The sequence below is a fragment of the Tenrec ecaudatus genome, chromosome 5 (genome assembly GCF_050624435.1).
Source record: "Tenrec ecaudatus isolate mTenEca1 chromosome 5, mTenEca1.hap1, whole genome shotgun sequence".
Classification (NCBI taxonomy): domain Eukaryota; kingdom Metazoa; phylum Chordata; class Mammalia; order Afrosoricida; family Tenrecidae; genus Tenrec; species Tenrec ecaudatus.
The window spans coordinates 1,843,355-1,985,799 of NC_134534.1; positions in this window are offsets into that span (position 1 = coordinate 1,843,355).

A 142,445-nucleotide genomic window follows, 5' to 3' on the forward strand; every position below is an offset into this window, starting at 1 on the left:
AGGTTGGTCTCCAGCTCCAGAGGCTGGTGTGGCAGGGACAGCACAGTGAACTTGGACGAGGTTCCTGGAGGCAGGAGACACAGGGACGGAGGCTCAGCGAGCCGCAGGCAGGTTGTCCATAAAACAGCGATAATTGATCTTTAACAGCTGGCAGGATGCCGGCAGAACACGGCAGCCGCAGTGATGGCGTTTTCCCTTAATAGCCCTCGCCTCCTTGGGAAGCTAATGACGCCTGACTCAGGCCTGTCCAGCGCCGGCGTACATGGGGCCTGGACAGGGCAGCCTGTGGGGGTGGCTGTGCAGGGCCTCGGGGAGGATTCCCACCCTGGATTCTGGGGGACTCAGGGTGGCCCTGGCTGCCATCGCCTGATTCCTGCAGGGCGCTGGTGGAGTGGGACCCCCATCTTTATCAGTTAACCCCTAAAAGCCAAACCCACTGCCATAGAGTGGGCTCCCACTCTGAGTGACCCTCCAGGGCCGGACAGAGCTGCCGCGCAGGGTCCCGAGACGGCCACCACTGTGGGGGCCGACGGCCTCATCTTTCTCCTGCTGTACGGCTGCTGAGTTCAAACCACTGCTCTTAGCAGCCAGGTGCCTGAGCCACGCACCACCAGGGCTTGTCTGCCCGTTGAGTGACAGTCCAACAGTCCAGATGTAAACAAGGACTCATCTCAAGTGGGGTTGTCTGTCCAGACCCGGACATCTGCCATGGACTGAGGGGGGTAGTCAGGATGGGAGTGAACGGGCGTCAAGAAGGGGTTTCGGGTGGTAACACCCTAGCAAGGATGGCTCCCCGGCTGCTTCTGTGCTCCAGTCACTTGACTTTTTAAATACTTCTTTTGTGGCAAAACACGCATGCAGAGACATTTTGCCAGTTCTGTGATTCTGTGGCCACCTATTTAGTGACGTTAATTCCTCCCCGTGGCCACCACTGCCTCAGACCCAGCTCACCATCCGTCCGTCCGCCCGCCGTCCCAAACAGAAGCCCAGCCTCTGATGAGCAACGGGCCCCTTTCCCCTCCCTCCACCCTCATCTCCACTTGCCCTCTCTGCACTGGCCTGCTCTGCACGGGGAGACCTGGAACCCTGTAGCTGGGCTGCTAACCGCAAGGTCAGACGTTTGAAACCACCAGCCTCGCTGCGGGATTACGTGGAAGCTTTCTACTCCCATATAGAATTAGAGCTTTCGAACCCCCCAGGAACAATCCTCCCCTGCCCTATAGGGTCTCTGTGAGTCAGGATTTACTGGGTGGCCGGAAGTCTGGGCTTTAGAAACCCACATAGGGTGTTCTCCCCGTCTGAGGGTCTCAGTGAGTCACAGGATTGATGGCAGAGAGTTTGTTTGCCACACGACGGCCAGGCCAACAGCCTCCCTGAAGCACAGACATATCAGGAGCAAAGAGCTCCAAAAGGCAGCTGCCGATTCCCAGCCTGCCCTCCACATCGGCCGTCCCCTGCCCTCTCCCCTCCATCTAGGACTGTCCACTGCCCTCTCCCCCTTCCATCTAGGACTGTCCACTGCCCTCTCCCCTCCATCTAGGACTGTCCACTTCCCTCTCTCCCCTCCATCTAGGACTGTCCACTGCCCTCTTTCCCTTCCATCTAGGACTGTCCACTGCCCTCTCCCCTCCATCTAGGACTGTCCACTGCCCTCTCCCCTCCATCTAGGACTGTCCACTGCCCTCTCCCCCTTCCATCTAGGACTGTCCACTTCCCTCTCTCCCCTCCATCTAGGACTGTCCACTTCCCTCTCTCCCCTCCATCTAGGACTGTCCCCTACCCTCTCCCCTTTCCATCTAGGGCTGTCCACTTCCCTCTCTCCCCTCCATCTAGGACTGTCCACTGCCCTCTCCTCTCTCCATCTAGGACTGTCCACTGCTCTCTCCTCTCTCCATCTAGGACTGTCCACTGCCCTCTCCTCTCTCCATCTAGGACTGTCCACTGCTCTCTCCCCTCCATCTAGGACTGTCCACTGCCCGCTCCCCTTTCCATATAGGACTGTCCACTTCCCTCTCTCCCCTCCATCTAGGACTGTCCACTTCCCTCTCTCCCCTCCATCTAGGACTGTCCACTGCCCTCTCCCCCTTCCATCTAGGACTATCCACTGCCCTCTCCCTTCCATCTAGGACTGTCCACTGCCCTCTTCTCTGACCTTCCTTGAGTGTGCCCGCTGCCACCCTGTGGCCCAGCTCAGGCATTTGGGAAGCTGCTCCCTGAGCGTGGTTGCACGTTCAATATTAGCTCTGACATCAACACCCACTTTCTCCACGGCACAACGCGCCCTCCATGTGAGGGCACCCTGGGAGACCAGCACTGTGTGCAGCCCCAGGGGCCTCGGCCCTATGCTGCGGCACGCTGCATGTGTGGCCTGGATCCCTGGGGCCGGCTTGCTGCTCCTGCCCTGGCCTTTCATGGCAGTGTGTCCCGAAGTGCTTATCCTCCGTGTCTGACCAATTCTGCTCAGCAGGGAGCTTCCCAGGTGCACCATGCTATGACTGTGTCGGGACTTCACACCGTGTGTGTGTGTGTGTGTGTGTGTGTTCAGTCCGTTAAATGGTGTAGAAGGCCAAGGGCGTCCTTGGCGATGAGCCCACCCACAGGGACCTATGAAGAAAGTCTGAGGACCGTAACCGGGGGAGCCCAGACTGCACCAGACTCATGCCACCTGCCAGGGGTTGCTGTGGGCACATGGGGCCGGGGACAGCTCTGCAGACAAGCAGGGCCCACAGCTTCCCACTGGACCAGGGTGAGGACTGAGTGTGGGAACCATCAACCCGGGGGGGGGGGGGGCAAGGGTCGCACACCCAGGGAGAGGGCAGGGGGAGTGCAAAGTAGGCCCGCAGGGTGGACGGGCAGACAGGGTGGGGGTGGGGCTCTGTGCTGAGCACACCAGGCCTGCTGCCTCGGAGTCCCTCTGGACATGGGAGTGTTGGTGAGCTTGGGGCGGCTGGGCTGGTCCTGATTCCTGTGTCACCCTGAGTTCCACAGAAAGGGGGCCACCCAGCCAGGTGACCTGCATCTCTTACTCAGGCCTGGCCTGACAGTCGCCTTTCAGCTCTGCTGCCCAAGGTCAGGCTGGCTGCAGAGGGGCGGTGTGACTGGCAGGCCTGCTGCGCTGACCACTGCCCACTGCCTGTGGACACCCTGGTGGCCAGGGCAAGCAGGCTGTCCGCGAATGAGGATCTGAGAAACACAAGTGTCAGAAGAAACCTCCGGAGGAAAGCAGGCCCCGCCCACACTGCTGCCTCCCCTCCCCCTAGCCCTCAGGCCTTCTTTCCCTAAATAAACCCAAACACGGTAATTTTATGAGCACATCAAGCCATGCATTATACATTTTTGCATTCTTAATCTAACAAAGTGACTTTGGATCCACACAAGCACTGGGATTAAGTCTTCCCTGGATGTGTGACCATTGGGGGTAGGGGGATCTCTCACTCCTCCCTGGCACCTCTCCCCCTAGTCACTCTGCTGGCCTTGTCTCAGCCCCCATGCCTGCGGCCATGCAGGAGTGATCCTGCCACTCCTGGACTGCCTTAGCTGCACATGCTCTTGGTACCAGAGGCTCAAGGAGGCTGACGGGGTTGCCCTCTTGTCCCCTGCCCCTGATTCTCCACAGGAACCTGGTCAGGTGTCCTCTCCAACCTTAGATTCCTCACACCTCCAAGTCTGTGCTCAAAATTCCCCTCTTCTGCCTGCTGCCCAGGTGGTAAATTCCTATACATCCTCCAAAACCCAGCCCAACTGCACCTTCCTCTGTGAAATCCTATTAGTGGGCTGGCACTAAGTACAGATATTAAGCCATGGGCATTACAAGGCTGCTTTGCCTCTCTCTTACCCAAGGGACAGCATGTGATTCTGACTGGCAGTAGCTTGGAGCCAGGGGGACATCTGCACGGGCTGGCAGGGAAGCGGTCCAGAGCCAAGTGTGTTAGGGGCCCACTGTGGGAGAACCTGCAGCCTTGGCCCCCAAGTGCACCAGCCCAACACCCTCCCCCTGCTGTGCCAACCAGCCCTGTCCAGGCCCTCAGGTCTGTGGCTGAGGGTCAGTGAGGAAAGAAGTCACTCTGGAGGTCCAGGAGACTGGCAGGGGCCATGTCGACACTTGGGTTGCCCGGCCGCCATGCAACCCGGATAGGGCCCACTGGGCTGGAGTGGCCGCTTTCAGCCAGTGCTGATCATTCCTGCATGGGCTGCCTGGACAGGCTGCCATGGGCAGTCCCTGTAAAAGGCATGGCCACCTCTCTTCCCACTTATCAGGGAAGCTGTGGTCTGGAACCCACTGCCCCTTTGCCCTCAGAGGAGGGACACCCTCTGGCAAAGATGGACACGTCAGCAGCAGCAGGCTATGCAGTGGGTGCCAGGTAGACCCTGGCTGGTGTCGTCAGGTCTGAAACCTGAGGCCAGCGTGGGGGTTAGCTGCAGGTCAGGAGACCCAGGCACATGCCTTTCACACACCTGTGCAGGTGTCTGCAGGGTCAGGTGCAGATAGTGGGAGCTGGCTCTGGCACATGGGACGGAGGGCCCCTTGTTTGGCCAGCCCAGGGCTCAGACAGAATTGCCCAGTGTCAAGTAGTCCCCGCCCTGCCCCTCCCCAGCTCAGTTAGCTAGCGTCCCTGGGCCTGCCATTCACATCCTCAGTAGGCCTCTGACCTGCAGGCTGGAGGAGCCTTGGCACGTGTGTGTTGTGATGGTCACAGGGATGATGGGGATGGGGATGGTGGGGATGGTGGTGGTGATGAGGATGGTGGTGGTGATGGAGATGATGGGGATGGTGGTGGTGATGAGGATGGTGGTGGTGATGGGGAGAGTGGGGATGATGGGGATGGTGGTGGTGATGATGGGGATGGGAGAGTGACGGGGATGGGGGATGATGAGGATGGTGGTGGTGATTGGGATGATGGGGATAATGGGGATGATGAGGATGGTGGTGGTAATGAGGATGGTTGTGGTGATGGGGAGAGTGGGGATGATGGGGATGGTGGTGGGGATGGGGATGGGGGATGATGGGGTTAGTGGGGATGATGGGGATGGTGGAGGTGGTGATATTGATGATGGTGGTGGTGGTGATGGCTGGGATTGCGGAAGTGGGGCTATTGACGTGGTGGTAATGGTGAGGAGGACGGTGGTGTTGGTACCAATGGTGCTGCTCCTGATATCGATGATGGACGTTAGTCTCTTCGGGGCACTGTGAGGAACTGTGGCTGAGTCCTCACTGTGAGGAAGGCACAGCACCCACCCGTTGTACCGATCAGTGAACAGAGGCCCAACGAGAGGGTGTCACTAGCTCAAACCCATGCAGTCAGTCAGTGTTGGAGTGCAGGGGCCCAGCCGGCCTTCCCACTCTTGCCAGCACCTGGCTTCATAACAGCGACCCACCCCCGCCATTGACTTGTTCTCCCCACTGCCGCCAGCTGGCTGTGTGCACTGGGGCCCCACCTTTCTCAGGCCTGCACTTGCCCCCCAAATTGGAACGCCCTTGACACACATGTGCTGACAAGGCTTCCGGAACAGGTTGCATGGTGGGAGCCCCTGTGCTCCGATAACCCGCCGGCGGGGAGACATACAGGCTGCTTGTCCCCTGCCATCTGTGTGCAGTTTCACGCGAAAGTCACAATGGAAATAATCAAAGTGTCAGGAGGAACAACAGAGGCAGGAGAAGAACCCCAACCAGCCGCTCTCCCGTCAGACACTGTTGGCCGAGTTTGTCCCGTCCCAGTGGTGTGCCACGCTGGAAGAGCCCTCTGGGTGAGTGGAAGGTACGACCAGGGGGCGGATGGGAGTCCCAGTCAAAGCCCCATCAGGTGCGTGCTCTGGGTGGAGTCTCTGTCTTCATTGAGGTAGTGAGTTCCCCATCCCTAGAGGCATTTAAAGATCCCATGATGACCTCTTGGCCCACGGGTCCCACAACTTAGTTCTGCTCCAGCTAAGCAAAGCACCTTCCCACAGCCACAGGGTGCCCAGGCAGGGGTCTCGGCCAGGAACATAGGGCTACCCTGCACTGAGTTCAGGGGAGAGAAGGCCAGGGCATGCTGCTGGGGTGAGTCAGGTGTGGAAGGGAGGGAGGGAGGTTGCGACATCTTGATTCCAGCCGGATGTGTGTATGTGCATGTGCATACGTGTGTGTCTGCGCTTGCTCTGCAGCTCTTGGAATGAATAATGCACTGGCAGAGTCCTTGGCGGCGTGGACGTCAGGACCATATGTGGCCTGGAGCCAGAATCCGCGGACAGGCTGGCCTTCTCAGGGATGCTGGCCCAGTCAAATGACCTTGGCTGGTGGCTCTGATCTCCCTGAGGCTGGCAGTGCTGACTGGTGGACACAGCGGCCAACGGTACAATTGGAGCTGGTCCTGGCACCCCCTGGACCCTCCTTCTTGTCAGTGTCAGGCCTGCCACCACCCACGGTTTGGGGGAGGTGGAGCACTGACACTGACTTCTTCAGGTTCCTCTGAACCAGTTTAGGACCAGCCCACCCCTGAGCACCGACACACACCTGAGTACTGTCCACCCCTGAGCACTGTCCACCCCTGAGCACCGGCACACCCCTGAGCACTGTCCACCCATGAGCACTGTCCACCCCTGAGCACTGTCCACCCCTGAGCACCAGCACACCCCTGAGCACTGTCCACCCCTGAGCACTGTCCACCCCTGAGCACTGACCACCCCTGAGCACTGACCACCCCTGAGCACTGTCCACCCCTGAGCACTGACCACCCCTGAGCACTGTCCACCCCTGAGCACTGTCCACCCCTGAGCACTGTCCACCCCTGAGCACTGTCCACCCCTGAGCACCGGCACACCCCTGAGCACTGTCCACCCCTGAGCACTGACCACCCCTGAGCACTGACCACCCCTGAGGACTGACCACCCCTGAGCACTGTCCACCCCTGAGCACTGTCCACCCCTGAGCACCGGCACACCCCTGAGCACTGTCCACCCCTGAGCACTGTCCACCCCTGAGCACTGTCCAACCCTGAGCACCGGCACACCCCTGAGCACTATCCACCCCTGAGCACTGTCCACCCCTGAGCACCGGCACACTCCTGAGCACTGACCACCCCTGAGCACCCTGTAGAGGGCAGTTAGGTCTTTGTCAGTCAGGGGCAGGCTGATTTCTCCCAGGGGGACTGCCACCTGGTGACCCTTTCTCCAGGTGACTGCCTCCCTGGGTGAAGCCCCCTACCCAGCTGACACCTCCCCGCTGACTCCTTCTGGTGACCCCCTCCGCAGCTTACTCCCTCCCCAGGTGACCACCCCCCTTAGCTGAGGTGCCAACTAGCTGGATCCTGGAAGGCACTTGACCAAGCAAGGTCACTCCCTCTGGGGGATCCCAGTTAGAATCTGGCCTGCGTGGTGTGGCCTGAGCCAGCTCTGTGGACCCCAGTGCCAGGTCCACCTGTGTGATCTGACTGTTAAGCCCTACTGCCTGGAGGCACGGGCCAGGACCCTTGGCTCAGCCTGGGTCTCGGGTCCAGCACAGCTCTGCTGGGGCCTCTGCTTAACTGGCGGGCTCCGGTCTCATCTGAGGGCTCCTCAGGGCCGGGTTCCCTTCCAGGCTGAGGAGGTGCCCCGTGGGGGGAGCTTCTGGCAGCCTGGTCCCTGTCACGCAGGGGTGACACAAGACTGCTAATCAAAGGGGGAGCCAGATGTCTGAGAAGAGAGAGGAGAACAGAGAAAGGGAGAGGGTGCGCGAGCGTGTGTGTGTGTGTGTGTGTGTGTGTGTGTGAGAGAGAGAGAGAGAGAGAGAGAGAGAGAGAGAGAGAGAGAGAGAGAGAGAGAGAGAGAGAGAGAGAGAATGAAGGAGAGAGGTGATCGAGAGAGAAACACAGAGATAGAGAGAGACGGATAAGAGAGAGAAGAGACACAGAGCAGGGGGAGGGGCACTGGCCCCTGTGACTGCAGCCTGCAGGATCCCCCGGAGAGCAGAGACGTGGAAGGGGGGCACTCACGCTACGCCCCACCGCCCCCTGCCCCGAGCCTTCACAGAGGAGCCCTGGCCATTCAGAGAGGCGTGTCCTTGTAGCGTGTGCTTGCCGGGCCAGCAGGAGCTGCGTCTCCAGGGACTCATGCTCTCTCTGGGGGCTTGGGGACACTGGACACAGTCCCGGCATAGCTCCCTATTGGCAGGGACACAGTTTGTGTGTGTGTGTGGGGGGGTAGGGGGTGGGCAGGGAGAGTGCCTGTCACCTGCTGGCCCAGCAGCATCCCTGCCAATGTCCAGCAGGACAGGACGGTTAGCCCTGTGCTGAGAGGCCTGAAGTGGCCCGGGCAGCGTGGCTGGCACGCGCTGCCTTTTAATGGGGCTCATGGAAGGGCAGCAGCTGAGCCGAGAGGCCTTGAAATGAGACTTCACTTTATATAGCGGCTCAGCTGATGTAGGTCAGAGATTGCTCGCTGAGAATGAATTCATCTATCATGGTATCGATGGCAGGGAGGGAGACCAGGAGGTCCAACATGCACAGAGCCTAGGTAATACCGGAGCCCCTGACCTCCTGCTCCTGCCTCCATCCACCAGACTGCCCACCCACATCTCCTGTTGAGCTCTCCCAGGCCAGCCTGGGCCCTGGAACTGGCTGTCCCAGGGGGGGCAGGCTCTCCCCGGTCATCGCGTGCGGTCAGCCCAGGCCATGCTCTGCACGCCAAGGAGTCTGATCACAACACCAGCCGTAGGCCCTGCTGTTGCTGTCCACTGAGCAGGACGGTATGCGTGGGGCCTGCACTGTCTTTCTATCCAGGCAGCATCTCTTCTCACCCGCCCGTCAGCCCCGAGGGCAGGAGGCTGTCTGAGGAGAGGCACACGGAGACTGGGGAGGTAGGACAACTTGAAGGAAGGCAGCAGAGCTGGGTTAGAGCCCAAGTCCAGCCTCCTCTCATCCTGCAGAGGACAGAAGACAGTGTGAAGCCCCCACCCAGTGGACACACAGCCAAGTCACTGCCGTCCCAGGTGAGCCTCAGGTGATCCCCAGGAACATTTGAGGTGGCTTCCAGGTAAGTAAGCCCCAGCCTTCTAGCATGCCCAGGAAAAGTGGATAACCAAGCAGGTACTGTACTGCCTGGGACTCTCCTCGTTCAGCACCTGGCCAGGGGTCCCTGGGCAGGAGGCCTCTTGGGAGCAGGCACCGAGAGTACTACCCTTGCCAGTCTTGCCTACTGCTCGGGATGCTTTCTGCCCTGCTAATGGCCACGGTGAGTTTGCTCTGACAGCCACCTGGAGGGGTGAGCAGCAAGGACAGACTGTCAGGGACTAGCTCAGCGAGTCCCTGCTAAGAGAAAGCGGACACGTCTTGGATTTAGGCCCAGATGGATCCCATAGCCCCTCCCTGATCATGTTCAGCCTCAGAGGAGGGCAGCTGCGAGGTCAGCCGAGGCAGGGGGCCACCACTCCTTCCGATGCACGTGCCCCCTCAGTGGTGTCCACCCTCAGCTCAAGTGCTGGTGCATTTCTGGTCTCCACACCAAGGCTCACCTTCTAGTTTGATTAACCAAAGCCAAACTCACTGCCCTCCAGCTAATGCCCACTAACAGTGACCCCTGTGGGTTTGAGACGGGAACTGTTTACGGGAGCAGCTGGTGGTCTCCATCTGCAGAACCCCCGGACTGCTGTCCAACCCCACTCCACCTCCAGCGAGCGTGATGATGGTGGTGACATAACTTCATGTCACCTTGATTAATAAGTGTGGGGGTGGAGGCTAGCCTGTCAATCAGGTCACAGCCTGATGATGCCTCCTTATGGGTGTGGCCTTCTCATGAGGATTCTGGGAACTCCCTCCTTCTCCCTGGAGGCGGGCCACACTCTCTGCTTCACCTCCCTGGATCAAGTCACCCAGAGTGCTGCAGGAGCCGCGTGGAGACCGAGCCTGTGCTGAGATGCTTCCATCGCCAGTGGACCCATAGGGCTTTCCACCACCGGACTGTGATCTCCCTGCACTTGGCATCATTGCATGTGCTGCGAGAGTCTGCAGGGGACTTCATGGGCTGCTATTGGACTTATGGCCTTGATGGGCACTGGGATGTTTTCTTAATATACAATTACTCTGGGCTATAGAGCTCTTTCTTATACACATATGAGTGCCCTGGATTTGTTTCTCTAGTCAACCCACACTAACACAGTGACACTTCCTTTAATTTGTCACTGACCAGGGCCACTGACCAGCAGCCTGTAGCCCAGGACAGCAGGTCCTCCCCTCAGGACCAGGACGTGTGTATAACCTGCAGGGCCTTCAAGGAGGCTGATTCCCCCCACCCCAGGAATTCTAACCAGGGGTCCACCCACCCCCAACTTGTGTGCAGTGTGGTTACAAGCCCTTTATAAACAACCCCGTCTCCATCACGCCGTCCCCAGGACTGTGGTATGATTGAGATGTCACAGCTCCTTGCTGGTTGTCACTGCTCTGGAGAAGGGGTCTGGTTTCGGAGAATGCCAGCTCTTTCCCCAAGTCCTCTGCCCCCACGTGAAGCCTTGCCCTGGTGGTCCACAGCAGTCCCATGGCTGATGCCAGGGCGAGGGCACCCAGCAGGGGCAGCCCCTTTGAGGCACTTTCCTTGGGGTGTGGGCACGGGCCGATGCTGCAATGCCCTGGCTGTGCGATGGCCGGCCCAGGGGAGTGGACTCTGAGTGGGTCCAGCTAGGGGCTCTCCTAGAAGCTCAGTGGGGTCATCTCTCTCCTAGCTGTGCCCATCTGGCCCCTCATCCTGGTACCAGAGGGCCTGAATCCTGTTACAGTGGAAGCAGGTCTCTTCATTGGTCAGGGGTACAGGCTGGGGGTTGGCTCCCACTCCGGGCGGCCCCTCTGACAACTGGGGTTCCCAGATCGGGGTCTGTGGGAGCAGACTGGCAGGGTGTTCTCAGGAGAACCTGGGGGGCTGGAACTGCCCATCTTCCCTGCTCAGCCTGTGCTTCCATGTTGGCCACCAGCCCTCCTTAGGACCTGTACTGACCCCAAACTCACTGCCCTTGGTCGACCCTACTCATAGCCACCCTGCAGCACGGACACTGCCCCGTGGGGGCTGGGAGGCTGCGCAGCTCTATGGGTCCCATGGCCTCCTCTGCCTCCCATGGAGCAGCCGGTGGCTGTGAACCGCTGACCTTGAGATTAGCTGCCCAGTGCCTGACCAGGGAGCGGGGCTTGTGCCCTCAGAGCCGGCTGGCCAGAGCCCATGTGGCCTTTCTTTTCTCCCTGCCAGGTGGGAATAACACCCAGGCTCCTGCCCAGCCCCCATCATTGATGGGATTTGTTCAAGCCGTTTCCATGTCTCCATTGTTCCTGGAGGAGACATAGAATATCAACAAGCCCTGCCCTCCTTCTATGGAGGTGCCCCCCCAGTCCGCACCCTGCCTCCATCCAGCCCACCCCTCACTCACTGGTGCCTTCTCATCACCATGCCAACACTGCTGGGGGCGGGGCTGCTGGGGCCTCTCCTCTCTGTGAGCAACTCTCTCCGGCTAAGGTCCGGGGACGACCCTATGAACAACGGAAGGATCCTTCCGGACCTCTGGGCTGACCCTCTGGCTGGACTCAGGGTCAGGGCATCACCAGGACTCGCCAGAGTCCAGGCCAACAGGCCATCCACTCCCTGTGTGTGCTCCTGGGCCTGGTGTCCCTGAAGCTGCTGCGGACAGAGCCTGGCTGGCTTAGGCCGGTCCTGACGGTGTTCATGGGGTGCCAGCAGCATGGTTTTGGAGCCAGGAGCATCCACAGCCCTGTCCCTGTCATCAGAGCCACTGCAGGCCAGTGGGAAGCCTGGAAGTCTGGCGTGTGTGCGTGCGTGCGTGCGTGTGTGTGTGTAGGAGGTGGGTCCTCCTGGGAGCCGGGGACATGGAGGCTGGGAACAGCTTGTCCTCAGGAGCTTCCTGCCCATCTGCAGGGCCAGATGACCCTCCCCAGTGCACTTAGCTGCTTGCGTGGCGGATCCCTTGGGCCCGACCCTCACGTCCCATCTGCGGTCTCTGGAGCCTGCAGCCTGGTGTGCTCAGGACCCGTCCTCAGGAGGGTGGGCATGGGGTCTGGGACAGGGGCAGGCGAGCTCTCCGCTGTGTGGAGGCCAGGAGGATGTTACAGTCTGATGGAGGAGGGGCCTAGAAGCAAAGTCCCCATGCGTCGTCCTTGATGCGGGGGCCTGGAGCAGGCATCCAGACATGGTAGAGGGGTGCTCTCTGTCTCCACCCCTGGACTGACCTGAAGCCCCCTTGTCCGCGAGGTGGGGTCTGCCAACTCCTACTTTGGCCTCAAGACCTGAGGCTGAGCTCCTGCTCCTGCCCCCTGCACCCCCAAGAGTCTTCCTGGCCCCACCACCAGTTCTTCACGCAAGGACTGCGATGTAACTGTAGGCAGCCAGGGGGCCAGGGCGGGGAGCCCCCGCCCTGCAGGAGGCCAGGATGGAACAACCAGCCTGTGGCAGAGGCTGGAAGACTCTGAATCTGGACAGGGCTAGCATGCCCGGTGAGAGCCCAGGACCACCAGGAGATGTGTCCAGACTCTCCCCATGGTGGGCACACAGGCACAGGGCATGCACCAGGAGTTAAGCCAGAGTGGGAGCAGGGTCAGGTGGGCTGGGGCTTTGCTTCTTCTGGGCAGCTGGACAGGGCTGAGGGAGGGTCTTCGTCTCTGCACCTCTGGCTGAGGGCTCAGTCCTGTGGCTGTGGGTGGCCAGTGACCCAGTCTCCAGCAATGGCCTGCCATCTCCCCTGCACCCTGAGATCCAGGTACCAATCTCCCTGCACCCCCAAAATCAGGCTCCAATATTTCTGCACCACAAAATCAGGCTCCAATCTCCCCTGCACCTGAGAGCCAGGTTACAATCTCCCTGCATGCCGAAAGCATGCTCCACTATCCCCTGTACCCCAAGAGCAGGATTCAATTTAACCTGAACCCTGAGAGGCAGGCTCCAATTTCCCCTGCACCCCCAAATCAGGCTCAAATCTCCCTTGCACCCTGAGACCCAGGTGGGCTTTGACACAGCGCCAGCCACCACCTGGGGTGGCAGCCCACCTTCAGCATTAAAGGCACATGCAGTGCAGCCCCTTAATAAAGGGGGGTGGAGGTGTCCACCATCGACCATGGGCACTTGGATACACTCAGCAGAAGAAAGCAATTCCCCTCTGTTCAGCTTGACAAACATTTATTGAGCTGCTACTATGAGCTGAGCCTGGTGTGCTGGGGGCCCAGCCTTATCAGGTCCTGCAGCCTCAGCCTCCTGGAGGCCTTAGTCCAGATGGACAGAACCAGAGCTGTCCCAGGCTCTGGGCCCCTCTCCCACTGGGCATGCCTTTGCCCCTAGTCCTGTACCCCATATTGGTGGCTCTGGTTGGAGGTGAGTGGTGAGGGGCTGGTACCATGCATCCTGGGCAGGGCTTGCATTGGTGAGACTGTGATGGACAGTGGGCACCTGGTCCTCACAGCCAGGGGCCAGGACCCTGCTCTAAGACCTGGAGGGCAGGGATGTGGCATGGTGTCCACTCTGGGCCACTGGACCCGTGTCTTCCGTCTTACTCCAGACCTGCACTGGCCTCTCTGCTCAGCCTTCAGGAGGCAAGGCCCTCAGCGGCCCTCTTGAGTCTGTAGCAGATGATCACTGGCTGCCAGGCCCCACCTGTTCTCCTGGCATGCCTGGCCGCCTGGCGAGGTGCTCACTGTAGGGACTGGCACTGCCGCAGAAGGCTGAGGCACTGGTCAAACCGGGTGCCCACCTGGGACCAGTGAGCAGTCCCACCTGAGGGGCCATGGTCAGTGTGCCCTGAACTCTGAGGTCTCCCAAGTTCCCAACCTTTGCTGGGACCCCTCCATGCTCCTTGCTCCTGGCTCACCTCGGGAATGCCCACTTCCCAGTGTCCCTGTGGGTCCCAGCAGAAGACTCCTAGTTCATTCTTGTTACCTGCTGCACACCCGCCTACACTTATTCACAGCCACGCCCCCCGAGAAACTGGTCACGCGCTCACGGCCACAGCCACCTGAGAGACTGGTCACACGTCCACGACCACTTGAGAGACTAATGACATGCCCAGGACCATCTGAGAGACTGGTCACATGTCTACGTCCCCAACCATCTGAGATACTGGTCACATGTTCATATCCAAGCCACCTGAGAGACTGGTTACACGTCCACAGCTACACCACTCCAGTCTGGCTGGCCTGTTTGGGGCACAGCAGGACTGGCCCCGATGCAAACACACAGCTCAGTGTGGCTTCGTGCTCCACTCACCTGTCTTCCTTGTCCCCAAGGAGGTGGCTGCTTCTGAGGGTTGCCTACCCCTCTCTGCAGCCACTTCATGTGGAGGTCTCAGAAGCGGGCAGGACACATAGGCCCTGCTGCCCACTGGAGGCCTAGACCCTGGCTCTGACCACCTACGTCCAGCCCAAGTGATCTGTCTCTGCAGTGGGCAGAGCTGGCTTCCCTGAGGACAAGCGACAGAAAGAACACCATGGGAAATTGGGTGCCACAGACAGGGACACTGTGCTGTGGCCTCTCAGCAGGGTCCTGAGCCTCCTGGCTTCCCCAAGCCTCAGTTTCTTCATGTGCTTAACGTCGGCTGGTCCTTCACTCATTCTCTCACTCATTCTCTCACTCACTCACTCACTCACTCATTCACTCACTCACTCACTCACTCACTCACTCACTCACTCACTCATTCACTCACTCACTCTCTCACTCATTCACTCACTCACTCACTCACTCACTCACTCACTCACTCACTCACTCTCTCCCTCCCTGGGTCACGCATGATCTCTCAGCATTGGCCCCTCCTGAGCAGGGGGGCTGTGGGAGGTCACAGCTGAAGGGGCCGCAGAGGGAGCAGCCGTGCAGGTCTGGGGGTGGGAGGCATAGTGTAGGCTACTCAGGGGCTGGGTCAGGCTGGAAGGACAGAGTGGCCTTCCTGGAAGGGCAGAGAAGGCTGCCATGGGCCTTCACCTGTGGGAGCTGGGTGCCCCGGTGGCGCTTCAGGTAGCTCTGTGTCAAGTTGGCCTGCATGTGCTCCTGCTGAACAGGAGCAGAGCCACCCCACCCTGTCCCTGTTGGGTGGGTGCCCTCAGTGGGAAGGAGGGAGATTGATGGGGCAACTCCTGAGCTGAGGGTTTGGAAGGTGGCAGCTGAGCCAGCCCCATGATCCACCTGCCCGCCTGCCCTAGCCATGCTCATGAATCAATGTCCCTGCTAAGGCCCCAGGCAGCCATGGACCGAGCACCTGCTTGCTGCAAACGGTGATCAGCAGAAGGGCCTGCGCTGCCCCATAGCCCACCCATGACCACAGGCTCTGAGGCAGGCAGGCCACAGCCTGGGACCCTCCTGCAGCAGGAGGCCCATAGACCACAGTCGTGGGGCCACTTACACACATCTTGCTCTTTCTCGCTGACCCCTGCTCTCCAAGCACGATGCCTTTCCCTAGGACAGACAGCCCCTCCTGGCACCATGTCCAGAGGTCGTGAGACGGGCTCTCGCCATCCTTGCTCCAGGGAGCTTTCTGACTGCACTTCTTCCAACACAGAGCGGAGGATGTCCTGGCCATGGCTCAGACGCTCCGTGTCTCCCTGCCCTCCGCAGTCTTCGTCCCGCTCTTGAGGGGCTGGAATGAGCCTGGCCGCAGTAAGGCGCACCCCAGGCCTCGAAGTAACGAGCACTGTTTAATCCTCTAAGGGGTCTGAGCCAGCAGACTCACGCCGTGCAATGTGATGTTTAATAGTTCTTCTATTGTTTAGCACTTCTTCTATTAATAGTGTTCTTCTATTGTTGAATAGATCTTCTATTAATAGTTTTTCTGTGGTTTAATAGTTCTTCTTTGTTCATGTGTTGCTTCATCCGACCTGTGCTGCTTCTAGGAATGTTGGTGTGGCTCTGAGCAGGATAAAGCCCTGGCGGCCTCCATCTTTCCTCATTTACCTCAGGACTTTGTCGACGTGCTTTGGGCACGTGGCCAGGAGAGCCCCGTCCCTGGGGAAGGACATCAGGCTGGGCAGAGCGACGGGCAGTGAGGAAGACCTTCAACACGAGGGATGGACACCAGGCGTGTGGGGGGGGATAGCAGAGGGGAGCTGCTGGGGGTGGGTGGGGCTAGGGTGCCTCTTGGGTTACAGGAGGCCTCACGGAATGAATCAGAGTGACTGGGGCAGAAGTGGTGATGTAGACATAAGGAAATGTGCCTGGGCCGGGCAAGGCTCTGAGGAGATGCGTGTCCTATTGTGATGGATTCCAGGACACACTACAAGGAGAGGCCACATTTCCGGCTCTGGTCTGTCAAAATCTTTGGAGATATATAAATATGATTCAGTATTTATCTGGAGAGAAAACAAAACAAAATAAAATCAGAAAGCAAACAAGCAACTAAGCAGCTCTTACACGAATAAGCAGACATCACATTGTCTTCAGACTTCTCTACAGCACGATGTGGTTTAAGGCATAAGACACACTCTACAGAGCTAGGAGGAGGCCAGGCCGGGGAGTCGCTGGGGCAGTCAGCCAGCAGGCCCTTGGGTCCTCAATCCTCATTGAACCTTCTCCAGAGGCGTCTGGTCAGTGGGCGTGGGGGTGGGGGTGCGTGGGGAGATGTGAGAGACCTCCTCACACAGGTACCAGGAGGGGCTCACTCTCCATCTCGGTGCTTGGGTTACCCCGTGGCTATGCAGCCTCCCTTTGGGAAACAGCTCTCTGGGAGGAAGGACTTCCCGAGGGATGGGGCGAGACGCACCTGTAGCAGTATGTGCTCCCAGCGCAGGCTCTTGAGGCAGAGGGCACCTCCCTCCTTGAGCTGGCCCCTGACTGGGTGGAGGATTCTAGGGCGCTGAGCAGCACCTGTTTGCTTATCCATGATTGATGAATTCGCTAACAGTCTCTGGTTTGGCCTTCCCGCCAGCTGGAGAAGAAACGGGGAGGAGCTTGCTGGTCAGTCAAGGACACCAAGCAGGGTGGGGTGGGGGGTGGGGATAGGGGCTCAGCAGAACAGGGCCCTGGAAGGGGCTGCCCTGGAGGGCCTCGAAGGTGAGTGGGGAGCAGGACCCACGACCTACTGCGGACCCAAGGGGCACTCATGGGTTTCCAGTAGCTGAGGATTTCTGGCTTGGCATTAGCCAGTCCCCCGACCCCTCAGAGTCCCCGGGACTCCAGGGTGCTGATATTTCTACACGGGGGGGGGGAGGGAGGGGGGCAGGTAAAAGGGCATGGAGGGGGCACACCACCAGGTAGCTGGTACTCCCATGCCAGCCCCACCCGACATTGCTCTTTCAGTCCCAGGGTGGGGTCCAGTGGTCACCTGGTAACGCTGCCTCCCGGCCGGCTCCTACAAAAGCAGAAGGAGAGGGAGCCCGGGAGGCAGGGTCTGGGGCCAGCTGTGACGGGGCAGCATCTGGGAGGGGAGCCTGCTGCTCCTCCTCTTGTTTGGACCCATGTTGTTGTCGGTGGTGATTGGTGTCCAGGCCCTCTGGGGAGCAGGCACCTGCCTGGCAGCTCCAGGGGCCTGATGGCCAGGGTCTGCACCCCAGTGGTGCCAGGGATGCACTCAGCAGGTGACCTGTGATGCCCTTATGTTGTTTAAGGACACAGCTGGGAAGCGGGGATCCACCCTCCTGAGCCCACCACCCTGTTTCCCACTGCCCTCTGTCCATGTGTATGTGTGGGGGGGTGAGGCCATGGGTGGTGGGCATGTCTGGTCAGCCTCCCACCCCACTGTGTCCTTCCACCACATGAAATGCCACCCCCTCCCTATGTCTGTGGCATGCTGGTGTGCCCAGCACTGGACTGAGGAAGAAGAGTGGGTGCCTGGCTGTCTGAGCTGGGGGTGGGCACCCTTTCTTGCCCAAAAGTGACTCTCTAAGTAAGGGAGAAGAAAGCGGAGTGGGGGCGGGGTAGAACATTCCGGGCTACCCACTGACCAATCAGACCACAGGGTCAGGAACCAGACAAGGCAGGGCCGGGGAGTGAGCGGCCACCCTTTCCTCCCAGGGTGCTGACCTCTGCAGGTGCTGCCCCTTGCCCGGGTCCTGCAGACGAGCGAGCCCCTCCCCCAGGGCTCCCACTTCACAGAGGGGAAACTGAAGCCCCTTCCCGGGTCCAGCAGGGACAGGTGATGGCTACCCCCCATTGCTTCACTGCCCACATTGTGGACCCGCTAGCCTCGTATAATCCGGACCCCGAAGAAGCTTGAATAGGAAGTGGATTCTGACACTGACCACCTTCCAGGCAGAGCCCAGGTGGAGAGGGGGCAGGGGATCCTACAGCCACCTCCACCAGCCCCTCAAGATTCTGGATGGGCTTAGCCCATCCGGGGGACATAGGGGCACTGAACAGGTCCCAGTGTCTCGAGGGCAAAGGGAATGCTGTAGGTGCCTCTTAGCTGACCCCACCCCACCCCCGACACCTCAGGGCAGGGCCAGGGGCCACCGGCTGCCATCTCCTCATCATGAACAGCCCTCAGCTTGTCATCTGGCAGTCCTTTGTCCCAACTGCACCTGCATCTTCTTCCCTGGATGCCTCCAAACCCCTCAGGGCAGAGAATGGCAGCCACCTGCAGATTGGGCTCTGCACCCCTCAGGCCTCATCTCCTGGGACCCCTCGACAATCAGATTTAGACTTGCTTTACTAAGGGGGAACTGAGGCTCAGGCCACGGGATCTCAGCTGCAAAACTGTGTGGCCATCATCCTGGCCCTTAACCAGTCACTTTTCAACTTTCTCGTCAGCGTCCACTCTTTCCTTACTGGTGGGAGACGCCTCCCTGTTCAGCCCAGGGCAGGGGGGCCCAGATGGATGGAGAGCACTCTACCAAGATAAATGAGGCACGGTCCCTTTCTGGACATGCAGTCTTCCATGAGGGAGAAGCGCCTGTGAGCCGTGGTGGCTGGTGAGAAGGAAGCTGGCCTGGTCCATCCTGTGGGAGAAGCTTGTTCCCTGAACCTCCTTTGGAGTCTGGCTCCATCTTTAAAAAAATTTTTTTAAAATCATTTTATTGGGGGCTTGTACAACTCTTATCACAATCCATACATACATCCATTGTGTCAAGCACATTGGTTGCCATCATCATTCTCAAAATGTTTGCTTTCTACTTGAGCCCTTAATATCAGCTCCTCATTTCCCCCTCCTTCCCCACTCCCCGTCTCTCATGAACCCTTCATCATTCATAAATTATTATTTGTGATATCTTACACTGTCCGACGTCTCTCTTCACCTGGAGGTTATATATAGATCCTTGTAATGGGTTCCCCCTTTCCACCCCACCCTCCCTCCACCCTCCCGGTATTGCCACTCTCATTACTGGTCCTGAAAGGATCATCTGCCCTGGATTCCCTGTGCTTCCAGTTCTGATCTGTACCAGTGTACATCCTCCTCTGGTCTAGCCAGATTTGTAAGGTAGAATTGGGATCATGATAGTGGAGGTGGCAGTGGAGGAAGCATTTAGAACTAGAGGAAAGTTGTATGTTTCATCATTGCTACCCTGTACCCTGACTGGCTCATCTCCTCCCCACAACCCTTCAGTAAGAGGGTGTCGAGTTGCCTACTGATAGGCTTTGAGTCTCCACTCTGCACTCACCCTCATTTACAATGATAGGATTTTTGTTCATCTTATTTCATCTCTGCCACCGTTGCCGCTGCCACCACCGTGGTCGGCCTCACCGCACACCTCCCACGTGCACTTGGCAGACGCTCAGATGCACGGCTGCGTTCCCTGGGCGCCGATGAGCGTCCAGTCCTTGCTCATCAACGTCATGACATCGAGGAGAAGCACAATGAGAAACCAGAAATGGGCAGGCACTGGCTCTGACGCCCCTACTTGCCATTTGGAGGCAGACAGCCCCCCTCGTCCCCCCTCGACCCAGCCCCACCCCATCCAGCCGTGGCTGGGCCCCTCTTGTCCTATGACCCCCTCACGTGGGTTGGAGGCCCATTTGCCCCGCCCTGCTTGGTTGAAGCAGCTCCGTCCCTTCTCCTGCTGAGCTCAGGAAGACAGCTGAACAGAGGGAGGGCACCCTGAGTGGGCCCAGGGTCCCCTGCACGTGGCTGCCGCCCACACCATGTGTACACACAAACACCCACCGCTGCACTTGGGGATGGGGAGAGGTCAGAGGCTTGGGCCCTCAGCTGACCTCCAGTCCCAATAGGCTCCGTCCCTCCTGGACCCTGACGTTGGTCTGATGGTGTGGGGGTGCTCACAGGAGCCGGAGCAGGCCCCCACTGCCACCGCGGTGGCCTCAGCGTCTGCGAGGGGCAAGAGAAGCGTGCGGCCTCTCACCCGCCGGGAATTAAAGTGCTTTTAAGAGGCGATGATTCAGATTGGGGCCATTTCAGCTTCCTAAGTGCTGTCCCCTCTGTGTGCCCTGGCCTGACACAGCATGATCTCTGACCTTCCCGAGTCAGAGGCCTCTGCCCCAGGGCAGCGCTGCCGGCCCCAGGCTATTTCTCCTGGAGACTGACCCCAGGTCCTGGGGTCGGGGGACCCCTCCCCAAGGACTGGGGTACGGAAAATGTCTGCTGAAACCCACGCCCCCAGCCCCGTGCACCAGCGTCCAGATGCTCTCAAATCCACAGGGAACGTCGCCCGCCCACCGCCACCCACCAGCCAGGGCCCTGTCAAGTTGTGACACTGAAGGCCACGCGGTGGCCGAATGGAATGGGGGTGGGGGTAGGGTGGCAGCATTATGTCCTCGCAGGGAGGGGTGGTGTACGGGTCACTGAAGACTTCACGTGGGATGGACAGGAGGGTGGACGGCAGGGCAGCCTCCAGGGCAGCCTGGCAGGAGTGCTACTGCTCCCATCTTTCAGAGGACAAGGCAGACTGTCGGGGAAGTTGAATGACTCCCAAACTTAGAACAGTGGCTTTGGGCAGTCCCTCCTGATCTCCACTGCTCCCCACCTCCTGAGCGCTTAGGGAGGGGTCCTGAGAGGCCACACCTGGGTTGTCTGGGGACACTGCCTCTCACTCATCAATCCAGGGACACCTACCAGGGGTGGCCTCCCTACCACCTGGACCTGCTCACACCTCCAGCACGCAGCCACTGGCCACGATCTCGCTGCTGTGTGATGCCCAGCAGGTCCAGGCCTGGAGCCAGGGACACACAGTGTGGGACAGAAACAAGAGCTGCAGGGTGTGCTGGCTGCCTGGAGCTGGTTCAGACAAAGCACTGTGGTGGGCAAGTGACCAGAGTGGACAGAACCTGAGCTACATGATGCCAGTCGTGAATCAGGCCAGCCCATTCGAGTGGCATCCATTGAAGGACAGGGAATGGCAGAGGCGTGGTCATAGGAGGGTGGCTGGGAGGGCAGCGCTGGTGGTGATGAGGGGGGAAGAGAGTGAATTCTTACTTTCAGAGCAGGCCTGGGAACAAGGGCCACACTTCCACACCCCTGTCTCCCCCTCCTTCCAGCACTGTGCCCTGTCTACCCCCAGCTGGACATGACTGCCGGGAAACCAATGTGGTAGTCAGGGTGGACTGGAGAAACAAATCCAGAGCGCTCATGTCTGTGTGAGAGAACTTTATATCAAGAAGTAACTCTGTATCAAGCAAACGCCCAGCCCAGTCCAGATCAAGTCCATAAGTCTGATATTAGCCCATGAATTCCTCTTCAGACTCACGTAGCACATGCAGAGATGCAGGAAGATCACAGGCTGGTGGGTGGAAAGTCCCGTGGATCCCATGGCAGTGGATGCATCTCCAGGGCTCTGGCTGCCATCAGCATGGCTCCATGGGCTTGCCAACAGGAAAGTGAAGCTCAGAGAAAATGCACCTGGCCTGCAGGAAGGAAGAAAGGGATTTCCCGGAATCCTCATGATTAGGCCACGCCCCAAAGCAGGCATCTTCAGTCTGTGACCTGATTGACAGGCTAGACCCCACCCCTTTACTCTTAATACCCTCAAGTGGACACCAGACAATGTAACCACCACGCCCAACATCTGTCACCTGGGAACAATGTCCCTACACCCCATCACCTTCCCCCCCAAGGGACCACTCGGACCTTGGTGTCACCCCAAGCCTCTGAGAACTGCACCACACTGTCGGAGTCCGTGAGCTGGGCGGGGGCCCGGCTGTCTCCTCTCCCACAGACTACTGGACTGCTGGGGCTCAGGGGCAAGTGTGGGCCCTCTGTGGACTGGCCGGCTTGGCCTCCAGCTCACATGACCATGGCATCACCGTCACTGCCCCGTGGTCCCTCCACCTCTGCTGCCCTCTGATGCACCCTCTCTGCCAGGCACAGCTCTATGTGCCCACCCTGACACCAGGCAAATACGGACTTTACCCACAAACCAGAGCCCAACACAGACAACATGTGCCCCCACCCAGGTCCCTAACAAGGAGGGGCTGGCATCCAAGTGGGAATGTATTCCCGCTCCAAAGTCCTGCTCTTCCCACTTGGCCCAGAGCCCGAGCCCTGCCCACACTGGGCGGCCTTCCCGATGGCCAGGGCTCTGCTGGGATGGGGCCAGCGTGTGTCCTGACCTCCTGACCTGCGTCTGCTATGCCAGTGCCCCAGGCAGGAGCGGAGTGCAGGGCTTGTTTCCCGTGATGGATCCACAGGTGCCAGGTGACACTCACAGAACCCCCTGCTCCTGCCTGGTGCGCAGCTGGAGCTCAGGAACCTGGCCCAAGTCTTACCCCGTTCTTAGGCCCAGTCCAATGGGACCAGGGTCGGGAGGATGACCCCTTTCCTCCTGCAGATGGTACACGGAGCGTGCTGGGCACTTTGTGCCATCCCTTGCTGCCTGTGGCCGTGACAGTAAACACTGTTTGTATCCAGAGCAAATTGGCTTTAATTAAGCAGCCGTCAGATTATAGCCCGGCGGCGCCAATGGAGCGGTGAGTCCTAATGAGTGTGCAGCCAGAGCCCTCTCCCCAGCACACCCCTGTCCTCACCCCCTCGATGCCCCTCCAGCACCTCCCCCACTGGGCCTGAGATGCCCAGGCTGGGCAGCGTAGCAGGCGTGTCCCCAGTAAGGGAGTGAGTGTGTGTCCCTGATGAGACTATTCCCCATCTCAAGACCCACCTGGCGGTATTGGTTGGCTCAGCCTGGAGGAGGCGGATGGAGAAGAATGCTGGTCTCCAGGTGGGCAGGGACTCAGTCACACCTGGGGTAGAAGGGAACATGCCACCATCACCTTCAAAGCTGTCAGCATCACCTTGGCCACTGTCATGGGGATGGTCATTATTCTGACTGCTTCCTGGTCACCACCATCACCAAGGGTACTGCCAACTGTCATCGCTATGGCTACCGTCACCATAGTTACCATCTTTACGTCATCTTTGCCATCACCAAAGTTACTGCCGTCTGTACCACCACCAGCACTAGCTCACCTTGGCTACCAATAGACTACCACCACCACGGTACTGTGACCTCCGCCATCACACGGTCACTGCTGCCATGCACTGTTGACACCGTCACCAAGGTTGCTGTCGTCATGGGGATGACGACCACCATGGTTAGCACATCACCATGGTTACCGTGGCCGCTGCCACCACCACCACAGGACTACCAACACCAATGCCATCACCATGGTTACCGCGGTTGCCACCACCACTGTTTACAGCCTGTCCCCTGTGGCACCCTCCCCCTCAGCTCTCTGTGCCGTAGTGATGACATGAGATCTTTCTTCAGGGTCTTGTCCAGCTTCCGTATCCAGGCTTCCTGTCCAGCCCCAGGGGAGGGAAGGCTCAGCGGCCTGGGGAGGGGCACAGAGCAGCAGGGGAGCAGAACACTTGGGGCTGAGCTGCTGCTGGCCAGCTGGGCTGTCTTGGAGAACAGCACCCCATCCACCAGTCTCAGCTATGTCATCTGCACAACAGCTGAGGCCGCCAGGGTCTGCAAGGGTTTGGTGTCTGTGAACCCTGAGCTTCTTGCTTCCGAAGCCCCCACCCTGCCTGGAGCTGAGCAGAAGGAGCGAGAGGCATATGCAGGCCCTGACCTTGCGAGTCACGGGGGCTTCTTGCTGCCTTGTCACTTGATGGTGTCCAGATGTCAGAGCTCACTCAGGACAAGCCGGCACCCCAGCAGGACTGGCGTGGGGCGTGGGCTCCTGGCTGCATCGGACACCAGCATCATACATCTGTTTAGCTGCGCATGAGTGCGTTGGACAGAACAGAAGGAAGAAAAGACATGACCAGGGTCTACACTGCCAGCTACGTGCCCCACCAGAGAATCCGCATCGCCTTGGGCTGGGGCTGCCTCTCCTCCCGCCCAACTGCAGGGTGCACAAGGGGCTGTGTGCCTGCGTGGCTGGCTCCCAGACACTGGGTTCCAGCCTCCAGCAGGAAGGTCTGGGGGTCAGGGTACCTGCCACCCCCCATCAGCCTGTGCCTCACACCCATTTCCTTGGCTTCTCAGGGTGCTCAGTTTTTGATGTGAGGGATTTACGGCAGGGGGCTCCTTAGACTGGCTCAGGTGGGAGCTGCACGGCCATTGGCTGCTTTGCCTCCTGCTAGGCCTGCAAACCTGTCACCTGTATATACCTGCACACCTGTATATACCTGCACACCTGTGTATACCTGCACACCTGTGTATACCTGCACACCTGTGTATACCTGTCCTTGATCCACTTCAGACCATTACACCAGAATCATTAAGGTGATGAGGGGAGGCCTGGCCTCTGAATCTTTTAAACATTGCGTCCTGGGTGCAATACCCCGAGAGGCGGCTGGGACAGACTGGAGGAGGTAAGGAGTCTGGGGCCAGAGAGGGTCGACCAGGGAGACCCAGACCCCTCAAATGGGTCTGAGGTTCCGTGCCACCATGGAGAGCCAGGCCCAGCACCACTCTGAGCTGGAGGGTCATTATGACTGAGTCTGAGGAGACCAGCGTGAGGCTGGCGTAGGGAAGTCTCGCGCACAGATGGAAGGCTGAGAAGTCCCCGGAAGGAGCAGACTTGGGGGTGTGTGTGGGGCATGAGGAGATGGGTCGGGGTCTCCAGCTCAGCCCAGGGCCAAACTGTCAGACCAGTCAGCACCTGGCTGTCCCCCGCCCTGTGGTGTGTGGTTGCTCTGACAAACCCACCTGAGCGGCTCCAGCAGCAGGAAGTCAGGTGGAGGAGCACCTCTTGAGCCACCTGTGTGCAAGAGAAGAGGGAGATCATTCAAAAGGGGCTCCCGGCTGGCCAAGGGTGGGGCTCACACAGCTGGCCTGTCTGACAGGGAGGCAGAGCCCGCTCACTTGGGCATCCCAGTTCTGCATGGAGGAACATGTTTCCAGGCACTGTGGGTGCAACCAGTCAGCTCTGACGGCCACTCCACCCTACAGATGGGCAAACTGAGGCCCTGAGACCAGCTGAAAGCCTCGAGGCTACCTCAGTCCCGCCCAGGGCCTGCTTCTGAGACCAAAGGGGGACCAGCTGAGCCCTGCCAGGTGACCTTGTGTACTGACTTTGCCCACCACCTTCAGCCCGAGCCCGGGCAGCCACACCATGGGGAGTTGGCACCCGCAGGGCAGCTGGGGGGCAGGGTAGGATGTCCATCCCATGAACCCAGAGGAGAGACTGCAGTCAGAATCAAGTGAGAATCACCCCTATCCCGAAGTCTCCCTGCAGACAACTCTGCAAATCCACCTTCAGAATTGGCCCAGAGTTGGACCATATCCTCCCACCCACTGTCCACCCAGGGCCATCACCAGCAACTTGTCCCCTTGTCCCCATGGTCTCCCCCCAACCCCAAGGGGCGCCTTCCAGCCTGCCCCTCCCATCCCGCCCCCTAGCTCTTACCTCAAATGTGCTGAGTCCACTCTGATGGCCAGGCCTCATCACCAATGTCCACTGCCCCAGTGACCTTGTCCTCCTGCACCGAGTGTTGCTGTCTCACTCCTGGGGCAGGTGACTCCTCTGTCCTCTGCGGTGTGTGCTCCCCAGCTGCCCCCCTTCCTGCCTAGCACTAGGAGGGTCTTGTGGGGGGGCACTGGATAAGAACCGCTCCTTTAGCTTCCCTGGGGAGGGGCCCCTAGGTCAGGAGTGACTCTCAGAAGTTTCCATAGGCACTATGACATTCAGTCCCTGGTTGCTGACCAAAACAGTGGGGGCTCGTGACCACCACTGCCCCTCAGAAGGACTGGCCGCCCACTTTCACCACCAGCCTGATGAGCTCACCAAGCACAGCTATGCTCAGACAGGCACAGAGCTGCCAGGCATCAGAGTGGGTGCCTGGGGACTTTGTGTGAATCTCTGGGTGGCTGTCAGGAGCCCTGGCAGTCATCACACCTCAAGGTCAGAAGTTTGAGACCACCAGCTGCTCCTCAGGAGAAAGATGAGGCTTTATACCCCTGTAAAGAGTCCGGTACCAGAAACCCACAGGGGCAGTTCAGCCCTGTCCTATAGTGTCGCTGTGAGTCAGCACCCACTTGATCATTGTAAGATGGGTTTGGGGTGGTGGAGACTGTGTTGGGGGTGTGTGTGCCTGTGGCTGCCACACTTCATGCTTACCTGCGAGCTGAAAGGCTGGTGGTTCAAACCACCTGGAAGTGCCTTGGAAGACAGCCGGCAGGTTGGCTTTCCCACTGAGCGTTGTGTATGAGGCCTTTCTTCTTCCAATGCTGTGCTTGGCTGCAGTGAGAGCTCCCCAAACGGCCTCTCCAGATAACCGGCGGTTCGCGTCCTGCTCCAGGCGGGGGCCCCACCTCCTCAGGAAACTCCCTGCCCTCGCCCCAGTGGGAGGCAAGCCAGCTGAGCCAAGCATGCCGGGTGATATAGTTAAAATTAATTGTGCCAACCTGGCCGATAAACACATGTGGGGTTAATTGAAGGGCAGAGGGATAAATGGCTCGGTGAGTCTTGCCTTTCTAGTTCTCGGGTCGCTTGCTTTCTGATGGTCGGACCAGGGAGCAGCTGCCTTAGCCAGTTCCCTGCTTTAGCTCACTTCCTGCAAGACATCCCCGAGGAGAAGCTGCATGGACCTACCCTGATGCAGCCCTGGGTGCTGGAGCAGCCGTGTGGAGACCCCTGCCAGCACTGAGATGCTTACACACTCACTGACTTGGCTTTCCTCATGCAGTCGGCATCACAGTGTGTATTTTGTGAGATGGAGGAGGACTTTGTGGATTGGTGTTGGACATATGGGCCAATGTTGGACTTGTGGGCTTGGGCAGCACTGGGTTGGGATGTTTTCTTGATGTGCACTTAACCTTTATATAAAACTCTCTCTATACATGAATTTCTGTGGATTTGTTTCTCTAAAGTACCCAGACTAACACACCGGGCATCTTCACTTCCCACCCTTGTTGACAGCATTTCCAGCTGCCTCCCAAGCATGTGAAGCCTGGGCATCAGGGCATCGGAGAGTGTGATGAGGGTGGAGAATACCGTGGACCACACAGGGACATGCAGACCTGTCCTCAGGGAAGGGCAGCCAGAGTGCTCCTTAGGAGTGAGGACGGGCTTCGTCTCAGGCAAACTGAGCACAGGGCCGGGCAGTGCTTCCTCCTGGGGCACGTACGGTTACGCTAAGTTGGAATGGACTGGACGGCACAAGAGCTAGAAGCCAGAATGGACGCGTGGCAAGGACGTGTCGCCGTCAGGTGCCCCCCAGCAGATGGGGATGCAGGGGACAGAGGAGCACTGACCCATGAGCTTGTCAGGCTCACATAGAGTTGTCCCGCTACAGTGTATCAATTTGTTGTGGTTGAACACATGCACAGCCCAGCACAGGCTTTCACGGTCTCTACCCCGCCCACCTGGGGACAGGGGCGGCCTTCGTTCAGTTGGCTGCCCCTCCCACCTCCCTTTTCTGAGTGCTCCTGCACCGTGACCATAACCTTGCTAAAACATTTTCTGCTTGGGCCCTTGGCATCAGCTCCAAAGGCCCAACGGCTGAGATCGTCCTCTTAAGGAGCTGCTGTTCGTTGGTGCCTCCGGGTCGGTTCCGACTCATGGGAACCCCAAGCTCAGCAGAGCTTGTTCCGATCCTCAGATTGAACTGTGCTTTGGCGATAACTAGAGTCGGGTGGGCGGTGGGTATTCTTTGTGTGAAGTTAAAAGGTTATCTCGGGACGGCTGTAACACGGGCACCCAGCCTCCACGTTCCCAGAAGGTGCAGAGGCCAGGAGAGTTTGCAGCTCTGCCCTGCAGGTCCTCTCTTTGGATCATGGGAGCGCTGGTCAAAAGATTCAGAACTGACAGCCAAGGACCACCCAGCTCCCCAGTGTCAGGGCCACGGAGGCAACCAACCACACAGCCGACACTCTCTCCTGCCTCTTTCTTCCTCAGTGGCTCCAGGTGAGCAGAGGATGGACCCCAGGCACCACACCATGGACTAGAGAACCACCAACCACGTGATGCGGCCGGTTAACCGGGTGTCCCACGAAGCGAGACCCTCAGCTTCCAACCGGGCGGCGTTGGCTCTCGCGTCAGCAGGTCCAGCTGCCCCTCTCATGTTGCTGTGGTCAATATGCCCATCGGGCAGCCTCTGGGCAGCATTCCAGTAACGGGCTGGCGGCATGGTGGTTACACCTTGGGCTGCTAACCCCACGGTGGGCAGTTTGAAACACCCAGGGGCTCCTCCGGAGAAAGAAGAGGCTTTCTACGCCCGTGAAGAGTTAAGGTCTTGGAAACCCACAGGGTTTCAGTTGAAATCCACTCAGTGGCATGAGTTTGGGGTGTTTCAGGAGCAGGAGTGGTGGTGGTCATTAATTAATGGTAGATTTCCATCATCATTAGCCTCTGCTTTTTCCTGGTGATGACTGATAAACTCTGGTCTGCATGCATGTGCCTTCTCCGGTCTTTTTATGTAAGTGAGGTCATCCAGGCCTGGCCCTCTCATTCAGCACAGTGTCTTCAACCTCCTGCCATGCTGCGCATGCCCTCGGCTTCACTTCTCCTACTGCCCCCGCCACCCCTTCCTTACCCACTCCCCGGGGTGTGGCCTCCCACTGACTGCCGTGAGCGTGGCTTGTCAGCTTGTTTCCATCCCTGCTTCGAGTCCTGCGCATCCAAACCCAGGAGAGCGACTGCAGGCCCTTGTGGCACTTCCTTCACCCCGATGAGTTATGATCCGGGACCCCACATGGTTTCTCACCATAGCAGTAGTGTGCTGAATCTCCCCGACCCCCGTGATGGGCAAGGGCTCTTGGTTCCCCACATCCCCGCCAACACTTGTCATTCTCTGGTTTTGTCTTAGCCGTCCAGGTGGGAGTTATGTGGCCTCTCACTGGGGTTGTGAGTTGCATCTTTCTGAAGGCTGGGGGTCTTGTCGTGAGTTTGGAGGTCGTTTGAATGCCCCCTGTGGTGGTCTTACATAATTCCATGTCAACGTGAAGATATGAAAGGTAGGGGGTGGAGTCTAGCCTGTCAGGCCACAGCCAGGTGGTGCCTCCTTGTGGGAGTGGTCTTCTTCTAAGGAGAATCCTGGGAACCTTCCCCCACCCCCTCTGCCTTCACCTTCCTGTTGAGGAGCCTCGCTGGGACCCACGCCAGCCCTGTGATGCTTCCACCACCACCTGAGCCACAAGACTGCTCCCACCGTCCTGTGATCTTCCTGCACGTTGTGCCATTGCTTGTGGCTGCGTGAGTCTGGAGAGGAACTTGTGGGTCAGTGTGGGACTTACGGGCTTAATGTGGACTGGGCTGGGATGTTTTCCTGATATGTAACTACTTCTGGTAGAAAGCTCTCTCCTACACATAGATGCTTGTCTCTGGATCGGTTTCTCTGGTCAGCCCGGCCCAAGCCACCTGTGGCAAGCTGTCTCTTCACCCCTTTGCTCATTTTAGGGTTGGGCCATTTGTCTGTTTGTTGCTGAGCTGTTGGATGTCGTCTCTATTCTGGGCCTAGATTCTTATTGGGTTCGAGGTTCCTGAAGGTGCTCTCCCAGTCGATTGCTTAGCTTTTCTTTTTTTTTTGGACAAGTCTTCCGATTCATGACCAGGAGACACTTTTCTATTTATTTACATCTTCTTTCATCTCCCCCAGTCCTGTTTTATGGTTTTCATTGAATTTGTTCTTGGTTCCCATCTCTGTTTAGATTTATTCCTAGGTAGTCTATTCCCTTGAGTGTTATTGTAATGGAATTGCTTCCCTAGTCTCCCTTTCTGGTGTTTGTTTGCTGGCGTGTAGAAATCCAACTGGCTTTTGTTTGTTACATAACCTTGTATCCTGAAACTTTGCTAACTTCCTGTTAACCCTTGAAGGTTCCTTGGGAACGCTTTGAGGTCTTCCATGGCATCTGCGAACAGAGATCGTTTCTTCCTCTTTAGGAGCCCTGGTGGCATAGTGGCGTGCAAGTTGGGCTGCTCACCGCAAGGTCAGTGGTTCAAAACCACCAGCTGCTCCACAGGAGGAATACGAGGCTTTCTGCTCCCATGAAGAGTGAGTCTTAAAAACCAGCCGTGGCAGTTCTACCATGTCCAGCAGGGTCGCCCTCAGTCAGGTTTGTTGGGTTTTCCTTGGCACATGGATACCTGCTTTCTCCCTTCTTCCCGCCTGATGGCTTCTCATCTAATCCTGAGCAGAGGTGGTGGCAGCACGCACCTTCCCTGCCCTGACTTCGAGGGGAAAGTCCTCTGTCGTTCTCCGCCAAGTGGCATCTTTGCCGTTGGCTTTTCTCCATGCCCTCAGCCAACCGAGGAAGGTCCCGCTAGTCCAATCTCCTGGGGGCTTCTCATCAGGAAGGGTGTTGGATTTCCCCCGGTGCCTTTTCTGTATGCGTTGCTAACCACAAGACCGGCAGTTTGAAGCCATCAGCCTCTCTGTGGGACAAAGAGGAGGCTTTCAGTCTTGGGAACCCACAGGAGCGTGTCTGCCCTGTCCCAAAGGATCGCCACGAGTCCGCAATGAGGATGGAGGCTGGTGGACGTGTGCAATGCATTGCTTGCTTTTCTATGTTGGATCTTCCCTGTGTCTCTGGAGCCAGGCCTGCTTGAGGCCATGGCTACATGGCTCTTTCAACGTGCTGCTGGGTTCTGTTTGCACGTTCTTGGGGAATTACGTGTCTGTCTCCCTAAGAGGTAACTGGTCTACCGTTTTCTTTCCAATGATGCTTTGTCTGGCTTGGGTATCAGGACTACACTTGCTTCGCAGACCAAGTTAGGGAGTCTTCCTCCTTTCTCTTTTTTTTTTTTTGGTGGGGGTGGGTGGGTGGGGAACAGTATTGGCTGTCCTCAGCAGAGCTGTCTGGCACAGGGCATTGTGCTGTCACTGCTGTTGGGGGGATTGCACCCCTGGCTCCCTCTCTGCACTTGCTATGGGTGAGCCGAGACTTTCCATTTCCTTGAGTCAGTTCGAGTAGGCGCGTGGTTCTAAGAACGTGTCCATTTCACCTGGGCTGTACAGCAGCAGCCCAAAGATGAAAAACAAAGTGCGTAGCATTCGGTACATGTGGGACACAAGACCTCCTGAGAGTACTGAAAAGCACGGATGTTTCTTTAGGGACAAGGGGCACCTGATGTAAGCCACGGCATTTCAATTCCCTCGTCTGCATGGGAAAGTGGGGTACTGAGTAAGGAAGGCTGAAGAAGCATTGAAGTATTTGAACTGTGGCACCGGAGAAGAATATTGGGAGTTTCTTGGACCGCGAAGAGGGCAAGCAGGTCTGTCTTGGAAGAAGCAAGGCTGGAGTGCCCCAGAGGCCAAGCCGGGGATGGTAAGACCCCGTCTCACGTACTTTGGACATGTTGTCAGAGACCAGCCCCTGGAGAAGGACATGGGGCTTGGTCAAGTGGAGGGCAGCAAAAGAGTGAAGGCCCTGGGGGGGACAGATGGACACAGTGGCTGCAACAAGGGGCATGGGCACAGGATGCTTGTGAGGGGGCCAGGACCGAGCAGTGTTTCCTCTGGGTGCACGGGGTCACTGGGTCGGAACCGACCCGACCGATGGCAGCTAACAGCGACAACAGCACACGGTCGGTCATCATCACACGTGCGTTTACTAGGTTAGTTGTGGTGACTCTCATTCGTATTTTATTCCGGCTGTTGCCCTCTTTGCCTTGCCAGTCTAGCTAAAGTTGTGGCAATCTTACCGACATTTTCAAAGAAGCAGATTCTTGTTGTATTGATTTTCTATGCCGATTTTGTTGATCGATGCCCTGATGTTTGTCATTCCCTCTCTGGTTCTGGCATGCTCTGCTTTCATTTCCCTCTGAGAAGCGAGCGGCTCCTCCTGGCCCCCCAGAGACGTGCTCATGCTTGTTGTTTAATTTACATACATTTGATGCATTTGCCAGCCCCCCCTCCCACCATTATTGATTCTTCACTTCATTGTGGCCACAGAAAATATGTTGTAGTCTTTCAATCTTTTGAACTTTACCGAGACTTCCTGTGACCTGCCGAGGGGTGGCCTCTCGTGGGGAAAGACTGGAGCGTGTGGCAGGGGACGTGGTGGAGCGCTGGGTATTTTTCTGTTAAGTCTAGATGGTTTCTTGTATGCTTGGGGTCCTCTGTTTCCTTGTCAATCTTTCTGGATGTTCTGTCCAAAATTGACGGTGACGCATGGCTATCTCCAGCTATTATCTGAATACTATCTATTGTCTCTTCTTGTTTCTATCAGGGTTTGCTTTACACAGGTGGAGGCTCCTACTTGATAAATAGAGTGAAGGGGTGGCATCTAGCCTGTCAACCAGGTCACAGCCTGGTGGGGTCTCCTTGTGGGCGTGGCCTTCTCATGAGGATTCTGGGAACTCCCTTCTTCCTCCCTGGAGGCGGGATGCACACTCTGTTGGACCTTCCTGTTGAAGAGCCACATGGAGCCACGCTGATGGAGCCAGAGCCCTGGAGATGCTTCCACCGCCACTGGACCCACGGTCTTTCCACCTGCCAGCCTGTGATCTTCCTGCACTCGGCATCACTGGTCCTGCATGAGTCTGAAGAGACATTTACGGACTGGCATCAGACCTATGGGCAAACACTGGACTTATGGACTTGATCTGGACTGGGCAGGTGTTTCTCAAGGTACAACTACTCTTTGATAAAAAGCTCTGTCTTCCACACAATGAATGTCTCTGGATTTGCTTCCTAGTCAGCCCGGACTACTGCACTGCATCTGCACTCATGGTCATTAAATCTTGATTAATTTACTGACCTTTGTCTCCAGATCATGTCCATTATTGTCCTTCCTGTCAGATCTCTCTGGAAGAGCTATTTGTCTGACACACCAGATCTCTACTGACCAACGTTTGCATGTCAACCCAGCCCATCTGTGACCGGAGTGTAAGGTGCGTCTCTGGTAAACAGGACAGAGTTGGATCAATGTCTACAAATCCTTTCTGCCACACTCTCCTGTTTGCCTGGAGCCTATAGTTCAGTGGTTCTCAACCTGTGGGTTGCGACCCCTTTGGGGGGTGTAGAATGACACTTCACAGGGGTCGCCTAAGACCATCAGAAAAACCTATTTCCGATGGTCTTAAGAACTGAGACACTGCTCCTCTCTCCATCTCCAGGCAGGTCCACCCACATGCAGATATGCCCACGTACAAGCACCCGGTGTGAAGACCCATGCTACACTGTGGCCCATGCTACACCATGCTTCCAGACAACATTTCATTTTTTGTCACTAGAAATAAATACTTCACAATCTAGAATGACATATTGTTTTGTGATGACTCACGATGCTTTCACTATGCTCAATTTGTAACCATGAAGATACATCCCGCCTATCAGCTATTTACATGACGATTCATAACGGCGGCAAAATGACAGTGATGAAGTAGCCACGAAAATACTGTTAGGGTTGGGGGTAACTCCACCTGAGGAACCGTATGACAGGGTCGCGGCACGAGGGAGGTGGAGCGCCCCTGCTCTAGTCCGTTTACACCAGATAGCGGTGCTGACCAGAAACGGCCTGACTGGGTGACCCACTGCGTCCGGTCAGTTATGGCGCACAGCAACCCTGCAGGATGGGGCAGAGCAGACGCTGGTGGCTGCCTCGTCTCTCTCCTGTGGAGCGGCTGGTGGCTTCGAACCGCCGACCTTGCAGTTAGCAGCCCGATGTGTAACCCTTGCACCGTCAGGGACCCTAAGAAATGACTTACTTCTGCCATGTTGTGGTGTGTGTGTATGCACGTGCGTGTGCATGCGTGTGTGTGTGAAGCTTTGTCTGTCCTTCGGGCCGGCGTGTTGTTGCGCTCTGTCGGTTTGTGTAGTCGATTGTTTTGGTTCCCTTCTCTTCCTTCAGTGTGTTATTTTTAAACATTTTCTTACTGGTTACTATGGATATTACATGTAAGAGCTTATCTTTATAACATTCTGGAGTAAGCTGGTTCCAGCTTAACTTCAGTAACATACCAGAAATTCTATATCTACACCATTCATACCCCCCTTTTTGTTATCACTAATTACATCGCTATGTTTCTTGGGCCCTGTCAACTAATTTTATCCTTGCCTTTTATATATTTGCTATAAAAATGACACAGAGTACAAAGCCTTTAGAATGATCCCGCACAGACACCTGACCCGTCTTTACAGCTGCCCGTGCCTCCCCTTGCCCTTCCGGTGTCCTTCCCCTTCCATCCGCCAGCTCCTGCTCATACTTTTCTGGAAGCTGGTCAGGTGTTAAGGACACTCTTAACTTTTGTTTGTCTGACTGGGAGCATTTTCATTTCTTTCTTGTTCTCAAAAGATAGTTTATCGCTGAGTCTTTTGTTTTAGGCCGACCTGCCCTCTCTGGTTTTACCTGAAGAAACACTTGGAATATATCATTCCATTGCCCTCTGACCTCCAGTGTTTCCAAGGGGAAAAATGGACACGTAGTCTTGTTGGGGAGCCATCGTGTGGGCCTGTTTGCTCCCCCCCCCCCCCGTTGCCTTCCGCATTCCCCGGTGATCTCTTGTGTTTGAGAACCTATCGGTGGTGTGTCCTGGAGTCCTCTCTGCATTTATCCTGCTTGCAGTACTTTGGGACTCTTGAGTTGGCAACAGTATGTCCTTTCTCAGCTGGGGAGCGCCTCTGCGCGATTTCTTCAGCATTCTCTCGCTTCCGCTCTTCCGCTCTTGCCCTGGAATCCCCATGAGTCACACATTCCGTCCCTCTTGGATTGTCCCATGATTTCATTCAAGTCTGCTCGGCCTGCACAAGCCGAGGTTTTTTATTCTCTCCAGCGTCCGTGATTTTGACTGCACTACCCACGGCTTCCGTGAACCCTTTCCCTTTCCCCTATGGTTAAGTCGACTGGTAAACCCTTCGAAAACGTTTCTCGTCTCGAGTATTGTCCAGTGCGCCGGCTCTATTGTCAGGTTTGCACTTCGTCCTTGCTCTGGTTTCCAGGCCTTTTGGGCTCGTCGGGAGCCCTGGTGGCCTAGTGGTTACGAATTGGGCTACCATCGACAAGGTCAACAATTCAAGGACACCAGCCTGTTCCGAGGTAGAAAGATGGGTCTTCCACGGCTGCAAGTCACCGGCTCAGAGTCTCACAGGGGCAGCACACCCGTCCCGTCAGGCTGCTATGGGAGGTACCGACGCAATGGCTGTGACTTTGGCTTGGTGTCTAGTTCTTTATCTGAGCTTCTCTTAGGCGTTAACTATGCTGACTGCGGGGCGACAGGCATGTCCCTCCTTGTTCCCATGAAGCCGTCCCTGGATGTGTGCTGTTTTCCCTGTCATGTCCACGACGGGCCGCTCTTTCTCGGTTTGTTGTGTGATTGTGGTCTGTGTCTGTTTGCTTGTTGTGCCTTGTGACTTTTTATCGGAGCATTGTCACGACTTAGGGTGTTAGTTTCTTTAGTTTGAATCAGTCCTGCCCCCCACCCCGCTTTTTGTGACCACAATGCTTTCTGTGAGAAAGTGTTGGGTGAGCAGGGCCTTTGACTCTTTCCTCTCTATGATAGCTCCTTCTCCCTTCCTGGCTAAATTAGGGTTAGAAATCTGAGGCCTCATTTTCAACTTCCAGCTCTCCCAATCACCCCCAGTGGATATCACTGTCGATCAATCTGCCCACTGGGGCACGCAGGCCTCGTTCCTTGCTCCGCTTCCCTTCTCTGTTCCTGCTGTCGAGACTCATGCCCGGAGAGCGCTCTGTGCAGTGGGCGCTGCCGCCGGCTTGTCCTGAGATCGCCTCACCAGCTTGCTTGCATCTGAACCGGCAGCCATGGCAGCACAGACAGACGTCCCCCGTGTCACTTCCCAGAAGGACCTCAGAGAGAGACACGTCTTGGTGTCTGAGCTCCAGTGGCCTGTGGTGATAGAGGAAGGGGCCTCCACTGCAGGGTCCTTCCTAAGGAGTGGGTATCTGTCCGGCAGATGAGAATGGCTGCTTGGTGGAGTCATCTGTCTGTCTGCTACCATAGTCTGTCCTGCTGCCTGTGGGCTGTGAGTGTCGCCTCCCCTTAAGATGCTGGCTCTCTAGCACATTGAAGTCCCGGGCGGTGGCCCTAGGTGTCTGGTTATAAAGAGGAGCAGGAAGTACCAAATGGAGCCTCAGGGAGGTCTGAACTGCGGGGTGCCCAGAGGGGCAGGAGGGCAAACTCTACTGGCGGGCTCTTCTGTAGCTGTTTGCAATAACCTGGCAACCAACAAGGACCAGGTGGGGGAAGGGGTGTCACATAAGAGCCATGGGGGGGAGGGAGTGTCTAGCCTTGTTGCTATCAGCATCGCCTAGCTGGAGTGTCGTTGCCTAGTGAAGTGGCCGCCCCAGACCCCTGTGTCCTAGCACACAGCAGCCTCAGTCAGCAGCCTCCAGCCCCAACTGTGAGGGGAGCAGGCAGACCCCACGTGCTCCACCGAGAGAGGTTGGTCTTAATGGCCAGGCAGGGCGGCAGGTGGAGCACGTTGACGGGAAGAAGCTCGAGTGCAGGGTCTCTCCGTAGCCCTGCACTGCAGACTCGCAGCTCACTCTTTGGGGGGTGGGGTGGAGGGGAGGGGCGATCTTCTGCCTTGTTGCTATCAAACTCCCATGCAGGGTGCTGGCTGTAGGTGCAACCTCCACGCAAGATGCCTGCTCCTCAGCTCACAGTGGCTCCAGTCAACAGTCTTCAGCGCTGAGCAAAAGGGGGAGCAGGCAGACCTAAGCTGATGCCCTGGAGATCTGTTCCGTGGGGTCCGAGGCCTGAGCGGCATGGTATGCGGGGAGAGCTGTGGAGTGCTCACCACGTGGCTGCCTCTGCCGCAGACCCTCTGCATGGATTCCCAGAGGGCGTGCAGTGCACCGTGTCTGGGTGGAGGAGGGACCCGCAATCGCCAGATGAAGCCCCAGAGAAGTCTGCTCTGTAGATTTCCGGGTGGAAGGTTGGGGCCCTGTCTCTTTGTCCAGGCAGGAACTGAGGTCCTGAGAAGACAGGACCTTTTCCGGGATGACTTCCTCAGTTCACAGTATGAGGCAGCTTTTGTGGCTGGAGGGAGGGCAGGGCTGGGGGAGAAGCCACCTTCTTCTCCGGTGATCATCTAGGCCTGGATTCTTGCTGCCTGCATGTTCCTGCTGCTCTCCGTTCCCTCAAAGACAAGTCTCATGTCCTGCTCGTACCTCCTGCTCTATTTGTGGGGGAGGGTGGGCACCTCGGTTGGGATCTGCCGCCACCTTCCCAGGATTCCCGCCATCCGCTTTCGCGCAGCCGCAGTCTTGAGGGGCACAATTCTCGGCTGCACGGGGGAGAGAGCCCTGAGTTGGAAGCCACTGGATGGCAGCCGGCAGCGACAGCCGGGTGCCGGTGTGATCACTACGACTGCCGGCAGGGAAGTTGTCACTGCGAGCACGGACGCAGGCCGCAGGCGACTGCTGGAACAGCCACCTCAGTGTCTCTGCTGGATGGAATGCTGTCCCAGAGCAGAGTGAGCCCACCCTGGTCTCTGCCCAATTCTGCCTCTCCTGCCAGCGCCTGGCTCCACGAGGGTCTAGGGGACCCTCTCTGCCAACAGCCGAGCCCGCTTTCCAACCCCCGCTGCCCGGCTGCTCCGCTCCGCTGCCCTGGCTGCCACCCAGAGGGAGAGCTCCCTCTCCAACACGGAGTGACTTATGTGAAGTGTCAACACGGCACCTCGGAGAACAGAGGAACGCAGGCAACGCCACGTTAATTACTCCTCGCAGATGAGGTAATGATCGCTAATGCGCGCTGGATCTCATTAATTAATCTCTGACTTTAATTAACTTCTTGCCTATTTCACCTGACACAATATATTATCGCAAATGTCAACTTTACAGACGGTCTCCCTCTTGGAACAAAATAAGATGTGTCACGTAGATGCTGCGTGTTTGATGCCACGCAGGACGGGGCTAGCCGAGGGAGGCATGCCCGCACCAGCAGGGCACTAGCGCATCGAGATAGAATATGGAGACTTGTAATCAGAGGCAAATGCGCTCTTCATGGCACCACTGTGACTCGGCGCAGCCCCCACACTCCACCGCCGAGGAGCATGACCGGAGAACACCCGAGCGCAGAGCGCGGCCGAGCTTCTAGGAAAAGGCAGTTCCACCGGTGCTCCCAGACCTCAGGCAGGTCTGTGCGCTTAGAAGGCGTCCTTGGTGGCTCGGTTTGTTTGACAACACGCGTGCGCTCGTGAGGCGCGGAGAAGACTGTGAGTGGCGAATGTCCCTGTGAGCCAGAGGGCTCCTTCCTCGGCTGGAGTCATCGCCAGCAAGCCCAGTCACTTCCCGCTCGGGCCTCCCAGCCCGCATGCCGGAGGGGCGCTGTGTTCCACAGGCTGCCAGTGACAGAGGACTTGGGGAGTAGCTCCCGGCACCTTTCCGCTGAGCCCTTTCCGCTGAGCCCCCGTGGGGAACTTGAGCCTGCAACCTTCTGTGAGCACAACGTGGGTTAACTGTTTGCACCACCGGGGAACTCAATGGAGACCTCACCCACCTCAGCGCCACTGCCAGCATCACCACTAGGACTGGCACTGTCACCGCCACTTCCGCCGCCATCTCCATCAGCTGCTACCATCTACCATTTCCACTACTGTCACTACTAGTACCACCACCACCACCACCACCACCACCACCACCACCATCGCCACCTCCACCACCACCACCACCACCACCACCACCACAATCCCTGTTCCCTATAGCCATTAACATGATCAATACAACTGTCAGCACCGGTTCTACCCACACTGCCGCCATCCCCACTATCTCTGCCACGGCCTTGGGTGTTACCACTACCACCCATAATGCAACAGTTGTGAACCTGTGTATCACACAACCACCATCGTGAATTTCCCGGCTCTCCTCACCACTCACCGCCATGTGACCACACGGCCCAGTCTCACTGTGACATCATGCCACCGCCTCTCTCATTCCCGCCTCTACCATCCCCTCCACCCTCAGAGCCGACCTCCCCACTTCCTTCACCAGCTCCAGGGTCCACATCGTGACTGCCCCAGCTCGGCCCCGCTGGGACCAGCACAGGCCACCACCACGTCCTCGTCCCTCTCCATTGCCACCCCATCCTCCCAGCACTGCATCGCCGCCACCACGGTGCTGCGGTTCACTGGCCCAGCCTCCCGGGGGCTCTGCCCCCCGCACCCCCCCCCCCCAGCATGGGCTACCTCTGTCCCTCCTGGTGTATCTCCAGCCACGTCTCCGGTACCTGCAAGCCTCGGGAGTCGTATGTGGAGGCTAGTTCTGAGGGACAGAGACTGGACTTCCTCATCATCATCCCACAAACACCCCACACAGGCCAGGACCTCATCGTCTGTGAACTGAATACTCACTGGGAGATAAGTGGGGCCCTGCCTTCCGGGGTCACACAGGGATGAGCCCTCAGTCCCCCACCAGCCTAACAAGTCCTGGGCTAAGCCACATAGAGTCCCTGCTCCAGGCGGCATAGGGTGGGGGGTGGGGGGTTGCCCCTATCCTCTGTGGCGGGGCACTGGTAATCTGCTCAGCTGAGCGGAAGCGTCTTGCTTAATTTCACACCTCAGTAGGCATGCATAGGGGACCAGCTATCAGACAGGCTTTGTCTGGCCCAGCCTGGCACTGCCCCAGTCAAATCATCTCTGTGGGAGACTGATTGCTCAGAGGTAAAGGTCTCCCCTGCCCTCCCCTCCACATGCTCCTGCAGGCACCTACGTGTGCGTGTGCGTGAGTGCACACTCAGGCACATCCGCATGCACACGCATTCTCACGTGCACATGTGCACACCTGCTCAGGTCCGACTCTGACGTGCAGGTGTGCTCGAACCTCGGCAGCTGTGTGGGTTATTTGCTTCTTGCTCTGAGGGCCTGCACCCAGAATCTGTGAGGAGCAGGACTAGGGCAGCCTGGGCCCTGCAGGGGGAGCATGGTGTGGAAACAGCCCAGCAGCTTTGTCTACCTCGGAGCCTGCTGCCCTGCCTGAGAGCAGGGGGACGGCTGGGCAGCAGGTGAGCCTGTGTGGGGCTGAGGCAGAGGCTTGCTGAGTGTGGCCACGGGGGTTCCTGCTGAGGCGGCAGGAGGGCAGTCACCTGGCGCCTGGCTTGTAGAAGAGGACCCTCTTCAAGCTGGTCAGACCTGCCCGGGTGGAGATACCAGGGTGAGGCTGACACCCTGCCCTGTCCGACCAGCATCTGGACTGCACTTCCTGGGATGCTGGCCTTGGGAGGCACCGACTCACCCGGTGTGCCGTGCCTGAGGGGACCCTGGCCTCGTGTGCTCCGGCCAGGACAAGAGGTACCCTGCTGGTCACAGGTCTAGACCAGAGACACATGGGCGCCCCCCACCCGCCCGAGAGCTAGAAAGGGACAGAGGGGCAACGGGGCTGTGTCTTGGGGGATGTTGGTGACATGGCAGCACGATGTAGAGGGCAAGCTGATACACACAGCCCTTGGCCCCAGGCTTGCTCACATGGCGGTGAGCAAGCACACCTGGTCCCTGGAACAGAGACTGGTGGAGACCCCGTGCTCTGCTCTGGCTCCTGTGCCACCCGCCGACCCCACAGATGGGATTAAAGGTTGCCCAGCTCTGTATAACTCAGGCCTGCGGACCCCGTAGAGCCCCACGCCAGGGAACCATCATTTTGCCCAAGGCCATTTGGATGTTTCTGGCACCTTCCTGGGGCACACCAGTCAGACGTTTCGTGAGCTTGCCCTTTGTGTGGCAGCTGGACCAGCTTCTCTTGGGGGAGGGGTGATGGTCACGGGTGTTGATAATGCCAGGAGTGGATGCTCCCACCCAACTCTAGTTCATCATGTGGCTCCTTCTGTGTTCCACACCCCCCTACCCCCAGGGTCACTTTGCTCTCCCCAGCTCTGTGGGCCACCAAACACCATGTCCTCCAGCTCCTGGTGGCACACCTGAGTCTCAGAAGCAAGTGGCTAGCCCTTTCTTCCTGGATGCTCCGTGGGAACCCGTCTGCCCACTGCCACCGTGAGTGCGTCTGCTGGGATTTGGAATACCGGAGACACGGCTTCCTGCCCCGTAGCTGCCCACACAGCGGGGCTTGGGGTGGGTGGCAGCAGAGTGGACCAAACAAAACGCACCCTCAGCCACCGAGCCCAGCCATGCACAGAAACCCTGCCCTGGGCTTCCAGAAGGCCGGGCTTGCTGGGAGCAGCCAGCCTTGTCCTTCTCCCCACAAGTGGCCAGTGCGCGCAGGTGGTTAATTTAAGGTGAGCAGCACCTTGCTCACCTGGCAGCGCCACCCTGCTGTCCACAAACCCACAACCAAATCAAACCCACCGCCATTCAGTCCATGCCAACTCACAGCGACCCTGCAGGTTTCCCAGATGGTCAGTCTGTCCGGGAGCAGCCAGCCTCGTCTTTCTCCTTCAGAGTGGCCAGTGAGTTTGAAGTGCTGGCCTTGGGCTGAGTGTGGCTGCTGCCGTGCACAGTAGGGCTTCACAAACAGCAGTGTTTCTCGAGGAACCCGTTGGGCCCTGCTGGTTACATGACAGCCCGCTGCTCCCCTTTTGGACTTGGCCTTTCCAAGCACCTTCCGGTCTCCATCCTGCTGTGTGCCCACCACAGCTTCGAGGGACCCTGAGGCACAGAGGGTGAAGGCAGGAGAGGCTGTCCCGGGGCTTCTGCTCACAGCACCAGGCTCCCTGCTGCGGTGAATGAGGACATGCGTGGACCAGATGGGTATCTATCCCGCCTGAGAGCCATGGTCCCAAGTCAGGGTCCCCAGCGACTCAGAGTGGAGTTAAGCCCTGTTTCAGGAGTCCCCACTGGGTAGGCCAGCCCTGGCAAAGCTGAGGCTGCAGGCAGGCACCTGTCCAGAACGGTGGGTGCAGCACCCAGGGGCCGCACTCTGCTCCCTGCTCCCTGCTCTGTTCCCCAGCCCTCCATGCTCATGTCCACTTTCTTTCTGGCTTCCTCCTCCTGCTAGGTCAGGGCCATGCAGGGGTGATGAAACCGGGGCTGGGCCAGCTGACGGATGAGCCGCCGGCTGGCGTAGTGGAATGCCGTTCAGCGCGGTGGCCCCACTCAATAATGCTTGTCACCACCTTTGCGGGAGGGCTGTGGGCAGTGACCTGGCTCCTGTTCTCCAGGAATGCCGTGCACACCAGGGACTGGAAGCCAGACACAAGGGGCCAGTGGTGTGAACTGTGCTGATGGGACAAGGGCAGCCCCAGGGGCTCTTTGGGACACGTAGGGGGGACAAGGTCATTTGGTTAGCTCCTGGAGGCCATCTGCTGGCCTGAGGTCAGAGCAGACTCGATGGGAAGTCACCTTCAGGCTCCGCTGGCTCCTGCAGAGGACAGAGCAGCTGCACCAGCAGTCGGCAGGGAGTGTGGGGGCCCCAGGTGGGTACACCCTGTCATGGGCCCCATGGGGCACCTCAGGGCCTTGGAGCTCCTCCCTGGTGGGGATAGGGGCTCTTAGCCCCTATTTTGTAAGTCAGAGCTGGTCAGCTCTTAGCCACGGCTTAGAGCCAAAGCGTGACTCAGCTGGGGCTAACAGAGATCTGGCCTGGCCAGCACAGAGCAGGCAGCTTACCACGGGGCTGGTGAACTGGAGAGGGGTGCTAGGAGTGGCATCCTGGAGAGAGGGGTCACTGCTCTGAGGGGCTGGAGGACAGGGGTAGAGAGGGAGGCAGGGCCAGCTTCCTCTAGGGTGTGGGGAGCCCCTCACGGTTTAAGAGGGAGGGAGCATTCCTCTCTGGGGAGCAGGGACCCCTGATGGCACAAGAGGAAGGAGTATTCCCTCATCCAAGCCTCTCCTGAGCACCAGCCCATTCGCTGACTTCACAGTGATGGGGTTGGGGTTCCACACATACAGGGAAGAAGACTCCCACATCTGTCCCCCCAGGCAGGCCCCAGGTGGACTCACCTATGCCTGTGCCTCCCAGGTTCAGAGCTGGGACACACACAGAGACCCTGGGGTGGCCCTCATCTCTCAGCAGCCCGGATGAGCCTGGTGCATCCCCTATGTCTCCAGAGCGCCAGGGGTGGGAGCACAAGTGGCCGAGAAGCAGCCCGAGGCAGGGGAGTAGTTGCAGGTCAGTGCTGAATAATTTGTGTTGAAATAAATATTCCAGAGTCGGTGATGTGTGCATCTTCCCAGCGAAGGGCTGTACTGCCGCAAGGCGGGAAGCGGAAGGAGCATGGCAGAGGCTCTCCTCTGGGGTCGGTGAGACCCTGTTTTCAGTCTGATGGGAGGCTCAAGCTAATGCTGCATGGGACACCCATGCCAGGCTTGGCCCCACAGGGCTACCGCCTCTACTGACCACGCAGCCCAGGGAAGACACTGAGCCTCAGACAGGAGGTGGCCCTATGGGGTTACAGCTGGGACTCGGACCTGCGCCAAGCCTGGGGCTGCTCCTCCACACCTCTGTCCAACAGCTGGCAGGACACGGAGGGAGCCCCCAGATGTTCACCCCAGTGTCCCAGCCCTGAGTGGTGGGGTGTGGGAGACACTGCCACAGAGCTGGGCATTCTGTGGGCAGTGGCTGAACAAGCCCCTTCACTGCCATTTGAGCAGGATGGAGGAAGTCGGAGGGAGGCCCCATCAGGGCATGATGTTTGGGTAGAAGTTTGCCAGGAGGAGATGAAGGCGGGGTGGGGGTTTGGGGTGATGCAAGGTGCTGGAGGAAGCTGTGAGCTGTGACTCGGGCAGGAATGAGCCCTGTGTTGGGGATGGGGAGTGGTCTGGGTGCCTGGAAGAGGGGCATATGAAGAGGGTGGTCATGCTGGGCTGAGGTCAGCCACAGGGTTCTTTACACAGTGGGGGTGGACGTGTGGGTTTAAGGAGGGACTACCGGGTAGGCTCTGCCTCTAGCTCACTCTCTACCCCAAGGTTCTCCTACCATCTGAGGGTAGCTCAGTGAATAGGTATGTGGATGGTGGTGAAGAGTCAAAGACTGAGGCTGAGAGAAGATGGATGGACACTGGAACATATGCTGGGCAGACAGAGGGGTCGAAGATGGGCAGATGGAGGGGTCAAAGATGGGCAGACAGAGGGGTTGAAGATGCACAGATGGAGGGGTTGAAGATGGGCAGGCAGAGGGGCTGAAGATGGGCAGACAGAGGAGTCAAAGATTGGCAGAGAGAGGGGTCGAAATGAGCACTCTGAGGTTTTGAAGATGAACAGGTGTAGCATGGATGCCTGCTGAGCATGAAAAGGCAATGGGTGTGTGGTGCAGGGGGGGCATCAGACAATAAGTGGTTGGTGGATTACCCATGAGTGATTGGATGTATGGGATGAATTAACAGATAGTGAACGATGGATTGACAGAGGACTGGCAGGTGAATAAATTCTACATGGCTAATGGATGGATGTGTAGAAGATTGGCAAATAAGTGGTGGAGGGATGAATACAGGATGATGGATGGATGGACAGATGGATGGATGGGTGGGTGGATGGATGGATGGGTGGGTGGATGGATGGATGGGTGGGTGGATGGATGGGTGGGTGGGTGGATGGGTGGGTGGATGGATGGATGGATGGATGGGTGGATGGATGGATGGGTGGATGGATGGATGGGTGGATAGATGGATGGGTGGGTGGAAGGATGGATGGATGGGTGAATGGATAGGTGGATGGATGGGTGGGTGGATGGATGGATGGATTGTTACATGGAAAAAGAGGTGGATTCTTTTGGGGTTGTCACTTTGGGATACCATCACAAGTTGTCCCTTAAGGGGAGTGGGCAGCCCTCCATTCAGCTGCTGGGCTTCCTTTCTCTGCTGGCCCCTTGGGGCTTAGCTTCCCTCACAGGTGTGCTCGTATCTGTGTATGTGAGTATGTGTGCTTGTGTGTGTTTGTGTGTGTGTATCTGTGTTGTGTCTGTGTGTGGTTGGGGGGGTGTTTACTTCACAGCTCGTGTTGTGAAAGGCTGGCAACAGAGGCAGCAGTGGCTCAGTGATAACACTCTTTTCTTCCATGCAGGAGACCTAGGTTCTTGTCCCAGCAATGCACCTCACAGTATCCTCCCTGCCCCACCGTCTGTCAGCGGGGCAGAGCAGCTGTCAGCAGAGCTTGCAGGAAGAAAGGCCTGGAGATCCCCTGCCAACATGCACCAGAAAGAACCCTGCACAACCCAGCAGGCCAACCCCAGCCAATGGTGGGAAGCCCAGGGGAAGGCAGGCTTCGCGCCCATGGGCATGACACCATGTGTGGAGCAGCACCTCGCTGGCTGATGCCAACACCTCTGCCAGACCGAGGTGTAAGGTCTGACTAATTCTTGTCATCGCTGACACACAGCCGGGAAAGTCACTATGTGTGTGTGAGAGTGAAGGTGTGATATGTGTGTGCTTGTGGGACTCTAAGTAAGTGTGAGTGAGTGTGCATGACTGTGCATGTGAGTATAACCGTGTGAGTGTGCAAGTGTGTATCAGTGGGGTGTGAATGTGTGTGCATGCTCACAGTGTGCACACTGAGCTGAAGTATTAAGTGGGGTGTGTGAGTGCATGCATGCTCATAGGGTGCACACTGAGTTGGGGGTGTGTGTTCAGTGGGATGTGTGAGTGTGTGCATGCTCACAGGGTGCGCACTGAGTTGGGTGTGTGTTCAGTGGGGTGTGTGAGTGCATGCATGCTCGCAGGGTGCACACAGAATTGGGGTGTGTGTTCAGTGGGATGTGTGGGTGCGTGCATGCTCGCAGGATGCACACTGAGTGGGTGTGTGTTCAGTGGGATGTGTGGGTGTGTGCATGCTCACAGGGTGCGCACTGAGTTGGGTGTGTGTTCAGTGGGGTGTGTGAGTGCGTGCATGCTCGCAGGGTGCACACTGAGTTGGGTGTGTGCGTTCAGTGGGATGTGTGAGTGCGTGCATGCTCGCAGGGTGCACACTGAGTGGGTGTGTGTTCAGTGGGATGTGTGAGTGCGTGCATGCTCGCAGGGTGCACACTGAGTGGGTGTGTGTTCAGTGGGATGTGTGAGTGCATGCTCACAGGGTGTGCACTGAGTTGGAGTGTGTGCTCAGTGAGGTGTGTGAGTGAGCTCGCGCCGAGTTGGTGTGTGCTCAGTGGGGTGTATGAGTGCGCATATGCTCGCAGGGTGCACACTGAGTTGGAGTGTGCTCAGTGGGGTGTGTGGCTGAGTGTGCGCTGAGTTGGTGTGTGCTCAGTGGAGTGTGTGAGTGCACACATGCTCACAGGGTGCACACCGAGGCGGAGTGTGTTCAGTGGGATGTGCGAGTGAGTGCGCGCTGAGCTGGGGGGTGTGCTCAGTGGGGTGTGTGCATGCATGCCGACAGGGTGCGCACTGAGTTGGCGTGTGTGCTCAGTGGGGTGTGTGAGTGAGTGCACGCTGTTGGGGTGTTCAGTGGGGTGTGTGAGTGCGTGCATGCTCACAGGGTATGCGCTGCGTTGGAGCGTGTGTGTTCAGTGGGATGTGTGAGTGCGTGCATGCTCGCAGGGTGCACACTGAGTTGGATGTGTGTTCAGTGGGATGTGTGAGTGTGTGCATGCTCGCAGGGTGCACACTGAGTGGATGTGTGTTCAGTGGGGTGTGTGAGTGAGTGCGTCCCGCGTTGGGGTGTTTAGTGGGATGTGTGAGTGCATGCTCACAGGGTGTGCACTGAGTTGGAGTGTGTGCTCAGTGAGGTGTGTGAGCTCGCTCGCGCTGAGTTGGTGTGTGCTCAGTGGGGTGTATGAGTGCGCGTATGCTCGCAGGGTGCACACTGAGTTGAGTGTGCTCAGTGGGGTGTGTGGCTGAGTGTGCACTGAGTTGGTGTGTGCTCAGTGGAGTGTGTGAGTGCACACATGCTCACAGGGTGCGCACCGAGGTGGAGTGTGTTCAGTGGGATGTGTGAGTGAGTACTGAGCTGGAGTGTGCTCAGTGGGGTGTGTGAGTGCATGCCGACAGGGTGCGCACTGAGTTTGAGTGTGTGCTCAGTGGGGTGTGTGAGTGAGTGCACGCTGTTGGGTGTTCAGTGGGGTGTGTGAGTGCGTGTATGCTCACAGGGTGCGCGCTGAGTTGGAGTGTGTGTTTCGTGGAGTGTGTGTGTGCACATGTGTGAGTACACACAGCATTTGCCTGAGTACACGTTTCATGGTGCTTGGGCCTGCCTGAGGCTGAGTTTCCACCCCAGGGAACCTTCTGGCAGACTGCAGGGACAGAGCTGTCTGTGGTGGGGCGAGAGGGCAGGCACTGGAGGGCCCTTCCAGGAGATGGCCCCTTTATTGGGGTTTAAAACAGAGATGGAGCCCCCTCCTCTCAGTCTGGAAGCCCCTAGGTGGGGACCCTGTGCTCACTCAGTGGGGTCTCCGTCTAAGCCCTGGGCATGGAGACATGGCATCATCTGGGGGAGGGTCTTCACAGCTGTCTCCACCTTGAGAATAAACAACATTCACAAGACCGGCCCCGGACAGTCTGTTGCTGTCCAGTTGGTCCTGACCCTAGAGGACACAGTGGAAGCAGGTGGCTTCATGATTCTCCTGAGGAGCAGCTGGTGGCTTTGAACATCTGATTCTCTGGCACACAATCTAACTTTTAGCACACTGAGCCACCAGGCCCCCTACCTGGTCTGCACAGACAAACCAAACCCAAGCCCAAGCCCATCCCTCCGAGCCTCGGAGGGTCTTGAACTCTGGAGCAGCCCAGCGCTTAACTCAGCGGGCCACCGGAGCTAGCGGGAGCACTGACCCGATTGTCGATTGTCAGGCCCTTGACAAGAAAAGGAGCCCTGAGGGAGAAGACCCTACAAGCCAGGCTGCCCAGGGCTACCCACTGTCACCGGAAGCGGAGAGAGGGGCTGGCAGGACCCCTTCAGAGCCTAGAGGTGAAGCCCCCTGCCAACAGCCTGGCTAGACTCCCAGAGGGGAGGGGCTGGGCAGAGACCTGACCGAGGCTCCGAGCCCCGGTGCTGGGTGGGGGCTGCTTCTTGGTCCTGGAAACTCATGAAGTCCCTCCCACCTCGGTGACTACTCCTGCGCCGCGGAACACGAGGGCACGTGCTGTCCCGCCTTCTCTCCCTGGGTCACATCCCTGTGGGACGTCTGCCCACCGGGCCATCCCTCTGTCATGCCCAACACTCCATGCAGTGAGGGCACCTCTGAAGACAGACACTGCCCTGTCCTCGAGCGAGTGCGCTCTCTCTGTGCCAAATGCCCCACTGGGAGGCCACCAGGCAGGGAGACCACGCCACCTCCCTCCATGAGCCTGGAGAATCACCATCCCAGTCAGCAGCCCCCAGAGCCCAGAGAAGCTCCGATGGCCTGGCGTGGCCTGCCACGCACACGCTGCCTGACTGTGAGCAGGAAAGATGCAGCTGGCCGCCACGGTGACAGCTGCTGATAGACCCAGGCTTGGGGAGAGAGCGAGGGGAAAATCTAAACACTTGATAAAAGCATGATAGAAGATTAATAGTTATCTGCTGACAGGCGTGATGAAGCAGCCTGTGCACGCAGATGTGTTCCTCTGCCAAGCCAGGGCAGGGGTGCCGGGCCAGCGCACTGCTGGCTGGGAGGCAGCCCCAAGCATCCTCTGCCCAGGGTCCCTCTGGACAGGGGCGCTGGCCACCCTGTGGCAGGATGTGGGTGGTTGTTTCAGGAACCGGTTTCCAGTGCAGACAGGACAGAAGGAAATTGCTTTGGGAGTTTTTTATTTATTTCTACTGCAGCACATTCCAGAGAGGATTTAAAGAGGCTTAGAAATTGCTTTGTATAAGAAGCGCTGGGTAATCCTCCTGGTCTTCCTGGGGCAGGAGCAGCCAGATTCTGCAGCTGAGTGCTGAAGGGGGGTGGTGGGCTGGGCACGGAGCCGGAGGAGGAGGGGGCTGGGACCCCGGGCTCAAGTGTCTGTCCTGAGATGGGGGGTGATGGGGTGGAAAGCCAGGACCCCAAATCATTCCATGGCGCTCGGTTCATTCATCTGCTTAGAGCCTGGATCCTTTTGTTGTTGCTGTTAAGTCTGGCTCAGGGCGACCCTATGACCCACAGCCTGAATGTACCCCTCCCCTCCCGCTCCTGTGCTCCTGCGCAAGCTCAGGATTGTTCCTGTGTGTGAGCCCATCGATGCAGCCCCTGCTCCTCCACCTCCTGGAGGGCCTTCCTCTCTGTGGATGCCCCTCTACTTGACCAAGCCTGGTGCCCTTCATTCTCCAGAGGCTGGGCTCTCCTGAGAGTACAGTCCCGGTCCATGAGACAAAGTCTCATTACTCTCACGTCTAAGGAGCATCCTGGTTATACTTCTTCAGGCAAACATGTACTTTCAATATTCCTGTGTCCGTTACATCATCAGGTGTCAATCTGAACCTCTGAGAGTCTAGGGGTGGAGTCTAGCCTGCCAGCCAGGTGGCAGCTTGATGACTTCATTTAGAGGTGCTACAGAGATAAATAGCTCCCTGGAGGCTGGACACACCCTCTCTGTTTCATCTTCCTGCTGACAAGCCACATGGAGACACGGATGGAGCCAGAGCCCTGGAGCTGGAGAAGCCACATGGAGGCCCACGCCAGCACTGAGCTGCTTCCACCACCACTGCATCCACAAGACTTCCCACCCACTGGCCTGTGATTTTCCTGCACTCAGTGTCATTGCATGGCTGTGCGAGTCTGAAGAGGAGTTTACAGACTGGTATTGGACATCTGGGCAGATATCGGACTTATGGACTTGATCTGGGCAGGGCTGGGATGTTTTCTGCATATCCAATTACTCTTTATAGAACGTTCTTTCTAACACATATGTGTCTGTGGATTTGTTTCCCTAGTCTGCCTGGAGGAACACAATTCCTCTTCCACATTGCCATCCACACGTGTCCTTTCTGATCCATTGTCCAGCTCTCATGTGCTCATGAGGGGATGGGAAACAGCCAGGCTCCCCTTGGGAGCATCTCAGGCCTCATAGTGATTGATGTCTTTGCTCCTTGACACCTCTAGGAATGCTTGTGCAGCATAACAAGGACCCTGATCCCGGCAGCTTGAAGCCACATGCCGCTCCCTGGGAGAATGACGAGGCTGTAGAGTTCGGTAAAGAAATAGTTAAGAAACCCAGAGGGGCAGTTCCACCCTGTCCTGTGGGGTCTCTCTGAGCCAACATTGCGTAAGTGGCAGGGAGTTTGGTTCTGTGCAGCCAGTTCACCCAGCGCCGTGTCTGGATTTTTTGGCTGCTGCTTCTAAGGGCAGTGGTTGTGGATCCAAGTGAAATGAAATCCTTGACACTATTTCACCTCTTCTCATTTGTCGCCATGCTGTTCACTGACCCGGTTGTGAAGGTTGTTGGTTTCTTCACATTAGGGTGCCAATCTGGACCGAAGGCTGCCGCGCCTCTCGCAGGCGGTAAGTGAGCCTCCTCCAATCCTGTTGTGGCCTGCCTTCCTCAGGGAGGCAGCTTCTTGAATTATGTGCCCAGCACACCGATCAGATAAGCTGAGGGGAGGAAGCAGCCCTCACACATACACCTTTCTGTATTTAACCGCACACGCGCCCCCCGCACTCCCCCAGATTCTGTTTGAGTGCAGACTCTTGGTCTGTGCACAGGTTCTGCATGAGCTCGGCGAAGCATTCTCCCACCCCATTCTGTACAGCGTCACCTGTGGCTTGCTATGGTCCACAGACTTGCCTGCCTTTGCATACTTAGTAAGACACAGGTAAGCAGCCTTGTATTCTCTACTTCCAGCAGCGACCCACCGGCCACCAGCAGTGATATTCCCCGCGTCACATCTTTCCCGGGACGTGACGTCCGTTTCTGGCAGCTCCCTGTCAAGGTACTGCTACAGCCATCGCACCTCATTTTCAGCAACGTTTTACTTGCATGTGACATTAATGATGCTGCTTATTTCCACACTCCATCGGGCCATCTTTCTTCCCAATGAGCATGGTCATGGCTCTCTCCCAGTCCATTGGCAGGGCGGCTGTCTCCACAATGTCCTGGCAGAGTCGAGTGGGGCTTCCAGTGCTCCATCGGCTGGTCGAACATTTCAATTGGTCTTCCTTCAATTCCCAGAGCCTTGTTTTTCCACGAATGCCTCTTGCAATGCTGGGATGTTGACCGATTCTTTTTGGTACATGAACTCTAACCTTCCATCATCTCTGGATGCTTCCTTGATGCATCTTTCAATGATCCAATCAGAAAATCCTTCAGCGTTGCAACTTGAGGTTGACTACTTCTTCAGGTCTTTCAGCTTGAGATGGTGGAGCATGTGCTTTCTCGGTGGCTCTCAAACTCCAGGCGTTTACCCATCTCCTTAGCGTGCTGTCTCCTTGGGCTCCTCCTGAAGTTTTCTCTTCAGCACCTTTAGTTTCTATTCCGTCCATTTGGGTAGGAGCAGAGCAAGTGCATGCTCAGAAGGTTGTTGGTTTTTTTTAATCCCATCCACTGGGTGTTTTCTTCCTCGCCTGTTTTTTTTTATCGCTTTTGCTTTCTTCTGATATGATGTTCTTGATGTCCTACTTCCAACCCATTTGATCTCTGGTCATTCGTGATCCATCATTCAAATCCACTCTTACGATGGTCTCTGAATCCAGGTGGGATGTCCTCAAGGTTGCACCTTGGCCCCTGCGGACTTGTGTTCATTTTCGTCTGCTTCCACCTCAACTTGCCTGTGAGCAGGTGGTGGTCCGCTCCACAGTTGGCCCCTGGCTGCGGTTTGGCTGCTGATGCTGAGCTTCCCCACTGCTCCCCACAGATGTGGGAGATTTCATTTCCTGGCTCAGGGGCCTCCGCATGCACCAACACACAGGGGGGTCTGTGTCTCGGCGGGTGTGAGTGAGCGTGGCTGGGCATGTGCCCTTGTGAATGTGTGTCTGAGTGTGAGAGTGTGTGCACATGAGGCGCACCCAGCCAGACTCGCCAACCTCAGAGTGCTCTCCAGGACACTGAATGCAGTTGTCAAAGCTGCAATTCCGTTCCAGGAACACTTCAACCTCCTCTGTTGGCATGGCTGACGGCGCCTCCCTCGACTCTTTCTTCACCTCTTCTGCATCACCACATCTCTGTCCTGTCCCCCTTCCTTCACAGAGACAACAAGAAGTATGGAGGAAGGTCAGATGTGTGGGGTAAGAGAGGCTTGCTGTATGTTGCCCTGGACTGGCACATAGAGATGGCTATGTGAGCAGGGTTGCAAAACCAGTCCCTGTCTGCCACAGACTGGACCTTCTTTGTCTCACAGCGTTATACTATCTTTTCAAAATCTCTGAACGGAAAGGTTGCTGAACTCTCTGACCTGATGGAATGAACTCCCGAGTAGGAAACAAAATTTAACAGTCACATGCTATTCTCTTAAATCAGCCATCCCAAAAATCGAGGTTCAAGTGAGACTTCTTTTATGAAAAAATTCACTGTGACCAAAGAGAACCTTCCCAGGCAATGCCACTGGGTGCACTAACTCAGAGCAAGTTGCTTGATGCTCTCCTAGTGGGGAAAATGCAGACTATGAAAGTTCCGCTCTGCCCAGCACAATTCCAGTTTTCTTTGGGGGGGGGGAGACCCCTCATATGTGAGTGTGTCTCTGTGAGTGTGATGGTGACTGAGTGAGTGTGTGGATGAGCTTGTCTCTGTGGGGTGGAGTATGAGCATGGGGGTGAGTGTGTGTGACAGTGAGGGGGTAAGAGTGTCTTGTTTGACCTTTAGCACATGAGTGAGTGAGCAAGTGTGATAACACATGAGTGTGTGAGGTCTATCTGCATGACATGAGTGTGAGCTTGGCATTTCTGTGAGTGTGTGTGCTTGCGTGTGTGCCTACCTGTGTGCCTGTGTGTGTGTACCTGTGTGTGTGTGCCTGTGCCTGTGTGCACACTCCTGGGCCACCTCTACCCCTTGGGTGGCAGGTGCCCTCCAGGCCCTGATTGCCTGCGCTGCTTAGTTGTGGGCCTCCCTCCCCCGCCCCTCCGCCTGCCCGCCGCCTGCCTGCTTCCGTGGTGCTCATATTTCTGTGTTCTACTTCATGTATCTTCATAAGCGGCTTTACATCCTCTTGGAACAAGGCAGGGCATAAATAGACAAATAAGCAGCCCACGCTCCAGGTTGCAGCCCTCGCTCCAGAGCCCTCCTCACAGCCTATTGCTGCCTGGCCAGCCCAGGGGGCCAGGCTCTGGGAATGCTGCCCTTGCAGCATTGCAGGCTGGGGCTGCATCCTCCCTGGTGGTGGCCAGCCTCCTGTAGGTCATGTCTCCCCATCACTGCAAAGGGGCCCTCCATCTGCAGCGAGGGCCCGAGGACCCCAGACCCAGGGCTAGGAGGACAGGAGCTGGTGCGGACCCCTGGCCAGGTGCGAGCTCACTGCACGCAGGTCAGAGTCACTACAGGCCCATGTAGACCCCATCTGGACACAGCCATGCTGAGCCCTGGTGATGTGCAGGGTGGCAGTGGGTATGCGCAGAAGGCTCATAGAGACAGTGGCTGCTTTAGCCCTGCCTTGCCCTCAGCCTCCACCTGCTGCCACCTCTGCCCCGTGGGGATCCACAGAGTCCAGTGCCCAGGCCCCTGAGAGATGACACCAGGCCCGACGGAAGGGCCTGCTGAGCGTGTCCTCCAGTAGTGGGCTGGGCTCTGTGTGTGCGTGTGAGTGTGAGTAAGCAAGTGTGTGAGTGTGCACGATGCCTGAATGTGTGAGCAGCATGGGTGTGTGTGTGTCCATGGTGGTGAGAATGTGGGCACGCATGTGCAAGGGTGATCGTGAAGATGCAGTGTGTGAGTGAACCGTGCTGTGTGAGTGTGCATACAAATGCATGAACACATGATGGTGAAAGAGCCAGCAGGTGAGTGCGCGCGTGAGCATGCTGATCAAGTGTGTGCGTGCGTGTGTGAACAGGGGACCAGGGGACTTTGTGAGAATGAGTGTAAGCACGGGGCCCTGGGTGTTAGCATATGAAAAAGCGTGTGTGTGTGTGTGTGTGTGTGTGCCTGCAGGGCTGTGAGTGTGTCTGGGGGTGGGGGTGGGAGGGGGACGTGGGATCTCGACTCTTGCCCTCACTCACTTTGTGTCAGTGACCGAGTGCTGAGGTTGCTGGGACAGGCACCCCCGGGGGCTTCACAAACAGTTATCCGCTCTCACACCGAGGAGGCTTGGGGCGGGCTCTGTGTGCACCCTGATGACCACTGACACCCAGCCCCTGCTGGGGCTCCTCATCCCCTCTGTCCTTCACATGAGCCCCTGTGTACCTTCCATCCCCAGCATCCTGAGTGCTGGGTTGACATGACAAAGCCAGCCCTGGTTCTGAGCAATGTCCCGTGGGGTTGATTCTGGCCCACAGTGACCCTGCAGGACAGAGTAGGGTCTCTGAGGCCGCGATCTTTGGGGAGCAGATGGCCAGGGTCCCTCCCCACGGAGCTACCTGTGTGTCTGAACCACCATGCGCTTCGTTTCCCATCCTCTGGTCTCCCCCTTTGTTGAGTGTGAGTGTGTATGTGTGTGTGCACTGGGCGGGGCGAGGGGCCATCCTCTGGTCTCCCCTTCTGTTGAGTGTGAGTGTGTGCGTGTGCACTGGATGGGGAGAGGGGCTGTCCTCTGGTCTCCCTTTCTGTTGAGTGTGAGTGTGTGTGTGTGTGCGCACACTGGCAGGGTGAGGGGCCGTCCTCTAGTCTCCCCCTCTGGTGAGTGTGAGTGTGTGTGTGTGTGTGTGCGCACACTGGCAGGGTGAGGGGCCGTCCTCTGGTCTCCCCCTCTGGTGAGTGTGAGTGAGTGTGTGTGTGCACTGGCAGGGCAAGGGGCCGTCCTCTGGTCTCCCCCTCTGGTGAGTGTGAGTGAGTGTGAGTGTGTGCGTGTGCACTGGGCGGGGCGAGGGGCCGTCCTCTGGTCTCCCCCTCTGGTGAGTGTTAGTGAGTGTGAGTGTGTGCGTGTGCACTGGGAGGGCGAAGGGCCATCCTCTGGTCTCCCCCTCTGGTGAGTGTGAGTGTGTGTGTGTGTGTGTGTGTGTGTGCGCGCACTGGCAGGGCGAGGGGCCGTCCTCTGGTCTCCCCCTCTGGTGAGTGTGAGTGTGTGTGTGTGTGCACTGGGCGGGGCGAGGGGCTGCCCTCTGGTCTCCCCCTCTGGTGAGTGTGAGTGAGTGAGTGTGTGTGTGTGTGTGTGTGCGTGCACTGGGCGGGGCGACGAGCCGTCCTCTGGTCTCCCCCTCTGGTGAGTGTGAGTGAGTGTGCGTGTGTGTGTGCACTGGGCGGGGCGAGGGGCCGTCCTCTGGTCTCCCCCTCTGGTGAGTGTGAGTGAGTGTGAGTGTGTGCGCGTGCACTGGGCGGGATGAGGGGCCGTCCTCTGGTCTCCTCCCGCTCACAGTCCCCTCGGGCTGCCAGTCCTGGCCCTCCGCGGGTTGGCAGGCCGTCTTTCCTGAGGAGAAGGAGCTGAGATAAATCGCGGAGCCTCGGGGCCCTTTATTGTGACAAATGCTCGGCTCCGGAGAAGGCCCCCCCACCACCTCCACTCCAGGCTCTCGTAGTGAGATGTCGGAGGCAGACTGAGCTGCGCTCTGGGCGGATGAGGAGATAAGCTATCAGCGGGGGTGCGGCCATGTGTCAACCACAGTCACATCCAGGAGTACCAGGACTTGTGATGACACCGGCTTCTCCCTGGAGGCCGGAGCTGCGTTTTCGGGGCCGTCGTGGCTGCCCATGTGCAGGAACTGTGTGGGCCTGAGGGGCTCGGTTGACGGACCTGAGCTTGCCCTGCTTGCAGACACCTGCCGGGCAGGCCCCACAGAAGGAGTGATCGGGAGGATGGACAGTGTGTGCACATGGACTTGGGGCCCATCTGGCCACCAGTGGGCTTGGACTTGCCAGGGAAATCGTGGTGCTGCTGGAGACACGGGGTTCCGGCTCGGCTGGTGCAGACACTGTCACCTGTTTCCCGTGCCCATGTCCTCCCGGCTCCTCTTGCTGGGTCCAAAGGCAGAGCTGTCTCAGTACAGAAGCGGACAGTGGTTCAGGACCAGCCATGCTGGCTGGAGGATGGACTGGCTGCCACAGCAGGGAAGCCCACGGGCATCCATACCTCAGGAGCACGGACAGATGGAGGTGGGCAGAGGGTCCGGAAAGGATGTGGGCTCTGGCTATCACCTGCCAGCTGTGAGTGGGCAGGCCTGCAGGACCGGGGGGCCCACAGTGAGGCAGGTTATCTCAGGGACAAGGGTCCAGAAACCTCGTCTGTGTCAGGATTTAGGGGCTCCAGACTGGGACTCAGCCTCCCCCCTACCTCCCATCCAGGCACCCTGCATCTCGGTCACACGGGCTCTGAGCATCAGGCCTACTGCGGCACTTCAGGTCTGGAGGCCCTGGTGGGGTGCAGGGTGGGGGGCTGCTGGAGCTGCGGGTGGGGGTGGGGGCAGTGCTGGGGCTGACAGGAGCACTGGATGGTGCAGACAGTGAGCGCTCAGCTCCTGACAGAAGACCAGAGGCTGGGGTCACCTGAATGCGGCCCCTAAGGAGAAAGGTCTGGCAGTGCACTGCCAGTTGGACATAGGTTCCAGGGATGCCCTGGGGTGACCTGGACAGTGACTGACTTTGCCCAGAGTGCAGAGTGAGCAGGTGCCTCACAGGGCCACGCACCTCTGCTCCCTGAGACCTGGAGGGCAGGACATGGAGCCCTGGTCCTCTGAGAATTGGGGTAGTGGTGGAGGGTGAGTCCAGGCCTGCCCCCCAGGGAGGCATGTGGAGAGGCCCACACTTGGTGATGCCCCCACCTGGTGATACCTCGCGGTGCCCACCTCTGGCTGGAGGCTGTGGCTGTCTTAGTGACTGCAGGTTGGCTCAGCTGCACAGAGACCTGACAGACATGGCAGGAGCACCACCTGGCCCTGCCCCAGCTTCTCGGCTCCCAGTGTGTGTGAGTGCATGTTGTGGCGGTGTGGGTCTACCTGGAGGGGGTCTGCTTGTGGTCCGGGGCCCTGTCTGACCAAGCACGCTGTCCTCTTTGGGCACCGAGTCCACAGTCTGTCGGCTGAGGAGCATTCTGGTGGGCTTTCTTCCAAGACTCATTCTTTTTCCTCCCAGCAGCTCATGATTTGTTCAACGCACCCCTCTCCCAACTCGCCCTGGGATGCGGCATTCTCCGGCACCTCAGGCACCAAGGCAGTGGGAAGCCCACGGCTTGGGGCAGGTGCACCCTAGGCCTCAGAGCGACATCTCTAACATGCTTTTGTCTTCTTCTCGACCCAGCAGAACGCCCCTGTGCCACCGTGCCCTGAGATAGAGCAGGGCCTTTGTTCCAGTTTGCTCCCGCGGTGCCGTGGGGCGTCCCCTCTTGGGTCTGGAAAGTCATAGGGTTTGCTGGAGGGGGGCCGGGGGCATCACCAGAGGAGCCTGAGGACTCACGTGCCTGCTCCAGGTGCACCTCCACCTGCACCCTCCCTCCCATGCCACCCAGTCACAAACGCGCTCTGAGCTCTGAGTCCGCTGGATTCCGAGGGGCGGGAGGGAGGTGCTCTCAGGGGTCACAGGTGACTCTCTGCCATGTGGCATCCTGTGCTCTGCAGGGGACTGAGCAGCCTCAGTGACCAAACATGCAGCCCAACTGGGCAATCAAAACGTCTCCGATATGGTCCATATCCCCAGGGAGCAGGATGGCGCCCCCGCCCCGCTGAGAAGAACTGATCCAGACTAATCGTTTGGTTCCACAAGGTGGTAGTGACCGTGGGCATGGGCTTCGGGCTAAGTGTCGGCCAGGAGCAGCGTGGGCTGTCTGTACACGTGGCCGCTGCTCCCTGGGGGCCTTCTGAAAGAGCAGTGGGGGTCTGTCATTCCGCAGCTGTGATCCTGGCTGTGGCTTTACCATGGCTCAGGTTGTCCCCCGGGACATGGGCCTCCTGGGAAATGTCTCTTCCTTCCCAGTGCCCAGGGGGCTGCCTCTGCGTCCACTGTCTCACCCAGCCCCCCTCGGGTCCCCATCTTCTGCCTCTGCGTGACCTCGGCACCAGTGTACAGTCACACTGGGGAAGAAGTCCAATCCCCACCAGCCTGCGCTGTGAGCCGGTGAGATTCGCCCTGCGGCCTGCACACTGGAGGGACACATGAAGGCATGTGTGGACGTAGGGCCCCCACATCTGAGTCTCGAGGTGGCTGTCTCCAGCGTCTTGGGACGCCTGGTGGGACAGACAGATCCCAGCTGCTCTCCCTCTCTCTGGGCAGGGGAGCTGGAGCCCTGGGAAGAGCCCTTTGCCAGAGACAGACATGGGTCTCAAGGGCTGGGGTGACATTAGCGGAGCTGGAAAAACTGCCTTGGGGGAATTTTCCCCCACTCCCTAAGCAGAAGGTAACATTTGCTCACTCTGCTCAGGTTAAATTACCATATTAATTATTCAGGAGACTTAATGCCATCAAACCACAGTCCGTGTACCGGATCGAGGGGAACAGAAACAAAATCAATGGGTCCAAAGGGCTTGGCAGCTCATGAATAATTAACCTAACCCCCAACCCCCCCCCCCCAACCAAGTGAGGAGGGAGAGAACAAGCAGTTACATGGTATGTCCAAGAGACACGTGAGGGGTGCATAGAGAGATGGATGGATGGGTGGGTAGAAGGACAGCTAGATAATAGATAAGTGATAGGTAATAGATGACATGATAGATATATAGGTAATAGATTACAGGCAAATGGATGGATGAATGAATAGGGATAGAAGATAGATAGATAAGAAGGCAAGAAGTAGATAAATGATGATAGGTAGGTGGATGATAGGTAGGCAAGTAGGTAGATAAATGATGATGGATAGGTATGTAATGATGGGTAGGTAAAGTATATAGATAGATGACAGGTAGGTAGATAAATTATAGGTATGCATACATGTATATGTGTAGATGATAGACAGATTATGATATATATGTATATATATAATAGGTAGTAGGTATGTAGGGAGGCAGACAGGTAGATAGAAGGTAGATAGGTAGATAAATAATGACAGACGACTAGATGGGAGGTAGGTAGGTGAGTTGGTAAGCAGGTTATGTGTGATGACAGGTAGGTAGATGGTGGCTTTAGGTAGACAGGTAAATAAAGGATGCTGGATGGATAGATGGGAGGGGGTAGGTAGGTAGGTCAGCAGGCAGGTAGGCAGGTCAGAAGGTAGGTAGGAAGTAATTAGGTAGCTGTATGCTAATCGATAGATGGCAGGTAGAGTAAGTAGGTAGGTTGGTAGGCAGGTCGGTGAGTGACAGCTGACAGGCAGGCTTGCCCCCCAGCGTTCCGGTCCAGCTGTGGTCTCTGGTGTTTGGGTTTCAGTGACTGGGCTTGGAGTAACCGCAATGTCATGCGTCTTTCACCGTGACCCTGAGCAGGCGCCTACTCTCCCTCATGGCCAGGATGGGTTTCATGCCATCTATTTATACCCAAATCGATTCAGCATTGGCCGCAGGACTCTGTCTAATTGAATCTGCCGTCCTTCACCCACAGAGATGATGCACCTGCCCCAGCTCAGGAGGGGTGGGGCCAAGTGCAGACCCTTCTCCTTTGGTGAAGAACCAAGTGCTCCCAGTGTTTATCAGCGAGAGTGTGAGGCCCCAGGTGGGGGTCAGAGAGCCTGCCTGTGCCCCTCAAGTGACATTGAGCCCTCACCCTGGCCCCTGCGTCCACTGCACGAAGACAGAGGTCATGACACTCAGCACAGTCGTGGAGAAGGGTCCTGTGGGGTGGACCTGGACAGGCCAATGTCTCAGCCTCACCAATCAGAGGCCAAAACAGATACCCCACTAGGGCGGGCCACCCTGGTCCCAGATGACACACGGATGCAGCCAGCCCTGAGGCCCAGGCTGTGACTTCCTGGAAGCCCCTCTCCAAGAGGTGAATCTGCTCAGGGGCAGCAGTGTTCCCAGGAGGCATCCAAGCTGAAAGCTGGGCCAAGAACACCCCTCATAGCTCAGTTCCTCCCTCCTTGGGGGTTCCCCCTGCTCCAACCCTGAAGCTCACCCAGGTGGTTCCGCTAAAGAAGAGAGTGGATCTGAAAGGTCCTGATAGAAGGTCGCCCTGCTCAGGTTGGGGCCTCGGAGTCCAGTGTGGGTCCTGCGCACCTTGCTTTCTGAGGGTCTGCCCTGCTCTGAGTTTCTGTCTTTTAAGGGACCCTTTGCCTTTGGACCTTTATGGATTGTCACCCATCCACTCATGTACTCATCAATCCTTCATCCATTCATTATCCATCCATCATCTATCCACCTATTATCCATCCATCCATCCATCCATCCATCCACCCATCACCCATCCATTGATCAATTGATCTATCCATCCGTAGATCATCCATCTACCCATCATCCTTCCACCCATCATCCATCCATCCATAGACCATTCATTCATCATCCATCTATCCATCCACCCCTGACCCATCCACCTATCCATCCATCTATCCATCCATCCATCCATCCATCATCCATCTAGCCACATACCATCCAACCATCCATAGATCCTTCATCCATCATCCATCCATCTATCAATCCACCCATCTATACATCCACCCATCCATCAATCCATAGATTATCCATCCATCCCCCATCCACCATCCATCAGCCATCCAGCCATCTATCCAGCCATCGATATACCATCCATCCATTCATACACCATCCATCCATCCACCCATGACCCATCCACCCATCCATCCATTTATCTATAGATCATCCATCCTCCATCACCCATCCATCCATCCATCCATCCATCCATCAATCCATCCATAGACCATCCATCCCCCCATCTATCCTCTAGCCATCCATCCTAACCCATTCACTCACCCACTACACTGGTCAACACACCTTTTCGTGCCTCCAATATTAGCCTTGTTTCTTGGTATGTTTGACCTGCTGACTCCAAAAATGGCACCAGGTTCCCCTTATCAGCTCCAGTTTTTGAGACAAGAACATGTGCCCTGCACCACTACCCCCACTCCCCTTGCCCATGTATAAGCAGGACATTTTAATGTGGTGCCTGTGAGCCTGAGTTGGAGGGAGTGCACACTGGCTCTGTTTAAAGTCGTGTGTATTGTACTGAATATTTAGGTCAAGTTGTCCTTCTATACACGTGTCCTTTGAACAGTGCAAATTACATGAACTTGGACTTTTCACTTTGCCTTCATAGCAACAGAGTAGCAGGCAGCTCCAATCTGTATCTTAAAAGGGGGCAGGGAGAAGAGTTACCACGCAGTAAGTCAGGAGCCTGATGGCACTGTGGGTTTTGTGGGGGGCTTCTCGACACAAGCTCAGCTACTTGTGCCCACCGGCCACTCTTCAAGAGAAAGATGAGGCTCTCTGCGCCCATAAGGGCTGACACCCTCAGAATCCTGCTGGAGAAATTACATTCTGTCCTGCAGGGTCACGATGAGGCCTCATCACCTGACGGGTAGTGAGTTTGAGCAAACAGATTCAGATGTTCTGAATCCCCAAATCAGCCTGTCAGAGCCCAACCCCTTGATTAAAGTTTAAATGCCCCCGTCTTGTTACACTATGGCACACCTTCTCCCACCGTGCCCAGACCCTCTTCAAGGTCAGTGAGAATTTTTCTCAGAAAGAGGCTTGACGCGAACCTCACCTCTGAGACATGGAGTGTGGATGATCCGTTGACTCCTGCCCTTGAAAATGTGTTCTGCAATGCTTCCTGCACAGTCTGAAGAAGAGAAGGGAGGACATGTATGACACTGCTAGGAAGCCGTACCCTTCCGACAGTGCTCTGCCCACACTCCTTCCACAGTCACGTCTTCACGCTTCCTTTTTGTATCCTGCTCTTCTCGGGCTGCGTCTGGCTCGGCGGGTCCAACCTGCAGATGCGTGTCTAGTGCACAGCTTTGGGTGCCCCAAAGGAAACCCGCTGTCCTCTGACTGAGGCCAGCTCTCAGTGACCCTCTGGGACAGAGGAGAACTGACTCTTTGGGTTTCCAAACGTTTAAATCTTTCAAGGCTGCTGAGTGACTGGTGGGTTCGAGCCACTGACCTCCTGATGGGCAGCTCCAGGGGTGACCAGATATTCACCACGGGTCCATACTCAGCGTCCCACGAAAGTCCTGCCACACCTAACTCTTTTTCAAACATTTCTTACCTTTTTTGTCTTATCCTGTAATTTGTGGACCTGAATTCTTCTGATATTTAAAAGTAGGATAAGTTAATAAATTAGCATAACTTACTAGCTGAAAATATCGTGGAACACCACATCTAGAAACTAGTGCTGATGTGGTCTATTCAATGCAATTCTCTGAATCAGCAGTCCAGATAACTGCAGGCACAAGTGAAAAACGAGTCACCAAGAAATATTTTTTTGTCTGGGCTTTACTGTCCACCCATCCATCTTCCTTCAAGTTCTCCACTGTCTATTCTCTCACCCACACGTACCGTCCATTCTCCACTTATCCCCCGTTCATCCATCCATCCATCCATCCATCCATCCATCCACCCTCCTCCATCTATCCGGTCCCTCCATTTATCCATCCCTTTCACCATGCATTGAAATTTTGAGTCCATATCAAGTGCCCGAAGGTGCCCTAGTGGTGTAATGGGTTATACATTGGGCTACCAGTCACAAGGTCAGCAGTTAGAAACCACCAGCTACTTCATGGGAGAAAGAGGAGGCTTTCTACTCCAGTAAAGAGTTACCATCTCAAGAACGGACAGGGGCAGTCTCACCCTGTCGTATCAAGTCACTGGGAGTCAGCAGTGACTCAATGGCAGTGAGTTTGGTTTTGGGTTTGGAAGCCAGCCACGGGAGAGAGAGACAATGACCCCCCTTCTCTGGGGGCCGCTGGGATGCCGTGGGGGGCAGGCCATGGATCAGGCTGCTGAGGGGTGTGATTGCAGGGTACAGTATGCAGCAGGGCTCTTCTCAGTGCCAGACCACCTCCCCAGCTTTGCCACACCGTCTCACCTCCCCGGGACCGAGAAGGCCACCCTAACTTCCCCCGTGGACACCAGGCGCTGTCACTGCTGGAACTGCTGGAGACAGGGCTTTGGTTCAAGTCCTGGGCATGTGGCTCTGGGGTGCCCTCCCTCGCCTCAGCCTCCCTGTTTGTGAAGGGAGGCTATGCGGACGAACCTCTAAGAGCTGCTGGAGGGTCCGATGGAGGTGAAGGGATGACAGGGGTGACCCCAGGGAAGGCCCTGGGCCAGCACTCTATTAGGAGCGGGGGTGGGGGGCCCTGGATGGAGCTCACAGACATGGATGCACCGCTTGTCCAGGTTCATGCACTGCAGCCTTAGCTGCCCATGCCGAGGCTGCCCTGAGACAGATCCACACCACTGCCACAGAGAGAACTCAGCTCTGATTCAGGAGGGGCCCTGGGCCCTGGAATTCGAGCAGTGTGGGGAGCAGGCAGCTTCTCCTCCTGCCCTGAGCACCCACCAGGCCCAGAATAGACCAACCCACCCCCTGTTGGGGAGTCGATTCCAAACACGGTGACCCTGGCGGTAGACTGGAGCAGCCCCCACAAATCCAGGCTGCAGTGCTGAGCTGTCAATCTTAAAATAAATTAAAAGGAAAGCACATAAAAAACACCGAACTCCCTGCCACCGAGTCAATGCTGACTCACAGCAGCCCCTGGGGGTTTCTGAGTTACAAATATTGCAAGTGTTCACCAGGTAGAGAGCGCGCCCTCCTCCCCAGGAGCTTCGAACCGCCGACTGTGCAGATCGCAGCCTCTCAGTCTTCGCGGGGGCAGAAAGCCCCATCTTTCTCCTGAGGGCAGCTGGGAGGTTAGCAGTAACCCATGTCGCCACCAGGGACTCTTACGAACAAGGGTGAAAGCGGGCCCCAGGGGGGAGGTGGCTGTTAGCCACACACCTTCTCCCTCTGCTCCTGGGCACAGGTTTAGATGGCATATCCTGGGCACCTTCCCCCAGGGTGGCCAAGTGACTGTATCCAGATGTGGTCAGATGCATGTGACCCGGGTACGACCAGGTGGCTGTTCTAGGCACAGTGTGAAAGGAAGGGCCACGCACCCCTCTGGGACCCAGGCTTTTAGATGCAGTTGTGCCCTGTGCATGGACACAGGACACAAGGACACAGGAAGATGCCATCAGGGTCCGGAGTCCCCAGGCTCTTTGATTGCACAGTGAGTCACTGGCTTGTGCTGTCTCACCCCTGTGCACACCCAAGAGCGCCCATCTCAGGCTGTGCAGACCAGGCGGGGAGCTCATACGGAGCGCTTTCTGGGGGAGACACTTCCAAACCAGGACCAAGATTTGCAGCCCACGTGCAGGCTCATGGCACATCAGCCCTGGGATCCAGGCCCCGTCCCGGCCCATCTCCTCCCACCCAGCCCCTGTTGCTCGCCACACCCCCCCCTGCCACCCCCACTCTGCCTTTTCTGTCTTCTCCAGGCCCTTCTAGGAAACTGCCTGCCTGAACCACGGCCTGAGCAGAATCAATGACACCAGTAATTGCTTCTTCCAGCCCCCGGCAGTGATGAATGGCCTGGGGCTGGGCGGGCATAGCAATCTGCATTCTAAGATCTCTATCTGCCCAGCGGAGCCAGCCGCGGGGTCTCCACACACAGACAGGGAACACCACACCGGGGGCCGGGGACCTCGGGTGGGACCCTCAGCCACAGGGAGGGGGAGGGACAGGAAAACCTTGCTGAGGAACCTGGGCCACAGACGCCCTGCCTGGGGCCAGCTCCATCTCTGGCGCAGCGCCCCCACTTTGGGTCCTGGTTCCGGGAGCAGGTGACAACCCCAGAGTGTGGATGCCACCCCCACAGGGCCCGGAGTCCAGCTGGGAGTCTGAGTGCCCAGCCACAGCTCCCCCTGGGATCGTCCCCACTGACTCTGAGGGACAAACTCACTCTAAACTGGGGACAGAGCCAGTGTCCAGCCCCACTGAGCTTCAGGGGGCCAAAAGCAATCGGTGGGGGCAGATTTGCCCCAAGGCGCTGTGACACCCAGATACCTGAACCTGTGGGTGAAGTAAGGGGAGGGGGAGGTGAACCCCCAGGTTCCCACCACCCAGCCACCCCCATCAGCCCACCCCCACCAGCCCACAGTCCCTCTCCCCCGCTCAGTCCTGGGAGAAGCAGAGACAGCCTCTGTCTTTAGCAGGCCCATCGGTCTCGCCTGCCTGGACCTGCCTCGGGCAGAGACATGGACTAAAGTAAGTGCCTCTCCCCGGCTCATCTTCTGAGCAGTGCTTCCCTCCCTGGGGATGGGCTCCCTCTCAGCAGGTCCTGACCAGGGTGTTGGTCTGGGAGGGAGTGATGGCCCTGTTTCTTGCTCCTCCATCCTTCCTCCCCACCCCCCCGTGGTCCTCCCATCACCGCCTTTGAGGGAGAGGCTGGCTATGCAGAGAGGGGCGTGTGGAGCTCTCTGCCCAGAGGTCAGCTCTGACTGGACGGTGGGTGGTCAGGTGGAGGGGATGCTTTCAGTCCTGCAGGACCCATACTTGGGAGGGGGGCTGGTTCTCCCCAGTAGCCATTCTCTATCCAGCAAACATCGGACCCTTACCCTGAGGCTGGATGTACAGGGGCCCCGGGGTTCCCCTGCACACTCATGTCCAGAGTGCTGCACGGCCACTCGCTGCCCCGATGCAGCAGGGCCCTTGGGTGCTCCTACTTGCAGTCCTGCCCTGGGAGGACTTTGTCAGCCGGTCACATGGACACTCCAGAAACGTGACCTGTTCCCAGAGACCAGGGTGACAGGCTGAAGATGCAGCAATGGGAGGGGGCTGATGGGGTTGGCCTAGGCAGGATCTCCGCGCCCCAGGTCCCTCAGCTGTTGGACGGAGCTGGCCCTGGGTGCGCCATTCCCCCATGCCCCTCTTGGAGAAGACTTCAGAGTCCCCTGTGGACACACCAGCCCCCGTGCTGTCACCTGAGGGTTGGAGATAACGTTTCGGGTGAGGCCCACATTCTGTCCTCACAGCTCACCCAGGGCAGTCCACCTCTCCCCCCTCCCCGAGGGGCCACGAAGGAGGGCCGAGGGGGCTGGGAGGGATTCTCCTTCCTTTTCAAGGTGGTGATGACGGTTTGCAGAGCCCAGAGCCCTGCACACCGCTCCTCTCAGCCAGGGCATTTCCCTCTGTGCCCGCCACCCTCTCACCTTCTTCCGGGGTGTCCCGGCTCCCGCCCTCCTCCCTCCCTCACCCAGGTCTAGGAGGCTGTCAATCTGCACATGGAGCAGACGGCCTCGTGGTTCTCCCTGGGTCTGCTGCTAAGCTTGAATCTTTGACCTTAGGGTTAGCAGTTCAGGGACTAACCATTGAGCCTGATTCTGGGATGCTTTAGAGTCCGGTTCCGAATTTTCTCCCCCTTACTCAGGACATTCCCGTGGGACCCCTTGCGGTGCAGTGAAGCAGAGGGGCAGCAAAGATGAGGAAGACCCTCTCCCAGATGGACCGGAGCCCAGGCTCTGGGCGGTCCACACACATGAAATATGACGGCCACGGAGAGGACCTACATCCCCATACAGTCGGCGACACAGACAGTGGACCTTGAAATCACAATGGCTGCTGAAGTGCCCCGGACACCCAGGGGCAGCTGTCCCCCTGCTGGAGGGAACTAGACCAGGCCCAGGCCCTGAGACAAGTGGCCAGTGAGCCCGGGGTCAGGAACCCTGGCCCAGGAGCATGGAGCTGCTGTGAAGGAGGTGGGGGGAGGAAGGTGCTGGAGGTTCCAGGTGGCAAAGATCACTGTTCCCAGAGCCTTGATGCCCATTCTGCCACATGGTGACTTTGCAGGACAGAGCAGAGCTTCCCCCGGTCTCTGAGCCTGGGCATCTCTGCAGAAGCAGGTAGCCCCTCCTTTCTCCCTCAAGCGCCGACCCAGGCCCCATGAAAGGCAGCTCCGTCGGTGAATCGTTGAGCAGAAATGGCTCACATGGTGTCTTCTCAGGTGTGATGCACAAGCTCCTCTGCCCGGCATTCAGGACGAGGGGAGACGGCAGGAGGCTCCCTGAGTGGGGAGGTCCTGAAGCCGGGCAGAGGAGCTTGTGCATCAGGGAGCAGCGCCCTCTCCTTCTCCAAGGGTGGGGGGGCCTCTGGGGGAATGTCATTAGGAAACTGCTGCCATCACCTGCGCCTGGGTGCTGTCCTTCCAGACTTCTTGTCTGCAGCACCAAAGAACCTGGGAAAGGAGCGCCCCTCCCCACCTTTGCAGGACCCCCACCTGACCTTTGACATGCTGTGAACCCAGGAGTTCAGAAGTCTTAAGGGGAAGCATTAGAGAGACAGGGGCCCGCCTTAAAAGCGCACAGCCCAGGGGGCGGGGGACGCGTCCACAGATGATGGATGATCGCTTCACGTGTGGACGTTCTTGTGGGATAGTTTCTGTGGCTTTATGGCAGTACAGTGGGTGAATCCCCTCTCACACACACAGGATGGGGCCGTGGAGGAGGTGTTGGTGGGCGGAGCTTCCTTCATGTGGACGCCAGGTGGCCAGGGGTCAGGGCTCTTGAAAGACTTGGCCGAGGCTGACCCCACCCTGGAGCCCAGCAACCCCGTCAGGAAGGTCCGTGCTTCGATGTGTGAGTGTGAGTATATGTGTGTGTGTATATGTGGATGTCTGTATGTGCGTGAGCGGTTGTGTGTGTGTGTGAGTGTGTGTGTGTTTGCGAGTGTGTGTGAGTGTATAAGTGTGTTAGTCTGGGTACTTTAGAGAAGCAAATCCACAGAAATTCATGTATAAGAGAGAGTCTTATATAAAGGTTAAGTGCACATCAAGACAACATCCCAACACAGTGCTGCCCAATCCCACAAATCTAACATTAACCCATTAATCCATATGTCTGACACCAATCCACAAAGTCCTCCTCCATCTCACAAAACACACACTATGACGCCGACTGCAGAGGAAAGCTGGGTCAGTGAATGCGTAAGCATCTCAGCACTGGCAGGTATCTCTACACGACTGCTCCAGCACCCAGGGCTGCATTGGGGTAGGTCCATGTGGCTTCTCCTCAGGGTCGTCTTGCAGTAAGTGAGCCTTGCCAGCTGAAGCAGGGAACTGGCTAAGGCAGCTGCACCCTCGTCCGACTATCAGAAAGTAAGAGACCTGAGAACTAGAAAGGGGAGGCTCACAGAGCCATTTATCCCTCCGCCCTTCAATTAACCCCACACATGTTTATCTGCCAGGTTGGCACAATAAGCTAACTACCTCAATATGTATGTGAGTGTGTACCTGGGTGCATGTGGGTGGATGTGTGTGAATGTATATGTGTGTGCGCGAGTGTATGTGTGTGTGGATATGTACGTGTGTGAGTGTATATGTGTGCGGGTGTATACGTGTGTGAGTGTGTGTTTGTGTGTGTGAAGTTGTGTTCAGCTGGTCCCTGGATTCTCCCGCTCACCTGTGACTCATTTTCAGAGGAACAGAGAAGAGTGGCGTGCGGGCGGAGGGCTCTCCCATCCCGGCCCCACAGACAGGGACACACGTGTTCTGGGACAAGCTTGTCCAGCATGCTAGGACTCAGGGCTGCTGGGGCTGGCCAGGGGCGGTGGGGTGTTGCCTCCAGACCCTAAGCACCCGCTGTGGCTCCTTGGGAGACTGACACGCATCCCAGTGGGTGGCCTCGGCCTCTCTGGACCCCGTGTCCTGGCCGTGGAATGGGAGCTGACCACCGGCAATGCTCTGGGGGTGGGGGAACCATCACCCCGCAGCTGTCCCCTGACCCTGGAGCGCAGGCCAGGGCTTATCCCCACTGTCCTAAGTGACCATGTGGAACCAGGGGTTGGGGAGAAATGAACACTGGGGTTCAGGGTGGGCGACGGGACAGGCACCCCTCATCTCCACCATCCGCCTGCCCCGGGGACCATTCCCAGCACCAAGAAGGCTCCTTCCTGGCAAAGCCATTAAGATTCATCTTGCGATGCTGCAGACTGCAGCGTGAAATGGTTTATTAAGATCTAATTAGCGAAATGGGTAAATAATCACACGCATGCTTAACTCTTCCCTGCGTCCTGCCGGCCCCTCCCCGAAGGGGTGGGTGCAGGGAGAGTGGCGGCCACAGAACCTCTGTCCCTCCTGATTCCCTGTGACTCTGACAGTTTGGGGCAGTGGCAGAACACTTGCTCCTGAAAGGTGGCTCGCAGCTCATGAAGGAGGGGGCTCCAGACAGGCTCCTCCCAGGCCTGGGCCCTGTCCAGGTCACTCTGCCCCTCGGCGAGCTGGCGTGCAGTGGCAGGAAGCCTCACCTGCACACTTGTTGGCGTGCCCCGCCCACTGTGTCCGTCCGCCTCACCCAGGGTCTTCCGCTGGCCCTGACCCTCCGCTTTACCAGCACGAGGCCCTCCCCAGGGACCAGTGTCTCCCGATGGCCTGGCCATGGTACGTCCTTGTTTCTAGGAACATCCTGGCTGTGCCTCCTGTGGGTTGATGCTCCAGTCTGGCATCCGGGCTGGTTCACGCTCTGTGGGATGTCCACAGCTCTTAGGAAGGGGCGGATCCTCAGCCAACGGAGGAAGCTCGCTGAGGAAAGGCCAACAATTGGCACGACTGAAGAGGAAGCAGAGCGTGGTTGATGTGAGCTCGGTGGGTGCAATGTCTCACACACAGGACCGAGGCTCCGAGCCAGGGGCCGGCTTCGCCCTGGGCTTCATGGCCATGCTGGCTGGGGGGACCTGAGGCGGGCACATCACCCCCTTGACTCACAGGAGGTCTGTGGGGAGCTCCCCCTCCCCATCTGAGCACAAAGGTTGTACAGCAGGAAGGTGCTGGGTGGACATGGGGACAGGTCCCCACAGGTCTGGCGAGCTGTGGATGCTGTGACCCGCACGGGCCCTGCGGGGCTCACATGTGGCACTGGAGACAGGACCCAGCGTTGGGTGGAGAGCATTCCAGACGCCCTCCTCATGGGCTCCTGGTCTCCCACTCCGGCCTGATGGAGCGAGTGCTAGTGTTCAGTGTCCACTCGCCTGTCACGCCTGCCCTCTGCACCTGCAGCACAGATACCATGTGCCCCAGAGCAGGGGCTGGCAGCGCGGCCCGGGGATGGTGGGCAAGGCTAGACTCTCTCTTCCGGGAGCTGAGGAGCCAGGCTGGGCTGTGGGGAGCAGCGGCTGCGCCCTGGGCACAGCTGAGCGCCTCTTAGATGCTCCTGGGAGGTTTTGACCACCTGGGCTGGTGGCAGCCCCATCGCTGCTGAAGGGCGTTGGTGTCCAGACCCCAAGTGGACCAGAAGCAGACCTGTGTGGGGGCGCCATGGGGCTAAGGGCCTGGGCACGGGGAGTGCAGCTGGGCCACAGGCACGTGTGAGCAGGTCATCACCGCCTCACCGGGCACTCTGGCTGGTGGGTGGGGCTTTGCTCACCTGGAGGTGGGGGTGTGTGTGGAGTGTGCGAGGCCCAGGCCTCAGCTTGGTCGTAAGGAGTCTTGGTAGGAAGCCCCTGGACACTGAGATGGACTCACAGCCCCACAGAGGGAGCCCTTTCTCTGCAGAGACTCCATCCTCGGGGTCGGGCAGCCACCTCCCAGGAGGAGGACCAGGAGCCGCCAGCAGACCTTGGGGTTTTGCCTCCTCTGCTGCCCGCGGTCGGCCACACCCCTGAGCTCTTGGCCACCTTGGAACCGAGCTATCTCTGAGGCAGGTGTGTAGTTGAACCCCCCTGGGACCTTCCTCCTGTTCCCCCACCCCACCCCACTCGCTGCCCTGAAAGTGGAGTGTGGCCTGAAGGGAGTCTAAGCTCATAGACCTCAGTCACCTCGCGGGCAGGTATGTTGGAGGCGGACCTTGAATCAGGAGGACGGGAGAAGAATCAATGCCTTTGACTGACGGGGCTGGAGAGGAAGATGGCCATGGGCTGTGGGAGAGCAGACCAGGCAGGCCTGGAAGAAGTGTGGCCAGAGGGCTGCTCAGAGGAAAGGGTGGCTGGACTTCACCTCGTGGTCTCTGGGCACATTGTCAGGAGCGACCTGGCCCTGCAGAAGCACCTCTTGCTCAGTGAAGTGGAAGGGCAGGAAAGAGGAAGGCCCTTGACAAGACGGATCGACGCTGTGGCTGCAGCAGTGCGATCAGCTAGAGCAACCCTGGTGAGGACCATGCAGGACTGGTGCATGTCAGGTCACCAGGAGCAGGACCAGCTGGGAAGGCCCCAACCACTACCACCACTTACACCACCACCTCCACCACCACCACCACCACCACCACCAACCACCTTTACCACCAACCACCATCACCTCCACCTCTACCTCCACCTCCACCACCACCACCACCACCACCACCACCACCACCACCACCACCACCTCCACAACCTCCACCTCCACCTTCACCACCACCACCACCACCACCACCACCACCACCACCACCACCACCTCCACCACCTCCACCTCCACCTTCACCACCACCACCACCACCACCACCACCACCACCACCTCCACCACCACCACCAACCACCACCACCACCACCACCTCCACCTCCACCACCACCACCACCACCACCACCACTACCACCACCACCACATCTACCTTCACCACCACCACCTCCACATCTACCTTCACCACCACCACCACCACTACCACCTCCACCTTCACCACTACCACCAACCACCTCTACCACCAACCACTACCACCACCAGCACCACCACCTCCACCACCACCACCACCACCATCTCCACCTCCACCACTACCACCAACCACCTCTACCACCTCCACCTCCACCTCCACCTCCACCACTACCACCACCACCTCCACCATCACCACCACCACCACCACCACCAGCACCACCTCCAGCTCCACCTCCACCTTCATCACCTCCACCATCACCAACGCCTCCACCTCCACTACCATACAAGTATTGTCCTAACACCACACAGGCTGTGCTAACACTGGTCACATGAGAGTTTTCAGTGTGGATGACACCTGATCATAACCCCCCACACCCAGGCCCGCAGCCAACAGCCCAGCCAGTCGATGTCCAAGTCATCGAAGTCCCAGGGATTTTATTCATCTCAATCCACAGCAAATTTCCAGGGAAGTGGTGGTCAAGACAGAGGGACAGATGACTCGGGGCCAGTCTGCTGCCCAAGACCTCTTCCAGGAGCGGAAGAGCCAGGATGTTAGTTTGTGACGTCAGGCGGGCCTGATAGAAGCCATGTACAGACATGGGGCTGGGGGGCGGAGGGAGGTGCGGACTGCCGGGCGCAGGAGCCATCTATGTTGGGAAGACGCGAGACTGGACTTTTCCTTGGAAGCAACGCTGGCCAGACTGCGGCTAATTTGCTTTGGACAGGTCGTCAGAAGAGACTGTCTCCCGGAGGAGACATCATGCTTGTAAGGTAGAGGGGTCAGAGCGAGGAAGGGCGCCTCTGCAGGAGATGATGACATTGTGGCGACAAATGGGGCTCCGCAGAGGCCACGCGGTGCTTCTTGCAGCACAGCATCTTCTCTTCTGCCGCGTCCCCTTGTTTCCTGGGTTGAGCCTGCGGTGCCACGTTCTTCCCCAGCAGCTCCATTATGCTCCCGGTCACTGGCCGCCAGGCACACATGTGCCCCCCTCCCACTCCCCCTGGCTGTTGCCAGGGCTGTCCTTCCCTACAGTCCTTCCAGGGAGCCCTGGTGGTCATGCGTGGGGCTGTTAACCAGAAAACCAAACCCGCTGCCCGGCTGTAGCTACATTATCTGGGGTTAACTTGTGGAGGGGTGGAGTTAGCCTGTCTTTCAGGTCACAGCTTGAGGACTTCATTTAATGACCTCATTTGGAGGCGCTAAAGAGATAAATAGCTCACTAGAGGCAGGACACTCTCTCACTCCCTGCAAAACATTGCTGTTGACAAGCCACAGGGAGACTGGCTAATGGCAGCCAGAGCCCTGGAGCTGGAGGAGCCACGTGGAGACCCACGCCAGCACTGAGATGCTTCCACCACCACTGCATCCACAAGACTTTCCACCCATGGCCTGCGATCTTCCTGCACTCAGCGTCATTGCATGTGCTATGTGAGTCTGAAGAGGACTTCATGGACTGGTATCAGACGTATGGGCTAATATCAGATTTATGGACTTGATTTGGAATTTATGGACTATTATCGACATATGGGGTAATATCAGACTTGATCTGGACTCTGCTGGTATATTTTCTCAATATACAATTGCTCTTTTATATAGAAACCCTCTCTTAAACACAGATGAATGTCTGTGGATTTGTTTCTCTAGTCTACGGACCAACACTGCCCCATGGAGTCAAGGATGATGCGTAAGAAGCCCCATCTCCTGCAGAGCAATGGTGGCTTTGAACGGCTGGGGCCTGAGACTTCCGGCCTGTGGGTCCCCAGGAGAAAGAGGAGGCCTTCTGCTTCCGCGAAGACCCCATTCCCCGAGCCTGCAGAGGCTCGGAAACCCACCGGGGTGCTTCTGCCCTGTCCTCCAGGTCAGCGGCCACTCCGAAGCAGTGAGTGAGGAGGCTGCCGGGGAATCTCCTGTGCGACACATGTCACATGACTCTCTGGGACTTATGCGAGGCACCGCCACCTGTGTGGCAGAGCTTCTGGGTGTTTGGGTAGATTACCTGTCCACAGCTGGCTTCAAATGATTGACAGCCTTGGCTGGGGCCCGTGTGCTGTCCTCTCAGGTCCTGGCTCTCCCCTTCCCGGAATTGTCCATCCCACAGACCCTGCTCTTCCCTCCACCGGAGGGCCACCGGTGGCCTCTTGCTCGTGACCCTTGGTTAATAGCGAGGCCAGGCATTTAAGAAGGCATCTATTGGCCACCCACACTGCTTCCTGGGTGTATTGTTATCTTTTGTCCATTTATTCTCGGCTTTGAGGCATATTGACTTTTCCTGATTGATCCGTGGCGTCTCCTGGCTAATCAATGGCTCCTCTCTGGGTGAGCGCAGTTTCATGCCTCCCCCAACCCCCTGTGATTTCTACTTTCCTTTTGTTGTGGAGGGTTTTTGTTTGTTTTTTTGAGAGGGGTGTTTGGTTTGGGGGGAGGAAGTGGTTGCATGGGATTTTTCCACTTGGAAGAGTGGTGCGATGCCCCCTTTTGTCGGTCTGTTTCCACAGGTGATCGTAGAGGACGGTGGGTGCAGAGCCCTCTGCTCAGACCCCCGCTGCACCGTGAGCTCACCTCACCCTTGGCATCAGCATGAAGGAAGGTTCTGGATTGGTCCCACCATTATGGAACCGTTCCTGGTGTGGTTACAACACCCCTCACCCAGACACATGCCTCCCTGGTGGTGGGGGCCTCTTCTGGCCTCCCACGTGCACAGTGTCCTGGTTCCCTCAGATCTGCTGAGCTTCTGGTCCCTGGCGGCACTGGGGACCCAGGCACCAGGTCACTGCTGCAAGTAAGTGCAGCTCCTGTCACGCCAAGCCCACCTTCCTCTGTGCTTCTACTCCCTGCCCCCCGTCCCCGTCCCCCCCCCCCCCCGCAATCCTTTCCGGCTGGTGCGTTTCTTAAAGAGCCCCCGAGGATGCACTCTGCTCAGGCCCTTGTCCCTCTCACAACTTACTCCCTTCATCTCTGGCAGTCCACACGGCAGGGAGGCAGTGGACCAAGTCAGCCGCCCGAGTGAGGGTGTGGTCCCCTTCCCTAGCCACTCACAACTCATGGGCTGGTCACATCCTGGGGTGATGGCATCACAAAAACACTGGCAAGCAAGGGCCCGGTCCAGCCAGATTGGCGCACACCATGGGGACACAGCTCAACCTCTGTACCTTTCCTGCCCCTCCCAGCTCTGGTGGCTGCAGGCCACCCTGGCATGTGGCCACAGCCCCGTAAGCCCACCCTAGCTCCACAGGGCCACCGGCCTTGGCCTCTCTGCATCTCGCTTGGTTCCCCGCTGGATTTAGGATCCACTTCCATCCAGGGTGTGTTCCTCTCTTTGATCTGGATGGTCAGACCACAGCCACCAGCCTTTGAGGGTCAGAAGCCCATCGTGGGCGAGCACCCTGTCTTCCCCAGCCAGACTGCGCCTCTGATGAGGGAGCACTGAGCTGTGTGCCCAGGACAGCAGGGGTCTGATGCCAATGCATCCCTAGCAGACAAACACTGAGAAACTTATTCCACGCAGCCAGCAAGGGTGCTGGATGCTGGCCTGGGCAGGACCTGGGACTGTGTGAAGGGTCTGTGCTGGCCTCGGGGTGCAGGAAGCAGCTACCCCTCTCTGCACGACCCCTCCCCACCCCACCCCCAGCTGGGTGCCCATACAGCAGACCCCAGCCAGCCCCATGTCCCCAGCACCTGAAGGAAACTTCACGAGGTTGACAAGGCGGTGGGGACATTCTGGTGGACACGCTTCATCCTGTGCACTGCAGTGAGAGGGGGCTGTCGCTGGGGCACTCAGCAGCAGCTCTGAGGTGTTCCCTGTCATTGCTGCCCCTGCCCTCCTGCCTGTGGCAGTAGATGGTCACTGTCACCCTGCCCTCTGGCTAGAGTGACACTTCAATGGCCAGGCAGGGCCCATGTGCTCCCAGCAGAGTGTTGAACCACACGCCCTGTGGAGGGCCTTTCAGGGATGGATCCCTGATGCCCCCATCCCACGAATGCCAGTCAGGCTCCTTGAGCCCTGTGTCATGCAGGTTGGACTTGGACTTGGTTGGAGCCCCCTGACCCAGGTACAGGTGGGAGCCCTTCCCAGCCCTGGTCCTTCTGCAGCCCTGATGCTGTGCCCACCCCACCTTGGGGACTCCTCTCCTGGTTCCACCCTGTCAGCACCCAGTAACCAGCACCCAGCGCCCAGTGGCCCGTGCCTCACACTCCCAGTGCCCCAAGGGCAAGCCTCTGTGCAGACCTCAAGCCCCTGGAACTGTGCCCAGTGAGGCTCCTTCCCCAGCAGGGAGGCAGGTGTGTGTGTGTGTGTGTGTGTGTGTGTGTGTAAAGGGTTGCTATGTGTGGTGTGAGTGTGCGGTGTATGAGCTCACCTGTGTAAATGCTGCCTGTGTTAGTTCAAGTAGACTAGAGAAACAAATTCACAAAGAAATAGCTTTGTATCCAAGAGCAATTGAACATTGAGAAAACATCCCAGCCCAGTCCAGATCAAGACCATAAGTCCAATATTAGCCCCTCTTCAGACTCACGATATATGTGCAATGATGCTGAATGCAGGAGGATCACAGGCCAGCGGGTGGGAAGTCTTGTGGATCCAGTGGCATTGTAAGCATCTCAGTGCTGGCAGGGATCTCCATGTGGCTTCTTCAGCTCCAGAGTGCATCTGTCGGTCTGGGTGCATCAGGGTAGGTCCATGTGGCTTCTCCAGTTCCCAGAGCATAGTGTCATGCATGTGTTTTGTCAGTAGAACATCCCCAAGGAAGTGAGCTGACAGAGTGGGTCTCCGGCCTCCAAGGAGAAAATACAGGAGTTCCCAGAATTCCCAGCAGGCCATGCCCACACAGAGGCCTCATTGGTTATATCTTGACTGACAAGCCAGACTCCACCCCTTCACTCCTAATCCTCTCAGATTGACACTAGATGATGGAACTACTACACTGCCTGTCCTGAGTTTGCTGGGTAGCCGGGCCTCCTGGTTGGGAGGGCCCTCCCTGTTTGCCCTGTGCCCTGTGGCTGCAACTTTTTCTGTGGATCTGGATGGGGTGGGGGTGGGGAAGCAGGGCAGGAGCTGCCCACATGACGAGAATGTCCCTTTCTCTCCTGGCTGGGCCGGCTGGGGCCCACAGGGAAGGCAGGAAAAGCAGGACTCTGAGGCTTGGACCCATGGGGATAGACTCTGACCCGGCAGTCACATTGCAGGCTGCCTGGTACTGGTGTGAAGCTGAGAGCCACTGTTCTGCTGGGCCAGGAAGGAGCCTGCTCACCCTCTGGCTCAAAGGCTTTCCGTGAGGTGGCCCTGGGGACACAGACGAGGCTCCGCTGACGTCCTGGTTGTCCCTGCTCCTCATTGCCCTCGGGTCCATATCCCTGGGCAGCTCGAGGACCCTGCTGCCCTGCCCCTCTGCCACAAACCAACACTAGTCTTGCTAGGGTGCTGTGACCCCTTTTCGGGGCAGATCCAGGCATTGACAGCTTCTGCTGTGGCAACAACTTGGGGTCTGAGCAAACTGGCGGGAGGAGCAAATACAGCAGGTTTACTGGGCACACATGGGGCAGGCCCCCAGCAGCTCTGCACTAGCGGGGGAGAATGTAAGGCCAGGCCCAGTGCTGGCCGGCCCTCCCCTTCCTGTGTGTCTGGCCAGGGCTGACGCTGCGTTCAGAGCTGGGTTTTTTTTTTAAAAAGGGGCAGTTAGCCCTGGTCACCTGGGTCAGTTACCCAAGTAAGCCCTCGTTGGGCAGGGTCCTGGGTGGTGCGGATCCAAGCTGCCTGGTTTCTGGAAGGTGGCAGTTCATAAGATCCTTGTGGCCTTCCCTGTCAGTCTCACTGTCCATGGGCCCTTCAGCCCTCCCAATTCAGGAGCCATGGTGGAGTGTCGGGTTAGGCACCTCTAACTGGACAGGCAGTGATCCAACCCCCCCAGCTCTGCAGGAGAAAGGTTTTCTAGGACACAGGGCACCCATGAGGTGGACCAGTCACCTGACAGTGGGCTTTCTATTTATGATAACGGGGTTGCTCACCAAAGGACACCACTGTCCTCCTGCCCCAGACCTCCAGACCAGCCTGCCAGTCAGGGACTGACTGTCTGGCCCCCTCCCCACCAACTCAGGAGCCCTGGGGGCTGAGGGTCAGGAGCTCCCGGAGATCGGCAAGATGATTTGGGGGAAGTAGATTTCCAGCCCTTTCTTCTGTGACTCCCCCATCATCCTGTACCACCAGTCTGCCGCCTGTCTGGCCCCCCTTGTGGCTCCCTCTGGCAATGTCAGTGCTCCCGTGGGAGGGGTCCTGAGCCCGTCCACCTCCTACCCGAGTCCCCAGTCCCACAGGTTACCCTGGGAGGTAGGGCTCCAGCCAGGGTCCCATGAAGGGGTCTGCCCCAGAGCTGGACCTAGCTCTGCCTCTGTCCACTGCAGCTGCTAACCTGTGGTGTCCTTGAGCTCTGGGACTGGAGGCTGTGGCTGCCCTTGATCCACTGAAGAGACCAAGAGAGACCGCTATTTACATACAATTGAGATGCTAAGCACAAGCCTTTCCTATCTATTGGTTAAAGTGGCCCCTTCAGAATGCCCCCTAATGAGTTTGCCTGCAGGGTTTTCTGTAACTTTCACCCTAGGCTTTCCCAGGCATGAGTCCCGCCCCACACACGTGGGCACAGGGGGCTGTGGAAAAGGAGTCTCCGCTTGCAAGTTCTTGATAAATGCTCCCCAAGGACAGAGGCTCGGCACCAGTGACTGGCTCAGGGGGGTGTGGAGCCCGTGGGATGGACTCAGATCCTGGTCCCTGGAGGGTGAAGACAACATCGCTGCACCTCCACTCAAGCCAGCAGCCCCTCAGCCAGACGCCAGCGACATCATGGAGCAGACTGACCTGGTCAGGACCTCATGTGACAGGTAGGAAGATTAGGGACAGAGGGGCTGTCTCCACCCAGTGCTGGCCGGGCCACAGTAAAGGGGCTGGAAAGAAACCAGACACCCTTTAGACACCTATGGGGACAATCCAGAACTGAACATGCTCAGACCCGGGTCACCTAGACATGGGCAGCAGCGACATCACATTACCCATGCGCTTAAATCAGCCTTCTGAACCGCCAGTACCCTCAACGACCCCCTCCCCCAACGTGGGGCTAGGAGGGGAGAAACTGCTGAGACTGAGGGCAGCCCCTGCTTTCCGAACAGGGTCTCTCCGCCCGCACCTGCCCAAGGCTCTCTTTCCTGAGCTTTTTCCTTTTCCGGTTGCGAGACTCCTCTCTCGGCTCTGCTGACTCCTCTCCACGGCCATTTTTCCACGTGGGTTTTCGGGTTCTCCGACCCCTCCATCTTCAGTCGCCTCGAACGTTCCCAGGCGGCCTGCTGCGCATCCTTGCTGCTCTCCAGACATAGCTGTGTGCACTGTCTGAGACGGAGTCACCCGAAAGCTCCCTTCCCCTCACATCAGTTGCTTGGATTCATAAAAGTGCTCCTGGCGGGTGAATTCTTTCAGCGTTGAGAAGCAAGAGCCGGGGAAAACCAGCCGAGACACCTAACACTCACTGGGCTGCACCGGTGACGCCGCGGCAGCTCAGGAAACCCTGCCCTGCAGGGCGTCGGGCCACTTGAGGGCTAAGTGCTCCCGACTCTGCCACAGCGGTGGTTACGCTGCGATCCACAAGGTCGGCGGTTCAAAACCACCAGCTGCTCCCCAGGATGAAGAGGAGGCTTCCTGCTCCTGTGAAGAGTTATAGTCTCAGAACCCCACACGTGGGGACGTGCAGTTCTACTCTGTCCAGTAGGGTCGCAGCCTAGGCAGCCACTCAATGGCACTGAGCCTGGGGCGAGTCTGGGTTTGCGTTTGGCTAGGCCACACCCTTGAGGACACGCCCCTGACCACTGATTGGCTGATCACCTCGCGGGGTTGCATAGCCACCAAATGACGTCACTACAGAACTGTCCAGCCTGAAGGACGGAGACCTTGACCATGGGGGACCAAGGCTCAGCCCTGGACTGGGGTGCACGTGCGAAGGATCAGATGAGGCTGCCGAGATGCCCACCTGAGAGAGCCCCTGGGGGCCAATCACCCTCCACCTCACAGCTGAGCAATCCAGCATCCTGGTGCCCAGAGAGCCCCCAGTGGACGCTGAGAGTGCAAACTCTCCTCCCACAGGGACAAGGGGGTGAAAGTGTCCGGTGCCCCCTGTGTACCCACGTCCTATGCTGCCTGGGCCCCGCTGGTTGGCCAGAGGGGAGAAGCCTCAGGACGGCAGAGCTGATGGCCCGGCGGAGCCCAGGCGGAGCTGCATGGGGAATAACTCCCTCCACCCCACCATGAGTCTTTCTTGATCAAAGGGGAGGCCCCCTGAGAACACCCCAACTCCGAGGGGCCTCCTGCCAGGGCCACGGAATAACCAGGCCACTCTCCCTCGATTTCTGGCTCCGAGAGACCACATGCTCTGGACTTGGGGCTCTGGTCACCCAAGAAGACAGCCCCTTGCCCGGCCCTGAGCAGCAGGCCCCGGTGTGGACCCCAGATCATCGGTGGGCACCCTCATGGTGCACCCAGTCCACATGCTCACAGGATGCCACCAGACCCTGCACGCCCACTGTGGTCTCTCCTGAGACCTGGGCATGAGAGAGGGTAGAGCAGCCTGTCTCTACGCCATCCCCAAGTTGGGGAGCCTGGTGTCAGGCTGGTTAATGAAGGACACTGGCTTGGGGCATTGGAGTCATGAGACTCCTAGGCATCACAGTCCCCCCCTGCCCCCCACTGGAGCACTGAGTTAGAGGCAAGGCTAGAGCAGGGCCAGGCTCTCCAGCCCTGCCTGGCTGCTCCTTGGCTGGATAGATAGCACCCTCCCGGGAAGCTGGACACAGGCTGTCCCTATTTGAACCTCAGCTCCCCACCTCTGAGACCATCCTCAGTTAGTGGCCACTGCCACTGACCCTGACCTCCAGTCCCTCCTCACACCATCAGCCTGCCTTGTCCTGACTCCGACCAGCCGCTGGTTCCAGGATGAACCTCTGACCCAACCCCCATCCAAAGACCCGCCCTGGGTCCCAACCCAGAAGTTCCGAGAGACATAGGGTGGGGGGCGGCAATGAGACCAAGTGTGCCCACCACTTCTGGTGGCCAGCACACCTCTGCAGGCCACATTTCCATCCCACAGACCATCCCTGTGTGGTCAGCACTCTGCCCGGGAGGGGCTCTTGCTGGGTCTAGAAGTGCAGGCTAGGGGTCTTGGCTTGTTGAAGGTGGAGCACCACCGTCTCCACGCCTGCATAGCTTCCTCTGAGCACTGGCCTCCCTTGCCGACTTGGCACCTTCCTCTGGCGGTGTGTGCCTTACATGTAATGGTTACATGTAGTCGTTAATGTGTAGTGGTTACATACAGTGGTGACCTGCAGTGGTTACATGTAGTGATTACACAGTGGTGGTTTTGTGTATTAGTCACATAGTGGTTACATGCAGTGGTTACATGTAATGGTTATATGTAGTGGTGACATGTAGTGATTACATAGTGCTGGTTATGTGTACTAGTCACATAGTGGTTACGTGTAGTGGTTACATGTAATGGTTACATGTAGTGGTTACATGTAGTGATTACATAGTAGTGGTTACGTGTATTAGTCACATAGTGGTTACATGCAGTGGTTACATGTAGTGGTGACATGCAGTGACTACATGTAACATGTAGTGGTTACGTACAGTGGTTACATGTATTGGTGACATGCAGTGGTGACATGTAACATGTGGTGGTGACATGCAGTGGTGACATGTAACATGTAGTGGTTACATGCAGTGGTTACATGCAACATGTAATGGTTATGTGCAGTGGTTACATGTAGTGATTACGTGCAGTGGTGACATGTAACATGTAGTGGTTACGTGTAGTGGTTACATGCAACATGTAGTGTTGCATGCAATGGTTGCATGTAGTGGTGACATGCAGTGGTTACATGTAACATGTAGTGGTGACATGTAGTGGTGGTTCAAGTCACTGGCTCTCCCAGCAAGAAAGATGAGGGTACTTGGGGAAACAGCCACAGTTCTGAAACTCCCAGGGCCAGTTCTGTCCCGTCCTGCCCCATCCTGCAGGGTCCCTGTGAGCTGGCACTAACCCAGTGGCAGCGAGTTCAGTTTGGGTTATGGGATCTTTTCCCACAAATGGCGTTCTCTTTCTCGTGGGCTGAAAGCAGATGAATCCCCAGTCGGGGGGGTGGTGTCCCTCACAATGCCCGGGCTTGAGTACTCTTGGTTTGTGTGGTTGATTTATTTCTGAGCTTCTCAGATCTGTGGGCTTATCATTCCCATCAAATTTGGGGAAATTCCAGCCATTATTGTTTCTTTAAATACTTTCCCTCTCTCCTCTTTCGCTCTCCCTCCCCTGCTCCCTCCCTCGCCCCACCCCTCTCTCCTTCTCTGCAGGGACTCCTGGTGCCTTGCCCTGGCTGCTCCTGCTCTGCCAGACTTTCCTCATTGGTTGTCCTCTGGGTGTCTGCTTGGGGCTGTCTCTCCCTCCGTATCCCCTGGCACCGCTCTGACCTGCCATGGTCCCCTCTGCCCAGGGCACATCTCATCCACCCCAGGCCTGGTGGTTCCCAGGCTCCTGGCTTTCCCTGGGCCTCAGTGTACCTCCTCTGCCTCCCCTGCCTCCACTTCCTGAGCTTGTGCCACCAGTTGCCATGGTGATTTCAATGTTCTTTCTGCTCACCCTGACGTGGGCCATGTTCTCCGGCTCCTCTGGGCCTGGCGAGCTGTGGCAAGAGCCCAGGACCAGGCCTTCTTGGGGGCGATCCTGATTCAGTGTCCTCCTTTCCTTCCTCAAGCTTTGCTGTGGAAGCTGCTGGATCCTTCAGGTCCTGCTCCCATGAGGTGGTAGGTGGGATCCAAGGTGGGCTCAGCTTCTGGTGAGGCCCTCTCTCTCTCAGATTGGAAATTCCCTAGCCAGGCTGCTGTGGCCCCTGGCCCTGTGTGAGGTGAGGAGTGGCCTCTGACCCATGAGACCCGGCCGCTCACCGGGGTCCCACTGATACTCAAAGGCCCTGCCTGCTGTGGGCTCCTTCTGTGGGCTGTGCCCCACCCAGACCCTCTGGGTCCTACTCAACCATCAGGACTCCCAAGGCCCTCACAGCACAGGGCGAGGGCTGAGGCCTCTCAAGATCTTGGGTTTTGTGGCCCCAAATCTTGAAGCACTTGTGGTCTTCCTGTCTGCCTGCTAGCTCGTTTGTGGAAGTGAGAGTAAATCCAGCCCTCCTGTGTGTCCATCTGGCCATAAGCAGAGGCCCTGTGTGGTCCCCAGACCACACTCGCAGGCTGTAAGCAGAGGCCCTGCCCACTGTCCCCAGGGACTTTTCCAGAGACACCCCCCTAACAATACCCCAAAGCCATTGCCCTGGAGGACTTGTAGGGACCCTACAGATGAGAGTAGAACCCTGTATGGTTTGCAAGGCTGCGACTCTTCACAGAAGCAGGCGCCTCCTCTTTCTGCAGTAGAGCGGCTGATGGGCTCTAACTGCTGACCTCTGGGTAGGAGCAGAGCACTTAATCACAGCTCCATTAGGGCCCCTGAAGGTAGAGATCAAAATCAGAACCAAACCCAAACCCTACCCCAACCCAATCTAACCCCAAACCCAACCTAACCACAACCCAACTCAACCACAAGACAACCCAACCACAACCCAATCTAACCATAACCAAACACAGCTCAACCAAATCACAACCCAACACAACCCAAACACAACCACAAACCAACCACAACAACCCAATCCAACCACAACCCAACCATAACCCAATTCAACCCACCCCAACCACAACTCAACCACAACCCAATCCAACCATAACCAAACCACAACTCAACCCAATCACAACCCAACTTCAAACCCAACCCAACCCAAACACAACCACAACCAATCCAACCACAATCAACACAACCACAAGCCAATCACAATCCAACCATAACCTAAGCACAACCCAACCACAACCTAATCCAACCTTAACCAAACCATAACTCAACTCAACTCCAAACACAACTTCTGCCACAAACCAACCACCACAACACAACACAACTCAACCACAATCCCAAACAAAACTCATCGCTGCCAAGCTGGTTCTGACTCTTAGCCACCTTGTAGTGCAGTGAGGACGTGCCTACCTGCAGCACCTGCCTCACCCATATCCTACAGAGCCGCCCAGGTATTTGAATCGCCAATGACCTTTGGTTAGAGCTGATTGTCACCTGCGCCACCACTGCCTCTTCCAGAGACAGGAAACTGAAAACCAAATCTGCTGCCATGAAGTGGGTCCCAACTCACCGCAATCCTGCAGGATGGAGCAGCACTGCCCAGGGCATGTCCGAACCATCATCTCTGTGGGGCAGACAGTCTTGTCTTTCTCCCAGGAGCGACTGGCGGGTTTGAACATTTCCAGTAGCAGCTGAGCGCTTAACTGTGCAAACCCCTGTGATTTATAGAATGAAAGATATATGTAAATATATTTATATATGACAACAGGGAAATAGATTTATGTGCATATATTTATAGGTTTAGTATTAAGATAGCAGATGGACATTGGGCCTCCACTTAAGTACTCCCTCAGTGCAAGAATACTTTGTTCTATTAAACTGGAATTCTATGATGCTCACCTTCCCGACACAATTGATGAAGACAAATGGGTGCATAAGCAAATGTGGCGAAGAAAGCTGATGGTGCCCGGCTATCAAAAGATCTAGCATCTGTGGTCTTAAAGGCTTGAAGACAAACAAGCGGCCATTTAGCTCAGAAGCAACAAAGCCCACATGGAAGAAGCACATCAGACTATGTGATCACGAGGTGCCAAAGAGATCAGGCATCAGGCATCATCAGAACAAAAAATCATATCATTGTGAATGAAGGGGAGAGTGCGGAGTGGAGACCCCAAACCCATTTGTAGGCCACTGGACATCCCCTTATAGAAGGATCGCGGGAAGGAGATGAGCCAGTCAGTGTGCGATGTAGCAACGATGAAACATATAACTTTTCTCTAGTTCCTAAATGCTTCCTCCTCCCCCAGTATCATGATCCCAATTCTACCTTACAAATCTGGCTAGACCAGAGGATGTACACTGGTACAGATAGGAACTGGAAACACAGGGAATCCAGGGCCGATGATCCCTTCAGGATCAGTGGTGAGAGTGGTGACACAGGAGGGTGGAGGGAGGGTAGGTGGAAAGGGGGAACTGTTTACAAAGATCTACATGGACCTCCTCCCTGGGGGATGAACAACAGAAAAGTGGGTGAAGGGAGACATTGGGCAGTGTAAGATATGACAAAATAATAATTTATAAATTATCAAGGGTTCTTGAAGGAGGGAGGAGTGGGGAGGGAGGAGCAAAAATGAGGGGCTGATGCCAGGGGCTTAAGTGGAGAGCAAATGTTTCGAAAATGATGAGGGCAATGGATTTACAAATGTGCTAAAAAAAAAAAAAAGCCACAGAGTGGCAGAATAGATTTTTTAAAAAGAAGCATTTTCGTGGAGAGAAAATGCTTTAAGAAATATGAGGGTAATGAATGTACTAATGTGCTTTATACAGTTGATGTATGTATGGATTGTGATAAGAGTTGTATTAGCCCACAATAAAATGATTTAAAAAAAAAAAGAAAGACAGTCTGACGTGTTCCTTTCCCCGACAGCACTAATGTGCCCATTTCTCAGGCATGGAGGCTGAGGCCTGGGGCTGTGGGCACTTTGCAGGGGTCAGGAGCAGGTCGAGGCCCCGGTGGGTGCATCCTGGTACAAGTCTGTGCACATACATGTCCTCATGTGTCAGCCTCTGTGCCTGGAATCCTGGCCCCTAGCAGGCCCTAAATGGATCTTTCAGTGGTGTGGGCGCCTTCTCAGCAGTATGTAGGGGCTGAAGTGCGGGGGGGGGGGGGGGGCGTCACTGGCATGAGGGGCCTTGTCATCAGCATGGGAGGCTTGCTAGTGGCGTGGGGACCTTGCCAATACCATAGGGGCTGGTCATCAGCATGGGGCTTGTCAGCATCACAGGGGGCTGGTCATCAGCATGGGGTTTGTCAGCATCACAGGGGGCTGGTCATCAGCATGGGGGCCTGGTGAGGTGCATAGGGAGGCTTGTCAGCAGCCTAGGGGTGCAGCCCCAAGACCCAGGTGGGCCAGCATGGCTGCACGACCTCCTGGTGGTGGTGGAGGGGGGCAGCCTCTGACAGCCGGCCAGGCAGCAGCGTGGCCACAGTACCCGCTTTGCCGCTGCTGTCAGCCTGAGCTCAGTGCTGCCTGGGCCTTTGTGGAGCGGGCTGAGGGGATAATTGTCCTGTCAGCCTCCAGGCCCGCCTGCCACACACAGAGTCCCTATCCAATGTGCCCTTCACAGTCTCTCAGCCCTAGGACCCAGCGGAGCCCCTGGTTCCTGCCTCCCAGAAGCCAGCCCTGCCTCTGGGGAGCCTAGCAGGGTCTGGGGTGCAGCGTGCTGGCTTGTGGCTTCAGTTAGCTTGCCCGCCAGAGGCCAGACATCTTGGCTGCAGGCTGGGTGTCCTAGGGGTCTGATCAGGGCGGGTAGCTGGTGGGAACTTGGTGTCAGCTGGGCTCAGCAGGGCACTGTCTCTGGTCTCAGTCCCTGAGAGTCATGCCAGCCAAGTCGGACCTCTGACCACTGACCAAATGGCTGTACTTCCAGGCCTCCTCCCTGCATGCGGGCAGCTGGACCCCTTAGTGCAGCCCCCAGGCTTGCTCTGGAGGCTCTGCCAGCAGCGAAGGATGAGGTGGGGGCTCGATGGCCCCTGGGACTCTCGGCCAGTGTCAGCCAGTGTCAGCACTCCGCGGGGCCATCTCCTTGGTCTGTGACCTTCCTCCAGGTGCTCTGCCCTCTGACCCCATGCACAAGATAGAGCTGAGGAAGGGCATCTCTTAGGGCCAGGTTCTGGGTCTGCTCCCCTCCTTGGAGGCAGGGGCTCTCACCCTTGGCCCCCCAGCCTGTGCTCCTGCCCCGCAATAGGGCTGTGGTCTGGGAAGACCAATGAGGAAAAGGAGGCTGGAGATGGTGATGTGGGCAGCAGTCAGCTTGACCGGGAGGACCTGGGGGCGGCAGTTCCTCCTGACTCGGGGCCCCAGTGTCTGGCCAAGGTGGTGGGGCACTGGAAGCCAGGCGAGCATATGGTACACAGAGCAGACAGCTGCCAGCCGCCCGGAGCCAGCGCGCCAAGCCCAGGCTGGGGCTGCAGCCAGCGCCATGAGCATCTGAGCTGGAGCCCAGCTCAGTGCCAACACCTTGGTTGGCAGGCGACGAGCAGGCAGCCTCCAATACCTGGTCGGCTGCCCTAGCCCAGTCCTGATTCAGGAGGTGCCCAACACCAAGAAGCCTGGCATGAGCGAGTGGTCCTTGGGGTCCAAGGACGCCCCACACAGCGGCAGTGACTTCGGGGTGTCCTCAGTAGATCTGGGCTGGGGGGCTGGCTGGTGGAGCAGGCCCCCACAGCACCACCCTGACCCCCGGGCTCCATCGTCACAGAGACTCTGTTACACTCGACAGTGAGGGTCACCTTGGGGGTCAGCAATCCCCTTTTCTGGTAAGGCTGGGGGCCTCCCCTCGGGCACCGGCCTCAGTGGGCTTGGCACTCAGCATGGCCTTGCTACTGCGGCAGGGAGCAAAGCTGGTGCTATAGACGAAGCCCCGCTGGCACCTGCATCAGGCAAGGCTGTCCAGTGGCACTCACTGTGGACCAGAAAGAACTTTTATGTCAACAAGTAGCTTGACATCCAGGAGGTGGCCCGGCCCAGTCCAACACCAGCCCATGGGTTCGGTGCTGACTGGGGCCCCTTCAGACTCACATGGCTGTGTGTCCATGAGGCAACAAGTGGAAGCAGGAGGCAGGGGTCCCAGGCCGGTGGGACAGAGCCTTGTGGATCCAGGGTTGGTGGGAGCAGGACTCCAGCAGCTCTCCCAGTTGGAGCCCCATGGAGGCATCTGTGGGTGATTGACTGGTTGGACACCCCCCACTACAAAATTGACATGAAATTAACTACTTCAGTGTCTGACTCTTGGGGACCCTGTGCACAAGGGAACAGGATGCTACCTGCTCCTGGGCTGCCCCGTGATCAGGTGCAGGTCAGACTGTGGGGGCCACAGGGTCTTCATTGGCTGTTTTTCAGAACTGGGTAGCCAGGCCTTTCTTCCTCATCTGCCCATGAAAACTTCTGCGTACCCCAGCAGTACACAAGCCCTCACTGGCAGGTGGGCATCGGCATCCCCACGGAGGTGAGAGCTCTACCTCGAGCCCCACAGCCCTGCCCCATGGCACTGCTGCCCCCGTGAGGTCGCCCTCTGAAAGAGTCCTCGTGGTGCTTTCCCACAGGGCTCTGCACCAGGCACCCCTCCCCAGCCTTGTGTTTGTACCCTGGGGCTCTTTCCAGGTCAACTTGGACCCATCACCTTCTGGCTCTGCTCAGCTGTCCACTGATGCTGGCCTTTGCCACCCAACCCACGACCATGAGTCCGTTCCAACTCCTAGCCACCTGACGCAGGGTTCCACGGCTGTAAGCAAACTGCCCCCCCCTTTCTTGAGTGGAGCAGCTGATGGGTTCGGACCACTGACCTTGAAGTGGGACAGACACTCTCTGTGAGACATTCCTGTGGATGAGCCACATGGAGTCACATGGAGCCACGCTGATGGAGCCAGAGGCCTGGAACTGGAGGAGCCACGTGGAGACCCACACCAGTGCTGAGATGCTTCCACCACCACTGGATCCACAAGACTTTCCACCCACCCACTGGTCTGTGGTCTTCCTGCATTCGACGTCATTGTATGTTTCATGAGTCTGAAGAGGACTTTATAGATTGGTATCATACATACAGGCTAATATCGGACTTATGGACTTGATCTGGACTGGGATGTTTTCTTAATATTCACTTGCTCTTTATATAAAGCTCTATCTTATACGCACGTGCGTGTCTATGAATTTGCTTCCCTGGTCCACCCGGACTCACACAGCCCCCTGAGTCCTGGGTGCTCGGCAGCTGTGGTGGCCTTCTCCTTGAGGGCAGCATGGGCCGTGCCCATCCCTTCATGGGGCTGCAGCGGCTTGTAGCAGGGAGGGGTGAGGGTGATGGACAGACAGGACTTCACTCACACCAAACGAGCCGGTGCCTCCCCACCACGTGTTGGGCAAAACTGGATGCCGGATCTAAAAATACCTGCTTTTTTCTGACTTTGCAGTAAAACAAACGAGGCCCTGAGCAAACAGGACTGTGCAGGCCTTGGGCAATCAGAGAGGGTCTGGGGCAGCAGGTGGTCTGGCGCCCAGCCCAGGGCATGGATGGTGCTGGAAGTCAGGCTTCCTGGCTGGGGGGAGGTTGCCTGTTACACCCCCTGCCCCCTCGATCTCTCGTTCCCAGGACTGCAGCTGCCTACGACCTCCAGGTCTGGGTGTGGAGGGAGGGAGGGATAGAAGGAGAAGGCTCCGTCAGAGGGATGCAGAAGTGCCATCTGAAACGTCACCTAGGCCGGAGTTCCACAGGGGAAGGTCCAGCACTCACCGCCAAGTGGACGCCGACTCACAGCACCTCTGCCTGACGAGGTAGGGCGGGCACTGTGGGTTTCTAGGTGTCATTCTCCACCGGAGTGGAAAGTGCCCTCCTCTCCTGAGGCAGGGCTGGTGGACTCGAACTGTGGACCTTGCACTTAGCAGCCTGACACACAACCCACTGCCCCCGCCCCACTCACCTAGTAGTCTCCGGAGCAGCCTTGCTGAGCATGGCGGGGACAGAGGAGGGAGGGGTGCTCTGCTCTGGCCCATGGAGTGCTCAGGTGAGCGGGCCCCTCCCAGAAAGTGGGGCTGCAGCCCAAAGAAAAGGTCTGTTTGGTGTGATTTCCTGCCCGGCGGGCAGACATGGGCATGGGAACTTGGCACGATGGATGGGCCCGGGGTGCTGCTGGGAGCTGTGAACTTGTGAATGCCAGGCAGCCTCTCCAGCCTCGCCCGCCGATCAGGAGCCCGTCCAACTGGGCGGCCGCCATGCGGACCGGCTGCCACGTTGTGAGCAGGGGGCGCTCTGCGTGGGGCAGGTGATGAATGCCACCAACATTCTCCAAGATGTGCCAGGGCCAGCCCCGCAGGGGCACTGGAGACATGTGTGTATGTGCATGTGTGGTGTGTGTGTGTCTGTGTGTGGGGGAGTGCAGCCCTGCAGGAGGACTGGAGGCGTGTGTGTACGGGGGTCACCCACCAGCTGTGGACGGGGTACTGTGGGTGCAGTGTGGTGGCACAGACCCCAGACTCTTGGGCATCTGCCCTGAACAGGGCCCTGGAGGTGGACACTTGTGTAGGGTGTCGGGGGCAGCTATGGATGGAGGGTCAGGGCACCCTCCCCATGCTCCTCCCACTCCGGCTCTGCACTGAGACTGTCTGAGGGTGCTGCCTCTGCCATCAGGCTATAACTCAGCCCAGCTCCTCTCAGCGCACCCACCGCCCTGCCTCCATGTGAAGACCCCATGTGCCCAGCACAGAGGGCGCCTTCTTCACTGTCTGCCGACTGTGCTGGGCTGTGGGCTGTAGGCAAGTGCCCCGTGTGTCCCCACACTGGCCTGCCAGGGTTGGGCAGCTACAGACAGAGCTGGGGGCTAAGATGCAACTCAGAACAGCAACAAAGGCAGACTCACAGATAAGCAGATACCGCATCAACCCAACAGGCAGGCGGCACGGCCCTGTGGGCTCCACACCCGACTCTTTGCCGGAGGAGCCGGCCGTCGCCTGCCCCGCGGAGCGGCTGGCGATTTCACATTGCCGAGCTAGAGGTGAGCAGCTCAGCACGCAGCCACTGCCCCACGGGGCTGCTGCCACGGGATGAAGGAGGGTCCTGTAGCCACACACAGATGGACACACAAGTACCCAAACACAGGCACACACGCACACACACAGGCTCACACACACACAGGTATACACACACACACACACGGCAGCTGTGCAGCGTTGGAGGTGAGCTGGGGGTCTCGCTCATGGTCAAGGAGCCAGCAGCCAGCAGAAGATGGCTGGGGCAGGAAGAACTGAGGGCCCTGGGGGGAGAAGCGGCCCCTGCAGCCCTGGGCTTCTGACACCCAGCCTCCACTCTGTGCCAAAGAAGCTGCTCTTCTGAGTTTGCAGCTGCTCGCTGGGCAGCCCCAGAGCAGGAGAGCAGAGGGCCAGGGCCAGGGGGAGGCTGGGGCCAGGCCAGGCAGGCTGGCTCTGCTCTACACACACACACACACACGCACGCACGCACGCACGCACACACACACATACCTCTGGGGCTGACAGCGAGGTCAGCAGGGCATATGATCACCATAGCAACTCAGGGATTCAGGCCGATGGAGTGGTCAGCACCTCCACAGTCCCTGCTCTGGCAGCGCTGGCGGCTGTGTGGGTGTCACGCCAGCCAGGCCATGTCCATTCCATGCACAACATGCATCCCTGTGGCTCACCACTCGTGGCCAGAGCTGGTCACCCACTCTATCCAGCCACTGTAGGTTGGGAAGGGCAGTCCTTCTCTGTCTCAGGAGGAGAGGGGCCTAGGGGTCACAGGACAGCATGCATGTCCACCACACACGGAGGACAGAGTCCAGTGCAGGCTCCCGCCGGCTTCACACCAGCCTCTCACATGGCGGCGCTCCTCTGGCTTCAACTCCATCCTGGAAACAAGTGTGGGGCTGAGAAAAAAGGGTTTCATTCTAATCCTAGTTCTGCCCTTGTCTGTGTCACAGCTCTTGGCACGAGGGGGGTGGCACTGCTCCACTGAGACTGCTGAGGGGGCAAAGGAGTGAAAGAAGGAGGTGTGTGGATGGAGGGGAATGGAGGAAGGGTGGATGATGGGTGGATGATGGGTGGATAGGTGGGTGGGTGGGTGGATGGGTGGATGGGTGGGTGGATGGGTGGATAGGTGGGTGGATGGGTGGGTGGGTGGATGATGGGTGGATAGGTGGGTGGATGGGTTGGTGGGTGGATGATGGGTGGATGGGTGGATGATGGGTGGATGGATGGGTGGATGGGTGGATGATGGGTGGATAGGTGGGTGGGTGGGTGGGTCGGTGGATGGATGGATGGATGGAAAGGTAAATGGAGGATGGATGCGGGGGTGGGTAGGTGGATGGATGGCTATGTTGATGGAGGGGTGAATGAATGGGTGGGTAGGTGGGTGGATGGACAAATATATGGGTGGATAGGTGAATGAATGGTTGTGTTGGTGGCTTGTGTTGGTGGGTGAGTGGATGGATAGATGCATGGATGAATGGATATAGGGTATGAATGAATGGGTGGGTAAGTAGGTGGGTAGATGGATGGAGGGATGGATGGATATAGGGTATGAATGAATGGGTGGGTAAGTGGGTGGGTGGGTGGGTGGATGGATGGAGGGATGGATATGTGGGTGAAGGAGTGAATGAATGGGTGGGTGGATGGATGGATGGATATGCGGGTGAAGGGGTGGATGAATGTGTTGGTAGGTGGGTGGGTAGATGGGGACGGGTGTGTGGATGAGTGACCAGATGGACAAGTGGGTAGCCGAGGTAGGAGTCATACCCTGATCTGTGCAGTGGTGAGAATGAGTGCTCAAAGCCAGCCTACCCCAGGCAGAGCCATCTTTGGGAAATATTGGGGAGGGACCTGGAATTCTTCTATAAACAATAGTTCCATCTATAAATAATGTCATCACCCTAAAAACGTCCAGTCTTCAATGTGTCGATTGCCCCATTGCTCAGCACTAAGCTGCAGACCTACCCGTCCTTACCCGGGCAGATGCCAGAAGAAGGGGGTGGGCAGGGGAGATCAGGGTGGTCAGTGGGGCTGTGTGTGGGACGTGGGGGCAGACTGGGGTTCATCTGCATGCTGCGGGCCCTGCAGATCCATGAGGGCCCTGCGGAGGAGAATCTCCTGGCCATGCACCAGTAGTCGGTCTGCAGAGACCTGCCAGGACCGGGAGCAAGATGGCAGCCCATGTCCCATGCCATGAGTCAGACCACAGAAGGGCTGGCCGGGGCCTGAGTGCTGGAGGGGCCAGGTTCCTGGAGTCACTGTGGCATTTAGTAGTGGCATCACAGGGGTGGGAAGGGGCGGGCTGCCTCTGTTTCAGATCTTAAGAGCCTTGGCTGGGGCATCCAACGGGCAAGAGACAGTGCAGCAAAGAGCCCACTGAGCTTTCCTCTCCCGACTGCTGGGGAGTCAGCCAACCACACGCGGAAAAACCCAGACCAGTCCTAGTTCCACGGCGATGGTCCCGGCTGTGGCGGCCTACTGTGCGCAGAGCCGAGCCATCTGTGTGTCTCCAAGTCTGAGCCCTGGCAGAAGCAGGCGGCCGCCCCCCTCCCGCAGGATGATCGGGGGTGGGGGTGGGGTTCTAGCCTTGAACTTGGGTTACCAGCCGACCTTCTGTTGGTGCCATCAGGGACATCCCAGGAGGGACAGAGACCTGCCCCAGAAGGAGGGTGCGGGGAGGCCATGGGAGAGCACCTCTCCAAAGGCCCTGTGAACCCCTGCCCCCAGGAGCTCAGGGTCAGAACCCAAGGGCTCCTCTAAGGTGATCACCTACTCCCCCAGGAAAGAAAGCCCCCACGAGCCCACACAGCCACCCAGCTGCTTGTGGGGCTCCCTGGCCCTATATGCTCCCCATCCCACAAGCAGAGTGGGGAATCTGCCCTCAGCACACACACAGGGCTGAGCCCATGGGATGGGAGGACAGGGGTCACACTGCTTCCCCCTATAGCCTGGGTCCCCAGCAACGCAGTGGGGGGCCAGGCCTCTCCCACCCGGGGCCTTTGTGAGCCAAGGCCTGGGCCCCATTCTTCCTGCACAAAGAGCGAGTGGGGCATCCAGGCTGGGAGCCACGGCGTCCGGACTCCGATCATCTCTGAGTTTCAATTATCGAAATTACTGCTTTGCCCTGGCACAAAAGGAGGACGAGCTATTTTTAAGTCCTGGGAGAGGAGCGCGGGCGCCTCCTGTCAACAGTGCATAATGGCTTAGATCAAGCGCGCCTCACGTCCCAGCAGCCACTGTGGCACCCACCGGGGTCCCCAAGACCTTATTTTTAGCCCGAAAATCACGTAGGAGGAGCCTGCAGGAGAGCTGGCAGGGCAGCCTGCCCTCCAGGGCAGACCCCGCCATCCCCCTCTGGACGGACGGACAGAGCTATGGTTGGCTGCTCTGTGGTGGGAGAGGGCATCTGTGGGCGGCGTGTGGCTGGGAGCCAGCTGAGCCTGTGGACAGAGCTGGGAGGGACTGCCGCTCCAAGACTTGGGTGAGCCCTCAGGACGCTGGCTCTCGCTGAGACCACAAGACATGCACATGTAGGCAAGGTGCCTGCAGGGGGCCGGGGGGTAAGTGATCAGGGAGGTGTCCCTGCAGGGGAAGGGGGCAGGGAGAAATTAGACTGCACTGAATTCTGTCCTGCAGAGTGGGTGCTGGCATGTGGATCCACCCAGTTTGGAAGCAGGGTCTTTGTAATGTGAATGAGGCCGTGACCCGTGTAGCTGCTGTCCAGAACCGGAGGGCCTGAGTGCCAGTGACCCGTCTGGACAGAGGGCAGCCAGCATGGGCTGGACAGGCACCAGCATATGGAGAGGCCAGAGGAGCAGAGATCTGAGAAGTCAAGGAGCTGCCGAGAGCCCTCGGAAAGAGCCCTCCCCTAGAGCCGAGGTCCACGCGTGCCTGTAGGCTCCTGGGCCACTCGTCCCCTGAAGCCCCCACAGGTAGCCTCTGCTGACAGCAACCGCAGGAGGCTCACGAGTGCTAATCTGACAGGAGGTGAGTGGTAGGCCCCCCAGGACCCCCAGAGAAGCCATCCCTCCCTGCTGCCCACTGTCACACTGCTTGCATCTCCCAGGACAGGCTCTGCCTCAGTATGGAGACTCCTACTCTGGCGTGTCCTGGGCTCCGGGGAGCCTCCTGATGCCCCACCCTCCATCCTTCCGCGACTCAGTGCTCCCAGCACTCAGAAGGCACACCGACTGGACCTAGGCACTTCACGCCATCCCTCACGCAGACCCTACCAGGACTGGCGGGTGGCCCAGCAGCCGAGGGGCTGAGCCCCTCAGCGGGATTCTCATGTTCCTTACAGAGCTTTGTCCCAAGTGTCCCCTGTGCTTCTCTGGTCTGGCTGCTGCAGTGCGCGTGCACATGTGCACGTGTGTGTATGTATGCATGTGTGTTCATGTGTCCATGTGTGTCCGTGTGTGCGCGCATTAGTGTGGGCGAGAGTGTGTATGCATGTGTGTACGCATGTACGTGTGCATGAGTGCGTGTGTGTACATAGGTGTGTGTGCGAATGTGTGTGCATGTGTATAACACACGAGAGACAGACAATAGGCTGCCTCAGCCTCCGTGGCCCCACCACATACAGACATCCCCACAAAAGCAACTTGATGGCAGACCTCAGAGGGGACCCTCATAGTCAGCGAGGTCATCAAGGCAGAGGAAGGTTCCAAAGTGGGGCATTCCCAGTGGAGTGGCTGCCTTTCCCCGGTGAGCTCCGCACTCCTGGGAGTATTCAAGGATGGTCCTGCCTGCAGAGGTGCTGCCTTCTATGGGGCTGGGTTCCCGGTGCTGGGGTAGACCAGATGGCCAACCCAGGCTGCTCCAGCCACAGACCCTGGCGTGGCGCATGGTCTGAGGGGCGTGCTCTGTGTGTCCTGCTGCTGGCGGGGCTTGGATGGTGTGACTGGAGGGATAATGGCGAGGGGACGTGTGGCTTCCTGGGAGGGGACAGAGACTGCGGCTGTCGCTAAGGATGGAAGACAGCTGTTGGCCAGCACTTCCAGCTGCAGGCCCCCAGAGACACTGAAGGCCGAGGTCTGGGGGCGGGGATGCTGCTGGGTGCAGCTGGGGGACCTAGGGGTGCTCAGAGCAGAGAGGGGCCTGGGGAGTGGGGGGGGCAGAGTGGGCCTTGGGAATAGTGAGGGGCCTCGGGTACAGTGAGGAGGAGACCTGGGGTATGGTGGGGGCTCTAAGGCAGAGTGGGGAGTTAGGCCCACTTGGGGCAGGGCTGGGCTGTCTGACCAGATGCTCATTCCTCTCAGCCCCAGCTGTCCTTGACATTGAAGGTCAGTGCGTGTCTGCTTCTGGTGCCAGCCCCGCCCTGGCTCCACGCCCCGCCTCTGCCACCATCTGACTGTTTCTGAGTGCCACTTGCCCTGTGTGCTTGGACATGACCCCAATAGCCCCTGCTGGCCCAGCCCTGGCCACACTTACTCCGGGGACACGCGCCCCTTGCTCTTCTTACCAGCAGCAAAGGAACCAGGCTGCTGGGCTCAGAGGGGTTAAAGGTCAAGACAAGACCTGGGTCACAGAGGCAAACACCTCCAGGCTGGGTGACCTGACCTCTGCCAGCCCCCAATGTCTTCCCTCGTCCGTCGCCAAACTCTGCCTGTCCTGTGAGGCCCAGGAACAAATACAGGGGCCCTGCTGGCCCTCCCTCCCCTCAGACAAGCAAGTGTCCCCCTTGCCCACCAGGACCTCTGGACCCAGGGCATCTAGCCCCTGGTTGGATCCATCTGCCCCTGTCACTTTCTCCTACTGGACCCCACTGGACAGACACCCCAAACTCCATGGGTGTGAGCACCTGGTGGGGACTGAGAGGCTCCTCTGGACCCCAGCCCCTGCATTTCCTAGGCCATGCTTTGGTCCTAGTCTGAAAGTCAGGGGGAGGGAGCCCCCACCCACTGTCCCTGACTTGAACTACTCTCCTAGGGCAGTGGCCACCAGTGGCCACAGCTGGCTCATAAAGAGCAGTACCCTTGTCTCTGCTCCGGAGTCAGAATCCAGAGCTGAGAGGTGGCGGGGTGGGCTCGGCCTTGGGGCTCTGAGTGGCTGAAGCGCTGGGCCCCTCCCTGCTGATGAGGCCTGGTGGCTGCTCCTCAGAAGAAGCCTATAGGAGTGGGTCTCTGGGAAGAGCGTGGTGAGGGGCTGCAAGCCAGTTCCAACCCACAGTGACCCTGAGTGCTATGTGCACCATCCATCTGTCCTGCGCCATCCTCACTGCTTGGGGGTGCCAGTCCACCTTGCCCAAGGCTGTCCTTCTCCCTCACCAAGCAGGACATCCCTTTTCAAGGGCTGGTCACTCTTGGTAACATGTTCAGAGTGTGAGAGACAACGTCTCCTCACCATGCTGATTTCTAAGGAGCACCCCGCTGCACCCTTCCCAACACAAGGTCGGTTGGTGTGTGGTAGTTACATAATCTGCTGTCAATTTGAGACTGAAGAGTGAAGGGGTGGAGTTTGGCCTGTCAATCAGGTCGCAGTTTGATGACCTCATTTGGAGCTGCCAAGGAGATAGGTAGTTCCTTGGAGGCGGGGCACACGATCACTCCCTGCGAGACGTTACTGATGAGGAGCTTGATGGAGCTACGCTGATGCTGGCAGAGCCCTGGAGTTGGAGGAGCCACGTGGAGACCCACACCAGTGCTGAGATGCTCCCACCGCCACTGGATCCACAAGACTTTCCACCCACTGACCTGTGATCTTCCTGCATTCAGCGTCATTGCATGCGTTGCATGGCACTTTCAATGGCCTGGGCCAGCACCACTTCACATGCGTCCCTTCTCTGCCAGCCTTCCTTGTTCAACGTCCAACATTCCATGCATGGGAGGCGACTGAAAACACCGTGGCTGGAGTCAGGCACTCCTTAATCCTCAAAGGAACATCTTGCTTCTCAACACTCTAAAGAGGTCTTATGCAGCACATTTACCCAAAGCAATGTGTCAGTTGATCTTTGGCCTGCTGCTTCCACGAGCATTGATTGGGCTTCCCAGCAAGATAGCAGCCTTGACAACTTTGTCTCCTGTTTATCCCAAGGAGAATTCTGGCTTTCTTTCCGTCTGAAATCCAGACGGAAGGCTTAACCTTCTCTCGCCTTTCAGCCACAAGGTTGGGTCACCTGCACATGCATATCAATGGTTACTAATAAGCCTTCCTCCGATCTGGACCCGCCATTCTCCTTCCCACAGCCAGCTTCTCTGAGGATGTGCTCTGCATGCAGACTGAATACACGCAGTGAGAGGACGCCACCCACCCACACCTCTGCTGACCACAGACCTCGCAGTGCTCCCTGACTCTGTCCACACAACTGATTCTTGGTCCAGTTCAGGCTCTGCGTGAGCACGATGGCACATTCTGGAATTCCCATTCTTCCAAGAGCCCTCCCTCGATGGTCATGGTCTCCAGAGCCCGACGTCTTTCTGCAGTCGATAAAACACAAGCTCACATCTTTCCTGTAAGCTTCCACGCAGCCACGCTCCATCCCGTGTTGGCAATGACGACCCTCAGGCCGCTTCTGCTCTTGAATTCGGCTTGACTCCTGGCGGCTCCGTCTGTGGATCACTGCCTCTGGTCTTCAATGATCTCCAGCAGCATTAGACTCGCAGGTGATGTGGATGGTATTGCTCGACACTTTCTGCATTCGGAACTCCTCTTTCTTTGGAATGGCACAAATTTCAATCTCTTCCCAGCGGCTCGCCAGGTAATCTGTCCTGGAAATTTCTTGTCATGGGTGAATGCCTGCTTCCAGCACTGAGCCTGTTTTTGTTATTGTTGCTGTTTTGTTTGGAAAGATTTCAGTCAGTAGCCTGTCAATTCCTGCAACCGTGTTTTTCCTTAAGGCCTTCAGTGCAGTCCGAATGTCTTCCTTCAGGATCCTTGGTTCTTGATCCTGATATCTCCTTGACTGTTGTAGAGCATTCAGGACTCTGGGTATTCCCCCTACCTTCTGTTGATGCCCTTTGCATCGCTCAGTGTTTTGTCCTTAGAATCCTTCAGCATTGAAACTTGAGGCTTGAATTTTTCCTTCCTGCTTTCACCTTGAGAGAAACCGACTGGACTCTTATGTTTGGATTTCTAACCCCAGATCTGTGTGGATTTCATGACCATGCTTTATTCTGTCTCCTTTCACTGCCTTTTGAAGATTTCTGCTCAGCTCATCCTTCCACTCTACATCCGAGAGCAGGTGTCTGAGCCTCTTCGGGCATCCACGTTGGCATTTTCTTTCTTTGCTGCCTCCTGTCCTGTCACAGATGGCAATGTCCTTCAAGATTGATCTTGAAATGTTTTGTTGATGAGGAACGAAATTGAGTTCGTCAGGGTTCTCGAGAGAAATGAAAGCAGGACACTTGTGATTTTATATATGAGAGGGTAAGTTTACTCAACCAGAAGGAATCTAACAGCTAATTAGTACAGAGGGTTCAGTTCAACTCACTTCTCTGGTGGAACAGTTAATATACTGGAAGTCTTTGAAGTCACATGGGTGTGGGGTCCAAGGTTAAGGAAGCAGAGAGTGAAGTCCCCCTTCAGGCAAGGCAAGCAGAGCCTGCCCGCAGGCAGCAGGCAGCAGGGTGGGGCACCAACCGCAGCTTGGGAGCTTAGCGAGGCAGGCCTGGATGGGGTATCCAGCGCAAGCAATGCAAGGTGAGAGAATTCACCAGCCTCACGCTCAAGCAGCGTGCGGAAGCAGGTCTTGAAGGAGCCTCGAGCCCGTGACACGATCCGGGTTGACCTGGCTCACAGTTAGGGTAGCTCACAGGTTGAGGCAGAGAACTAGCTAAAGCAGCAGCACCTCTGATCACCAGAGAGCAAGAGAGAGAGAGGGCGGGGGGAGGGGGGACGGGCCTTGCAGGGACATTTATCTCTGCCCTCCAATCAAGCTGCGACCTGATTGATCCCACTTGTTCCTGTTGGCCAGGTTGGCGCCTCTATCACAACAACGCCGTTCCTCTTGGATCGTCATGCCTGGCTTTAGTAAACCATCTGAATAGCCAATTCAAAACCTCCAAGGATAGGCTCTCTCAGCTCTCTAAATGCCTGGGGTATCATTCTGCATGCCGTTTATTATTTTTTAAATCATTTTATTGGGGGCTCATACAACTCATCACAATCCATCCATTGTGTGTCAAGCACATTTGTACATGTGTGGCCCTCATCATTCTCAACACATGTGCTTTCTACTTGAGCCCTTGGTATCAGCTCCTCATTCTTCCCGCCCTACCCATTCCCCCCATCCCTCATGAACCCTTGATAATTTATAAATTATTATTGTTTTATCATATCTTATACTGTCTGGCATCTCCCTTCACCCACTTTTCTGTTGTCCACCCCCAGGGAGGAGGTTATATGTAGATCCTTGTAATCAGCTCCCCCTTTCTTCCCCACTCCTTCCACCCTCCTGGAATCGCCACTCCCACCACTGGTCCTGAAGGGATCCTCTGTCCTGAATTCCCTGTGTTTAGGTACAGATAGGAACTGGAAGCTCGCCATCTATTTTATCTTTCACGCCTCCCGATGTTCCCGGATGCGTACTTCAAGCATTCCACGTCTTGATTCTCAATGGAGCAGCTGCGTCTTCGCATTCTGAACACGCCCCTCCAGCACTTGAAGGCCTTACTCCACCCACGTTGTGAAGAGCAGGTCTGCTGCGGAGGAGGGAGGTCCCTCTCATCACAGTCTCCTCGTCCCCTACTGTGCCAGAGGACCCTCCGCTGCTGCCCATAGCGTGGAGGATCCCTCGGGCGTAGACACCCCCTCATTCCTCCTTCCTAGTCTCTTAGCCTGGAAGCTCTGCGGAAATCTGTCACCATGGACACACCTGCTGGTATTTGAAATACTGGGGTGACAGAGGTCCCCTGGGGTGACAGGCACAACACACAGTACCTATGACAGACTGACCAGTGAGTAGCATCATGAGGAAACCCCCCCCGCACACACACACCAGAACTGCCTCCATGGACCCTGTGGCTCTCTGGTCAGCACTCAGCGGCCTGCCACTCAGACACCTGGACCAGCTGCCCTGACCCAGTCAGTAACTGGCCTGAGAGTTCCAGGTTCTGTCTCCTTGCGGGGGGGGGGGGGGTGTTGGTATTGGTCCTGGGGAGTCAGGCCGACAGGGCAACAGCAGAATGCCCCCAGCCCCCACCCCACACAGCATCTCCTGACCAGGCCAATCTTGTTGGGATCTGCCCCCCTCCATCAGGGCTGAGCATGGGAGTGGGGATGCCCACCCCTTGGCAGGTCCTGGCACTGCCCCAAGGCTTTGTCTGTCTCCTGGGACATGGGGATTCTCTGCTCTTCACACCTCGACCCCAGGGTCCCTGCCACCCAGACGGCAGGCACATTGTACCTGGGTTTCAGCACTGAAGACAGCAGTCTGGGATTCTGGGTACATTCCAGAAGGTACTTGGCATCCGCTGTCTGTGTGACTCTCACAGAGATAGATGGCACCCCTCTGGGGCCCACCCTCTCCTCTCACCAAGAGACTCCTGGGGTCAGCTGTTGACCCTCTGACTGCTGGCACCCAGCAGTCATCACCACGGCACCCCCCAGGATTAGTGTAAAAAGAGACCTCCCACCCCAGTGTCATCAGCTCACCCACAAACACTGGTGCACACACGGGTGCATGCGCACGCACATGCTGCCCTACGCTGGGCCATAGCTCTTCCTCAGTGGCCTGAGAGGGACACTCGGGACTCGAGCAGGGGGAGGAGGCATCTCCAGGAGGAGGCATCTCCGGTTGATTCCTGGTCACTGCCGGTCATCTTGGCGTCTGCTGAGGCCCGGGGCCAGACAGCACCCTGCAGGGGGCTGGAGAGGATGCTCCCTCAGTTCACACACTTATAGGGACCAGTTGATGGACAAAGGGAAGACTCAGATGTCTGAGGACTTCCGGCATATCAACTGCTCCAAGGTAGTGAGTTGAAATTTACCCTCTGTACTGATGGGGGCACTAATTAGCTGTTATATTCATTTTCATTGTTGAAATCTATCTATCTGTCTATCTATCTAGCTATCTGCCTATCTATCTATCTATCTATCTGTCTGTCTGTCTGTCTGTCTGTCTATCTATCTATCTACCTATCTACTTATCTATCTATTCTAATAATTAGTGTCTGTATTTGTTTCTCTAGAGAACCCTGCCCCAACACAAGGTGGGACAGGGGGTGCAACTCCCAGCTGGCCCCCGAGGCAGCTCCGTGCAGCAAACCCCATCAGAGAGTAGCCTTGGGCAGCACCGAGAGCTCCCCACCAGCCGTGAGGACAGGGGTTCACATCCACCCAGAAAATCCTCAGAATGGAGTCAAGGCCAGCTGCCTCCCCCACCCCCAACTCACACTCAGGGGAGCACAGTCCTCAGGGACACGCCTGGTGGCCAGAGTTGGAATCAGCCCGATGGCTGACGGACAAGTGTGTCCCTGCTATCCCGAGGGGTGGGGCACCCACTGTCCCGGGACTGGGAATGAGGGGAAACCGAGGGAAGGCTCTCTGTTCCTAGCCTCCTCTGCTTGGACAGAGCCCAGCCAGCCCCGCCTGGTTTGGAAGCCGCATGCTTTCTCTGAGGGCGCATGCCGCAGAGGAACGCTTGGGAGGACTGTCTCCCACCTCACAGAGGAGCCTGCTGCACAGTGGTCTGGGCCGTTCTGGCCACAGCCATCCCCAGACAGGAAGCCCAGACTCAGTTTTCCCTCCTGGATGCCTCCTCCCCAAGCCCCAGCGACCAAGTCTGCTCCTGGCCCTGCCCACCTCCCCACCCCACTTGTGCCTCTTCCCAGAGCTGCTCTCTGGAGAATCCATCTGGCCAGGGAGGCACTTCCTGGATCCCCACCACTGGGGGACTTTCTGGGTGTGGCAGCATCCCCACAGCCACCTGCGTCCTTCCTCACTCCCCCGGCACCTCTTCTGGCGGTGAGTGGGTCCCTCCTCCTCTTGGACAACAGATCCTGTGGCAGGTGACAGGCACAGAGTCAGGAGAGAAAAGCCAGGTAGAAGGTGAGGCTGCCAGCCAGCCCGCTGCCCAGCCCTGGCCTGGCCCTTGGCAGTGCCAACCACCACTACTCCCCACCGAAGGCCTGGCATGGGCAGCCCACCGCACTCACGCATAGCCTGCCCCGCGAGTGGGCTCAGCACGCTGCAGGCGGGGCTCCAAGGCTGCCACAATCTCTGCTGTGTCCGTCCATTGCCCACGCCACTGCCCTTCCGGCCGGCATCTGAGTGTTTTCCCGTCTGAGTGATGAAGTGACGGCTTATTGGTTTAGTCATGATTTATGGGCACTTAGGAAGAACTGTGCGTGCACGTGCGTGTCCACGAACAAGTGTGCCGATAAAACTCACCACCCCCCCGCCCCCGAGTGAATTTTCTGCTGATCATTTAATCAGCGCTCTTGGCACTTAAAGGCCAGCAAGAGTCCCTGGCTGCCATCCCTCGCTGAGGACGGCGGCTGCCTGAGTCACAACTGCTACCAAGGACACCCGTCGGCAAGCCGTGAACGGGCACCGGGGCTCAGGCGCAGGGCGCAGTGCCCCTTCCACGGCCGGGCAAGTTCCAGAAGGCCAGGGTCGAGTGTGTCTGACACAGGCACACTCGTTCACACACACCTCACCCTCGCAGCCCCCACTCACCTGAAAACACCCCACCCCACACAGTCACACACATATATCAGACCACACACAGACACACACCCATGCACACACTTACATTCAAACACACCATATTACACATAGCACACACTCATACAGCACACACTCATAAACACTCATACCCCAGACACACACACACTCACACACACACACACACACACACACACACACACACTCACATTGGGATACTACTGCAGAACCAGCTCTGGCCACCAGTGTGCCCAGCAGGTTCTTCCCAGGCTGAGTGCCCAGGTCCAGAGTCAGAAGGAACCCCACCCAGGACAGTCCTGCTCAGCTGTCTTCTTCCCTCCAGGGCCACGCCCGTCCGCTGTGGGGATGGGCTCTGACGGATGGGAAGAGCTTCCCAGGCTTCACACCTTATGAGGGTGAGACTTGCACCAAGCTCCTCCCTCCCTCCAGGAGCCCCCTAATTCCCCCTCCTTCTGTCCCCACCTTCTCTCTCTCCCTCCACTCCCATCCACTCCCTCTGACATGCGCTCCTGACCAAAGGCTGCTTTCGGTGCTGAGCATGGGCAGGTGGACATGGCCGTCAGGGAGTTTCCACTCCGGCGCGGTGGAGGGAGGGTGGGCAGGAGCTCAGGAGGCGATGTGCCCACAGTGACAGGGGCTCTGAGATGAAGTGAACGTCTGTGGAAGCCCTGTCTCCTCCTGGGCAGCGAGGGGAGATGTGTGACTAGATGTTGCACAGAGCTGAGGGGGAGCGGGGACCATGGTCAGAGCAGGGCGTGGTTTCAGGCAGAGGGAACAGAGTGAAGGAGGCTCTGAGGTGCAGCTGAGGGGGTGCTCAAGAGAAGGTGCTGGAGATGTGTGTGTGTGTGTGTGTGTGTGTGTAGGGTGGGGGCAGTTAGACCATCCAGGACTTCTGTAAGGACATCGCAGAGATCTCAGCTCTGATTCTGAGTGAGATGGGAGCCACTGGGGGGTCTGGCTCACAGAGAATGTGGCTTGACCTGTGTCGGTAACAGGATCATCCTGGTTAGTAGATTGCAGAGGTGAAAAGGGAGAGAGGCAGATGGACAGAGAGAAAAGGGGAGGCAGGGTGGTAAGTGGAGCAGCCTCTCCTTGGGGATACCCTGCCTGGATTCAGTGAGGCCGCAGGGGTCAGACCAGGTGTGAGCAGGGAGGGCGGGGGCTAGTTGGACCTTGCAGGGATTTTGAAAGTAGAGCTAGAACGATTTTCCTCCAGATTGGATGGAAGGAGAGCTAGGAAGGGATGAGTCATAAAGCTGCCCACGGTTTCTAACCGGAGAGGCTGCTGGGCAGAGGCTGTCCTTTGTATACACAGAAGAGATTGTGAGAGAGAAGATCATTTTTCTTATTTTTGAGAAAATGTCTGGGTTTTGCCGTGCTCGGTTTGGGTGTCTCTTAGATGTCTAAGTGCAGGTTTGGGCAAGCGTTTGGATCTTTGACCTGGCTTGGTGGAAATGCTGGGCAGAGATATAGGGGCCTGTGAACCTTACAGGAAAGCAAGGCTGCGGAGCTCACCCTGGGAGCACCCCCTCTGGGCGCTGAATCACCGGCAGAGGCTCCAGGAAGGAGCAGGCAGAGGGGAGAGACCAGAGGGTAGGAATGTGCCAGGAGCCCAGGCAGGGGAGGGCTCAGTGTGGAGGCAGGTCCAGCCGGAACCGACGGAGCTGACAGGTTGAATGAAGTGGGCTCTGTGAAGTGACCACTGGCTTAGTGACATGAGGTCACCACTGGGCACCGTCCTGGTTGGACGTGGTCAACACACTCTGAGGAGGGTGGGTCCAAGTGAGGACAGGGACCGAGATGGACATAGTAAGAGGACACCAGTCTAAGGGCCACCAATGTGGGATGGGTGGAACCTCCATGCATATGGAAGCGCGCGCGCGCGCACACACACACGGACGTGAAAGGTGTTTACACCTCCCAGCAGGGAAAACAGAGACAGGACATCCACCAACCATGCCTCTGTGACTGGATGAGCTTCTCCATTACCTTTGCCCCCCACCCACCCACCCCTGCCCCCAGCATTCTCTGGGACATGGTGTGCTATCCGTGGTGCTGAGCGTGACTTCACTCGCTCCAGCCAAGAGGACACTCGTGAGTCTGGTGGACACTCGTGAGTCTGGTGGACCCACACTGTTCTCAGGGTAGGAGACATGGTGGCCCCAGGAGAGTGACACCAGCTGATGGGGGCAGCATCTGTGCCCAGCACCACTCTGCACCAGGCACCCAGGCCCCACCCCTGCTGGCCCCGCCTGCTCTCGATCTGTCCCAGTGCCTCTGTCCCGGTGGACTGCTCTGACACAGAGCTGACCCATGGGTGGGGCTCTGTCCCCAACCCAGGGGCAAACCAGCACAGTCTCCTGTGAGGTCCTCTGCAGTGTGTTCACATGTGTGTGCCTGCATGCACATATATGTTCGTGTGAACATATACACATATGTTCGTGTGAACCTTCAATGCCCGTGTGCAAGCACATGTGTGGACATATGCACGTGTGTGTGCCTGTGTGTTTGTGTATGTGAACATGTGTGTGCAGGCATGTATGTCAGCACATGCATGTGTGTGTGTGCAAGCACATGTGTACTCCTGTGCTTGGGCCCCTGGCCCTGATCAGTCTTCCCCAGAGCCCTTTTCTAGGTCAAGGCTTTGCCAGGTTCTATCTAGGAAGTTTTCTACCCATTACCACCATTGACATGGTCACGGGACACTAAGGACTGGGTGATCCTAAGGTAGGGGGGTTTTAGACAGAACTTCCCACCACCCAATCTCTCATATCTCCCTGTCTTCCTTCCCACAGAAACGCACTCCTAGGCCCCGTTTTCAAGAGTGGACCTGGCTGGGTTTCCTAGGCAGCAGGCAGGGGCTCAGTGGCCGGGCAGGGACCCGGGGCGAGTGGCACTAATGCTCATCAGAGAGCCCAGTGGGGCCTAGGCTCTCAAGACGTGGCCCTCGCGTGTATCATGCAGGACACTCTGATGCCCACATCTCATGGCCCACTGTGCTCTCCGCCCGAGCACCATGCGGGCCGATGCCGACCACAGCGGCCCTGTAGGGCAAGGCCGGACTGCCCCGTGGGTTTCTGAGGTAGAAACTCTTTAAGGGAGTAAGAAGCCTGTCTTTCTCCTGAGGAGTGGCTGGTGATTTGAAACTGCTGACCTTGTGGTTAGCAGCCCCACTGGTAAGGGCCACCCCTAAATAATCGGGTGTCCTAAGTTCCCTGTCTCGGCCCCTCTCTTCCATGGATTGGGTTCCCCAAATCAGAAACCCGAGGTTCTTCCTTCCCTCTCACCCTCACACTCAACCGCCCAGTAGAATCTTCCCAGCTGGCCACAGCACTGCCCCAAGTCGTCCGTCTGTAGTTGCAGCCCACTGACACCACCCGGGTTGGGTCCACCTTCAAGCCTGTCTACACTGGAGGCCTCCTCTGTGTCCCCTGGCAGAGCCATCAGGTTGTCTCAAAGCTGCACACCAGGATGTGCCCGAGCAGCATGGAGGTGTCCCTGGCACCACACACAGCTCTCCGCCACCAGGTCCACCTCAGGCACCTCTCACCACCTGCCCTGTCCTGAGACGCGCTTCCCATACATGGCCTCTTTGCCTCCAGAGAGCAACTTCTCCTCTGGCTGTGCTCCTGCTCCCTCCTCTTGTCCCCCGTCTTCCCCACCCCCTCACCATGTCTGTCCATCTGTCTGTCCGCGTGTCCTGACACGGCGGCTGGCATGTTGGTGTACAGCCAGAATCTCTGCCAAAGTGTTGCAGGCACCAGAAGGGTGTCCATAGTGGCTGGCTCTTGGCAGGCTTTCCGGACTCAGACCCGAGAGAAAAGCTGGACGAGCCAATGGAAAGCCAGCAGGTCACTGCCATGTGCTGTGTTCACCCTGGAAGGTGAGCCCGTGCATGAGGGACCCTGGGAGCACACAGGGGCTGTGTGATGGGGTCTAGCACCCCGAGCGCCATGCAGGGGAGACCAGGCAGCGTGTCACTGTGGGACAGCCACTGCGCCCCCATGGCTGGGGACAGATGACCGCCGGGAACACGGGGCTCCTGTCTGCCCTTCAGGCTCGGTGCTCAAGGACCCCATCCAGCCACTCGTCCTGCATCTGAACCCAATGCCGCAGCATCCTCCCAACCATCCGGGGTGCAGCTGTGGGGGCCAGTGTCGGCTCCGGCCACAGCAGCCCTGGGCACCGCAGGACGAAGCACTGCCCGCCCCTATGCCGCCTGCACCTCATCCCTGTGCCCAGCCCATTGTTGTAGCCCCTGTGGCCCTCCACCTGATCCAGGGCCTTCCTCTCCTCAGCTGCCCCTTCACTTTACCAAACATGACGTCCTTGTGGAGGGACTAGTCTCTCCTGAAATGTTCAAAGAATGTCAGAGCAAGGCTCGCCATCCCTGCCGCCATGAAGCACGCGGTTGGCGTCCTCTGACAGATCTCTGAGCACGAAAGCGCGCTCTCTCTCTCTCTCTCTCAAATTCAGCCTTCGGGGGAGGGGCTCACCCTCGCCTGTGCCCACAGAGCCCAAGACCAGGGGAGGGCAGCCCCGCTACACAGAGCTGATTGATGTTGTCCGCTGCCTCTAGGACGCCCTCCTGACTGGGGCCCCAGGCTGCAGCTGCATCTTCAGGGTAGTGGGGTGCACGAGTAGAAGGAAGGGCTGGTAGGGGTTCAGGGACCATGTGGGGGAAATGTGGGGGCTGTGAATTCTCCCCAGCAGCCTGTGATGCTCACACCTGCACCGTGGGCCCATGGGCTTCTCATACCCGTGGCCAGAGCTGTCTTCCATTACACCGGAGAGAGGGCCATGTCACGGGTGGCAGAGTCACGGCTGTGTCCTCTCCTCCCCAACGCTGTGCTCTCAGCCAGCGCCCCACCTGGCAAGCAAAAGAATGTGGGCGCAGCGTGAAGTCCACCCCAGCCCTGCTCCTTATCAGCCACTGGCCACTCATAGGCCCTTCCCCCATGGTAGCCGGAGGGAGCGTTGTGAGGAGCAAGTGAGACCTGGGCTTGGGATTCCCAGCTGTGATCGCGATGTCATCTGGTGCCAGCTTGAGACCATTAAGAGCGAAGGGGTGGAGTCTGGCCTCTCAATCACGTCACAGCTTGAGGACCTCATTTGGAGACACTAAGGAGATAAATAGCTCATTGGAGGCGGGGCACATGCTGACTCCCTGGGAGACATTCCTGTTGACAAGACACATGGAGCTACCCTGATGGAGTCAGAGCCCTGAGCTGAAGGAGCCACGTGGGGACCCCTGCCAGCACTGAGATGCTTCCACTGCCACTGGATCCACAAGACTTTGCACCCACTTGCCTGTGATCTTCCTGCATTCAGTATCATTACATGTGTTTTGTGAGTCTAAAGAGGAATTTACAGAGTGGTATTGGACATCTGGGCTAATATCGGACTTAGACACTTGATCTGGACTGGCTTGGGATGACTTCTCAATATTTAATTGCTCTTGTTGACGAAGCTCTTTTTTATACACATGAGTGTCCTGGATTTGTTTCTCTGGTCTACCTGGACTGATGCCTCCAAGCCTCTGTGTCCTGTAGTGGGGGCACGGCAGTACGTCCTGGGACTGCCTGTGTGCTTCCTGGACAGGGGCCATGCCCATCTCTGCCTCCTGCTATGGCCAAACCCTACTCCCAGGGCCGGTTCATCTCCTCGGGGGCAGGTTTTCCCCACCACCCTGGGCTCGGGGTCCCTGGCATCGGGGCCTTCTGATGACCTCCCCTTCTAAGGAGATCCAGGAGTCAGCCTGCCAATGGGCAGAATGGCTGGGCATACCCCACAGAGAGAGGTCTTTCCTTTGTTCTCTGAACAGCAGCAGCAGAGAGAGAGCGAGCGAGAGGCTGGGTTCTGTACGTGGATCTTTGAACTGAACTGTAATTAACGTGCTGATTTTTAATCGCTGTAAAAGCCCATCAGCTGCTGTGTTGACTCGTGAAACGTGAGGTGGAGTGGAGGTGGTGGCGGTGTGTGTGTGTGTGTGTGTGTGTGTGTGTGTGTGTGTGTGGTGTCAGTGATTTCCGTCTACAGAGGCACCTGCAGTACGTGCTATACATGGCTGCGCATGGTCCTTCCTTCTGTCCATACGTGCCCCTTGCCCACCCGTTGGAGAGCTCACCTGGCTCGAGGCTGAACACACCTGTAGAGCCACCGTCTCTGCTATGCAGTCAGACGAACAGGATAATGTTGCCATTCTGTGAGGTTCAGAATGGGGCTTGGCTGCCTCTGCACATTTTTCTTGATGACAAGCGAGATTGCGCCCAGGTGTGCCCTTGGCAAGTGACTTAAAACCCACCACAGTAGGACAAACAGGTGGGCAGATGGGTGGAGGCGGAGGACTTAGCTCCTCATGGATGAGAAGGCTGGAAGTTCAGGCTCAAGCCCCAGCTGCGGGAGAAGACTCCCGGGAAAGGTCTTGCTTCTGCTATGACTCCTGGTCCCTCAGAAGACCCACCAATGTGTCTTGTGCGGATCTCTTCCTGGGTCTAGGAGGTTCTCGGTACAGGAACAAGGACGTGCTCTGCTCCCAGCTCTTCCTTGCTAGTCATGGTGAGGTTCCCTCCCTCAGTACCTCTCGTAAGATAAAAGCTGTGTGTGCTAGTCCGGGTGGACAAGAGAAACAAGTCCAGGGAAACTCACATATGTACGGCAAAGAACTTCCTATCAGAGTAGCTGACTACTGAGAAACCATCCCATCCCAGGCCAGATCAAGTCCATAAGTCCAATATTAGCCCATATGCCCAGTACCAGTCTGTAAATGCCTCTTCAGACTTACGTAACACATACAATGACACCGAGCACAGGAAGATCACAGGCCAGTGGGTGGAAATTCTTGTGGATCCAGTGGTGGTAGAAGCATCTCGGTGCCCATATGGGTCTCCATGTGGCTCCTCTAGCTCCAGGGCTCTGGCTCCATCAGCGTAGTTCCATGTGGCTTGTCATCAGGAATATCTCACAGGGAGAGAGTGTGTCCCACCTCCAGGGAGGAAGACAGGAGTTCCCAGAATCGTCAGGAGAAGGCCATGCCCACACAGAGGCCTCGTTGGCTATGACCTGATTGACAGACTGGACTCCACCCTTCCTTCAAGTCGACAGGAAATGATGTCACTGCCACCATGTGACTCCAGCAAGGGTGTGAGTTGAACAAGAATGAGTCACGCTTCCAAGTTGGTGACTCAAGATGGACCCCCACGCCGATCCCGTCTCAGTGCCATGTGGAGGTGAGGATTTATACCACACTGCAGAAAGGAGGAGAGTCCACTCAGTTCCCCACATGGAGGGCAGGCACACAACGCTGGGATGACTGCCTGGTCAAAGGGGGCACATGTGTCTGCAGACTCCGTTCAACCCATAACACTGGGTTTGGGCCCAACGCCAGCACCTCAGAACATGCTGAGACTCACGCTGAGAACCAGCAGGTGCCCAGTGCATATGTCCAGGTCCCTCCCACCTTCTTGGGAGGACTGCTAGCCCAGGATAGCTCTCATCTCCACTCTGCTCTCAGTTATGAGTGACGCCCGGCAGAGCAAGCTTTGTGTGTTCCTCTTTGTGTTGGGCCTTGATTTTAAAAAATTCAATTGGGCAGTCTCTGTCTTTTAATATGAAGGTTGAGACCATTGGCATGGAAGGTGACGACTGGTCATCATCCATGTTCCATTTGCTCTTCTTGTTCCTGAGCCGTCCCCTCCTGCCTCCTTGCTTGTTGCTTTGTTGGCTTGTCATGGCTGTTTCCGTCTCCAGGAGTCTGTCTGGGGACGTCTCACATCTTCCCCGTCGTTCCTTCTTGTGGGGAATCGTGCCTCTACCTCTTCACCGCACAGTGGGCGTTCAGTCCTCACAGTGGGGCCAACTGCTGCCCCGCCCTGCCGTGTGCATGTGTCGGTCTGCATCACTTCCCCTGGGGCTGGGCTTTTCCTACCGTCTTGGCGGGGGTTCCCTGGTTTTCTGCCCGTCTGCCGAGCTTGGGCTGGATCCTGGAAATGGAGAATCTCAACCTGTGGGACACTGGGTGCTTTTTTCTAGCTTCGCTCTGGGGTGCAGTCGGGTCATGTGGGTCTCTCCAACCTTCCTGTCCGTTTCGCTGGGTCAGACGAGAGCCGAGCGTGGTCTGTGGATAGTTATTCCGGCACCGAAGGAAGGATCGCAATGAGGTGTTCTGACTGCCGGCACAGGAAACGCGCCTGCCCGGTGGGAACCCAGCATCGTTCCCCTGAGCTTTGGGGGCCGACCTGTGCTCCATCTGGTGTCCTCTCTGCATGGCATGGACTTGGTGTTTGCTTCTACACACATCACTGCCTCCGTGGGATAGTGCTGTGTCGTTGCTTTAAGGTGTCCGTGCGGCTTTTGAAATGCTTCCATTGCAAAATGAAACATGGATTCAGGGAACTCCCCAAAGCAAGTGCACAGCAGATGAGTTATTATGAAGCACATGCAAGTTCACTCACTGTAACAAGTTTAGTAACTATAACTTTGCCACCACCCCAGGAGCCTCCTCTCCATCAGTAACCACCCTCATGACTGCCCTCATGGGGCACCTTTATATTGAAAAATAAAAAGACATTCTGGCATCCAAATGTGAATTCCTGGACAGCACAGCTAGTCCGGACCAGTTCTTAAATATGACAGGCCAGTTAAGTTCCTTTTACTTGCTGCCCCCCCTCCCACCCCACTGCCAGAGCATCATTTGAGAGGAAACCTGGTTTCCTTTGACTGCCGGCTTCCCCGCCGTCTGGATTCCGCTGATAACATTCTCCGTATGTTCCTCTGTCCTTACACGTGCCTCCGACCGTGCGGCTGGGTCCGGAGCCTGGGTCAGGCTCGAGTTTAATCCCTTGTGAAGGTTTTATTTGGAGCGTGAACAGACAGTATCCCATAAGTCCTTTGCCATCAAGGCCATGCCGGCTCACAGTGGCTCTGCAGGACAGGATGGTGGGAGAGTTGCCGCCTCGACTTCCCAGCACTGTCATGGCCACGGAAGCGGATGCCCACATCGTTTTCTTTTGGCAGGGCCAGTGGGTTTGAACTGCCAACCATTGGGCTAGCGGCCAAGCCCTTAACCACTGTGCCTCTAGGGTTCCTTGGGACGGGCAAGGCGGTGTTGTCACATGTCCTCAAGTCAGTTCTCACTCGTGGCACCCCGCTCCACGTCCCACACACCAAGCACCCGTGGCCCCGCTCCGCGTCCCACACACCAAGCACCCGTGGCCCCGCTCCGCATCCCACACACCAAGCACCCCTGGTCCCGCTCCGCGTCCCACACACCAAGCACCCGTGGCCCTGCTCCGCTTCCCACACACCAAGCACCCCTGGTCCTGGTCCTGCTCCGTGTTCCACACACCAAGCACCCCTGGTCCCGCTCCGTGTCCCCCAGACCAAGCACCCCTGAACCTGGTCCTGCTCTGTGTCCAACAGAAAAAGTAGCCCTGGTCCTGGTCCTGCTCCCTGTCCCCCAGAGCAAGCACCCCTGGTCCTGGCCCCGCTCCGTGTCCCACAGGCCAAGCACCCCTACCCCTGTTCTGTGTCCCCCAGACCAAGAACCCCTGGTCCTAGCCCTGCTCCGTGTCCTGCAGACCAAGCACCCCTGTCCCTGTTCCGTGTCCCCCAGAGCAAGCACCCCTGGTCCTGGTCCTGCTCCGCATCCTACAGACCAAGCACTCCTGGTCCTGCTCTGTCCTCAAAATAGTTTATGTTCCAGTCCATGGCTGTGGTGGCTGCATCACCACCTCACCGAGGGCCTCTCACCTCTTGCTGCCCTTTGCCTCTACCAAGCCTGCTGTCCTCTAGGGACAGGCTCCCACATCGTGGAGCACCAAGTCTTGCCATCCTCGAGTCTGAGGGGCTTTTAGCTGAAATTCTTCCAAGGCAGTTGTGCTTGTTCTTCAGGAGTAGTGGTATCTCTTTACCCAACACCCCAATTCTTCCCAACACCCCAATTCAAAGGTGGCAATTCATCCTTGGTCTTCCTTATTGATTGGCCAGCTTTCCTGTGGCTGCAAGGTCAGTGGAAATGCCACGGCCGGGATCAGGGGCACTGTTGCCCTCAAGGTGGCATCCGAGCTTGCTCACACTTTAAAGGGGCCTCTGCAGCAGATCTGCCCAATGGACTGCATGCGAATCGCTGGATTTCTTGACCCCTGCTTCCATGAGCGTGGGTCGGGGAGGCATCCACGCCCCACGAGACAAATGGGATCCTTGGGTGTTTCCATCTTTTCGCTGTTTATCACGAGGCTACTTGTGGGTCCAGTTGTGGGGGGATTTTTTTCTCTTTCCTGAAGCATCACCCCGACTGGAATTTGCAATCTCGGCTTGTTACCAGCCAGGGCTCCAGGACGCCTTCACTTGGAGCAAGCAAGGTGGCTGCCCGCACGTGGCCGGCGGTGGGTGGCTCTTCCTCCAGACCCACCACCTTGTCTTCCTAGAGTCGCCTCTCAGAGGGTTTGCTCAGCGACGGACCCGTTGCTCTCTCTGTGGTACTGACTCCTGGTCTATCCATGGCTTCTGCGTGAGCACAGTTAAGTGCTCTGAGATCCCCGTGTGTGGAAATGCTACCTGTCACTCGTCACAGACCACCTAGGTCAATGGCTTTGTGGGGTCACCCTCAGACAGGTAAACCCCCTCATCCTGGTTCTTGCTCCTGCTATTTTCTGCTTTCAGCCACGATCCATCGGCCATCAGCAATCAGATTTCTCATCCCGGGTCCTCTTTCGACCCTGGTGTGAACTTTTGGCAATTGTATGTGGAGGTACTGCTGCAACTATTTTGGAATTACCTTCAGCCTAATTGTTCCTCGCATGTTCCATGAATACTTCTAAATATCATCTCCCCCTTCTGTGGGTCATCTTTCTCTGAGCACAGATGGGCAGCGCTTCCTGTCCAGGAGCCAGATCGGCCAGCCGCCTTCCCAATTTCATGTCACGAGGAAGCAGTCCTCGCGGCATCGCATCTGTTTGTGGGAACTTCTCAGCTGGCTCTGTCTTGGGTCCCTCGTACCTCTGTTCCTGCCCGTCCTTCAGGGCGGCTTGAACTCCTCCCCACGGCCCCCTGGGTCTTGAGCCAGGCTGCCTCATGGAAGGGTGGGACATAGACCACTGCTTTCTGGCCCACTAGCCCTGTGCGTCTGCGTCATTCCCTTTTGACACTTCCCGCATTGTTCGATAGATGGCAGGGAGGCAATCGCTGGCTACGTCTCCTTTTGTTATGCTAATCTTCATAAATATTTAATCCCTGCACTTATGAATATGCATGAGGAATTGAAAAGCTCAATGTTCGCTCCTGCCATCTCTGCTGCTTATTGCTTCCCACCTGACTTCTGATTAACTGAAGGACAAATGTCATCTCAGCTGCCACCGTCTCACCAGTCCCAGCTCTACCCGATTCCTTCCTTTAATTGGGAGAAGTTTTTATCTTCTGCTTTAGTGTGGGAGCAGCAATCATGAATTCACCCAACTTTCATTTATGGGAAAAACACCTTTATTTTGATCTCCATTGTGAAAACATTTTGCTGGTTATAGAACCCTCGGCTGACATTTAAAGATGCTGTTCCATTGTCTTTGGGTCCCATTGTTTCTGGTGAGAAGTCAGCAGCTATTTTTATCTTTCCTTGCTGTTTGCAGTACCCCCTCCCCCCATCCTTTCTGCTGGATGCCTCCGAGATTTCTCAGGAATGACTCTACTCAGCAGGTGGACAATGGCGTGCCTGGTTGTGTTTTTTCTTTGTATTTATTTTGATAGGTTCTGAATCTCTTGGATTGATGGAGTAATATTTTGATCATGTTTAGAGACCGTCAGCTATGAGACTTCCTCTTGTCAGTGTCTCCAATCCAGGTACACAGCTTTTAGATGGTTTAATATTGTACCACTGGTAGATGAAGCTCTGTTCTTTTATTTGCAAAATATGTTTTCTCCTATTTCAGCTTATTCAAACTCTAATGACCTGTCTCAGAGTTTACACTTGATCTTAGCCAAAAGGCCACGAAGCGATGACCTGTCTTAGAGTTTAATGATCCCTTTTATTGTATAGTCAAATGGATCATCCTATGGAGGTTTTAGTGTCCAGAAAAAGCAAACTAACTAAAAGACAAGCTCACTGCCATCGAGTCTCTGCAGACTCACAGTGACCTTAAAGAGCAGGCTGGAATGCCCCTGTGGGCTTCCGAGACTAACACTCCTTATGGGAGTAGAAAACTCCATCTTTCTCCCAAGGAGCATCTGGTGGCTTTGAACTGCTGATGGAGCAGTTAGCAGCTCAGTGTGTCTCCACTGTTCCCCCAGGGCTCCTACGCCCCCACTTCTACACCCAGTATACACACATACATACATACATATATTGGTGATACTTTAATATCATTGTCATTGATATTTTAAAGCCATTTTCTTCTGATTTCAGAATCGAGGTCATGTCTGGCTCTCTGAAAATGACATTTGGCTGTCTGACAGTAGGAGAAGGATCCTGCTTGGACACACACCTGGTGACCTGTTCTCTTTTGTCACAGGCATGATGGAGGATGGGCTGTAGAGACTCTGGATTCTGCTACCCGCTCCTAACGGTACAAGCTTTTACTCCGGACGCTATTTGACTTAAAGGCATATCTTCTTGCACCAACAATCCTGTGGGCTATGTGTTTTCTTGTGGGGGTGCAGGGCTTCCTTCTCAGACATGACTTCTATTTCTAACCCCACCTGGGGTTTCAGAGAAATGTCCAAGGTGTTTATCAAGATCACCTAATTCAGTGACCCATAAACTCTCCCCTTTATCTCCCCGATCACCAGAAGCAAGTAAGTGACCCTCCAGGACCTTCCAGGGATTTCTTTGTGTGGCTCCCCATGGCCCAACCCTGCAAACCTGCAGCCCAAGTGTCACAGGCTGGAGGGACATCTGCAGGCCCAGTGTTTGGGTTCTACTCTTTGGCTTCCTCTGGAGAAGCCTATCCCCTTTTCTCTTCTAGCTAGGCTGGAACCTCAGGCTCGGACTCCCCGGCCTGATGAGGGGGCTGCTTTATCATGACCCCTAACCTGAATTTCTGCTGTAGACTGAGGGCGGAGCGGGAGGAAAGTCACCTGGGTGTAGAACTCGCCCAGTTGGCTCGCCTTCTGCAGAGGCTGCCTCTCCCTGCAGCTGCTATCTGCCTGTCGGTCCCCAGCCCACCCGCGGCACTCACATCTTCCCCAGCGTTTCTGACACTTTCCGAGGACCCAAGGGCACCTGACCCAAACCAATCACTCACCTGCATGTGGATGCTGGACGTCGAATGAGGAAGACCAAAGGAAACGGTTGCACATGAACGTGGCGTTGGTGAAGGACCTGGATGGAATGAATCATGGACGGCCACCATTTAAGGGGACAAGAAAACAACACATCTGTCTTGGACGAGGCATGGCCAGCACGTTCCTTAGAGGCAAGGATGGGGAGACTTAGTCTCATAGACTTTGGACAAGTGGTCAGGAGAGGCCAGTCCCTGGAGAAACACCACGTTTCGTAAACTTGAGGGGTGACACAAAAGAGGAAGACCCGTCCTGAGACGGGCCGACCCAGGGGCTGCATCGTGGGCTCAGACCTGAGAACAGCTCTGGGGCTGGCTCAGGACCAGGTGGCGCCTCTCTCTGTCATCCTTCGGGTCCCTGTGAGTCAGAACTGACTGGTCGGTGCTGCAGAGTGATGGCGGCAGCACTGGGTCTCGTCTGCGCCACCGGCACTTCGGGGAAGCAGAAAGTGGCCCCGATTCATGCTGTGCACATGTGTTAGAGTCTGCCAGCACTCAGCATTCTGGGCTGGATCAGTAGACACCCCTTTGCTTTGCAGGATACCCGGCCCTTCCTCCCCTCTTCACTTTCTTTTCCGAAGAGCCGCGCTTCCATTCGGGTCATTTCTCCCAGGACTTCAGTCTCCCACTGGGCAGCACCCCAGAGCAGGTGGGCGCAGCTCTGCTCTGGTCTCAGCCCGGGTGCCCCTCCCCCCAGTCTTTCTGCCTGCCCGCTGCGCTGCAGCCTCGGGGTGGCTGGCTGCTCCCTCCACACGAGTGACACCCCTGTGCTCTTCAGAACCGGTCTCCCCTGGGCGGCCCAACCCTGTGGTTACTGCTCTCTCTGTTCAAATTTGGGATTTGGGGCCCCGACTCCACTGTTCGCCACCACTGGTTTTCCGCTTCCCCGTGACTGCAATTCCCACCAGTGCTCTTGTAAAAGCCTCTGCTTGGTTGGACGCTTTCTTGACTGTTTTGCCTGGGGTTCTTGGAGTGTGTGCTAGAAACCCCGCAAATCTAGATCCTACAGACAGGTCTGTGTTTGTCTTTTTCTGGTGACTTTAGCTTATCCCTGGGTGTGCCCGATAACACTTCCTTTATTATTGCGTGTTTGACAATGTCTACGCAAAGCCATCTCAGGGGCCCTGGTGCTGGGTAGTTGAGCTCTTAGCTGCTCATGGAAAGGCCAGCGGTTCGAACTCACCAGCAGCGACAGGGGAGAAAGGTGAGGTCGTTTCCTTTCGTCAAGACGACAGCCTCGGTCAGAAGCTCTGGGGGACGTTCCCCTCGTTCCTCCAGGGTCTCACCGTGAGTCAGGACTGAGTCAAGCGTGGTGGGTGGCAGGAAACAAGGACCTAGATCAGGTTGTCTTCTGACGGATCAGACCTAATTCTATGCCATCTAGCTCCCATCATCACGAGACAGGAGTCCCTGGAGAAGGAAGGATGTCATGGTAGGTGAAACAGAACAGCAGCACACACACCCCGCCTACTCCACGGGCTGTGATGGATGGACACAGTGGCTTCAGCGATGGGTACAGACAGATGTGGGAAGAACTGCAAGGATGGAGAAGGACCAGGTGGGGTTTCCTGTTGAACATTGGTCGTCGTGATGGGTCAGAACCTACAGTAGCAGCTGTCTGCAGCCTGCCCCTTGCTCCCTCCCAGCCTTGGTCTCCATATAACCCCCCCTGGAGTTTGCGCCTGTGGCAGTCACATAATCTCATGTCAATTTGTGGAGGGGCGAAGTCTAGCCTGCCAATCAGGTCACAGCTTGATGACCTCATTTGAAGGCGCCAAGGAGCTAGATAGCTCCCTGGAGGCAGGACACAGGCTCACTCCCTGCGAGACATTCCTGACAACGAGCCTGATGGAGCTATGCTGATGTAGTTAGAGTTCTGGGAGCTGGAGGAGCCACGTGGAAACCCACACCAGCGCTGAGATGCTCCCACCGCCACTGGATCCACAAGACTTCCCACCCACTGGCCAGTGATCTGCCGTTGCATGTGTTGTGTGAGTCTGAAGAGGAATTTATAGATTGGTATCAGACATATGGGCTAATATTGGACTTAGGGACTTGATCTGGACTGACTGTCTCTCAATATTCAATTGCTCTTGCATATAAAGCTCTTTCTTATACGCATGAGTTTCTATGAATTTATTTCTCTAGTCTACCCAGACTAACACAATCCCTGAAGAGCTGGTTCATGCTGGGTCCCCAGGGATCTTACTCCGTGCATGACACTGAGCTCCCTCTGTGAGATCCTGCGTCCCATGGGGCTGTCCCTTCAAGCCCTATGGCCTTGAAGGCCCACACACCTCCCACTGGCATTTCTGGACCCAGGAATGGCAGATTCAGCCTGGACCTGCCCCCCACCCTGAGTGGCCCCTCCAGGAGAGAAAAGCTGTGGAGATGCCACACCCTGTCTCCAGGGCTCCCTCCTCTGCAGGACATCAGTGTCTCAGATCGGGCTCTTCTGGAGCCTGCAAACCTCCCCCACCCCCGGTGGTTCCTGCTCCAACTTCGTGGCCGCTCTGTGTGAGGTCATTTGATGGATCAGTCTGCCGTGTCCAGGCACAGAGGCCATCGGCCGAGATGTTTGCAGAGCCGACTGCAAGCTTGTGGGACAGGGTTCAAGCCACGTTCTCCATCTCACATGGATGGGCTGGGTCCTGGGCCCCATCTGGGCTCTGCAAAGACCCCCAGCAGGAACAGCATCTGCATACGGCCAGCAAAGCCCCCTGGAACTGCATCTGCCCGGGATGCCTGCGCGGTCTGAGGAAATAGGGAACGCCCTGTGCTTGAGAGCGCCTGGCCCACACTTTGTGGGGTGCGGCATGAAGGCCTGTTTGAACTCCACAATGGTCAGCCTCTCAGCAGCGTGGGTCTTGTCACACTTGGACTTACCTTTCCCGGGAAGGTAGGAGCCATGCCCTGCCCCCTGTACACGCCGTGGTCTCTCTGTGGTGGAAGTCCCAGGAGCTGGCTTTGAGGACACGTAGGTATTCACATCAGAGTTTTACCTTCCAAGGCAAGTGGACATGCTCTTAAGATCCCCCGTGTGCTCTGAACGGGACTCTGGGAAGGAACCTCTGGGAGCTGGTTTGGCAGTTGGCTGGTCCTGGCTTTGAACTCCAGTGCGAGAGCCAGGCAGATTGCCTGTGTGCCCCCTCTCCATCTTGGGAAGCCAGGATGGGGCCTAACTTATCCTTTGGGCAGAGGGCCACGCAATACTAGAGAACAGAGCCTGATCCATGGGCACCTTCTGTAGGAGAGGGCGGGGGCGGGGTATGAAGAGGATGGCAAGCAGGGGCCCCAGGGCCCACATGGTTGCCAAGGGGACATGAGACTGCTCTGGGTGGGTGGGAATAGCCCTCCAAGAGCCATCACCCCTCTATCTGTGGAGGGATGGGGAAGGGTTCCCCTCTCCCCGGGAAGGGGGCTGCCTGTGCTGGGACACAGAGGCGAGGAGAGGTGGAAGTGCACAGCCCCTCCCTCGGGTGTCCTGGGCAGCATCTTCCCCCGAGGCTGGTGTTGTAGTTGGTCAAGACCTCTTTCCAGAACGTGCCCAGGAGCTCCCCGCAAACACCTCCTGTTGGCCGCCCTCAGCAGCCTGACGTCCTTGCCCTTCCCTGCAGGGAAAGCCGGTTTCTCATCTCCCCCCACAGTGCTGGTCTTTGGCCAGGCGAGTTACAGCCTAGTGGGTGCCTTGCTCTTTCATCGTCAGCTCAGAGCACACCCTGGCCAGCCAGGCCCTCCTGTGACCTCACGCTGGGCTCATGTACAGCCCTGATGGCTGCATCTGTGAGACCTTGGAGATGTGACTCCTTACACCCCAAGGAGAGGGTGCCCTGGGGCCTTTGATGGAAGGAGGGGAGGCTCTGGAGCATGGATACCTGCGGTCCACACACACGAGGGGGTTCTGGAGGAACTGGTGCTGCATCCCCTCTGACCTAGGGCACAGACCTGCTCCCCCAGCCGGGTAGCCACCATCCCCTCTGACCTGGGCACAGACCTGCTCCCCCAGCCGGGTACCCACCATCCCCTCTGACTGGGCACAGACCTGCTTCCCCAGCCGGGTAGCCACCATCCCCTCTGACCTGGGCACAGACCTGCTCCCCCAGCCGGGTAGCCACCATCCCCTCTGACCTGGGCACAGACCTGCTCCCCAGCCAGGTAGCCACCATCCCCTCTGACCTGGGCACACACCTGTTCCCCAGCTGGGCAGCCATTATGTTGGGACCACCATCCTTTACTGGGTGTTCATGCCTGTGAGCCTGTACCAGCAAGTGGACACACACATGCACATGTGGGTGCACACACATGTGGACTCTATGAAGGCATGGTGAGTATGTGTGTGCAAATGAGTGCATATGTGGTGCTATATGCCTGTGCATGTTGTGAGAGCACTGTGTGTATGTGTGCACTGTATAAACATGGGAAAACATAGGTGAGTGTACATGTGTGTGCATGTGTGCTGGGTGTGCACGGGCATATGTCTGTGTTTATGCATGTGTTGCATGCATGGCCATATGACAGTGTTTATGTATGTGTGCTGTGTGCATGTGCATATGTCTGTGTTTATGCATGCATGTTGTATGTGCACGAGTCTGTGTTTATGCATGAGTGATGTGTGTGCATGAGCGTATGTCTTGCTGGAGTTCCAGAACCCATCCCCCCAGGGACCCTCCATGTTCTGAGGAGCAGAAGGTGCGGTGGATGGACCTGGCTGCTCTCTGACTAGGACGAGGGATGGAGTCGGTCCTGCACATGATGGTGGATGAGGAGCTCAGAGGGACAGGAACAGCTACATCCACTCTGGTGGAAACGGGGAGACGCTGGCGAAGCTCAAGTTTCTGTGAGATCCTGGGGACAGGCAGGCTCCCTGGCAGACCTTGGTGGCGCTGTGAGTCCTCCCTCAGGTGTGTATCACTGAGCTCTGAGAGCACAGAGGGCCAGCGAGGCTGAGCTGCGGGGACCCGGGAGGGGGATCTGGGACAGTCTGTGTCAGGACTGGGAAGCTTGGCTGCAGGTTCTCAGGATGAGACAAGTCCACCCACCCTACCTCATCCCCACACTGCCATGTGTATGTGAGGGCCCAGGGGCAGCTCAGGAGGTCGGACCCTGCTGGGGAGGTTCCCTCAGATCGTGATCCCATGTCGGGGCCACACTGTGGGGAGGTGGCTGTCTGTTGGGGGCCATGGGCACCTCACCCTGCCCCCTATGCCTGGCTAGGCATGGGTGTCCATCCTAGCTGAGAAGAGGGGAGGGTGTACACAGCCCCATGGGTGACAGACAGAACTGGCACCTGGTTGTGGTAGTCACTTACTTTTGAGTCTGCTCTGAGTCACGGTGACCTCTGTGCACAAGGGAGAACTGCCTCCCCCCATTACTCCCCACCCCAGGTCTCAAGGTCATGACCTTCCTGGTACAGACTGCCAGACCTGTCTTCCAAGGCACCCAAGAATGGGTTTGAACTGCCAGCCTCCCGGCTGGTCAAGCCCTTAGCCCCAGGGGCCCTGTGGACCCCTCCTCCTCCTAGGCAGGGGGCCTGGCTCCCCTGGGGGCAGGCAGCTGCCCTGCACAGGCGCTGCAGTGCACCAGGCTCCTAGTGAGGAGTGGACCCTCCCCCTCTCCTTCCCTTCCCTTCCCTTCCCTTCCCACTCTTCGCTCCTTACAAAGGTCCCTCAAACTCGGCTTTCTGTGGCATCTCCCACCGCCTCCCCGCTGACGGAACACAGCAGTTACACTGGCAGTCTCCCGCATTATTTACATATCAGCAAGGGGGGGACGCTTTCCATCGGGTGACACAGCTGCGCTTGTAAAGGGCGTATTCAAAAGGCCGTCACCCGGTACAAGCATCAGCCTCTAATTGGCTTCTCAGGGCCGGTTTTTATTATTATTATTTGCTCGGGGAACTGTTCATTTGAGCAAACGATATTAAATGACTATTGTCTCAGTCTTTAAGGAATTAGCTGCTGCAGGATGAGCAAGAGCCTCAGCCCATGGCGGCTGCCACCGGGCTGCCACGGTCTGTGCCTGCCGTCTCCCGGATCAATAAGGAGCTGATCCAGCAGTGGCCCATCGGACCGCCCGTGCCAGGAGCGGGGCTCTGTTCCCAGCGCTGAGGAGACAGAGAGGGGCACACGCCCTGAAAATGCCCACCTTCCTTCCAGCTCGGTGGGATGTCAACTGCGACCCGTGTCTGCGCCGTCTGCAGGACAGATGGCCCAGGATGGGGGGCAGGGTGGGCACCTCTTCTGCAGCCCCCATAGAATGAGCTCTGTGCTGTCTCCCTGGGGAATCCTGGTGGCCCTGCAGGTTAGACAGGGCAGCTAACCATCAAGGTAACCGGTTCAAACCCACCCGTCGCTCCTCGGAGAAAGATGAGGCAGTCTGCCCCTGTAACTATTTGAGCCTCAGAAGCCCAGCAGCCATCCACCTGTCCAGGGGGTCGCTGTGACCGGGACCCCTGCAGCGGCTTCCCCAGGGCCATGCCCAAGTTCCTGTTGGGGTGGCCTGGCCCTTCCCCAGCCTACGGGGTGAGTGAGCCCAGGCCATTAGGACCTGCGCCTATGGCCATGTCTGCAGCCTTGCTTTGTGGCAGGACCCTGTCCCTGTGGGTAGGCAGCAGTGGTGCTGGCTGGGCACCAGGTGGTAGGGTGAGCCAAGGCCTTGTGGGTACTTGGGGGACAAACAGGTCCCTACCTTCTCCAGCCCCTCAGCTTAGAGCCCTGGTTCCCGCCTGGCGAGGACCCTGTGTGTGTCACTTGCAGCTACCTCCAGCCACAAGCACATGGCCCGCCCATAGCCCAGGCACTCATCCCAGCCAGATCAGATGCCCATGCACCTGGCTGCTGCCTGCACTCCCCCTCCCCTCTGCCAAGTCAGAAAGGGGCCCCAGAGATGAGTGTGGAAGCTGGCACAGGAGCACCTTCTTGCTGGTCTTCAGGAGAACTGATCCACAGCTTCCCAGAGGCTTGGAGATCACCTGCACACAGGTGGGTGGGACACGAGCGGAGGGGGCTGGTCCGAGTTCTTACCCCCCATCAGGGAGCCCCAGGGCCTGTGTGTGCTCTCTGCGTCCTCCACCTGGCAGCCAGCGGGCCCTAATTAGAGGCCTCCAGGAGTGTGACACACACAGCTTCGTGACACATACACAGCTTCAGTGACACACCACAGTGGTGACGGGGACACCGCCCCCTCGGTGTCGCGAGGCCCCGGGGGGTTTGCATCAGCATCCCTGCTCCCACCGCCCCGAAGAAGCGGCCCTGTGGGCGTGCTGACTCGCAGAGCGGCAACCGTGAGAGGGAGGGCCTGCAGGCCGCTGCTGGGACCCAGGCCCTCCTGCTCCGCCCTGTGTGTCCGCTCCCCAGTCCCCAGGACTGCCCCCGGTGAGGTGGTTTTGAGAGCGAGTGACAGAGCCCACAGTCGGGGTGGTCTGTGGGGGACACTGCATAGAAGGAGTCCTGGCTGTCCCCAAGGCCTCCCTGCTGAGGGTCCTGGGGACAGGGAGCAGCGGGCTCCAGACTGTCACTGGGCCTCTCAGGTGGGTGTGGGTCCCATTCCAATCTGAGGTGCCTGAGGCCATACCTCGGGGTTCCACCTGCCTCCACCCGTCTATGTCAGCCTGTGGCGCTGAGTGTGCCTAGCTCTGTCCCTCAGCTTCCTCTCTCCCCGCCCCCATCCAGAAGGTGCTGATGTGTGCCACGTTGCCCTCACCAAGCCCTCCTATGGCATTTGCCAGCCTGCCAGGCTGTGCGGGATCCTGGAGCAGCCAGGTGGGCAGGGGACCATCTGGAAGCTCAGGGCAGCGTGTGGGAGAGCCAGTTGCAGGGGAGAGGGGAGAAGCAGGGGAGGGTTAAGGGACTAGGAGCTGCCTGCGCACACAGGTATGCAAAACTATGCAGAGGGGTGTGTTTGTGTACAAAATTGAATAACATGTTTTAGATAAATAAATTCATCATCGCTAAGGCAGTATTGGAGCAAGAAAGTGGGGCAAATCTGGCGCGTAGGGTCTGTTTGCTGAAATAAGCAAAACAGAAGTTTCTCTCTAGCAGCGCTGTGAGCAGAGGTCCACCAGTGTGCCAGCCTGCGCGTGTGCCCGTGTCTCTGTGTGTGTGCGCGCGGGTATGTGCATGTGTGTGAATGTGCCTCTGTGCGTGTGTGCATGTGTCTGTGTGTGCCTGTCTTTGTGTGTGTGTGTGTGTATGTGTGTTTGTGTGTGTGCAAGTGAAGTCTCAGCATGGCTAGGGATTCTCCTGTGCCCAGGCCAGCTGCCCCATGCCCTGAGTCAGTTCCTGGGTACCCAGGCTGGCACCCACAGCCCTAGGCCAGCTTCTGAATATCTAGGCAGTCTCCCCTGCCTCCAACCTTCCGTGTCCTGGGGGCCTGGTGCCCGCTGCCCACTCCCCTCCGTAGCTGGGAGGGCACGAAAAGGCCGCCCGTGACAGCGCTGACATCTGAGGACCACGATCCTGGCTCACATGCAGGGAGAGACAGCCCCAGCTCTGTGGCTGAGTGACAGACCTAGCCTGGATTCCGTCCAGACCCCTGCCCACCCTCTCTGGCTGGAGCCTCCCCAGCCCTGGCTAATCCTGTGGGCTGGGCTTGCCTCCTCGGACCATTAGCCTCAGCTCAGTCTGGCTCAGAACCAGAGAGTTCTAATTATTCTCCAGGGAAGCTGGCCCCTGCCCCTGCCCGCCTCGCCCCTGCAGGCCTGGGGGAAATAACACACAATAGGTGGGTCCAGCAGTGGCCCAGAAGAAGGACTGCTGACAGTGCCTGTGGGGAAGGGGCCAGTGCAGTTAATTGGCTCGGCTGTGACCCCTGGTCCCTGGGAAGGCTGGGAGTATGGACTACACAGGCCCGGAACCCAGCCAAGCGGGCACCGTAATTGGTGGTGAGCCCAGGACCAGCCGGTGGTTCCCAATCAGAGCTGGTTTGCTCCTGCCTCCACCACTCCAGGCAGGGCCGTGTCTGTGGCACTGCCAGTATGAAGAGGGGGCTGGGAAGGGGGCCAGAGGGCGGGGCGGGAGGCTGGTGGGCAGGAAACTGGGTCCTGGGCTTGCAGTCAGGGGAGCAGCAGGCAGAAGCCAAGCCTCCTAGAGAGGAATCTGTCCACAGGTTGTGCGTGTTGGGGGTGGGGGGGTGGGGAGGTAGTGGGGTTGCAGGCTGGGCTCTCTCCCTCAGCTCAGACACAGGAGGCTCCTGAGCCTCGGAGCTGCTCCTTCTCCCACCCCAGCCCCACCAAGTGGGAGCCCAACACCAGCCAGCCCCACGTTCTGGCCACCACCCTGGGGGGCTCAGGGTGAGTCCTGCTCCCGGGCTTCTCAGTGGCTGGGTTCTCCCAAGTCGATTTCTTCTGAGAAGCCCCTTTCCCCAGGCTCCTCTGGGAGGACTTGAACCCAGGACTTGGGGTCAGCAGCTGAGCTCCTTCCGTGTCTGCGCCCCAGGGACCCCCTCACCCGCCTGTGGAGCAGGGGGAGCGCAGGACCCCAAGGCTTCTGGGTACCACCTTGTCCCAATTCCACCAGACAGCTGGCTTACGGCCCCAGGGCGTGGGGTCCCTCCCCTCTCCTGAACTTCTCCGTGATCCCTCCTCATTCTCCACTTCTGTGTTCTCACCACCACCTTCCACGCCCGCACAGTCACCCCCGGAAGCGTCTGCTGTCATTCTCTCTGTGGGGCTCTATTTCCACTCAGCGCCCAGGTCACCCACCCGCCCGCCCGCCTAACCATTCTCAGAAAGGAGCAGGATTCAAAGGATCCCTAGCTCAGGGCCGATTCCTGCTGGCCAGCCTCTCCTAGGAGTCTGCTGTGGGGCTGCCTGGAGCTCCCCCTAATCCCTCACTCCGGCAGATTTCGAGTTCCCAGGTCTGCATGCATGCCACATGGGAGCCCTGTGGTCTAGCCTCCTGCCCCACTCTTGGGGGCACTAGGGTGCTCTCAGCAGCCCCTCCTGCATCCCAGAAGGGACTGGGAAAATCTCCTCCCACCCTCAGGGTTTCCTTTGACTTCTCAGAGCACCTGCCTTGCTGGTCCCTCGCCTGTTCGTCTCCCTCTTCCCAGGGCACTCCCAAGCAGAGGGGTACCCCGCCCCCTCCTTTAGACCCCCCTCATGCACAGCTGGGGGGCTTGGGCAGCTCACCCCGCTCTCGACATGGAGAGTGTGATAACAGCCCCAGGGCGTCCCCCAACTCGAACAATGCAGACTTCTCAAAACCCTGGGTTTGCTGCCAAAAATTAAAAAAAAAACACCTCCTTATTTTGAATGTCAGAGGCTCACCATTATCTCCTTTTTCTTTGCTTTCCTTCTATAAGAAACTCTAATCTCCTCCCCAGCAGATGGATGAGTTGAGCTGATTAGGGAGAGGGAGAAAGAGCCACAGCACATTAATGTATTTTAAAATATTGCTCCCGCTACACGTGCATAATTTCACTTTATCTGCATGCTACCCCTACAAGGTAGGTGCTGCTCTTGCCTCCACGTGAAGAAGAAAAGTTAAATTAATTCTGGGAGGTTTGGGCGCATGTCTGTCTCAGGAAAATCCTCCTTCCTGTCAGCGAGACCCTTCCTTGCCACCCCCCACATCCCCATGTTTCTGCTCCTATTGAAGATGCCCAGCCCCCACAAACCCTACTCCACTGTCCCCAGGCTGTGACCTCATGACAAGACTCAGGGTTAGGCTATGACTGCTGATGCAGTCCTTCTCAGGTGACAGAGCGCTGGGGAGACATAGGGTCCCTGCCAGCCCCCAGGGGAGACCCTGGGGGAGGCGAGAAGCAGACAGGAAGAGCATGGCCTCTGTGGTCGCGTGACCCAGCTGTTCTCCACCCTAACCTGCAGCATGGTTTTGAGCAGGATTGTGAACGTGATTCCTAATCCCCCTGAAGTAGTGTCTTCCCTGGAAGACAGGACCCAGGAGCCTCTATCACAATGTCCTACCCCCAACCCAGCTGCGTGTCTACTTGACTGTGTCCCGTTTCCCGCCGGCAGTTATGTAAGGGTGTGGTGGTGCCCTGTGATGCAGCCTGACACCAGGGGATCAGGATGAGGTACAGCATCCTTCACCAAGTCACAGCCCTGAGCCGTGTGACAAGAGCCCACATCGCCGGGAGGAAGCAGAGGGAGGGACTGCTCTGGCCCAGAGGGAACAGGAGCAGGCCGAGCGGACCTGGGTACATGTTCTGGGAACCGCCTGGACCCAGGAAAGGTGGTCGCCAAGCACACAGAGAGCTCCCACGGGTGCCAGGCCCACAGACGTTGAAAGGAGGCAAGGACATGCCTCCTAGCTGTTGAGCCCCCGCAGAGAGAAAGCTTCCCCCAGAGCCAGCGGCCTGAACTCAGCATCTGGCTCCCTAAACTGTGCAAGAAAACGCATTTCTGTTTTTGAAGGCCACCCCCTTGTGGCGTTTCTGCTGCCCATGGCCAAGACAGCCCTCTTCCCGGAGAGGGACAAGAGCCGGACCTCTTTCCAGGCCAGGCCAGCAGACGTCACTGAGGAGGAGTTGGATCCAACGCAGAATGCATGCGTGGACCACAGAGGACAGTGGATCGCCCTCTTTGAGGTCAAACGGTCAGAATGGTCCCCATCACGATGGCTGAATGGGTGGGGGCACATCTGGGCTTGGGGAAATGCTTGTCATGGCTGGTTGGCACCACTGGACGGAGCAGAGGGTGGGATTCGGTGAACCCAGGCCTGGGCCAGTGGCCTGTGGTGCTCAGGACATGCACGGGGTCCAGGCTTTTGCCAAGGTCAGGTCCAGGTCTGGGAGCATAGTAGGTCTCCCGGGACAGCCACAGCAAAAGGGCCTTTCTTGTAAGGGTCTTTCAAGACCGGGATCTAACAGTCCCTCATTGGGGTGGGGGGGCAGGGGAGGCCTGGGGTCGGAGGTCAAAGCAGCAGCATAGCTGGTCTCTCTCTGTGGCAGCTGGAGGACGAAGCCCCTCTCTGTCTCCTCCCGGCCTGGGCATTGCTCCGTGCTCCCTGCTTGCAGATGTAACACACGTGACCCATCCTCCCTCTGTGTGCATATCGCCCGGGAACACACGTGACCCATCTTCCCTCCATGTGCGCATGGCTCCACATCTGCTCTCTTGCTCTAAGACCCCTCTCAGAGGGGCTGGGCCAGGACCACCCTACTCCACTATGGCCTCACAGACACGACGGGGCCAGGGCCAGCGGCTTCCTGCTGTGTACAGGTCCCAGAGCAAGGACCCAGGATCCAGGGCACCCGGCAGCAGCGGCAGTGTGCCTGGGGAAAGCCCGTGTCCACACGGGGCCCACCCTCTGCTACAGGGGCTGGGGCCTAACCACCTGCATTCCTTCAGGTCCCCCCACCCCCACCCCATCACTTTCACAGCTCTGCAGAGGTACACTAAGATAAGGTGACCAGACGTCCCACTTTGGAACAATTTTTCCCGTGTTCCGTGGCGTTTTTAAAAAGTCCCGATTTTTTGAAAGAATGCATGACAAGCTAGGGTAGACGGTTTCCGGCTGCCATGGGGCTACTTCGCCAGGATCTGAGTTTTATCAATGGTGTCCTGCTTTACCAATGTTAAAATCTGGTCACCTCAAGATTCTCAACGAAGACCCGGCCATCAAGCTCTGATGAGCCTGGTGTCCGGCCACGGCGGCTGTGTCCAAGGACACTCTGTGACTCGGTGTGCCCCGTCGTCCAGCGTGACTGCTGACCGCCCTGCCTCAGATTCTAAGTCCAGGGAGTCCTGTGATCCTGTGGTTAGCCCTCGGCAGCCTGCCAGAAGGGCAGCGGTCCAAACCAGCCGGCAGCTTCCTGGGAGAGAGGCGAGGCAGACTCGGCCTGCAGGAGTGGACTCTGTGGTACTGACCTTCAGGAGTCCTAGTGAGGACAGCCCTCGCTGCTCACCAGAGGTTGGTAGTTCAAACCCGGCAGCTGCTCCTCAGAGAGACGAGCGGATCTGCTTCTGTGGAGACCCACCCACCGCTCGCAGCCCCTGGGCCCAGCTCCGCTCTGTCCTGCGGGCTTACCGAGAGTCAGACCCGGCTGTCCCGGGTGGTGCCGGCATCACACTCCAGGCTTCCCACTGAGAGATCAGTGGTTCAGACCCACCAGCCGCTCCATGGAGATGACCTGGCTGCCTGCTCCTATGAAGACAGACAGCCTTGGGACCCCTGGGGTAGCTCTCCTGTTCCACAGGGCCACTGTGATGGGACCTGAGAGGGGCTGGATGGGGGTGTTTGTTTGGGTTAGTGTTTGCTGACCCCCTCTTGGGGCTTTTCTGGTTCTCTCTGACCCTTTCTTGGGCTCAGCTATGGGGATTCTTACTCTCACCCCTTACCAGTTGGACATGCTTTCCTGGGTGCCAGCCTCAAGCTGGGGATCCCAGCCCTTAGAGTGCTCAGCCCCACCCACAGGGCGAAGGCCTTGGCATCTGTCCATACGCTGACTGCCCCCTGCCTGGTCTGCACCCGCCGTCTCCCGGGAGAGGCTCAAGGGCCAGCCAGCACCTGGCACCCTTGGGTGCTACCTCTCCACCCTGGCATTAACCCCCCCTTGAGGATGGCAGACCCTCAAGGACTCGGGGGCCGACATGGTTTCTGCGTTTTCCCAAGAACAAAGTGGGGACTGGATGGCTGTGTGTTCATTTATCCTCCTGTAAAGTGAACAGGCCTGGGAGCCCAGCCCGGGCAGCATCTCCTGGCATTCCTGTCCTGAGCCTGTGCTACTAGGGGTGTGGGGAAGACTCGTGAATCTTTTCTACCCTGGGACACCCTACCCTTTCCCTCTCCTGGGGACTCTCTCTCCCCAGGACTCTCTCTCTCCCGGGAATACTCTCTCTCCCTAGGTCTCTCTCTCTCTCTCTCTCTCTCTCTCTCTCTCTCTCTCTCTCTCTCTCTCTCTCTCTCTCTCTCTCTCTCTCTCTCTCTCCCTGAGACATACTCTCTCCCCCCCAAGCTTTGGGTCACCACCTCTTTCCAGAGTTATCAGAAAAGCTTTCTCATTTTGGTTTCTTTTTCCATCTTCTTTCTCTGGGTGCTTATTGTGAAACAACTCTCTTCTCTCTTGCTCTCGCTCTGCCATCTCTCTCTCCAAGCTTGTCCTGGCTCAGACTGGCTGCCCCACCCTCCGGTGCAGATGTGAACAGGCTCTTTGTGTCAGTGGGTCCCCTGGGGCCGTGACATTCTGCACTCAACAGGATGCTGGTCTTCTAGAAGGTTCTGTTTGAGGCAGTCCTCCTTCTCCCGAGGCCACACCGTCATCAGTTGGCTGGGGGTTCCTGGATAAATCGAGGCAGTGGGTTAGAGCCACGGCAGACAGATGGGTCACCGCAGACCAGGAGTCGGCGCCTATAAAGCCCACAGCCAGGAGTCCCTAAAGGGCAGCTCCTCTCTGCCCCTGCTCACTCTGAGTCGGAAGTAACCTGGCGCCACCCAACAATGACTGCCCACCACGAACACGGGCTGGGGCGAGGGCCGGTGAGGACTGCCTGGGGGTCCTCGTGGGAGGACTAGCGACCCTGCCCTCGTGACTGGGGGCTCCTTACAGCCCTCTGCTCACGTGGGGGGCAGAGACAGAAAGCATGGCGCCTGGGCCTTCCTCCGGATGGCACATCCACGGGTCGTTCCAAAGGAGGCCTCTCTGAACTCAGCCTTGCTGCCCTGGGGCACCGGACCAGTGTGCTCAGGAAGGCATGTGCCCCGCCAAGGACAGGGCCTCCTGGGGCCATCTGCTGGGCAGTCAGACTCGAGGCAGAGGCCCGCCCAGACGAGGGGAAAACTCGGTAGATTTTATCCAAAGACATGGGTGCTTGCGGGAGCTGCCAGGAAGCAGTATGGAAGCTTGCGCCAGTGAGGAAAAGGTCAGGGAGGTGGCACTGGGGAACTTCCCGTCCCCACATCCCAACGGACTGGCTCCTTCTCCCAAGGGAAGCCCAGCCCATCCAGCCGAGATCAGGCCCCTTCATCTCCCACACGCACACGAGAGGGGCACAGCCTGAGCTTGGAGCAGGCGTACCCCAGTCCTTCAAGAGAGGTTGAACAAAACCAAGCCCGAACAAGCACACCGCTGTCCGTGGGGGCCGGCTCAGAGTGACCCTGCAGGACAGAGCAGGGCTGCCTCCCGCTGGGTGTCCCCGACGGTGCCAGCCAGCGAGCTGACAAGGGTGGCACACAGCGTGACCCTCTCAGCCAGGGCGCAGCGGCCCCTGTGAGTGTCTCAGACTGTCACTTTTTACGGGAGTGGAAAGCCTACTTTCTCCAGTGGGGGGGGGGGGGGGCTCAAACCGCTGGTCTTGCAGTGAGCAGCGCGAGGTGATCCACCCGCCACCAGTACTCCTTGGGGAAGGGCTCCAGGTGGAAACAGCCCTCCAACCTACCCGAGAAGCAGCAGCTCCCCAGTGGGTGCATTGTCGAAGAGGGACCTGTGGTTTAGCTGCTCCTGACATCTTCGTCGACCCGTGTTCTCTGTGACACGGGCACGGCTCGCGGCCCAAGGGAGGCGTCTCCCCTTTTACCCTCATCTGCAGCTCCAGTCACTCTCTCACTGGTTCTGGTGCCATCTCCCTCTTCCCGGTGGGCACGTCTGGCCTGAGAAAGGATGGCGACCAGGCAGCAGCGCCGCCCTGCGGAAGGAAGCACTGCAGTGATCCCGGGCCCACAGCCAACGCCCCTGCAGGACGGACTGGCACTGCCCTTCATGGGGCCGACAGCCTCACTTGTCCCCGCGGGGCGGCTGGGGGTTGAAGTGCTGACCCTGAGTGAGCAGCTCAGCTCGTCACCCCACAGACCAGCAGGACTCCTGAAGCCATCCCCCGAGGTGGGAGTTAATTAGGAAACATTAATTGAGTGTTCTCCCAGGACCTCGAAGGATGTCTTCTATCCGACGGCCCTGGGCAGAGAAAGGGCTCCTCTCCCGCAGACTCTGTGAGGGCGGCAGAGGCTGGGCCGGGGCTCTTGGGAGGCAGCAGGCACCGGGTAGGACTGCAACTTTTGACTTGGTTGGCCCTCGCTTGTTCTGTTTCTTTCCTGCCTTGTTAACTTTTCTCCCCATCTCTGTTACGCGGTCCACTGTCCTGTCACTTCCTGCTGGGCATCCTTGCTTTGCCCCCTAGCTCCACGGGTCACTCTTTCAGGTGGCCTTTGTTCCTGTAGAGACCTCTCCCCTGAGTGTTGGCTTGGCTGTACCCCAAACACACACTATCCATGTTCCCCTGCTTGCTTCTGGGTGCTCTCGAGTCAGCCCTGACCCACGGGGACCCCACACACTGGGGCAGGAGACTCTGCTAGTTCCCTCTGACATTGAACGTGTGGGTATAGGGAGGTGTGGTTACTGGAGGCTGGGTCCAGAGAACCTGTGACTTGGAGCTCAAGGTCACCCAGCTTGGCCAGCGGCCTGGGGCCTAACCATCCCCTCCGGGTCCCCCGGATCAGGCATAGGCTGCTGTTGGCCGCCTTTCTTGGCACGTGGCCTGCCCTCAGCTTCCACATGTGGCTTCCTCTCTACAGGACATTTGTCTGTCTCCTCACCCCACTACTGCCGACTCCCTTCCAGCTCAGTGGGACCCTGTGGGACAGAGGGGAACTGTCCCAGAGGGTTTCTGGGCTGTACATCTTTATGGGAATAGACTGCCTCCTCTTTCTCCAACCCCGTGCATTTGAACCGCCAACCTGGTGGTCAGCAGGGGTACTTCCCTTCCCAGAACACTCATCCCCACCCAGGAAAGCGATCACTGCCCGGCCCTGCCCTGACGTCCCCTTTGGGCTGGCCTGGTGCCTGACCCACAGTGACCGTGTGCACCACAGAGCCCAACACCACCCACCCCGTGCCTCCCCACACCTGCTCTCTGTGAGCTCATCACTGCAGCCCCGCGTCGATTGTCTCATTGAAGCTCCTCCTCCTGTTGGCTGCCCTCCAGTTTATCAAGCAGGGTGTCCTTCTCCTGGACCAGGCTCTTCTGCCAACATGTCCAAAGTACGTGGCACGAAGCGCTCTGGCCACACTTCCTCCCGGACAGATGGTTTGTTCTGTGGGCATGGACTCTCCCTTGTCTCCCGCACTCAGTGCCAGCTCTCACATGCACGAGGTGACTGAGGTACCACAGCTTGGTCAGGCCCATTCATAAACAGGGACTTTTGAGTGACCCTGCCATTTCTGGGTGACCTAGAGTCCTGTTTCCCAGGACCCCAGCCCTCCTGCTTGCAGACCGACACGCCTCCCCCTGGGGTCCAGTGGGACCTGCCTCCTTGTCCTCCTAGTCTCACTCTCCCCTGGTCCCCGGACCTCAGTCGTGGGATCCAGGGCAGAGGGAGCAGCTAGTGTAGAGTCAGGGGGCCACCCTGCCCCCTCTTCTCTACGAGGCAGGAGTGACCTCAGCCTAGAGCTGGGCCAGCAAACTGCAGCCTAGGGGCCATGTCAGGTCCACCGTTCTGCCTCCCCCTGTGCGGTGTCAGGAGCACACACACACACACACACACACACGCTCACAAACTCAGACTGAGAAGCATGCACACACGTACTCATCTATCATGAACACATGCACACTCATGCACTTGGACACCTACATTCACATTTGTACATCCATGTGCTCACACACTCACACATGCACCTGGACAGACACACATGGATGTGTACATTCACACACTCAGACACATACACACATGTAGTCATACCTCCATCCCCACACATACGCACACACACACACCTGGACAGACACACGAGCACACGAGATCACACACTCAGACCCAGACACATACGCCCACACACAGGCTCATACAAACATCCATGCACACATGCACATTCACAATACACCTGCACACATGTGCTTGGACAGACAGGCATGCACATGTATATTCACACACTCAGACTCAGACATGTACACCCACACACACGCTCATACAAGCATTCATGCATACATACACACACATGCCTGCACACACACTCCTGGACAGACTCATGTGCACACGCACACACTCAGACACAAACATAAACACACCCATACTTTCATGCACACATACCCTACCACAGAGACACAGATCCCTGTAGACACATCCATCCATTCCAGAAACGTGCATGCCCATGCACTTACATGCAGTCTTACTCACACACATAGAGCTACCATGAAGGCATGCACAGACATACACTCACACACACACACGTTCACAGTCTCACACAAATACACACACATGAAAGCCACCCTGCACATGCACACTCATATTTACACATGCAGTCTCTCGTGCACAGACACACATGTACAATCAAATCACACTGATACAGACATGCATGTATATTACACACACACACACACACACAACCAGGACCAAACTCCCTGTCACAGAGTCTGTTCAGATTCACAGCGACCCTGGAGGACAAGGTAGAAATGCCCGTGTCTCCAGAGGTCACTCTCACTGGAGCAGACACGGCCTTTCCCTGGAGTGGGGGCTGGTGGTTCCGAACGGCTGACCTTGCAGCTAGCAGCCCAATGAGTCACCACCAGGCCTCCCCCCGCCCCCCCCACACAAAGACACTGCATACACAACATACACACAGCATGTGTGTACACCACGATTTGCACACACACACATGAACACAAACAGGATAGCATACACATTGCACAGACATGTGCACACACTTCCCCTGCAGCGAGGGCCCCCACTGGCCAGCCCTGTGCCAGCTGGCCCGAGCGCAGCCCTGCTTGGCACTGTCATGGGACGGGCACGGGCTCTTTCATTTTGCTCCTCTGGAGGAAGCCTCTCAGTCGGGGCTCCAGCTGCCCTCCTTGTCCTTCTTGGTGGCCTGGACAGCTGCAGCTGCCCCTGCCTGCACCCGTGGGGCTGGGGACAGAAGGGAAGGAGGCTGCCTCACTTCTGAGCTGCAAGGTCCCCTCCAAGCAGTGGAAGGTATGTCCCAGACTCTGTCCTGAGCCTCCCTGCCAGGACTCAGCAGCCCAGGGTCCCCCAGGAGGCTTGCAGCTCCCTGCCTCCGGCTCACGGCACCTGCAGGAAAACCCCTATCAGGTCAGGCTTCCCCGATTACAAAGTCCCTGTCCCCCTGTCCCCTCTGCCGCCCTCCATCTTTACCTCCACCCCATGACAGGGGTGGGGGCAGGTCAAGGCAGCCTGAGGTAGAGAGCTCCCAGCTGAGAAAAAGCCCCCCACACCCCTCAGGGCCCGGAGCCTTCTCTGTGGAACAAAGGAGCGTGGATGGGGGAGGACTTTGGCTGAAAGACAGGGTCTCACTTGCCTGCTTGCTCCGAGTCCCTGTCTTCTACGCCCAGCTGCATTGAAGCTTTCTTGTGATAAGCAGGCTCTCAAGAGTGCATACTGGTGGAGAGGGGTGCTCCTCCCTCGCCAGAGTCCCCAGAGCCTGCCCCTGACATCATTGTGTCTGGTTATGTCCTGTGTCACTGTATCCCACATGCAGGTGTGTGTGGCCACCACCCCCACCGCGGTCTCAGTACCAGCCCCTCTGCCCCCTCATCGCCCCTGTGAGACCCCTTTACCAGGAGGCCAGGTAGCACCCTGGGTAAGTGCTTGGCCACTAACCACAGAGGTGGTGGTTCCAGCCCACCTGGCAGCTGGGTGGCAGGGAGCTGGGGTCATAGCCCAGGAAACCCCGCAGGCATCCTCCTCTGCCAGTCACCGATGGCAGCCAGCAACCCAGGGCCAGCTGGAACCCCAGATTCACCCCCCCGCACAGCCCTCCCCTACCCCTCGGTGGGCCAGCTGGAGCACCCCATGTGGGTGGCCCACGGGACTGGCTTGTTCCTGGCTGACTTGTCTCCAGCCAGCGTCATGCCCAGGCAGTCCGTGGTCTTGGGATCCACAGGTCGTCCCTCCTGTGTGCTGGGCAGTGACCCTCGGCGGGGATGCATTTGGGGGTGTCTACGATGTTCTCTCGGCCTGTGGGCATTTGAAATCAAGCTGCCACAAGAGTCCAGGGAAGGCAGCTGTGCAGGGCCCACAGAGAGGGCTCGGGGCCCTGAGGGGTGTTGGGGTGGTTTCTCAGCTGGGAGCTCTCTGCCCCTGGCTGTCTGGACCTGGCTCTGTGCCCCCCACCCGTCATGGGGTGGGGGTAAAGGTGGAGGGCCCACCCTTCCTTCCACAGGGACGAGCCCCAGGAGCAAGGTTGCTGGTTCCTATCTGGGTCCCTGGGTTGTGGGGACCCTTGTGCATCTGACAAGTAAGTGGGTGGGTCCAGCCCCCAGGCAGCTCGGCAGACAGGCCCGGTGGTGGGTGCTCAGTACAAAGATATGAACTCTCTGCACGTATGTGATCTTCTACATACCAGTGCGTCCCTGTGTGACCGCGCGGTTACTGTGAGATATCGATGCCGGTGCCGTTGAGAGAGTGCTGACTGCCAGGGACCCCGAGGGGGACAGAGCGAGACACCGTCTGGTCCTGTGCCGTCCTCACGGTTGTTCTCACATTTGACCCATTGTTGCAGTCACTGTCAGTGCCTCTCCCTCCTCTCTATTTCACCAGGCACGATGTCCTCCTCCAGGGCCTGCTCTCCCCTGACAACACGTCCAAGGTCCGTGCGACGAAGTCTTTCCATCCCTGCCGCTGAGGGGCCCTCTGGCTGCACTTCTCCCGGGACAGATCTGCGTGCCTTTGGGCCATCCGTGGTGCCTCCAATAATCAGCGCCAGCACCTGCACCGCAGTCCAAATGCGCCGATTCTTCCCCGGTCTTTCTGAGTCAAGGTCCCCCTTCCGCATGCCTAGGAGGGGCTGAAAGCATCGGGCCGGGCTCATGCACACTCAGTGCTCCAAACCGCAGTCTAGCTCGTCAGCACTTTAGGAGGGCTTGTGCCGCAGACTGGCCCGATGACAGCTGTCTTTGGACCTCCTCCCCGCTGCTCCCCTGAGCCTCGGCTGTGGATCCAAGCAAGACGAACTCTGGGACCATGTCAACCGTTTCCCTGTTTATCATGACGTCACCTCCTGGTCCGGCTGTGAGGACCTAGGTCTCCTTCACATTGAGTCGTCGCTTTTACTGGAGTCTGCAGTCCCTGATCTCCATCAGCAAGGGCTTCAAGTCCTCCTCGCCTTCAGCAAGCAAGGTGGTGTCTTCCACCTGCCGCAGGTTGTTCATAAGCCTCCCTCCAATCCTGATGCCACACTCTTCTCTACATCAGGCGGCTTCTCTGGTGCTTTGCTCGGCATGCTCGGCACGTGGAATGAATACATCTGGTGAGGGGGCACAACCCTGGCACATACCCTTCCTGATTTTGAACCATGAAAATGTCCCTAGTTCTTTCCCCACGACTGCCTCTTGATCCAGGTGCAGGGACGTGTGCTGGGGACCCCATCCGTGCCGGGCTCCACAGTTTAGGAGGAGCCCGCACAGCCGAACGCAGCATCTTTCTGGTGTTCTAGGCTCTCAAGCACGATGTCCCTGACACCAGCGATGAAAGCCCTTGTTCCGCGTCCTCTTCCAGATCTGGCTGAGTCAGAGGCCCGGCTGCAGCCGCTGTTGGATCGGCTCGCACGTGACAGCAGTGATCTTCCTCTACAATGTCCACATTCTGTGGGGCCGCCGTTCCGTGGATGGCTGCAAGCATGGGTCTCTGCCAGTCAGGTAGCCCGGTAACTGCCATCTAAACTTCCCGGCGTAGATGAGTGGGTGCTTCCAATGCTTCATCCGCTGTTGAAACATCCCAGTGGGCGTTCCTTCGGTTCCAGGAGCCTGGTTTGTGGCGGGCGCATCCCGGGCAGCTTGGACCTCTTCCTTCAGCACGTGGTTCTTGCTCAGGTGGTCCCTCCTGACATGGTGGACTGTGGACTGGCTCCTGGTGGCACAGTGACTGTGCATTCCTTCATAGGCTGGCAGCAGACTTGCTCATTGTTCTCCTGAGTAGCTGGGGGCATGCAAGCTGACACACAGGGACCTTCTGGGACAGGCTGGAAACACCCTTGTGGGTTTCTGAGATGGCGGCCCTTTCTAGGAGCAGACAGCGCCATCTTTCTCCTACGGAGGGGCTGGTGGTTTTGAACTTGTGGCTACCGACCCAGCACGTAGCTCTCGATGCCGCCGGGTGACTCTTCATACTTCCACCCAGCTCATCCTTCTTTCTCAGAACTGCGGTTTCCCACACACATCGTGCAACCATTCTCTCTGCACTGACCAGAGGACCAGTCCTGGGAGCTGATTGCAAGCGCGATGATGCAGTGGTGACATGTGGGGCTGCGGGACCCGTAAGGTCAGCAGATTGAAACCACCAGTCGCCCCTTGGGAGAAAGACAGGGCTTTCTACTCCCATAAAGTGCGACAGTCTCAGAAACACCGGAGTGGTTCTACCCTGCCCTGTCGGGTCGGTGTGAGCCAGTTTCACCTCCCTGTCAGTGAGTTGGGTCTGGGTTTGGGTTTGGGAAGAGTCAGCGTCCCGCTGTGCCAAGTCCTCCTGTATGCGAGCTGTTTCCGCGTCCCTCTGTTGCCTATAGAGACCTGGGATCCCTGTCACGTGTGCCCGCCATTCTCCGTCGACAAGGCCAGAGTGTGTTTGGGTGGATTCACACCTGCGTGTGCAGTTGCCCCTCATCCGACACAGGGCTGTGTGGAGCAGCCTCCCCAGATACACCGCTGGTCTGTGGAAGACAAGGGACTGATCTGCAGTCGGGGTGGCAAAGTTCTGAGGTGGAAGATCCAGTCTCGTCCCTCACAGCAATTTAAAAATGACTCGAGAGCCACACCTATCTTTTCACCAACGAATGAAACCACCAGGTCTGAACAATGGCCTTTAAAATGTTCCCGCTTCCCTTCGGAGACGCACACACGCACCCGCGCACGCAAGCACGCATGTGCACGGCTTGGGAGCTGCAGTTTGCCCACCGTAGGTGTGTGTTGGCTGCACCTCCTGCGTCGCTCCCGTGCACACCTGTAGTCCTGGGAGCCTTGAGATTTCCTACAGAGACTCAGGGCACCTGCAGCAGAAATAGCCGTGTGACTCTTTCCTTTCTGGGGCCTGGGCCCGCCTTCCCGTGTCCCTGGAACCCAGCATGTGTTGCTGGCCGCTGGGAGAGTGGTGTACTGGCTCTGCTGTGAGGGACGGTGTCTGCTCCTTTGCTGGGAAGTAAGACACCAGCTGTGGACACCTGCCTGCCTCCCACCCGCAGGCAAGCTACCCTTGCGGCCTCACTTCCCAAGGGTGCGATGCAGAAAGGATGAGCAGGCACTGGATTTTGCCCAGTGCCTTCTCTGCAGTCATTGATAGGACCACCTACCGAGCTTGGCGGTGTGGTGAGATTCATGCGTTAATGCTCAGATCCTGGACCAGGTCTTGGGCTCTCCTGGGCCCTGGTGTGTTTTCCCTCTCTAAGTACCCATCTGCCCTAGAGTCGCATGGCACAGCTTGGCATAGGGCTGTGATACTGGATGCCCGGTCACCACTATTGGAGATGATAGCAGGCCCAACCATCGTGGCAGGTTTCAGCACGGCCTCCAGACTGAGACTAGGAAGAAAGGACTGGCAGACAGGATGCCGCAGATGAGCCTTGAGGTCTGAAGGCACTCACAGGCTCCAGGCACCCCAGCAGTGGGCGGCATCAATGGTGCAGCTCTGACTGGGCAATGCTTGTCTGTTGTACGTGAGGTCACCATGTGAGGTCACAGGCGGAAGGAACTGACCGTCAGGAATGGCCACGCAACAGCAAACATGTGCATGTACATGTGTACACGAGTGTGCAAATCTGCCTGTGCATGCATGTGTGTATATGTGCACATGTGACTGAATGTACAAGTGTGTATATGCATGTGAATGTGCAAATCTGCCTAAGTGCATGTGCATGCCTACATACATATGTGCTTCTGCATGTGTGTGCATGTGCAAGTGTGTGTGTGAGTGTGTGAATGTGCAAGTCTGCATGTGCATGTGTGTGTGTGCATGCACGCATATTGCTACTGAGTCACATTTGGTTGGGATTCGTGTCTGTGGCCGTGAAGCTGTTCGGTGGCCACTTCCTCCCAATGGGCACACAGTTGCTTTTCTGCTGAACAGGAAGGAGGAGGAAGGACGGATGCACTTGAGTTGCAGTGCTGACGACGACAGGAACGCCTCCAGGGGCAGACTGGGCTGTTTTTGGAAGAAGTGTGGCCGAGTGCTCCTTAGCAGAGGGCAGACTTTGTGTCGTGCACATTGGCCGTGCTGTCAGGAGTGCCCAGTCCCTGGAGCAGGGTGGCCGCCACCACAGGCCCAGGCACAGGGACAGCGGGAGGGCGCGTTTCCTTCTGTTGTGCCTGGGTCGCTGTGGGCCGGAGCCCACTCAATGGCACCCAAGGACAACAACACCGTGCGGGGCCCGGGCTGCTGTCGCCCTTCTTGGTCTTCTTTTTCATGTCGACATCAGGATGTTGCCGGTTTCGTGGAGTGAGGAGCAGAGTCCTCCCTGCGCTTCCACTTTCTGGAAGATTGAGTAGAAGCAGTGCTAATTCTTCTTTAAATGTTTGGTAGATTCTGCATAAAACCATCTGGGACCGAGAATTCTTCTTCAGGAAGATTTTAATTACGAATTCCATTTCCCTAATAGTTATAGGACTGTGTGGATTAACCAATTTGTATTGGGTGAGTTATGGGCGCTTGTACTTTTTGAGAATCGGTCCGTTTCATTTGAGTTGTCAAATTCACGTGCACAGCGCTGTCTGCAGGGCTCCCTTGATGCTCCTGGGCTGTCTGCAGAGCGTGCAGGGCCCACTGGTGGCTCCGTGCCTTCCCCGATCTGAGTCCTTCCGTCTCTTTCCTCGGGTGTTTGCTTGGAGAGAAGTTTGTCCGTTTTACTGATCTCTACAAAGAATCGCTTTTTTTTTTTTCTTGGGCATCTTTCTGTTTCAGAATGTCCTGGGTTTCTTATCTTTAGGATGTCTTTGTGTCCCTGGTGTCCTGGGCTGGGTTCTCTAGAACAGCAAGAAGAGTGAGCTAGGTGTAGACCGAGGACGGGCAGGCTCCAGTTGTCACGCAGGAGGCTTCTCCTGACCTATGTGGCTTTGGAGCTGATGGGCGCAAGGTCACCAGGAAGACACCCTCCCCCACAACCTCCTGCTGGTGGCTGCAGAGGAAGACAAGTGCCGGTGCAGACTACAGGGCCAAACGAACCCAACGCCAGCAGGACAGATGGCAGACCACCGATGGCACCCAGGATCTGTGGGAGATACAGCCGGCCCAATTCCAGATCCAGAGTTCAGGGGTGCAGCTGTGAGTTCAGACCCAGCACCAAGCAAGCAAGCTTTTCCACAGCGTCCACTTATGTAGGAAGCAGGCCACACCCCTGAGGAAGCATCCTTTGTGCTGCATCAGGGCTGTGACCTGAGGAGGGGGTGCACCCTACCCTCGTCTTTGTACAACGTGTGGGCTGCCCGTGGCAGAGCCCATCCAGGAGGTGTGATGGCGTCATGTTAGATCACAGCATGGCCAAACCACTGGGAATCCTGCCCAGACAGGTCCACACAGCTCTAGGATCATACCTTGCATTGGGCTCTATTCCCAATTCCCTTCTGAATTTTGGTGTGGGGGGTGGGTGGGTGGATAGGTGGAGGTTAAGGTAGACAAGGTCCCCTTTTCTGACCTAGTTACCTCTCAGCCCTGCCTTGATGCATCCCACGGGCTCTGAGAGGTGATCATCTCCCGCCTGCTCAGTCCAGTGTCGGTAGCTATGACTGCATCCCAGGAGGCCCCTGCTCAGCCATGGCTGGTCCAGAAGGGTGTCCGGCCGGAGCCACTCCCGTTGTCGGTTCCCAAGTAGATAGCCTCACAACCGGAGCACATTCTCTACACGATCCCAATCCCTCCCCTGTGCTGTGGGCCAGGACCCAGCCTGCCTTGGTATACGCTCCCCAAGGTTGATGGTTCAAACCCACCGGCTGTCCCACAAGAGAAAGACTGTGTTATTTGCCACCATAAGGACTGAGGGTCTCAGAGACCCCTGCAGGGTGGCAGTGAGTCTGGATGAACTTGGCGGGGGTGGGGGGGTTGGCTTGGCTACTGGGTGAGGGGTCTCTTGGGGGGTTCCTTTTGCACGTCCCTGTAGTTCTGATGGTGCAGTGGTCAGTGCTCAGCTGCTAATGGAAAGGTCAGTGGAGTGACCCCGCCAGCTTCGCCCTGGGAGAAAGAGAAGGCCATTGGACTCTGCGGAGCGTCACGGCCCCAGGAAGCCTGTGTGCGGAGACGCTCTGCTCTGTGCTGCCGGTCGCTGTCGGTCAGAAGCGCCTTCATGCCAGGAGCTCCTTTCTCTTGTTTTTGGAAATAGCCGGTGATGGGCAAACCAAACATGGGAATCCTGTACGGCTTGAAATTGGGGCGGGGGTGCATCGGGGCGTGCCCCTCACCCACTTCTTCAATCCGCATGCTGGGCAGACCGACGGTCAGAGAAGCTGGAGGATAGGAAGGAGCGTGTGGCCTCAGGACCAGAGGAGGC